Source organism: Mustela lutreola, chromosome 3, assembly GCF_030435805.1.
Source record: "Mustela lutreola isolate mMusLut2 chromosome 3, mMusLut2.pri, whole genome shotgun sequence".
Taxonomy (NCBI): Eukaryota; Metazoa; Chordata; class Mammalia; order Carnivora; family Mustelidae; genus Mustela; species Mustela lutreola.
Window position 1 is genome coordinate 204,769,694 of NC_081292.1, and position 144,179 is coordinate 204,913,872.

The following is a 144,179-nucleotide window of genomic DNA, read 5'->3' on the forward strand; positions in this document are numbered from 1 at the left end:
GGCTCCATCCTAGGACCCTGAGATCATGACCTAAGCCGAAGGCAGAGGCTTAACCCTCTGAGCCACCCAGATGCCCCCAATTTTTTTTTTAAGTTGCAAACTTAGTTGTAATTTCTGTCAGTTTTGACAAAGATATGATGTCGGAAAAAGAAAACACCAGGTCCACATGTTTTCCCTGGTGAAATCTACCAGATTGTATTGTTAAAGGAGGAACAATACAAATTTTGCACAGTCTTTTCCACAAAAGAGAAACACTTCCTAACTCATTTTATGACAGTACTACCCTAATACTAAAACCAGTGGCATCTGGGTGGCTTAGTCGGTTAGCACTGACTTGATTTCGGCTCAGGTTATGATCTCAGGGTTTTGAGATGAAGCTCTGCATAGGGCTCTGCCCTCAGCATGGAGTCTGCTTGGGAGTTTCTCCCCTTCGTTCTCTCTCGGCCTTTCTCTCTTTCTAATGCATAAATAAATCTTTAAAAGTTTAAAAAAATAATAAAACCAGATTAAGGTATTATAAGAAAACCAACAAAGTAATATTCTTTATGAACACAGATGGAAACCCTCAACACAATATTAGCAAATAGAGCACAAGCACATATAAACAGAATTATACATTAGACCAAGTAGGATTTATTTGAAACTCACATTAACATTAAGAAATGAATCACTGTAATCCAACATCTGAACCAGCCAAACTAATATGATCACATCACTTGATGCAGAAAAACAATTTGACCAAATCCAATGCTGATTCATGATTAAAAACTCTCAGAAAACTCCTCAAGTTGGTAAAGAACATCTATAAAATACTTACCACATATGTCATATGGTGAAAGACAGAATGCGTTTCTCCTAAGATTATGAGAAGGCAAGCATGTTTTCTTCCTCATGTCTCTTCATCATTGTCCTGGAAGTTTTAGCAAGAAAAGGAAATGTGGAACATCAGAGTGCTTATACTAGACACCAAAAGCACATCTATAACATTAAAATAAACTTAAAAAAGAGAAATTCAAGTTTACTAAATTAAAAATTAAAATCTCTGAAAAATAGACAATTATATGCAGAATATGTAAAGAGATCTTATATCTCAACATTAGGTTGGCAAAATAATTTAAAAGACAATTCACAAAAATGATGTATGAACTTATAACAATTCAATTAAGCTCGACATTATTAGTCATCAGTGATTGCAGGTTAAAGACACTGTAGGATATCACGACCCACTCACTCAAAAGGCGAAATTAAAAAGACTGCTGGTCACAAATATGGAGTGAGAGGCGAAACAACTGGGATTCTTACATATTTCTAGTCAGCAGGTTAAATGATAAAATCGCTTTGGAAAACAGTGTCAGCTTTTATAATGTTAAACATATCTCTGAGTGGTATTGATCTACCAGTTCCAGTCCTAGCTATTGACCCAAAACAAATGAAAAAAAAAAAATATATATATATATATCTACACTAAGACTTGGAAAGAGATCATAACCGCTTCACTCTAGTTGGCTATTTTGTCATTTAACAGATGAATGGATGAACACGTTAGAGTATATGCACACAACGGAGTACTTCTCCATGTTGAAAGGAAAGGATACCGATGCACGTATCTACATATATGGCTTTCGAAAACACTGAACAAAACACAAAGGTACCCAACAGTGCATATTATATGAGTCCATTTAAATGAAATTTTAAATAAGGAAACCAATATATAGTAACAAATGATTTCAGTGTTTTTCTGGTGTCAGAGGATTGGGAGTATATGCATACGTGACTTTTGGTGTGATAGAAATACATTAAATCTTATGTATGGTGATGGTCACACACTCATTTATATATATTTGTCAAAACGCATAGAACTCTACTCTTAAAATTGGTCTTCATATTCCATGAAAATTATGACTCAATAAAGGTAAGTTAAAAAAACAAAACAAAACTGTATTACATGGTTGTTCTAAAGAAAAGACTCACAACTGCTATGTTTTTGGTTTTGAAGGGGGAAAAGCACTTTATTGGTATTATAAAGTAAAAACCTAGTGGAAACAGAAAGAATAGAAGGGAAATCTGCACATAGCTGAGGGCAATGGTAAGCACTAAAAAGGAGAAAAAGACAGAGTTATGTCAAATCGGGCACTTTCAACATCAGCCTCATTAGCCGGGAAAGCCCCGTGGACAGAGCCAGGCTGGGGTCCTGACTGAGGGGCCTGGGCAGAGCACCCTCTCCTCTCCTCTGGTGAGACTTCCAGCTGACCATTTCCCATAAGGGCCATATATTTTTTTTAAGGTTTTATTTATTTATTTGACAGACACAGCTTAGAGAAGGAACACAAACAAGGGTTGGGGAGGGAGAAGCAGCTTCTTACAGAGCAGGAAGCCCAGTGCTGGGCTCCATCCCAGAACCCTGGGATCATGACCTGAGCTACAGGTAAACGCTAAACGGCTGAGCCACCTAGTCAACACCACCCCCCCCCCACGAAGGGCTATATTTATTGGGCAAATGATGGGGTCTGAAATTAAACATTGATTTGCCTGGATGTGAGCTGTGTTCCTATGTTACCTTGTCTTTACATCTTCAAGGAGCCTGGGATAGGTGTGCTCGTCTCCCCTCCCAGATTCCACCCTGGGGGGCCGGCTCAGCCTCGAACCAGAGGGGATGTGAGGCAAAATTTAGAGCTCTTAGCATAGAAGGGCAGTTCTGACCTGGAGGCCAGCCAATGTCGACTAAGCAGGCTCCTGAGGTCACTCATACGGCACAACATTCTTTAGGTCAGGGATGGTCAGTTACGTAGGACGAATCACTGAGACCTCCATCCTTATAGCACAATGGTTTAAGATACCACGGCTTTAAAAACAATGGAGTTAAAAAGGTAAAAGTTTAGCTCAATTCTGGACACTATCATCTATGAATTTCTGATAGATGTGTCCTGCAGAGAGTTAGGACTTCTGATCTCTACCACATAGGAAATGATTAGGGTATGAATATAGATTTGGTAGAGTTCAAAATGGTATGTTATTTGAGCCCAAGGGAAAATATAATACTGTTTATAGAGAATGATTTTAATGTGATGCCTGGCCCTCCTACGGTCCTCTGACAACAATGTGTTCACGATTGAGCAGCCTAATTCCCAGAGCTACCCCCTACTCAGCAGAGGCACCTGAGTGCCATAATTTCAAAATAGTCACAACATGTGCACAGCTGACCACCTCCAACCAGCACAGCGCCTATTTAACTGTCAAACTTGGATTTCACCAGCTAATAAACCACGTTCAGGGTAATTCCAGGTCTTTAGGTTTAAAGGGACTATCCCATTTTTTCTCCTTTGAAATTTATACCGGAGCCTCCTTGGACTTTTTTCACTCTGTATTGGAGCTCTAGCCTCTAGGAGTGTGTTTGTAGGTATATGTGTATATATGTATATGCATGTATTTAGACAATGAAACGAGGGTAGAACTCGAGCACATTTAAGGCGTAAAGCACAGAGTATAAAGGAACAAGGAAATCAGACATCTGGATAAGAAAATGAGAACCATGGCAAAAATCGTTTTCAGGGATGGAGTAGTTCCATATTAAATATGAAAATCCTGAAAATCTTTCAGTGTATTTGGTACTTAGATGCTAATTACTGAAGCTGTTTAATATTGAATTGGATTAAATAATGAGCATGAAGCCATGAAATAATGACAATTGGTGTCAGTAATTATTTGAGAATATTAGAAAACGTAGATAACTAGAAGAGCTTGAGAAAGAAAGATTGCTTGAAAACAAGTGAAGTACAGCCCGAGAAGGACTGTAAGGGCATGTGTCAGAAGCATGTCATGGTGACAATAGGAAGTGAAACCCCAGCACTAAGGGCTGAGCGACTCAGTGCTGGCTGGCTGTGTGACCAGCGTCTGACTATGATAGGTATCTCTGATATCCTTGAAAAATAGGAATTTCTCATAGGATCTTCAGTTTTCAGTTGGAAAATATTACTTTACATGAGGTATTTAATTAAAGGGAAGATACTAGTTTAACATCATTGATTCTAATCCCTACGTTGTTCTAAAAGTGAGTTTACTCATCTTTTTTTTTTAATAAATTCAAATTCAGTTAATTAACAGATAGTGAATTATTAGTTTCAGAGGTAAAGGTCAGTGATTCATTAGCTCATATAATGCCCAGTGCTAATGTGACATCATGTGCCCACCTTAATGTCCGTCCCTCAGTTACCCCATCCCCCTACCCTTCCAGCAACCCTCATTTTGTTTCCTATGCTTAAGAGCCTCTTATGGTTTGCCTCTTTCTCTGACTTCATATTGTTTTATTTTTTCCTCTCCTCTTTATTTCTGGTTTTTTCCTAAACGTGGACCAAAAAAAAAAAAAAAACGAGCAAGCAGGCAAAGAGATACACATGAACCTTACTTTTCTTCGGAGAGTAGTCCCATCTGATTTTATTGTTTTTCAGAAGGAAAATATTTTTTCTCTCTCAATCTTAGCTCTGCATTTTTAGAATTCATGTGTTTGTTTTTATTCAAAGTTTGCTATGAATGTCCTCCAAATATCTATAATGCCCAAGGCCTTCAAAAACAGTTTTGCTTCTGACCAAGTCTGAAGTTTTGCAAAATCTTAGCTCCAGAAATGAAACTTTAGAGAGCAATCAACAAATATAAAAAATAAATACAAATCATTTATATGGTGCAGAGTAAAATTTTTTTTTTTTTGGTATGTAAAGTGATTTTGTCCTAAAGTTAATGGCATAAACAAGAGGGGAATTATTCAGATAAATGTGTAAGAAAGCCCCCCTCTGACCAAAAATAATTCCAAGCAAGACCGGTCAGGTTCATCAAAGATGAGTTTCTTATAGGTTGCAATTCCTACCAGATAGAACCTGCACTTGGGGAAAATGATGAATGTTATTTTTCTTTTCTCTGCTGAGCTACAGGGAACTGCATGTTTGCTGTTGAACGGATGAGGAAGGATTTACGGTTGAACACTGTGACTGTCCTAAGATAAAGTGCTCTGTTAGATGACGTGTACACCATCTTGCCATTTTCCCTCTTAGTAAAGACAAGCCTGACAGTCCAGTCGGGACTTTCTGAGGTTTGGAGCACTGAAAAATGCCTCTTCACCTTGCCTTCCCTTGCAGAGGGCATAGACATTCAGGCAGCACGTTAACATGGGTCCAAATACAGCCTCAGGAGTGCCAACTTTCTATAGCAAAAACTGGGAGCTACTTTCTTAATATGCAATTGAGGTTTTTCAGAGAGTTAAAGTGTGTGGGCTTTTCATGTGCACATATATTAAAATTTAAATCAATGTGTGTTCAGAGAGATTCCTTAAATGATCTCTTTTAGTTATCATTTAGGATCAAAACAAGCATGCAATGAGCATTTATATCAGTCACCGTGCGAAGCATTTGACATACATTATCTCACCTAATGCAGCAACTATATAAGGAATTACTTCAGAATTACAGATGAAAACATGCCAAATTATGTAGTTTATCTGTTGGAATCATTATTTAGAATTGAGACCAAACATACTTCAAAACACCAAAGCAATACACATTTCAGGTGAGTGTAATCATGAGAAGTTTAAAAATCTTTAGTTTTGAATATCCTATTGAGTTCAGAAAGCAGATTTTAAAAATGGTCACTATAGGTTTTCAGTCTTTGGTTTGTTACTAGTAAGGTAATATAAAGCAATAGTGATCCAAAATAGTCCCTTGCTTAAAGTGAGTCATGTTTATGTCTAAAAACACCGGTCAAGAGTGAGTCAGTGTTTCCTCCCTTTCCTGCCCGTGATAATCTGAAAGAAAGCCATTTCTAAGGGTAGAAGGATAGACAGTCTAGACAGAAAAGCAGGGACCACAATTACATTCTTCTTATCCAATGATGTCGTGAGACCTCATTCAGCTTGCTTTCCTCTTGAAATGAGCTGTAGAGACGAAGTCCAATAAAAGCCCGAGCTTGAACCGAGAACTGCCACTCACATCACAACTCCAGCCAGCCACCAACCCCCTCCTGAGGATCTCCAGAATGTGAGTGCCTCTCTAAGACCAACATGGTCTTTGTTCCTAGAAGGATGTAGATAATTAGCGCCACTACCTCCTGTCACATCCCTACTAATAGCTTCCTGCTTTCAAGGCTGACTGGGTGGTTGTTTAATTTGTGTATTCTTGTTTGTTTTATTTTTGTTTGTTTTAACTAATTTGTATTTTCTGGGCTGCATGGCTGAAGGTACCCATGGTAGTTAGGGGAGAACATGCTGCTAACAATTGGGCACAACACTTCCCACAAGCTTACTGGGTCAGGCAGGAAAGGTGTGGGCCAGTGCCCTACCAGTAGAAACCAAGGTCAGAGTCTTGAAACCACTGTGGGGACTCTTGAGATCCTAGGCTTCACGTCAGTGCTTAAGACCGAGAACAGAGCAGGCTATGTCTCGGAGAAGAGGAGAAGACAGCCCTGGTTGCTTGGGGTCCCATGTGACTAGTCTCCAGATTTGGGATGTGTCATAGGTCAAAAACAATCTTTTTTTTTTTTTTTTAAAGATTTTATTCATTTATTTGACAGAGATCACAAGTAGGCAGAGAGGCAGGCAGAGAGAGAGGGGAGGAAGCAGGCTCCCTGTTGAGCAGAGAGCCCGATGCGGGGCTCCATCCCAGGACCCTGAGATCATGACCTGAGCCAAAGGCAGAGGCCTCAACCCACTGAGCCACCCAGGTGCCCCAGTCAAAAATAATCTTGATTGGCTCCTTATGTCAAACACTAAGCCTGCAAACACTTTTATTCTTCCAGTCGGTTTCAGACAACACAGAATGAAAGGAAGCACTTGCTAAATGCTGCTGGGTAACTGCAAATTGCTGAATGAATAAGTCAACCAGGGTATTTTTATCACGTCTCTTCTGATTCAATTTTTAAATTATTCAAATAACAGGAAGTATGTCGTACTCATGAACCAACTGAAAATATGCAATATTTTATAAATTCTGCTTTATAAGTTTCTCTTTTCATCTTACATTGCTATTTCTTGTCTTCCTAAATTATTGCATTATGTCTGATAAAGTTTCAGAAAGAGAAAGAAAATGTTTCTGTGTATGATTACGTTATATATAAAAATTTTATCTTCTAAAATGTCATCTACTTACTTGCTTTATTATATTAGTAACTGAAATATGCAACTTAAACCTCAAACTAGGGGAAAAAAGACTATTCTCAAGTTGAGTACTTTATCAAAAACTATATAAAGGACACACTCCCAAGAAATAGACCCAATACTAATAATTTTCAGATACACAGGTAATTTATACAGTGCTGAGGTCTGGGCAAAATTTGCTGAATAAGGGCCTTATCTCTGAATATACTGTCAGCCTGTGTGATATATGAGTTGTAATAGTAGCACATGATGGTTTCTTCATGGAAGACACATATTTGAAAGCTTTTGCCAAAAAGAGAAGTAATTTTGTTATGTAGGAAGTGCATAGCCCTGGTAGAAGTAACATGATTTTTAAGCCAGCCACATCGATACCTGAGAGCCATTAATAAATTGTCTCCGGCCTCATTTTTCTTCTCTATTTCAAGTTTACCTCTTGACCTTATAGTCCTTCTATTCCCTGATTACTGCAACATGTAGAATATCGTCAGCATGCTAACCTTATATAAGACTATATCTATTAGAATTCTAAATGCAGTTAGAATTCTCTTTCAGGGCCATGAATGTGTGCAAACCTTGTAAACTTCAAAGTCTGTATTGAATATTATGTTTCCCTACGGATATTTAAAACATGTTAATTCTAATGATGTGCTATGGGTAATTAGATAGGAAGAGAATAAATTGTGAAATAGTTTCCATGAGAAATGACTAAAGATTTGGGAGTTTTGAGTTTTATAAGAAAATACATACTTGTGAGAATTTTGCTTTTTGTATAAAGCAAATTTTGTATAAAATAAAATGTTTTTGTATAAAAACATTAAGTTAAAAAATGGAAAAATCAACATGTGAAATTCAGAAAATAAAATTTCTCTCACAGAAATAGAGTTAGATGCTTTCTGAAAGGGGCATTTAAAAATCAATGTTAGAATCAACCATTATTTCAGGGTATATTTTTGGATAAAACACAACTTTAAAATGGGATGGAGGTTGTTTCATAAATAACATTTTTGCAATCTTGCTCTCAAGAACTTCACATTCTTCTTCATTTGAAGGTAACTGTGCCTAAAACTAAGCATAAAATCCTTTCTAATTCCAATGATTACTTTTGTGCAATCATAGACAAAATAATATTTTCCCTATCCATGACTTTAGTCAGTATATTTTCACCATCTCAAAAGTAATTTTTAACTAATATTTAGATTTCTGGTTTAGAGCATATTTTTTCCTTTAAAAAATGTTTCTGTTTATGTGTTTCTGTTTTTAATATAAAAATTCCCCAGAAAGTTACATCAATTTCTTTGTCAATTAAACTGAAAAACTATAAAAATTATCAAACTGCTTCTTCACATAATCAGTCAACAAACAATATTACACCCACTTATTTTTTCATGACTTTATATACTTTGTTGTCAAATTGACTGACAGTAACAATAATAAAACAACAAAGCATAGATAAATAGGAGAGTAGAGAAATTGAAACAGGAAACCCGTATTTTCCTGGGGCTCTCACAGGCCGTTGACTAACAATAAGAATGATGAATATGATAACATGCATATCAATGAATTTTCAACAACACTTTACGTTTTGTTCACACTCATATTTATCCAGTTGATTAGGGCAATTTGCATAATTTAGAGGTAATTTCTTTCTGAAAGCCATGATAAAACGCTCTGATTGCACTATGTCGCACTCTTCACACGTGCAGATTTTTTCAAGGAATCCTAGAAATGAGCAGGAAAAAAAAAAGGTAAAAATATTTCTAGACCCCCAAAGCAGTTTTTTTCTTCAAAAATCCATATTTGTTGTTCACTTCCTTTAGTCTTTAAGACATAAAAGCCCATGTAACAAAGGTATGATTATGATTTTAATGATAAAGCGCCTGGATGGCTTAGCCTGTTAAGTCTCTAACTCTTGATTTCAGCTCAGGTCATGATTTCAGGGTCCTGAAATCAAGCCCTGTGTTGGCCTCAATGCTCAGTAGAGAGTCTGCTTGGGATTCTCTCTCTCCCTCTCCTTCTGCACCGCCCCCCCTGCAAAATTAAATGAATCTTTTAAAAAAAATTAACTTGCATATGTGTGTGTTCTAAAATTCATTGCTTATGCACCACACCCTGTGCTCCGTGCAATACGTGCCCTCCTTAATACCCACCACCAGGCTCACCCAACCCCCCCACACTCTTCCCCTCCAAAACCCACAATTTGTTTCTCAGAGGCCACAGTCTCTCATGGTTCATCTTCCCCTCTGATTTCCCCCAATTCACTTCTCCTCTCCATCTCCCCATGTCCTCCATGCTATTTGTTATGCTCCACAAGGAAGTGAAATCATATGATAATTTACTCTCTCTGCTTGACTTATTTCACTCAGCATAATGTCTTCCAGTCCCATCCATGTTGATACAAAAGTTGGGTATTCATCCTTTCTGATGGAGGCATAATACTCCATTGTATATATGGACTGTATCTTCCTCATCCATTTGTCCATTGAAGGGCACCTTGGTTCTTTCCACAGTTGGTGATCATGACCATTACTGCTATGAACATTGGGGTACAGGTGGCCCTTCTTTTCACTACGTGTGTATCTTTGGGGTAAATACCCAGTGCAATTGCAGGGTCATAGGGTATCTCCTTTTCTAATTTCTTAAGGAATCTCCACACTGTTTTCCAAAGTGGCTGTACTAACTTGCATTCCCACCGACAGTGTAAGAGGGTTCCCCTTTCTCCACATCCCCTCCAACACTTGTTGTTTCCTGTCTTATTGATTTTGGCCATTCTAACTGGTATAAGTTGGTATCTCAGCGTGGTTTTGATTTGAATTTCCCTGATGGCTAATGATGATGAACCTTTTTTCAAGTTTCTGTTAGCCAATTAAATGACCCTTTTAAAAAATAAAATAAATAATAGTCCAATAGTTCATTTTATGCTATTATGTGTGAATATGGCAAGGAGTATCTCCATTTCCTGATATTTATGCCCTTGTATTAGCCCTTTCTTTTGACCATGGGCTGCATGTGGTTTTATTAACTCATTTCTAAAGAACAGAATATTGTAGATGTTATGGAATGTTAATTCTCAGATTAGGTAATACAAAAGACTCTTGTTTCTGCCTTGAGAGACTCATTTCTCAATCTTTCCTGAATTCCAAATTCTTGGGGAAGTAAACTGCCAGGTTATATGCAACCCTACAGAGAGACCAGTATGACAAAGAATTGATGTCTACAGCCAGTAGCCAGAGAGGACCTAAGAACTACCAGTTGTCATGTGTGTGAGTTTATTGCTGGGTGGTAAGGAGACCTCAAACCCTGAGGCCTTCACCCAGCCCATGTAAAAGATGTTTCTTTTTATGAGAAATAATTCAAAGACAGATACAACACAGCAGATAGGCAGTATAAGCAAGAAAGTTTATTAAAGTGAAAGTACACTCTTGAGATGTGAGAGAGGGTCACTCAAGAGAGAGAGCTCCATGTTTGGGTCTGGGTTTTTATCTTTTATTGAGAGTTTTTAACTAAGAGGTAGTATAACTTGAGACCGGGATCTCTTGGAAGCAGTGTTTCATGCCTTTTCTTTCTTTTATTTCGTCAGGGGTTTCCTGACATCGTATTCACCATTTCAGGCTTGTCCGGTTTGATTTTGCTTCTTGCGGTTTTGAAAGTCAGGACAGGCCTCTGACTTTCCCAGGAGCTGGCTATGACTTCCCCTTTGCTGTCCTCCAGGCATTCTAACTAACTGCCTCTAACAAATTTAGAAGTGGACCCTCCCGGATTGAGCTTTCACATAAGACTGCAGCTTGTCTGTCAGTTTTATGGGTTCTTGAACTAGAAGTACTTGTTTAATTTGTGCCTTGTGAGAATTCTTGACTCCTAGAAATTGTGATATAATAAATGCTTATTGTTTTCAACTGTTAAGTTTGGGGGTGGTTTGTTGCTCAGCAATAGGTAGTTAGATTATGTGTTATCTATACAGATATAGATAAATGGATGATAGATACAGTGATTTTATTGTTTTTTTTTAAAATTCCTTTATTCTTTTATTTTTTGCCTTTTTTTTATTGCCATTTGCGAGGCTGTAAAGTGATAAGGCCAATAGATTACCTCAAAATCTTTTATGGCTAACTTTGGAGAAGGCACTTCAAATAGTTGTGCCTATAAGGTATACAGAATACCCTTGAACTTCCACTCTGGGCCTACATATATTCCTTACCTTAGAAATTACCAGAAATGATTATTCCAGACGTATTTTGTTAGGTAGAATATATGCAGAGGCCTGCCTTGCAGTGGTACTCCTCAAATCCTCCATTTTCACAATCTGTCAAATTACTTTTCTATGAATTTCCCTGAAATTTAGGTACTGAGCTGGAATTGGGGGATTTTTTTTTTTAATAGAATGCAGTCTACAAACACTTATGGATGGCAAATATTAATTTAAGTTAAAATTTTGAATTTATCTTCGTACTAATCTATTGGTTTTTAAACCCCTTTCTTGACTTTTGAAAATATGAACCTTTTCATTGATGCTGCAGGCTTGACGACTCCCTGGTCCCTTCAAGATTTTGGTGTTTCAGTTTCTTTAATCTACTTGCCTCCACCCAGACATTCGTGATCGTCTGATATACACTTTCTTCTCATAGGTACCTGATGAAAACTCTTGAATTGAGCTAATAATCGAGAGTATAGTAATGTTTTACCTCGTGTAATATTTGCTTAATTCATTCACCTAATACTTGATGACAAGCCACTAGACATCTGTGCTAGTTATGAATCTAAATAAATTCTTATGAATTTCAGGGATAGAAAAACCTTCAGGAGAAATCATTTGTGGGATATGGAAATATTCCTTAAATTACTCAAATTGTATGTCTTGGCCTCAGTAACTGTTGGGACTAAGGCAAGAACACCATCATGGGCATTGTAAAAAGCTTCAGTAGATAGACTCAACTGACATACTTTCACATATTGAAATTTTTCCTTAAATAGCCTGCCCTACGAAAAGTTACATTTCTGTAATTCTTGTTACTATAATAAATGAAACAGCATAGAGAAAGTTATCTAAATTGAGATAAAAGATCATGACATATTTTAGAGTACATTATTATTCTAAGTCAAAACTGTAGTTTCGTAGGTGAACTTCCTTAATCTGGTTTTTAGAGAGGTATTTGTTTATGCATTTTTTATTTAGCTGCTTTTATCCAAGAGAATCTTGTTTAGAGAAAAAATTGATAAATGCAGCCCATGAATCTGAATGAATGTTGTTCCAGAGTCTTTAATTTAATGGCCTAAAATCCTCACTTCTAGTTCATAGTGGATTAAGGAGAACTTGAGCTTCTTGGAGTTTAACTAGTACTCTCGATTGAGCCATTTGTATCTATAATCACTGTAGCTGCAAATACCAAACGGGCACAAGGAAATAACTTGCATGTCAAAGAAAATTAAAGAAAACAACCCAGTCTGATGGACTTCAATTTTGTCTGAGTTCTCTTGATATGGCTCCTTATTTTTTTTCAAAACCTCACATTTCCTTAAAAGATTCAGTGGTCTAATAACACACCCTTTTCTATCACACGTCTTCACCCTGTGCCTGGTCTTGAATAGCTCTGGTAGAAGTGAAACTGAATTTGAAATTCTTTTGTATGTCTTCTTTTTTATTCCTGGTATAAGTTTGGAGTTTAAACTTAACAAAGAAAAAACTTCAGCTGCATTATATAAGAAATTAAATTTCAGGAACATATTTTGATAAAAAGGACAAGTGTAATGTGAAAACTGATATTAATAAGAATAAAATAGCTGATAGTTTTTCTCATCTGAACTACACTTTGGATCATTTTAAAGAGTGATATAATAGTCAAACAGATATTACACTAGACACGCATAGACAATAGACCATAGAATATCTATAACTCCTGACCTAACTAGAGGCAGTGTGCACTGTTATCAAGAATTAAAACATACACCAAATTCATTGGCCCTTTGTAAGTAAAAGTTAAAAACCCTAAAGTCCTGTTATAGATTTATAGTCTGGTAGCAGTTAAACCATTAATTAAGAAGGTAATGTGTCACTGAAGGAGATACTTAAGTCACTATGGAAATACAAAATAATGACACCTAGTTAAATCTACTGTAAACTTTTTCAAGAACAGTAAAAATTTATTCTGGCCCTTGAATGTTAATTTTTTCCTCCTCATAATGTAGTTATACAATTCTTAAAGACAGTGTAGAATCTCATCTAATAATGTTATATATTAACTCTTTAGCATATATCATATATTAGTTCTCTAATGTTTCTATAGGCAGAAAAGGGAACTGCTTCATAATAAAAAGAATACTTCTTGCTAAATAAATCAAAATTGAATTTCTTTTAGATTCTGTTCTTTTAAAAAAGGAGTTCAGATTTTACCTTGTGTCTTAATAGTTTTTCATCACTGCAGCACTTCTTCAAATTATCAATGATATTGTCTTAATATTCAGAAAAAGTTTATTTTGAGTTTCATGTTTTTTGTAAAGGTTAATTGGAAATTGGAAATTGGAAATTGGAAATTGCTTTGACCCCTGCTCATTAAGAAATCTTTCCCATGAAGAAGAGTAGTGTGTGCATACAAATCAGTTTTTTGCATACAAATGGGTACTTGAGATTGTATTATTTCATTTATAGTGTCCATTTAATACAAACAGAGAACATTGACTGATCTCCTTTATTTCAAAAGACCTTTTATTATTTCCTTTTAAATTTTATATTTTAAGTACTAACAAGTAATTACTGTGTGTGACATTATATGTAATTTGAATTTGCTATTTAGAAGTAGAAATAACTTAAGTGTGCTCATAATTCAACTCTGTTACCAAGAAATAACAACCATATCTGAGACGTTTGACTGAGAAAGATTCAATAATATGTTTTACTCAGAATGGATAGATATAATTAGACTTTCTGCATATAGACATTAAAACAGAATTCACAAGGCATGTTTTCCTACTTCAAAATATTTCTAAGACTTATATGGAAAAATATCTTAGCTGGAAAAGAATCATTATAGAAATATGAAGGAAGGCTGCCTGGGTGGCTCAGTGGGTTAAGCCGCTGCATTCGGCTCAGGTCATGATCTCGGGATCCTGGGATCAAGTCCCGCGTCGGGCTCTCTGCTCAGCCGGGAGCCTGCTTCCCTTCCTCTCTCTCTCTGCCTGCCTCTCCGTCTACTTGTGATTTCTCTCTGTCAAATAAATAAATAAAATCTTTAAAAAAAAAATATGAAGGAAAAAAAAAGAACCAAATCAGGAAAGAAAAAATAATCAGGTACAGAAAAAAAAAATCATGAGTTCCAATATAAAGACATTTGCTTTCTAAAGCATGGTGGTGTTTAAATTTTTTAATATATTATTATATAGATATGCAAGTAAATATCTGAGTTACCTATACTTCAATATTTACTCCTAACTTCCATAAAATATAGCCTTTAAAAAAATGATCTACTTATTTATTTGAGAGAGAGAGAGTGCACATGCATGCAAGGTGGGGAGAAGGGGAGGGTGAGGAAGAGGGAGAGAATCTCAAGCAGACTTTCTGCTGAGCATGGGGGACCATGTGGGGCTCCATCCCATGACCAGATCATGACCTGAGTGGAAATCAAGAGTCGGCCATTTAACCAACTGAACCACCCAGACATCCCACATGCTTGTGTTTTGAGTGACTTTAACCTCATCTTTTCCCCTGGACTCCAAATACTGTATTATCTAACTGAAGTTTATGTTTCCCAAATTTAGAAACTTTATCAGAGGGGAACTAGGAAGAAAGGAGTGTGGGAAGACGTAAGTAATAGTTTTGTGGGAGGCATAGCTTTTGAAATTTAATTGCCAGGTATTGAAACAAAGATAAGAGGTAGAGATACCAGCAATTTCCTCTGTGATTTGGCCAAGTTGCTCTACAGGAAGGCATGGTAATAATAGAAATTAGGTTGGAAAATATAAATAACCTCTAATCATTCAGATATGGGAGATTTTACCAGCACAAATTAGACTTAATGTGGAGACAGGTTAAATGCAGAAATTAAGTCTTAACAATGATGAAAAATGACTATGTCTTAGTTTGAATTAACATTCAAAATGTTAATGTTAGGTGAACTAATTTTATTAGATCTAGATGAAAAAAAATAGGCAGCACAAAATAAACATGAATATGATTCTTAAAGATAAATAGCATTTCTAAAATACATATTTGCTACAGAACCTAAAGACATGGACAAAATTAAATTTTACATTGAGACTCTGAGAAAGAATTAAAAGGATAAAAGGGAGGAGGCACAGATGAGATAGAATAATGTGAAGAATATGCAAGGCAATAGCATGATGCAGAGAGAATAGGCTGAGAAAGGAAACAGTTAAGAAAGATGTTTAGGAATCGGGTGAGTCTGGTGGTGGGTACTATAGAGGGCACATATTACATGGAGGACTGAGTGTGGTGCATAAACAATGAATTCTGGAACACTGAAAAGAAATAAAATAAAATAAAATAAAATAAAGAAAAATGTTTATGAAAATTCAAATGGCAGCAGTATGTTGGTCAAGAAAAGCCAGATACAATACAGAACTAACTGCATGAATTGTTGTGTGAGGTTCCAGAGTAGGCAGAACTAATTCATAGTGACAGAAACACAGAAATGACCACTATGGCCTCGGTTAGCAGGCATCTAATGCAAATAAGTATGAGGGAACTTTTGGGTGGAAAAAAATATCCTGTGTTTTGACTGTGTAATGTTTACACAGGTATACCCATTTGGCATAACTCATTGAACTCTTTGAAGAAATATTTTAAATTGTATATAAATTATTTATTAGTAAATTTGTTGAAAAGTGACAAGATAAAACATATGTACAGATAAATCTAAAATGTGTAGGGAAATAAAACAGAAATAAAAACATGGTTAAAGTGGAGGGAAATATTTAGGTGCTAAAATAATGTGGATATATGTCAGTTAGATTTTACCACATTTTAAAATGAGATCAATCTTATGCAAAATTTCATCCTAGTTAAATGGTAAAAATAAAAACATAAAATATTAAAATTTAAGCATCAGGGAGAAGTGTTTAATATCTTATTACTTCAAAAGAAACCACTCTGACTTCCTGTAGTCAATGCATAATGACAATAGAATAATATTTTTGTTTTGAATAGAAGCAACTAAGGTCTCATCTGATTACCACAAAAACAGATTTTTTTTGTCTAATAAGGAATCAGAAAATAACGAGTTTTAATGTCTCCTGAAAACATTTTTTGAGTATATAAAAATGGATTGTAATTTATGAATCATGAAATTGCAGAAGAGAAAAAAAATCTGATGGTGAATATTAAAATCAGTTAAGTTTATATGTAATTACCAAAATCAATGCAAATATTGAAATTAATTCTTAAAATTAAAAGTTTGAAATACTATATAAATTACTATAATCTGGTTTAAATTCCAGATTGAAATAAACTATAATTTTTATCAGATGATCATATTCATGATTTAATACTTAAAACCACAGCTATAAGCCAAATATATGTTATTGTTAAGATACAACTAAGAAAAAGTTCTAATTACAAAAATGGCAGATATAGCTGAAAAATCAGGAAAGTTGGTAGGTGAAAGGAACCTGTTTATGACTGCTTTCTATCAACCATAAAAAGGAGCAATCAGAAGTAATCAGTAACTAGTTGTTAAACAATGGCAAAATCTCAGTCTGTTTTGATGCATGGCCAGAAGTAACAATAGAGTCAATAGCCAGGGGTGGGCAACTTTTCTTTGTGGAACAGTATGTGAGGAATGATCAAATTCATAGCTGCTTTGGGGGGGGTGATGGAATGAAATGGATTGAATCCCACAAAGCATGAGGAAGATTCTCCCATAACCTTGCAACACACTAATCCTAATGACATTGGAAAATAATTGTATTCCCCTTTGGGGAAGCTGACAGAGCATGGCCTTTCTCAATTATACATAGAGTCCATAGACAAGGAACTCATTATTCTGTAATTTCCAGCACATATACATGTTAAATTCTAGTCAGAGGGGAAAGAAAGATCGCCTTTCTCACTTCCTGCTGAACTACAACTACCTAGAAAAATCCAGTAGCTTGAATTGATCACCATTTTATGTGATGATAGTTTTCAGTATGATTGAATACATAGACATGTAGTCAAAGAAAGGTTATTTATTATTTAGAACAGGAGCTCTCTATTGAGCAATGGATGATCTGGTGGAATTAAAGAAATATCAGTGCCAGGACCCACACCCAGATATTCTAATTTAATTGCTCATAGCATAGCAAGTCTGTGAATTGTTAAAAACCCTTCGCTTGATTCCAATAAACAATTAATGCTGCAAACTGCACTGGTTTAAAGTGACAGAAAGATACTAAGCAAATTATGAAACTGTATCATATGAAGGTAAATTTCATGGAAAAATAAACAGCACCCATATATAATGATTTTCAATGCTTTTTGAGATGTTACTCATATGAAATGTATGGAATACAGGATCAAGTTCTTTGAAAAAAAAGATATTTTGAAATTAAAAATACAATTAAGAAAATAAGGAATAGAATGGACACTATTTAAAATGGGGATTGTGGTCTTGAAAAATCCCATAACGTCACAAAGCCAAAGTGGAAACTACGGAATACTAGACACTGATGTTAGATTAGCAGATCAAATTCTTAGATGGCACTGATCCCATTTGAGTAAAAAAAAGAAAAAAATATCAAAGAAATATTGACATACTAAATTCTAAATTTTCTGTTGATTTCAAGATAACTATAGCAGCAATAACCTTTTATACCTCCAGATTTATGTCATGTGATTAGAATATACATTTCCAAATAGCTTTTTTAAAAGTATAAAATTGGGATTACTTTGCTTTTCATGACTAATCAGATATTCTCTGACAAATCATTGTGTCTAGAAAAATAATACAAGCTGAGTATCTTCCACTGGATTATATGATCATGCGTTGTGCTGTTTTACCAAAGTAGATATAGTATCGGTATGAGAAATCGGTGGCGCCTAAAAGCAAAAGCATGGTACAATAAATTTTCATCGTTGAGAACCCAAAGTTGTTAATGGAGATGTTATGTAACAGACAGCATGGTATTAAAATATACAGAGAAAAAGAACATAAGCAATTTTTGTAGATATGGATAGAAACGGCCTATGGAAACCATATTTGTCTCCTGAAATTGTGGTGGGTTGTGGGAAAGAGTCATATTAGTCTGTGCCCCAAAGGAGGGTATTCAAATTAGTTAAGGGAAGGTTGAAAAGTGCAGAGGGAACTGGTTGCTAGGATGACTGTGAAGAGGACAAGAATGAACTGTGCATCCCTGTGAACATGAAAGATATTTAGAGAGACATACTGTCACCTTGTTGCTGGAAATAACTATCTTAGGATGGACATTGAAAGTTGGCTCATCTAACAAAACTGGATGGACCCGGTATCCAGGCTCATTTCATCTACCAAATTTCAGCTAATTACACCTGCAGAGAACCTATTTCCAAAGAAGAATCACATTTTCAGTTTCTGGGTGGATGTGGATTTTGAGAGGGTCGATATTTAACCCACAACAGTAATGGGTTGTTAAAAACTTTAAAACTGGTATCTTCTCTGACAACAACAAAAAAACATTTTTTTAAATTTTTAAAATTTTAATATTTTAAAGTTTTAATACTTACATTCAGAACATGTCATAAGTAAAAATCTTTTTATGTTTTGGGTATTTTAGTAAACATTTATTTAGGTGATATTGCAAAAATAAGTAGATATTGCAAAAATAAGTAGAAGAATCTAAATGTTTTGCAGAAATGAGTAGAAGAATCTAATTTTTTTTTTTTACTATAAAGACAGGAGTCCATGAATAGTTGAGTTATATTTTTGAAATATAACTTACCTCTAAAATCGAATGATTTTCTTTTTCTTGTCAATGCTTGTAAATTCTAAGTTTAGCAACACTTGAAATAAAAATGATATAAAAGGTTATTTTCATCTCAATATGTATCTCCTGAAGATTAAAATTACTGATTAAATCATATATATTTATAATAAATTAATCAAAGTCAATATAACCAGTTGAGTTCACATATTTTCAAAACACAGCATTACTAATTAGCAAATTAATGTGAAATGCATTGTCGCTTAAACTTTAAACTATCCCATTGCATTGATTCTCAAATTTAGATGCCTGTTTGTATAATTTACATTTTGTCCTTAAAATATAGGAGCACACTATATATGATTAGACTGAATGGACTGTAAATCTCCAAATGTATAAAGTTTTGGGGAGTGCCTGGGTGGCTCAGTTGATTAAGCATCTGCCTTTAGCTCAGGTCATGATCCCAGGTTCCTGGGACTGAGCCCCATGTCCGGCTCCCTAGTCAATGATGAGCTTGTTTTTCCCTCTCTTCCCCACTGGTGTGCTCTGTTACTATCCTTGTCTCTCTCTCAAATAAATAAATAAAGATTGTTAAAAAATAAAAGCAAAAATGAACTTTTGGGATGCCATCAATATAAAAAGCTTTTGTGCAGTGAAGGAAACAGTCAACAAAACTAAGGGGCAACACATGGAATGGGAGAAGATATTTGCAAATGACAAGCCTGGTATCCAAGATCTATAAAGAACTTCTCAAACTCAACACCAAAAACAAGTAATCCAGTCAATAAATGGGCAGAAGATATGAGCACACACTTCTCCAAAGAAGACATATAAGTGGCTAACAGACACATGAAAAATTGTTCAACATCACTAGCCATCAGGGAAATACAAATCAAAACTGTAATGAGGTGTCACCTTATACCAGTGAGAATGGCAAAAACTAACAAGACAAGAAACAACAATTGTTGGTGAGGATGTGGAGAAAGGGGAACCCTCTTATACTGTTGGTGGGAATGCAACTGGCTGTAGCCACTCTAGAAAACAGTATGGAGTTTCCTCAGGACATTAAAAATAGAACTACCGTACAACCCAGCAGTTGCACTACTAGGTATTTACCCCAAAGATATAGATGTAGTGAAAAGAAGGGGCACCTGCACCCCAGTGTTCACAGCAACAATGTCCACAATAGCCAAACTGTGGAAGAGTCGAGATGTCCTTCAACAGATGAATTGATACAAAAGATGTGGTTCACATATACAGTGTAATAAGTATTCTGTTGTTTTAGGATGGAGTGTTCTGTATAGATCCGTGAGGTCCATCTAGTTCAATGTGTCATTCAAAGCTCTTGTTTCTTTATGATTTTCTGCTTAGATGATCTATTACTGAGAGTGGCATGTTAGGATTCCCTACAATTAATGTATTCTTGTCAATATGACTCTTTATTTTGATTAACATTTGGCTTATGTGGTTGGGTGCTCTCATATTAGGGGCATAAATATTTATAATTCTTAGATCTTCTTGGTGGATAGACACTTTAAGAATGATGTAGCGTCCTTCTGTATCTCTGACTACAGTCTTTAGCTTAAAATCTAATTTGTCTGTTATGAGACTCGATACCCCAGCTTTCTTTTGAGGCCCGTTGGCATGAAAGATAATTCTCCATTCCTTCATTTTCAATCTGGATGAATCTTTAGGTTCCAAATGTTTCTCTTGAACACAGCATATGGATGGGTCCTGTCATTTTATCCAATCTGCAACCCCTTTGCCATTTTATGGGAGCATTTAGGCTGTTCATGTTGAGAGTGATTATTGAAAGATATATTTTTATTGACATCCTGTTGGTTGTGAAGTCATTATTTCTATAGATTGTCTCTGTAAATTTCTGTTCTGTGTCACTCTTGGGTTCTTTCTTCTTTTATAGAACCTGCCTTAATATTTTGTGTAGTATCGGCTTGGTGATAACATACTCTTTTAAACCTTGCTGGTCTTGGAAGCTCTTTATCTCTCCATCCATTTTGAATGTCAACCTTTCTGGATTAAGTATTCTTGGCTACATGTTCATCTCATTAATGCCTTGAATATGTCTTTCCAGCTCTTTCGGGCTTGCCAGGTTTCTGTGGACAGGTCTGATGTTATATTGATGGACCTTCCTCTGTACATAAGGAATCTCTTCCTCCTAACTGCCTCTAAGACCTGTCTGAAATTTGTGATTTTTCACAATTTCACAATCACTGATTTGTGATTTTCACAATTAAGTGTCTGGAATTCTTTCTAGACTTGTTGATCTTGGGGGTTATCCTTTCTGCCTCTAGGACAGGAACAGTTGTTCTATTCCCCAGATTAGGGGAATTTTCATCGAGTATTTGTTCAGCTATATCTTCTAGTCTTCTCACTTTCTCCACCCCCTCAGGGATCCCAATAATTCTGATGTTAGAACATTTCATGGTGTCATTTATTTTCCTAATTCTGTTTTCATGGCTTCTAAACTGTTTGTTCCAAGTGTCCTCCTAATCCTTCTTTTCTATCACTTTGTGTTCTAGATCACTAATCCAGTCTTGGTTATTCTAGCTGTTAGAGAATTTAGATTGGATTGGATCTCCTTAATAGCATTTTTTAGTACTGCCAGGTAAGCCCTCACTTCTGCCCTCAAAGATTCTATGTTGTCACAAATGGTCTTCTCCAACCTAGCCATTGCCTGGATAATTATTACCCTGGATTTCCTTTCTGACATACTGTTTATGTCCATATCCAATAATTCTGTGGCAAAGGGCACAGTCTCTGAATTATTCCTCTGTTGGGCATTCCTCCTCCTAGTCATTTTGATGAAAGGTGGTTGAGGGGATGTGTAGCTGAATATATCAACCACGATCCAGGCAAGGTGTGCCCGCAGTAGTGACTCTGGCAGAAACCACCGCTGAAGGGGAACTAGGGTAGGAAAATCTGAAGTGTCGTTGCTGAGTTCCTAGAGGCTCAGCCCAAACAACTCTGAGAGTTAAAAACTTTTGGGGAGGAACACCAGCTTGAGCATCCAGGCTGTCTCCCTGGCTGACAAGATGAACTGTGCCACGGAGGAGCGGGATAGTGCCAAATGCTGCGCTCGAACCCGGGGATGTCAAGAGCAATACCGGCAGTAATTTCCGTTTATTCTGTTATGTACACCCATGCACGGCCTCACCAATACTACCAAAGTTTGGTTTGCTTTTACTGACCAAACTAGTGACCTCCAAAAATTTTATTATTCATGTACAAGTAAAATAAAGTGTTAGCACACATTTGTAGTATAAATGCATTTATACATGAATTACATGTGATTATCTACTAAGATAAAGGCATTATAAGACATTCAAATACTTATTTAATACATTCAAAAGAGAACATGTAATGGGATACACACACAGAAACACACACACACACACAAACACAAGAAAAGTTTTATTATCCTATCCTGCCATTTAGAGCACGGCATTCAATATATGTACCTCATTGCTCACTGTTAGAGTGATGTTTATAATTACTGGTGAAGTTGCTTTTCTGCACTGCATATAGCTGTTAAGTTTCAAAAGTTATGAACAAATCATATAAAGATGTGAACAATCGGTTCCTGGAAAACGTAGGCCAAGAAAGAAAGTGAAGTAAAGACCTCTCATGTGTCAATCATATAATTGTGGGCTCACATCATTTAATCCTTACAAATTTCTATCAAGATACTGTATTTATTCATATTTTACAGATAAAAAAAGAAACTTAGAAATTTTCCCAAAGAAATAGAAGAGTTATAAAGCTAGGTTCTTGATGATAAAGCCTACTACCTTAACCTTCACTGTTTGAAACGTCAGGTAAATGAAGCCTTCATCCCATATGGAAAAAATGTTCATACATGGACTGCTGAGGATATTTTCCAAATGGCCATCTACATATGTGCCTCTTCCTGATGTTCCTCCACAGCTCTGCTGTTGGATACTTTGTACTTTGAATAAGAGAAGGGGATACATGATTAACCCAGGTTAAACTCTTAAGACAACGCTATGTTCATTTATGTGTACTTGGATGACTTTAACTGTCATCTCTTTCTGGGTGATGAAATGCTGGTCCCTTCATAGTGTTTTCCAATCTCCCTTAGGCAAGAGAGAGCTGTCTCAGAAAGAGGTGAATTAAAATTGATAGTTCGATGTTGGCATTCGTCAGCCTTCCCTTTCAGGGGCACAAATTGACTGATTTACTAGGATCAGATCACAGCTGTTTAATTGAAGTAATAATCACTTGTTGGGAATTAAAAAATGTTCAAATTGTACGAACACTTAAATGACTGCTATTCCTCATTTTTCTCCAAAATAATTTTCCAGGAAAAAAATACCCCCAAAACTCAATTGTTAATTTTCTTTAAATAAAAATGGATTATGTATAGGGGCACCTGGGTGGCTCAGTGGGTTAAAGCCTCTGCCTTTGTCTTGGGTCATTGTCCTGGGGTCCTGGGATCGAGCCCTGTGTTGGACGTTTTGCTCAGTGGGGAGCCTGCTTCCTCCTCTCTCTCTCTCTCTGCCTGCCTCTCTGCCTACTTGTGATCTCTGTCAAATAGATTTAAAAAAAAAAATCTTTAAAAAAATGGATTATGTATATTTTTAGAAAGTTTTAAATTAATGAAAGATAAAGATTAATCTAGGATATCAGTCTTTAACAACTTCCAATCATCAATTTGGGTATTTTTCTTCCTACTTGAAAATTTTTTTTCTTAAAAACAATATTAAGTCCTTTATAAAGGAAATATATTCAGTTTATCATATGACTTCCTCAAAGCCATGTTCCAAATTGGACAGCAGAGGAAAAACATTTTTAGGAAGCCTAAAAGTGTAAGCCAAATATTTATTTTCAGCCAATCTGACTTTCAAGGATCAGGCTTTTAGAAAAACTGTTTTAAACATGCAAGATCTACAGAAATAATTTCCTTATCAATCTTTTCTTAGAACATATTAGGGAACAAACTTTATCAAATAAAGATTGCCTAGTAAAAATATGGCAAATGCTGATGATTATTAGATAATGATTGATTATTAGCCTATAAGAGTAAAAAATGTAGATTCTATATGCACTGGTAAAGTGTAATAACCTAATATTAAAAAAGTGAAGAGAAATTACTTTTTAATATTAATAGATGGAGGTCAAAGTAAAGCAAAAAGTAGTACAAATATATTAAAAAAGACAAAGGAAAGAAAACAAGGCAACCAAACTACGTACCCTAAATTCAAATTAAAAAAGAGCAAGTGAACAAAACTATAATAACCAGTTATCCTGCTAATGGCATACATTTGTAATAATGTAACCATATTGAATATCTATTCACCGTCTAATCCCAAAGAGCCTTTGTAAATTATAAACTACATGATATGGAAGATAAACAAAAAACGAATTAATATTAATAGATTTTGGATTTCATTCGCATTCTAAAGCGGATCAGTGAATAGCCATCAAAGAGACAGATAGAAAGTTTACAGAACATGAAAATTATGGTAACTCTTTAGAAAGATAGGCTTGGATGTCAGTAATCCACTCGTGAAAATTTTAATGCTAACTGAAATCCTAATTCCCACTATTCTTGATATAAATGAATAATTTATTAATTTATCCTCAAAATTATCTTTTGATTCTTTTTCTAAAATTTTTTATTGCATATTTCATTAACTGACCTATTTATACTAAGATTGTACATTTTCATTATAGTAGTTTTAAGAAATGCCATAATGGGGGTTCCTGGATGACTCAGTCAGTTAAGCCTCTGACTTTTGGTTTCTGCTCAGGTCCTGATCCCAGGGTAATCAAATGCAGCCCCTTGTCTGGTCTGTGCTCAGCAGGGAGTCTGCTTGAGATTCTCTTCTCCCTTTCCCTCTGTTCCTCCCCTGGCTTCCATATATGTGCATACTGTCTCTCTCTCAAATAAGTAAATATTCATTAAAAAAAAAAAAAAAGAAAAAAGAAAGAAAGAAAGAAAGGCCATAATTGTATTTCAATTCTCCCTTTGAAACAAAGTTTGCTTAATAGAATTGATTGTTTTTAAGTCCCCATTAGAAGGGTTTACTCTATTCCTGTTATTTTTAAGGTGGGATGAACAATATTAACAAACTTTTTGTGATTTTTTTCCCTCCTATGTCAGGGAAGCCAGCAGTGCTGACCTCAATCAGATCTTTTGAACAATTTTATGGGATTTACTAGCCAGGACTTAATGGAGAGACTATTTAGTTAGAAGAGTTTTAGTAGTTTATGCCTAATCTTCAAAGGGCTTTTTGTAAATAAACTTACACTGTATGGATTTGTAGATTTGGCTGGCTGGAAAATGAAGATTAGTCATGTAGCTCTTTACCTACATGAATAACAAAGTATAAACTCTAAGAAAGCTTACATGTTTTACAAGTTTGTGTTCCCCCCAAAATTTCTATGTTGAACTACTAATCCCAGTGTGATGGTTTTTGGAGGTGAGGCATTTGGAAAATAAAAGTCATGAGGATGGCAACCTCATGAGTCAAACAAATGATTATCCCTATGAAAAGAGGTTAAGGTAGCTAGCTCTCTTTCCACAATATGAGGATAGAATGAGAAGGCTTCCCTCTGGAACCGGAAAGAGAGCTCCCGTGGAACCCAGCCATGATCTTGGATTTTTGGCATCCTGAGCTATAAGAAATAAATCTCTTTTGTTTAAAAGCTACCTAGTCTATTGCTTTGTAGCATACTAGACTGACAATGATAAGGACCAAATTTAATCTTTTTCTCTGAGTTAACATATTTATTATACAATATAGAGGTTTTTAATATTTGAACTTCATAGAGTATTTACTGTATCTATTTTCAATACTTATAAGTGAAAATTGTTAAGCTTTTTAATTAAAATTGTTGGAAAAAATAGAATAGTATGTTGATGTTTTAAAACTTGCAAATATTGTGGGACACCTGGGTGCCTCAGTGGGTTAAGCCTCTGCCTTTGGGTCCGGTCGTGATCTCAGGGTCTTGGGATCGAGTCCCACATCAGGCTCTCTGCTCAGCAGGGAGCCTGCTCCCCCCATCCTGCCTCCCTCTCTGCCCACTTGTGCTCTCTCTCTGTGAAGTGAATAAATAAAAAATTCTTTAAAAATTTTCAAATATTGATCACCAAGGGAATGCATATTTTGGATGTTGTTAAAGGAGACATCAGAGCATTATAGCATACCACTGTGTTCTAACAAACATGAGAGTTTGGTGAAAGAGAGCTATATTGTGTTATACTTCCTAAAATGAACATTTGTGAAACACACATTTATTTAAATATCTATGTTTATCTATCTATCATCTATCATCTATCTATCTATCATCTGTCTGTGTGTGTTTGTGTGACTACTTCATTTTGTTTATATTTTAGGTAAATAACTGGAAGATTTATATTGATGTAAAATAAATTTTAATTTTATTAAATTAATAATTTAATTATTCTTAAAACTACTATAATGAAAATGTACAATCTTAGTATAAATAGGTCAATTAAATCCAAAATCTAAGGGAACACGTAGTTTTAAATAACTAGAAAAATGAAAATGAAAGTGCAAAATAAGTACATACATGAAATATGCAATAAAAAAAAGTTTAGAAAAAGAACCAAAAGATAATTTTGAGGTACATATAAGACAGGAAATGATAACCTTAAAATATAACTTAGTAATTTAAAAAACAAAACAGATGTAGATGTAATGAATATGCAACATAGACAAACCATTAGTTCTCCTAAGGGGGTGGGAAGGAGGAATTTACAAAACAAACAATGAAAGGGGGGAAAGCTATGAAAATAGAAGGTATTTTGAATAAAATAAAAGAGATTCTTCATACAAGTCTAGAAACAAAACAAAACAGAATATAGGTTAAGTGGGGACATCTGAGTAGCTCAGGTGGCTAAGCATTAGACTCGATTTAGGCTCACTTCATGATTTCAGGGTCCTAAGATCAAGCCCCACATCGGGCTCTGTGCTCACCTGGGAGTCTGCCTGAGATTCTCGCTCTCTCCTGCTTTCCTCCCCTTGGATCTCTCTCTCTCTCTCTCTTTCTCCCTCTCTAAAATGAATAAATCTTTAACAAAAAGGAATATAGATTAAATGGATATTTTCTAGCAAAATGCAATTTATCAAACCAGACCCCAGTAGAAATAGAAAGTTTAAACCTACCAATTGTGTAGAAGACATAGAAAAAGTTTTAAGAAACTGGGCTTTGAAAATTTTGTAGGAATCATCTATCAAACCTTCAAATACCATGTAATTCTATTGCCACTTAGCCTATACCAATGTATAAAAAAAAAAAAAGAAAACTAACCACTTTTTATGTAGAGTACACCATTAATACTAAGATTTAAGAAAGAATATTTAGGGTGTCTGGGTGGCTCAGTGGGTTAAGCCGCTGCCTTCAGCTCAGGTCATGATCCCAGTGTCCTTGGATCGAGTCCCACATGGGGCTCCTTGCTCAGTAGGGAGCCTGCTTCTCTCTCTGCCTCTCCCTGCCACGTTGCCTGCTTATGCACTCTCTCTCTCTCTCTCTCTCTGACAAATAATTAAATAAAATCTTAAAAAAAAAGAAATAAAAAAAAGAAAGACTATTTGAATGAAAAATTTAAAAAAAGAAAGAATAAGAAATAAAAGTACAGTTAAATCTAACTTATAAATAATAATTCATAACTTAAAGTAAAAAAAAAATCACAATTATCTTTGTAGATGATAAAAAGACTGTTAACTAAATTTAAAACACATTTTTGATAAAATTATGTAATGACTTTTATAACATGATAAACCACCTAAACTCCAAATCAATACCCAGAACTATAAAACAAAACAAAACATTAAAGAATCCCTGTTAATGTCAAGAATAAGGTGAGAATGTCCATTCTCACCCCAAAGACCAGGATTGAGAAAAAAAAAAAAAAAAAAACTTATATCTTCTCTATCACTCAACATGGGCTTATTTCTAGGTTTTCTTTTTCTTTTCTTTTTTTGTTTCTTTTCTCTTTCTTTTTTCTTCTTTTTGCTTTTCTTCTCCTTTTTTTTTCCCCTAGCACATTCTTATATTTACCTTTTGTTTATCAATCATACTATTACAGTAGTACAAAACATAGTTAATATATGATGATTCAGCATATTAATGTTAAGTTTAAAACATAGTTAATATATGATAATTCAGCATATTTATGTTAAATTTATCAGCTCAGTTAACAAAACGGATCTTGCAGAGAGCAGAACATCTCATGTGCTGACCCCAATAATGATGACAGTATGAACAGCTCACATGATTATGGACATTTCCTTACCAGATGCCAAGTGCTTTATATATTGCAATTATTCCTCCCAACATTCCTGTTAATATTATGTGGCTTTTATCACAATATTACATTATTATCATATTGTTATAGAAGAGTACATTGAAGCTTTGAGAAGTAATTTGCCAAAAGTCACACAGCATCTTAATATTGGCTAATAATTTTTGAATATTTACTGTTGACCTAACACCATTCTAAGCACTAAGTGTATTTTTTAATTGTTATGAAAAAATTTATTTAAATTCAGTTAATTAACATATAATGTATTATTAGTTACAGAGGTAGAGGCCAGTGATTCATCAGTGGTTATGTAATACCCAGTGCTCATTATATCGCATCCTCTCCTTAGTGTCTCGTACCCAGGTACCGCATCCCCCTCCCCTCCTCCCCTCCAGCAACCCTCAGTTTGTTTCCAATGATTAAGTCTCTTATGGTTTTTATCCATCTCTGATTTCATCTTGTTTTATTTTTTCTCTCTTCCCCTATGGTTCTCTGTATTGTTTCTTAAATTCCACATATGAGTGAGATCATAAAATTATCTTTCTCTGATTGACTTATTTCACTTAGCATAATACCTTCTACTTCCATCCACATTGTTAAATAGCAAGATTCCTTTTCTTTCTTTCTTTCTTTCTTTCTTTCTTTCTTTCTTCTTTCTTTCTTTCTTTCTTTCTTTCTTTCTTTCTTTCTTTCTTTCTTTCTTCTTTTCATCACTGAGCCATATCTATCTATCATCTCTCTCTATATATACAGATATATATATATATATATACAGATAGATATCGATATTTATATTTATATTTATATCGATATCTATCTATCTTTCTCTCTATATATGTATCACATCTTTTTTATCCATTCATCTATAAATGGACATCTGGCCTTTTTCCATAGTTTGGCTTCTGTGGACATTGTTGTTATAAACATTGGGGTGCAGGTGCCCCTTTGAATCACTACATTTGTATCTTTGGGGTAAATATCTAGTAGGGCAATTGCTGGGACATAGAGTAACTCTATTTTCAAGTTTTTGAGCAACCTCCATGCTGTTTGCCAGATTGGCTACACCAGTTTGCATTCCCACCTATAGTGTAAGAGTGTTCCCCTTTGAATCCTTGCCAGCATCTGTCATTTCCTGACTTGTTAATTTTAACTATTCTGACTGGTATGAGATGGTATGTCTTTGTTGTTTTAATTTGTTTTTCCCTGATGCCAAGTGATGTTGAGCATTTTTCTTGTGTCTGTTAGCCATCCGTATGTCTTTGGAAAAGTATCTATTCATGTCTTCTGCCCATTACTTAACTGGTTTGTTTGATTTTTTTAACTGATGATTGGATTTGGTTTGCTAATTTGTTGACAAAATTTTTGCACTCATGTTCTATAGAGATATTGGCCTGTAGTTCTCCTTTTTAAGATTGTCTTTATCTGGTTTTGGCATCAGGTTAATGCTAGACTCATAATATGAATGTGGGAGATTGCCTTCCTCTCTTATTTTCTTAAATAGTTTGAGATAGGTATTTACTCTTGTTTAAATTTTTGGTAAATTCACTATGAAACCAGCTGCCCCTGGACTTTAGTTTGTTAGTTTTTTTTATTGCTGATTTAATTTCACTGCTAGTGACTGGTCTGTTCAAATTTCTTTTCTTCCTGATTCAGTTTTGGAAGCTTCTATGTTTCTAAGAATTTATTGACTTGTTCTAGATTGTAGAATTTCTTGGTACATAATTTTTCATAATATTCATTTGTAATCTTTTGTATTTCTGTGATGTCAGTTATTTCTCTCCTTTCATTTATTTTTTTAAAGATTTTATTTTTTAAGTAATCTATACACTGAACATAAGCTTGAACTTACAACCACAAGACCAAGAGTCACATGCTTTACTACCAAGATACCCCCAGTTTTATCCATCTTCTCTATTGTGTTTTGTTTGTTTAGTTTCTATTTTGTTTATTTTTGCTCTAATCTTTATTGTTTTTTTTCCCCCTTCTATTTGTTTTCAGTTTTGTTTTTTCTTCCTTTTCTAGTGCTTGTATTTGTAAGGTTCTAGAGATATATCAACTTAAATTGTCAAAAAAAGTGTATAGTATTTGTTAAAGTAAAAATTATTCCTCTGTATAATATAGTTGTTTCTGGACTTCAACATCATAATGTGTATAAAATTTCTTGCTGTATTTTAAGATAAATATTTAATAAAACCTTAAATGCTAGAAATATTTAAACAGGAAGTTAAACTACTCCTTCCGGCAGATATGGTATATTGGTCAGCTTGAGCTGTTATAGCAAAACACCACAGACTGGGTTGCTGAAACAACACATATTTTTCTCAGAGTACTGGAAACTGACAAGTTTAAGATCAATGTACCAGCAAAGTACATTTCTTAGGCATTTTTTGTGGCTGGCAGGTGGCTGCAAGCTTGCTATATTTTCCCATGACCTCTATGTGCACATTGGAGAAAGAGCTTTCTGATGTATCTTCTTTTTTTTTTTTTAATTTTTTATTTTTTATAAACATATATTTTTATCCCCAGGGGTACAGGTCTGATGTATCTTCTTATAAGGACACTAATCCTATGGGATTGGGGACCCACCCATACAAACTCAGTTAAACTTAATTATTTCTTTTTTTTTTTTTCCTTTAAAGATTTAATTAATTTATTTGAGGAAGAGAGAGAGAATGAGCAGTTGTAGGGGCAGAGAGAGAGAGAGAGAGAGGCAGACTTCCCATGGAGCTGGAAGCCTGATCCTAGGACCCTAAGATTATGACCTGGGCTGGAGTCCAAGGTGGATGCTCAATCAGCCAAGCCACCTATATACCCCTAACCTTAATTACTTCTTTAGTTTAAATGCAACCACTCTGGGATTAGGAGTTCCATATATGAATCGGGGAAACATGACATACAGCAGTACTTTATACTGTCCTTCCACAAGAAAATATGTTTATCTTATTATGACATTTGATTCTGATAAAAAATTTTAGTCTGGTAAGAGATAGAATTTTATAATGAATGTCAACAGTAAGATTATAATATGTTCTTGGGAATCTGAATTGTAGCCAAATATAATTGGTTCATGAAACTAGTAGCTTATTTTTATCCCAGTATTTTAACATTATATTAGCATTATTATTATACATTATTAACATTATTATTCTCAATATATTAACATTATTATTTTTCCAAATACTAAATCTTGCCACAGTGCAGTTTTAAGAACTTTATTCTACTTTTTAAAAATTTTTCTGAAATTTTACTTTTCTTCATTGACCCTGTAACTATCAACACTCATCTGAGTATACAACAGCAGAAATAGCCAAAGCCAAACACTTAAATATTAACAAATGAAATTGTAACAAATGAAATTGTAACTGCATTAGTATAGTGCAGACTGAAACTCCATAGAATTCAAATAATATCCCAGGATTAGCTTTGAGATGCTGAATAAAAGATAAATGTGTCCTTATATTTTTTACTAAGTTATTGTACATTTGTTTCATCTGCTGAGAAGCTGAATTTTATGCAGGTTTGTTGAATAAACCCTGAAGTCTTTTAGGTAAGAGCTTTAAGGATTGATATATTTCTATTCCTTACTTGTATCAAAAGTACAATAAAGACACATCGCCATAGTATCGCAGACACACACTGGACAGATAATGGCTACTGAGAATCTGTTTATTTTTACATTGAGTACATAAAAGATTTGTATTCAAGCTGTGGATCATTCATAGTGTATTTTAAAATATATATATAAAATGGCTAGATGTGTCATACTTGATATTGAAAATATATACTTGCCAGCCAGTTATTTATTGGGTATGTTTAGATATTTCTTCCCATAAGATAAAAGAGAATGGTAGTTAAATCATTACTAGTGAAATTTAACAATCTTGGGTATGATTATTTTAGAACTTAGCTAATCTCTCAAAATTATACCAGTATACTATAGTTATAAACATATGGAAGTAGATATAGATTGAACTTAAGATATAAATTTAGGCATAGATACATCTTATATAGACATAGTATTTTATGATTATGTATTCTATTAGTGCATTCTGATTATATTTCTAAATACATACATTATAATAGTGTAACATGTACACATATGAGAGAGGAGAGTTTGCACAGGTTTTATGAGCATTATAGGAATATTAAAAGAGATAATGCTTGTAGAGTTCTTATCCCTGAACTTATAGGTATTAATGATCAACATAGGACAAGTACTCTCAGAAATTTTTTTCAAATGCCTCATTTTATATAAAAATATATGTATTAACAAATTTTAATCTAAACAATGGTGATTGCTTACTTTCTTGGAGATGTAGAAAAAAGGAGTAAATGAATATTACAAAATAACTGGGCATGTCTGCACTGAGGATCAGCATGCAGCACTAGGAGCTCTGCTGTGCCCTTAAGGGCCATCCTGCTTCTGCAGTTACAAATGTTCCTCTGTAGAGATTGTGATAGCCAGAATTGCTATTTGGACAATCTTTATTTTGACCTTCCCATCACCATATTCAAAATGGAGAGTGAATTTAGGCATAACTTCATTTGTAAGCAGTCTACACCTGGTCTTATTTTCTTTAAGCAGCAGTGTCACTTTGTATCTACGTCCTACCTGGAGATGTATACCCATACCTCTTACTGCCATCCTCTCTTCTTTCCAATAGGAAAAAGAAAAAAATAAAAGCATTTTGAAGCATTATACTATGTATATTCTCAAGCCTAAGAATCACTGCTCAGTCTTTCTGAAATGTACAGGGGTTAACTTGTGAGATTATGGACAGCCACACAAAATCTTGGGTCTGTGTCACAGCTAAGTAAATATGCCAATAGTTTAGTATTAAAATCCTAATCTCTCCAATTCCAGTATACAGCCTCAAAGAAATTGTTCTACATTTCTGCAGAAAATTTTGATTGATATTAATATATATTTAATAAAGCTATAAAATTATTTTTCATATGCCTTATTTTAAATACAGCATTAATCCACAATTTTTTATACAAAATTTGGGCCATGGGATTTTAATGAAACGTTGGTGTAATTCATGCACTTTAGGGTAAATTTCTCAAATAATTTTTGGTTTAGGAATTTTTTTGTGTGTATTTCTAATGTACTGTGATCTGATATTTTTGTAAAACAATAAAATTATTAGGCAAAGTGAAGTGAAAAATACAATTCGATTTTAATTATTAGACAACAGATATATGAGTATATACATATAGACATGTACATATAATTTCACATTATAGAAATATCATTAGAGAAACATAATATAGGTAAATAAAAAACCTAAACCTTGTTCATAATGTGCACATAAGCACTTAGTAAAAAGTATTGTCATCACACTCATAAATGTCATTTTGCAATTAGAACTAAACAAAATATTATGAGAGAAGTAGAAATTCCCCACGTAAGTACCTACATGTAAACGTTATACAAATATTGAGGATATCTGAATATAAAGTATTGATTGTGACAAATGTGCTTATTGCTTTCTTGTTAACTATCCAATTTACCTTGGATTGGTAACATTAATTATAAGAAATAATATGTGTCTATATTCTTTGTAAGTATTGTTCTAATAATATTCATGTAAGATATTTAAAGAATTTCAGCAATCACTGGTTTCTTATCCTTTTTCCAAATTAAAAAAAGTACTAATTTTTGTAATGCATCTTTAATCATTTACTGGTAATATATTCCAAAAAATCATTCTGTGAAATTATAGTTAGACAACTTTAAGGGAGAGAAATAAATAAATATTGGAACCATTACAGTTCTGTATGTTGATCTTCCCTTGAAGAAAATTAAAATTCATTGTGTTTAAGGAGTTCAGTAATAATTATTTTATAAGTGTGGAAGATCAAGAATATTCATGGGGGCACTGTGGTGGCTCAGTATGGAATCAAGTCCCGAGTTGAGCTCTGCATTCAACGTGGCATCTGCTCGTCCTTCTACTACATCTTCTCCCCCTACTTGGGCTCACTCTTTCTCTCTCTCTCTCTATATATATATTTATCTCTAAAATAAATAAAGAAAATCTTAAAAAAAAGAATATACACTACTTCACTGATAAACTTTGTTTAATTATGGAACATGACAATATTCTGCAGAAACTCTGTTCTTTACATAGAAGTTTCCCAACAAAATCATCAATGATCAAACAGGATACTCCCATTCAAAGGAGGGTCTGTGATTTTTCAATGGTAGATAAAAAGAAAAGTTAGAATATTAGAAGAACAGAGTTTCTATAGATGAAAATAATGAATCAGTTGTGTTTCAAGACTTAAGGTGCATCTGTAGATTCAATAAACTGCAAGCAAACACACTTTGTTAGCTATATTTCTTCCATGGATTGAACTCTCATATTGTTAGTTCTTGTATATTTTGGGCATCGGTGTCCTTGGAAAAACAGTTGAGTTTCATATTTTGTCACAGTATTACCAAACATTTCAAGTAAACATTTGGGTACAGCCTTCCACTAATATTTTCACAAGCCAGTAGAGTACTTTGGATGTATGCTACTGTAGCATTTAAAAATTTTATGTATTTATTTGGGAGAAAAAGAGAGAGCATGAGGAGGGGGAGAGGCAGAAGGAGTAGAAGACTCCCCACAGAGCAGGGAGCCTATTGGGATCATGACCTGAGCCAAAGACAGATGTTTAACTGACTGTGCCACCTGGGCACCTCTTACTATAGCATTTAATTCAAAAAGGATTTCAAAGTTTTTTTTTTTTTTTAATTGTTTTGAGCTTAATTCTTTATGATTTGTCTCAAAATGCTGCTAAAGTTTGATGTTTTTGCTACTTCATTGGCTAGTCTGTAAGAAGACATATGGTATTGATTTTAGTACTTCATTTATGGTTACAAACCCAAACAATATATAGGGGAATCACATTCTGGATAAGAACAGTGCATTTTGATCTTTAAATTTTCAAAATTACTCCCATCATCATCCTCTGGTTTACTACAATATCACACTCAGAAATGCATGTCTTTCTTTTTTCTTTTGACAATACCAGTGGATTGCAGTTTGCTTTATTAAAGCCAGAATTTAAATTAAATTGTAATTATTTTGCTTACCAGGTTATCTCTAAAAATCTTTGAAAAATTTTAAAATTTTAACTAAATTTACTTTATTTTTTTTCTTTTTTCTTTTTTCTCCCAACTCCAGTGTAGTCAACATCTAGTGCTCTCGAGTGTTGTATTAGTTTCCAGCGCACAATTTAGTGCTTCAGCCGGGCCAGATATTACTCTGTGCGCATTAAGATAAATACACTCACTCCTCTTCCCCTTTCACCAGTCCCACCCCCAGTCTCTTCTTTGGTAACCATCTGCTTGTTCTTTACACTTAAAAGTCTGCTTTTTGGGGTGCCTGGGTGGCTCAGTGGGTTAAGCCGTTGCCTTCGGCTCAGGTCATGATCTCAGGGTCCTGGGATCGAGTCCCACATCGGGCTCTCTGCTCAGCGGGGAGCCTGCTTCCTCCTCTCTCTCTCTCTGCCTGCTTGTGATCTCTGTCTGTCAAATAAATAAATAAATAAATAAATATTTAAAAAAAAAAAGTCTGCTTTTTGGTTTATCTTTCTTTCTTTTTTTCCCCCTTTGTTCATTTGTTTTTTTTTTTTCTTAAATTTCACATATGAATGAAATCATATGGTATTTTACTTTTTCCGGCTTATTTTGCTTACCCTTGTACTTTCCAGCTCCACCGTGTCATTGCAAATGGCCAGATTTCGTTCTGAATAACATTCCGTTATGGATATACACACCACTTCTACTTGATCCATTCTGTTGATGGGCGCTTGGACTGTTCCCATAACTCAGCTATCGTAAGTAATGCTGCAATAAACATAAAGGTGCATGTAAATCTTTTCAAATTAATGTTTTCATATTCTCTGGGTAAATATCCAATAGTGTGATTACTGAATCATAGGGTAGTTCTATTTTTAATTTTTGAGGAACCTCTGTACTGTTTTCCACAGTGGCTGCACCAGTTTGCATTCTCATCAGCAGAGCACAAGGATTCCTTTTTCTCTACATCCTCATCAACTCTTGTTGTTTCTTGTGTGGTGTTTTTTTTTTTTTTTTTTTTTTTTTTTTTTGCTGATCTGACAGGTATGAGGGGATATCTCATTATGGTTTTGATTTGCATTTTCCCCAAGGATCAGTGATGTTGAGCATCTTTTCATATGTCTGTTGGCTGTCTGAATATTTTCATTGGAGAAATGTATTTTAATATCTTCTGCCCATTTTTAACAAAATTATTTTTCTTTTTTTGGTGTTGAGTTTTTTAAGTTCTTTATGTCTTTTAGATTCTAGCCCCGTATTGGATATATCATTTGCAAATATCTTCTCTTATTCAGTTGTCTGTTCTTTGATTTTGTTGATTGTTTCCTTTGCTGCACAGAAGATTTTTATTTTGATGTCCCAATAGATTATTTTTGGTTTTGTTTCCCTTGCCTCAAGAGACATATCTAGGAAGATGTTGTTAAAGCCAATGTCAGAGAAACTGCTGCCTGTGCTCTACTCTAGGATTTATATGGTTTCAAGTCTCAGATTTAGATATTTAATCCATTTTGAATTGGCTTTTGTGTATGGTGTGAGAACGTGGTCTAGTTTCCTTTTGTGTATTACTGTCCTGTTTTTCAGCACCATTATTGAAGAAACTTTTTCCCATTACATATTCTTGCCTCCTTCATCAAAGATTAATTGTCCACATAATTATGGGCTTATTTCTGGGCTTTCTGTTCTGTTCTGTTAATCAGTATGTCTGTTTTTTGTTAGCATCAGGGTTTTTTGTGGTTCCATACAAATTTTAGAGTGTTCTAGTTCTGTGAAAATTCTGTTGATATTTTGATAGGGATTGCATTAGAGCTGTGGATTGTTTTGGGTTGTATGGACTTTTTCACAATATTTATCTTTTTTATATATGAAGAATCCATATCTAACATCATACTCAATGGTGAAAAGCAGTTTTCCCCTAAGATCAGGAATAAGACAAGGGTGTCTTAATCATTTTAAATCAACATAGTACTAGAAATCCTAGCCATAACAATTAGACTAGAAAAAGAAGGAATAGAAGGCATCCAAATTGTTAAGAAAGAAATAAAGTTTCACTATTTGCAGATGACATTATACTATATAGAGACTCCTAAAGATTACATCAAAAAACTTCTAGAACTGATAAGTGAATTCAGGAAGGTCACAGGATACAAAATCAATGTACAGAAATATGTTACATTTCTATGCACTATTAATGAAGTGGCAGAAAAAGAAATTAAGAAAACAATTGTATTTACAATCAAGCTGAAAAAAATACCAAAGAGCTGAAATACTTGTACCCTGAACTATAAAACATTGATAAAATAAATTAAAGACAACAAAATGGAAAGATATTCCACATCGTGGATTCTAAACAAATATTATACCTTAATTTTCATCGATAAATAAAGTTTCTGAAGTTAGAATGATTATAAAATGACCATTTTATCACTTTTCAGATACTTTTGGGATACAAGTAATGGACTATCCTCAAAGTAACCAATGTTGTAATGTAAAATTAAATTACTGCTTTGAATTAGTATGCTGGTTGTCCCCCATTTTACTCCCCATCCATATTCAAAACCTGACCTTGTCTGTGCATCAGTCAATGTCCTGGCAATGCCAAATTGCTGTCAATTTATAACATTTACTTTCAATGTCTAGGGTTATATTGTCATGAAGAAGTTAAAAAAAAGTTAATTAATCAGCACCAATCCCCAGGTTGATTGATTGATTGATTTGTTATTTATTTAATTTATTTATTTTAGTACTGTTTTAGAAGATTCTGGGATAATTTCCTGGCAACACCCAGGAAAGTCTTCAAGGAGAATCTTGGATGATATCCTGACAATGTCATATTGCTATAGAAATTTCAGTACACTTATTCTTACTTTTTGTACTTATTTTGTCATAGGTATTAAAGCAGTTTATAAAAGAGTGCCAGTACACAGTTATATTTTAGTAGTTCTAGAAAATCTTTGATTAATTTTAACTTTTAAGCCTTAATTCCTTAATACTATATGCTCCATGAAATATTGTGTACCCTTTATCTTTCTTTTTTTTCCCTTTTCTTTATATTCTGTATGAATGTATCTTGCAAGTTTAGATCTATGATCCACTTTAAATTAATTTTTTGAATATGGTATGAGATAAAATCAAGGTTATTTTTTTCCTATGGTTATCTAGTTATTCCAGAAAACCTTTGGAAAAAGTTTCCTTCCTCTATTAGATACTTTTGACATCATTATCCAAATATCAAGGGCCTTATAAATGTGGGTTTATTTCTAGTCCTTCTTTATACTTGTATAAAGTATATAAAGTATACTTTATACTCTGACATGACTATGTCAGAGTCATGCTATCTTGATTATTATAGTTTTATTATAGTCCTTAAAATAAGACAATATAAGCAGCACAGTATTCTTCTTCATTTTTGAGATTGTTCTAGATATTAAAATATTTTCATTTTCATATAATCATTTAAGGAATACATTGAGCTCTAGTCATTTGGTGAAGAATTAACATTTTAACAATATTGAATATTTCAGAACACAAACATGAGGTATCTCTCTGGTAATACAGGTATTTTCACATTTTCATAGTAATACACCTCAGGTAAATGTTTAGTGTTGAGCTCTTGTCAGAATTTTTCTACTTATTTGTAAGCATAGCTTTATGGATGCTTTAAAATGTAAATCAAAAGTCAGGCACCCCTTTTTGGACACTTAACCAACTGAGTCACCTCTTTTGGGTGCCTGGGTGGCTCAGTAGGTTAAGTATCCGACTTTTGGTTTTGGCTCAGGCATGAACTCGGTATGTTGAGACGGAGTCCACCTCTGGCTCCACACACAGCACAGAGTTTGCTTCAGATTCTCTCCCTCTGCCCCTCCCCCACTGCGACCCCACTCGTGCTCTCTTTCTCTCTCGCTTTCTCTAAAATAAATAAATAAATCTTAAAAACCTGTTTTGTTTATTCATTAAAGCATATGTGTCATCTTGAGACTCATTGTCTCTTTGAGAATTGAAACATGTAAAGAAATTTTTGTGGGACTACTTCTGGATTTTATCAGGGATATCTGAAGAGTTTTATTGGGGAGACTATGGATTTGTTATGCACTATTTTTTGGAGTGTTGATTATTTATTTTTAAATAGACAATTAATTTGACTCAAACTGCAAATTCTGTGCCTTAGTGGGTAGCTAAAATCTCAGTTAACTTTTTGCATCTTTAGCTGGATTCTGTCCCACACACGCATGGGTTGATGATGATCAAAGTTTTGGGCAGAATTTAAATACAAAATATAAGCCTCCTTTTCTTAGTATCACCTCTCTGTCCATCAGGTATGATGCCCAACTCTGTGCACTACTTCTTCAGAGCAGGGAGAATTCAGATTTTCTATTGAAATTTTAATTTCCTTATGTATTACTAACTTGGCCTTCCTTCAAGAAGTGTTTTTTTCTGTTCTAATTAATAATTCTCAAAAAAATTTATGCTCCTCCATATCTTTTTAAATTTTTTTTTATTTTATTTTTTAAAGATTTTATTTATTTATTTGACAGAGAGAGATCACAAGCAGGCAGAGAGACAGGTAGAGAGAGAGGAGGAAGCAGGCTCCCTGCTGAGCAGAGAGCCCAATGTGGGGCTGGATCCCAGGACCCTGGGATCATGACCTGAGCCGAAGGCAGAGGCTTTAACCCACTGAGCCACCCAGGCGCCCCAATGCTCCTCCATATCTTTCTCCTATTTTTGTTCATTCTCCAATGACTTCAAGTGTTTTATTGTTGTTGTTTGTTTTTCTTTAAAAATAATACTGTGCAGAATTTGGAGTTGTTAGCTAAGTAAAGGTAATATCAATAAAAAACGTACTTAGACATGCTGAAAATTAACAGTTAGATTAAAATCAACCTAAAAGTTAATGTGACAGAAACAATTAGTCATATACTTAATTTTGTGGTAATATATAGGAAGGTCTTGAAGATTTTTTGAATACTTTTAATATTTTCCCCTCTATTAAATTAGTAGAACAGATATTGAGAAAACAAAAATTAGTTGTAGAAAGAACAAATACAATTTTATATAAAATAAAATTTAATTTTTCAGGTTTTATCTTGTGAGATACTTGCATATAAAATCTACACCTATCCTCAGTTTATAATCTTTTGGAGAATACAAATTAATTTTTCCCCTCATCTATGGTGCTTTTAGTTGCCACAGAATTTAATGTTAATGACAATTTGTTTTCAAAGTATGTGTATCCCAGTTTTTAGTTCAGTTTTTGTTTTTTCTGTAAATTCTGCAAAAACAGTTAGGAAATTCAGTCAATTATTTTTATTGGAAATAATGTGACTCAGAGCTCCACTGACAGATAAGAAAAATGGGGAATGCAAATGATGATGAACATCTTTAATTTTTTTTTCAAAATATCTCCTATTAGGATAGAATTTATTAGACATTTGGAAGTAATTAAATGGGTTACAAAGATTTTAATATCCAATGTATAAATATATACAAGGTATAAGCAAAAGTATGTGTTTGTCTCCCATAAAAGCAAAGTAAACTATTCCTCTCTCTTTTCCTAAAACCAAAAATATTGAAGGTTCTAGAAGGAAAACTTATTAAATTAAAGTTTAAGAAATGCTTAAAGTATCTTTTTATAAAACAGTATTTTGGGGTTTATGGGTGTTGGTATTAGGGAGAATGGGCTCAGCAATTATAAATATGCAAGAAACTATCTATATACAGAGATAAAAATTTATGTTCAGAGTTTATCTAAAATGAAGCATTTATCCCTCTTGGACTTATATTTTAGTTGTCTTGAAATAACAGTTTATTGTGGATAGCATATCAGATTTTTAACTATAATACAGCATGTTAACAAGTATTGTGGGTAATGAAAACCAAATTAGTGTAAGTAGTTTTATTAAATTGTCATGTGTTTGTTTTCCTTAAATATTTAGACTTCAGAGAAACTAGTCTATTTAGTTGCTTGAGGTAATAATGCCAAATATAATTAAAACTACTCTCTAATAAGTGTACTGATGCCTACTGTTTTGAGTTTAATTTCACCAATTATGCCTTTGGTTAGCAGCCTCCTACTCATTTAGCTAAAAAACACATTATGCTGTAATACTTGTAATGTGGATCAAGTGCTACAATGAATGGCTGTTTTTGTTGGGTTAGCAGAATCGAAAGCTTTTGCCTTCTAAACAATTAAGAAAATATAAAAAGTGACTAATGAAAATTTATCCAGAGGTCTGCAACAAAATGGCAACGAATTTTTACACAATTTTTATTTTTCTTTCAGACAATACAATATTATTATTTCTGTGTAAAATTATCTTCACAGAACATTAAATAATTAAATGTAAGGAAAACACTAAGAAACAGGGAGTGAAGACTTGGTGCTATGATTAGCATTCATAAATACCAACAAAAGTCCAGCAACCACATGCCAGTATGTTAGAATATTACATACTGTGTTCATTAACACATAGGTTTGTCTAATATTTTTGGCCACTGAATAAAGGTAGATACTTTTTAAGTAAATGTAAAAATTATTATAAATGAGTTCTGAAAAATTCATTACACATTTTCACAATAAGTCAATAATAAAGGATATAGCATACTAATTTATATTTATGAAAAACAGCTCAAACATCAGCCAGATGGTTCTGTGAGTTACTGTGTTTCCAGATCACTATCCAGTATTTTTTCCTTCCATATTGCTTTGCAAAATAAAAAGTATACTTCCCATTAGTTATATTATGCATCTATGTAGAAGCTACATTAAAGATCAAGCCATACAATTTAGAATATTGAGAATTAATTAGATTTGAATTTTTAATAGTGTTGTATTTGAAGAGAAGAAATTTGATGTTTTTTCTAATTCTCCCATAAATACCATGACCAAGTCATGAAAAATTACATAAAATAAGGCATTGTTCCACAAGAATATAATTTTTTACATTTATTTTTCTAACTGATAATTATTATATATTAGGTGCCACATCCTGGGCTAAACATTTGAGATAAAAATCTGAATAAATAATTGTTCCTATCTAAATATTTCAATAGTCAAAAAACAGAGACAAACCTGTAATCAAACCATATAATTAAGTATGGACTATAAGAGCGGTTTCAGAAAGGAATCATGAATACCTCTTAAAGAATCAGGTCCTTGATCAAGACCCAGTAATTACATTATTAATTTTATAAAAAATTGTCAGAGTGTTTTCAACCAACAATGTATAAGTGATCTCATTGTCTACATCATTTTTTATTACTATTTCTTGGTTTTTTGTTTTGTTTTGTTTTCTTAAGTTTTAATTTATTATTCAACTGAGAAAGACAGAGAGAGGGAACACAAACAGCAGGATGGGAAAGGGAGAAGCAGGCTTCCCGCTAAGCAGGGAGACCAGTGTGATGTGGGGTTCCATTCCAGGCCCTGGGGTCACGACCTGAGCTGAAGGCAGACGCTTCATGACTGAGCCACCCAGGCGCCCTGGTTTCTTGTTTTAAATTTTAGACATACTGATAGGTTTGTAGTGTTATCTTACGGTGGTTTTAATTTGTATTTCCCTAATGGCTAGTGATCTTGAACAACTTTTCATGTGCTTATCTCCCTATATACATCCTTTTAGGTAAAATTTTTATTCATAACTTTTGCCTTTTTTTAATTAGATTTTTTTGTTGTTGTTGGTTTGATGGTTATATTCTGGGACTTCTTTATATATTCTAGATACTAATCCTTTGTCATATGTGTGGTTTATAAACAATTTGTTCCCAATCTGCATCTTGTGTTCATTCTCTTCACATGGCTCTTTACAGAGCAAATGTTTTTAATTTTCATGAGGTCCAACTTATCAATGTTTTCTTTTATTGATCATGATTTTGGAGTTAAATCTAATAGCTATCTGTCTTAAAATTTCTTTTTCTAAAGTTTGTGTTTTTCTTTAGGGTAAATACCCAGTAGTGCAATTGCTGGGTCATAGGGCAGTTCTATTTTCAACATTTTGAGGAACCTCCATGCTGTTTTCCAGAGTGGTTGCACCAGCTTGCATTCCCACCAACAGTGTAGGAGGGTTCCCCTTTCTCCGCATCCTCGCCAGCATCTGTCATTTCCTGACTTGTTGATTTTAGCCATTCTGACTGGTGTGAGGTGGTATCTCATTGTGGTTTTGATTTGTATTTCCCTGATGCCGAGTGATATGGAGCACTTTTTCATGTGTCTGTTGGCCATCAGGATGTCTTCTTTGCAGAAATGTCTGTTCATGTCCTCTGCCCATTTCTTGATTGGATTATTTGTTCTTTGGGTGTTGAGTTTGCTAAGTTCTTTATAGATTGTGGACACTAGTCCTTTATCTGATATGTCGTTTGCAAATATCTTCTCCCATTCTGTCAGTTGTCTTTTGATTTTGTTAACGGTTTCCTTTGCTTTGCAAAAGCTGGCGATTCACAGACCTGTACCCCTGGGGATAAAAATATATGTTTATAAAAAATAAAAAATTAAAGTTTTGTGTTTTTTTTTGCCTAAGGTTTATATTTCTACATTTCCCATTTATTTAATTCCATAACTAATAATTGAGTCAATTTTGTATAAGAGGTGAGGTTTATGTGTCTCTGCTTTTGTTTGCTATTGTTATTTACCTATGAATGCCCATCTGTTCGAGTGCCATTTATTGAAAACAAAAAGCAAAAAATACCCCATTCTATCTCCATTGAATTATTTATATAACTTTGTTAAAAATCAGTTGAGCATATTTATAAGGTTCTGTTTTTATGTCCTCCCTGTGGTTATATTTTTCTATGTTTCTATCACACTGTCAATACCACACTGTTACATGACTATAGCTATATAGGAAGCCCTAATATTCAATACAGTGATATTTTTCACATTTGTTGTTACTAAGACTGTTTTAGATATTATAGGGCCCATTTTCCCCCATATAAGTTTTAGACTAAACTTGACTATGTTGACAGAAACATAAAATTTTCAGGGATTTTGATAGCAGGTGCTTTAAACTTATAGATCATTTTATGATAATTAATATCTTTCTTATATGGAGACTTCCAGGACATAAATAAAACACATTTTTAAAAATTACTTAGATATTCTTTGTTATCTTTCATCAGCATTTTATAGTTTCCAATACACAAAACCTGTACATGTTTTGTTAAATTTATAAATAAGTATTTTGTGATCATAAGAGTCCCTATAAGAGGGAGCAACATATTTCCTTCTCTTCTATCTTCTGGAATAGACTATATAAAATTCATGTTAGTTGTTCTTTAAACATTTTGTAGAATTGCTAGAAAACTATCTGGAACTGGAGATTTCTTTTTTGAGAGCTTTCGTTTTTGAGAGCTTTTGAATTTTTAAAATAAATTATTTTAGTAATTGTAGATGTATCCATTGGTCCCTTTAGAATTGTTTGAGTTATACTTGTTTGTGGTTTTTTCAGGAATTTGTCCATCTTATGTGTTGTTTAACTTATAAGATTGCTTATATATTCCTTTGTCTTCTTTTTTTACTGTTGTCATTTTTGCTAGAGACTCAATGTTATTGGTTTTTCAAATAATCATTTTTTATTTCATTGATTTCCTCTATTTTTTAACCCTAGTTTCAATCAAAGTGGTTTTTGCTAGTGTCTTTATTATTTTCCTACTTCCAATTGCTTTGACTATATTTTAGTCTTTGGTTTCTAATTTCTTGAGGTAGGATACTGCAGTATTTTGAAAGAAACTTCATTTTGAGAGTTTACTTAGATTGTGTTATTCATGGAGTTCAATTAAGAAATAACAACTTATAACATACGAGTAAAATGGCCAATGGAATGAAAAGATGTACACCTAATTTTTAAACACTAATGCTAGATTAATAATTGTCTAGGGGATACGTGGGTGCCTCAGTCAGTTAAACATCTGCCTTTCGTTCAGGTCATGATCTGGGCTTCTGGGATCCAGCCCCATGTCTGGCTCCCTGGTCAGCAGGGGGTCTGCTCTCCCCTTCCCTCTGCCTGCCCCCTCTGCACTCCCTCTCCCCCCGCCCCTGCACTACTTACTCTAGCTTGTTTGCTCTCTCAAATAAATAAATAAAATCTTTAAAAAATTGTTGTCTAGAATTGTGAATTTAGAAATTAGTATGTGTAAGTATTTACATGGATTTAATTATGCAAGTATCAGAACACTTTGAGTTTATAAAATATTTCATTTATTTTACATTAAGTTTTTAAACCTGTGACAAATTCAAAGTGAAGTATTAATCTGTAAACTATCTGTATAAAATAAAATGTGCTGAAAATGATTTTCATATAAACATAGGTAAGTATGATCACCCTAAAGTCAGTGAGAAAATGGTATAGAGTGGAAATAAGTCTAGGTAGTCTAAAATGGAATCAAATATAAATGATACCATCATTTGTCAGGTAGATGGTAAAATTTGAAGAATGGGGGATTAGATGGATAACATCAAGAAATATGTCAGAATCAAATTATTTACCAAAACACAGTAGTGTGTTTAAACACCATGAACCTGATGGTAACATTTAAATGTATATATTCAGGATAGACATAGAACATAAAATCCAGATTTATTTAACTATTTTTAAAAAATATTTTACTAATTTATTTGACAGACAGAGATCACAAGCAGGCAGAGAGAGAGAGAGAGAGAGAGAGGAGGAGCAGGCCCCCTGCTGAGCAGAGAGCCCGATGCAGAGCTTGATCCTAGGACCCCAGGATCGTGACCTGAGCCGAAAGCCTAGGCTTTAACCCACTGAGCCACCCAGGTGCCCCTTATTTAACTATTTTATCTGTACTTTTAAAAAACTTCCTTTCTCTCTGTACAGAGGGTTGAAGACAGACAATAAATAGTCCTTATTTTTATTTTATTGTTTTTTAAAGAATTTTGCCCCATACCAGTATTAATGATTTAGACCTACAGAAACAAGACTAACTCTGCAAAGCAAGGAAGACAATCAAGATGAATATTTTTCCTGTTGTCAGTTATACAAATCCAAGGAAACATTAATTTCTAAACTTGAACCTTCTCATTCTCTGGTGACATATGAACAGATTATCAATTCAATCAATATGACAGCTGCCTTCTTAATTGGAGGATGTGCTATGGAAGTGTCAGGCAGAATTTGCTGCCTTAGCAATAACACACAAATTTTTCTTCTGTTGTGTACATCCTTAACCATTAATTACCCCAAAATAAGATTCTAACAAGCATACTTGTTGCGTTTCATAAACCAATATGTACCTTTTTATGTGAAGACCAAAAAAAGCTTTTTAATTCCTTATTAAAAGAAAAAATGTAGTAAATTAAACATAAATTACTATTGCTTGTATTTACAATTTTTCTCAAATCCCAGTGGCGTCATTATGTATTTGCTGTTGGAAATATTATCTAAATCTTATATAAACATACAAGGCAGGTTCCTTCACTCCCTCATTTTTTCTTTATTGGGTAACATGCCAGCTCATGGAGTAATGACTTAAAATGTGTTTGGTTTTTTTTTGTACAAAGCAGAATTTTGCAATTTTTCAAAAATGCTAATCATGATTTAAGCAAATAATTTTCTGTAAAATGATTCATTTTTATCATAGGAAGTAGACATCTTGGGTGAGAATGAAAATGTTAACTTTTGTTATTATTATTGTGGACATAAGATCAATTTGTTAATCTAAGAAATTATGTATGGAATATTAGGAAGGAACAAACTAAAGTAGAAATAATTCTCATCATGACACCCCCAAAATGTTGGGCTCCAATACTCTTTTAAATAGTAGAAAGTAAAATAATAGAAAATAAAACATAATTGGTTTCATTATATTTATGAATGTGACATAAGTAAAAACAATTGACAGTAAGAAGAGACAGCAAGGTCTTACTTTTTCCATTAAAGGATGGTTTCAATATTTATAAGATTATTTCACTTTTTACAATTTATAAGATTATTTCATGGCTTTAGGCATGTTTGTATATTTGTAAAATAGTTTCCTTTATCATCTCTATATGCAAAGGCTGAGAATAATCCCCATAGAGTAAACTTTTTGGCTTACTTTAACATCTTTGCAGCCTCTACACTTCTCCGGTATGCTGAATTAGCACCGTACATTGTGTCATTTTAGGCAGCCTGGCTGTTTATTCCAGTGGCGGTCAAATCTGCAAAGATGGCTGGAATTTGAGGATCTTTTTAATGATGAATTAAATACATATTTCTCAAGATTCTACAAGCTTTACCCTTTGTTCAACCGATCAGCAAAAGTCTGAGACAAAGCTAACAATTCTAACCCCTAAATCCTATTTTTAAAAGTATATTTTAAGAAAATTACATGATCAGATTTCATTAAGGTTGAAATACGATGCAGCCCTAAGGCGGGGTTTTGTCTCCTGCTGAGAATGTTATCCATCGTGGTTTTTACTGTATCTCCTAGAATTTTCAAGGAAATTAAGTCAGGAAATTTTATGTGTGTGTGGGTTTTTTTTTTTTTTTTAATTTATTTGTCAGGGAAAGAAAGAGAGTGCACAGCAGGGGGAATGACAAGTCGAGCAGGCAGAGGGAGAAGCAGGCTCCCCACGGATCAAGGAGCCTGATGCAAGATTTGATCCCAGGACTCTGAGATCATGACCCAGTCCAAAGGCAGGTGCTTAATGGACGGAGCCACCCAGGCATCCCAAATCAGGGGAATGTTGCTTTCCTATTTAATCTATATCCATAAGGCCATGAGAGTCATGTTGTTGTTTCTGTTCTTTCTTTTCCCATAATTTAAATCTCAAATATAGGGGCACCTGGGTGGCTCCGTTGGTTAAGCATCTGCTTTAGGCCTAGGATCCAACTCCTTGCTCAACTGGAAGCCAGCTTCTCCCTCTCCTTCTGCCTGACACTGCCTACCTGGGCTCTCTTTTTCTCTTTTCTGTCAAATAAATAAATAAAATCTTAAAAAAAATAAATCTCATATACATAGTTTGTTCTCATTCGCTGCTATATTGTTAAATGTTGTGTCATTATATTACTCAATGTGTCGTCTGTGGTCCTTGAAGAAATAAAGAAATTTAAATCCAGAAAACAACAAAACAAAACACAATTTCCTATTGATTTTGAAAGATCACTAGAATAGATAAATGTTGTTATACATTTGTCAAACCTATAGAATATACAGTACCGATGAGTAACTCTAATGTAAACTAGGGACTTTGGGTGCTGGTGATATGTAGTTGTAACGAAGGTTTACTCTGGTGGGGGTGTTGATAATGAAGGCGATCGTGTATGTGGGGGTAGGGAGTATAGGGACTGTCTTTATATCTTCCCCTCAATTTGCTGCTAAAACTACTCTAAAAAAAGTTAACAGTAAAGGCCACCGAGTTATTTGGTCCTGTTTCCAATTTTAAATTTCAGATAAAAATTTTGTCCTCCTTTGATATAGTTTTGCTCAACCGGTATTTTAAAATATTTTATTGTGAAATATTTCAAATATATAGAAAACTTTAGAAGCATATTGTAAGTATCCACATACCAAAGACCAAGTATTTTAAAATTAATATTTCACTTTTAAGTTCAAGTCTTACTCATTTTAGAAAAAAAATTTCACATTTAGTTCATCCCCTATATTATGCCTCTGTAGAGACATCTTTGTCACACAGGAGTGACTATTTGTCTGAAATGATACTGTATATTAACATATCTGATAGAACTGTAGAATTTTTTGCATTTCTAGATTAATTTCTAGGTAAATTTATTTATAGACATAGATTGGAAAAATTCTCATAATTTAAAGTTTGAATATTAGTATTCATGCATATCCATTCATGTATGTCTCATTTTTATTCCTCAAAATAGTTTATGATTTTCTCCAGGGAGATTTTGTGTATCTTTTTTATGGATTCATTCCTAGATAATTTACACATTACACTAGGAATGGTATGTATGTTTTTTCCCTATTGTGTTTTCTAAATGTGTAATTCTGTGTCGTACATAGGATCACTGACACATAACTAACTCCACAGAGTTTAAATGTAAAATAATCTTTATTACATAAATTTCCAGGCAGAGGGGGTGCCTGGGTGGCTCAGTGGGTTAAAGCCTCTGCCTTCGGCTCAGGTCATGATCCTGGCGTCCTGGAATTAAGCCCCGCATCAGGCTCTCTGCTTGGCAGGGAGCCTGCTTCCCAACCCCTCTCTCTGCCTGCTTCTTTGCCTTTTGTGATCTCTGTCTGTAAAATAAATAAATAAAATCTTAAAAAACAAAAAAATATCCAGGCAGAGAACTAGCAAAGCACTCACCATTTCACAAGTTCTCATTTCCGCAAAAGAATTGTGCTTAGGCCATCATATCAGGATGTCCCATAAAGAAAAACTCCAGGAAAGGACTCACCTGAACAGTTCTACCAAGAGGAGCAGGTAGAAACTTCTCACACAGAATACAAAACTCTTAGGAAGAAAGACCTACAAAGCTAGGTACTGACATGGCCTCTGGGTGACAGACAACTGGAAACTAACGAGGTAGTTTAAAAGGGAGAGGAAAGAAGCCTTCTTTTCCATCTGGAGTTATCTTCCCTTATTAGGAATAAAACTGGCATCACTTATTGTTATTATGTTCACATTGCATCCAGGAACCTTACTACACGCTTAGTAAATCATTTTGTCTCTATATTTTTGGTGTTGTACTTCAACAGTCATATCATCTGCAGATATGGATGGTTTCCCTTTCACTCTTAGCTGTCTCGCTTGTCGTGTCCTTGCCTCTGTAAGCATGTGTCTGGACTTAATGTTTAAGTGTGCTGCTTGTTGTAGCTTTGTGCTGAAGATCATTATCACTTTTTTTTTTTTTTTTTTTTAAGAAAGAGACCACATGTCCAGGGAGGAGTTGAGAGGGGGGTAGGGAGAGGTGAGAGAGAACCTCAGGCCGGCTCCACGCCAAGCAGGGATCCTGACACAGAGCTCAGTCTCACAACCCTGAGATCATGCCTGAGCCCAAATCAGAGCTGGTTGCTTAACCAACTGAGCTACCCAGGTACCCTGATATTTTTCACTGTAATGAAGTTTCTTTTCATGTCTAGATTGCTAAAGGTTACTTTATTTTAAATACATTGATTAAGGTATACTTTTATCAAATACTTTTCTATGTGTACCAGTGTTATCTTTACCATCATAGATACTAAGCTGATTCCTCATTCTGACATAAACCATCTTATTCATTATTATTTTTTTACAGTGTTCTATTTGATTGGCTAATGCGTTTTGTAAAATGTTTACACCTATGTTTATTTGTGAGATGAGCCTGAAATTTAAATCTCTGGTACTTCCATTCTACATTGTGTTTTCATATCAAAATGTACTCATCCTCAAATGAGTTTTTATTGGTATGAGATTTTACTTCACATTTCATGCTCATTGATAGACTCAGATTTTGTCTTTATCTTTCAGTCTGTCTTTTTAAGTTATATTTTTAAAGGCATACCTGGGTGGCTCAGTCAGTGAAGCATCTGCCTACGGCTCACGTCATGATCCCAGGGTCCTGGGATTGGGTTCTGCATTGGGCCCCTTGCTCAGCGGGGAGCCTGCTTCTCCCTCTGCCAGCTGCTCTCCCTGCTTCGGCTCTCTCTCCTCTCTCTCTCTCCCTGACAAATTAAATTTAAAAAAAATTTAATTTATATTTTCCAAAATATGTTTTATCTTAGAAAATAAGTGGCATGAAGTTTTTCAGTGTATTATTTAATGATCACCCTTGCCTATCTTAGGATTTTCTAAACATTTTTAAATAAGATCAGTTAAGAGCTTGAAAGGATACACGAGAATGATGGTGAGGAGTGAAAGAAAGACTGTAAGTGACCCTTTTGTAGATCGAGTATGCAATCACTTGACCGTTTGAAGGACAGTCAGAGGACGTCACAACAATTTCTGCTTCAGAGAAACAAACTCATCTTGACAAAATCCCCAGGAATACTGCCAGTAGCTTCATCATGATGTGGATCTAATGCGCCTTGTATCCTCTTCTTGAGGCTTCTCTTATCCTTGAGATCCATCCAATCACTTCCGAAGTTTTTGGCTATGTCTGTATTGCCAAGTGCAGACAAGAAACCCAACACATTCCTGAGTGCCTAGGTAGAGATGTTGGGAGCAGAGGGTGGGTAGGGGGAGACAGTCAGTTTTCCATGATCACACCCTTACATCAGTCTCAAGTTCACACCTGCCTACGATGTATTTCAGAGTTTGTCACTCTTAATGATCTTGAAAATAACTTATCTGGGGGCGCCTGGGTGCCTCAGTGAGTTAAAGCCTCTGCCTTCGGCTCAGGTCATGATCCCAGGGTCCTGGGATCAAGCCCCGCATTGGGCTCTCTGCTCAGCGGGAAGCCTGCTTCCTTTCCTCTCTCTCTGCCTGTGTCTCTGCCTACTTTGTGATCTTTCTCTCTCTGTGTCAAATAAATGAATAAATAATCTTAAAAAAAAAAAAGAAGAAAGAAAATAGCTTATCTGTTACTAATCTCTTCTGTTGTTTTCCTATTTATTAATTTCTTTTTAATTTCAGTATTTCTTTTCCTCTTTTATCACTTTATGTCTAACTTCTTAAATTTAACTATAAACAAACACAATTATGTTTAGTATTTTGTTTTCAAAATATATAACCTGCAGAGATTATATAAATTTTCCTTTTTAGTTTTTATGCCCATAATTGCTTTATCTGATTAATTGAATTGGTTAACATTACCCATAGAGTGTTAAGTAGTCATGGAGCTAGTAGCATTCGTACCCTTTTTCTAAGCTTTCTGAATATGTCAAAGGGAAACAGAGTCTGACCTGAAGGTGATCCACTGGCCAAATCTGTCATAGTTTGAGCATCAACATTATGCTGATGATAATGAATTATATTGTATAGTAAAAAATACTTTGGGGATATATAATGAATTGAAAAAAGAGAAAGTGGGGAAAACTCTTCTTTACAGAAGAAGGTCAAACATAATAAATATAGAAATAATGAAAAAAATTAGAAAGAACTCATTTTTCAACTCTTAAGAGAATCATTGATTCAAACTTGTCATCAGTGGGTACCAAAACAATTGGATGAAGGCTATTAGTGTACAGGGTATCATATTCTCAAATTATAGTCTTCAGTGTGGCCTGCTTGGTGGATATTTAAAAAAAACATTCCTCAAGCAATTCTAATGTCTTTCAGGTTGAGAAACACAGATGAGGCTTTTGGGAAAGTTAATGTGCACATTGTTAAAACAAGAGTAGAATGCAAGAGAAAGGGATCTTAGGTAGACATCTCAGTTCTATTGCTGTTGCTTAAAGAAGAAATTTTCCTTCTGAATCTTTCCTTCAGTGCACTTTTCTTTGAGTTCATTTTTTGTTTGTTTGTTTGTTTTTTGGCTCTTTTTATGAGGAAAGTGGTGATATTTAGAGAGTTAACAGAAGGTCTTAGGAGAGGAGAGAGAGGGAGGAGAGGTTCATTTGCTTGCAGTTGAAGTGTAGTTAGCCTTATACATGCTTTAGTGAAGGTAGAAGGAATTGTCAAATCCAGCCTAGGTCACCAGCAGCCAAAAATGAGGACACAAGCAACACCAAAGCAGTACTTTTATTGGCCTTGTCCTCTAATGTTTTCTCTAGAACTTGTAGACATATGCTGTCAGTGAGTGATTAGATGTGTGTATCAATCTAATGTTGAACATAGATATCCACATCGTATTTGCTGTTACTGTTGTTACCGTCTTGTGATGCCCTTCCATTCAAATTGCAGCCGACGTATTCTGTAGTCAGTCTCCATGTTGCCTTCTTTAAAAGTACAGAAACAAAGAGGATCCTGACCTCTTTGTAGAGTCAATAAAGGAAATCTATATAAAGCTTTTTACATTGTTTTGTAAAAAGCAATTATGCTTTTAAATTTCACCTATTTTGTAGTTGATAAATTATATATTAGGAGTGTTAAGATTACTAATATATGTAATGATTTGTAGTAGAAAAAGCATTTTCATAGGAATTGACAAAGAATCTTATTTTCAGATGGTATCATGAGTTAACCAATGGAAAATACAATACTCCTTCTACTAACTTTTTGTTCTGAAAAATGTATATATATATATCTTGTCCTCATTGAATGGCACCAAAGTTTTTCATTATCTGCTCTAAGATGTTTTAACTACACAATGTTCTTATATCTGCTTTGATATATGAAGAAATCATGAAAAGAATCTAAACAAATACTATAAAATCACAAGTTGTAAAAAATAAAGTCAATATGTAGTTCAGATTAATTATATAGTAAATCTCAAAAGCAGCAGAAAAGAGTTGCACCATTTAGATTTCTTTCAAGAGAAACTACTGCAGGGGAATTAGATTAGACATCAGACAGCCTTCAACTGCTACTCCTAGGCATACTGAAGCCATGCTTTCCCTGGGTGATTAACTCGTAGCCAGTGACTGGGCAAGATGAGGGTGCCCTTGCGGGATTATTTCTTCAGTAGGAAAGTTTTGCTTGAGATATGTCCCTTGGCCTAGCCAAGTCTTTATAACTGAACAGTGATCTGAGGCTCTTCCTACTCAAACTTCCTTTCCTTGTTCCTTTCACAGGTGTCAGAACAGCATTTCAGCTGGAGGCTCTCTCTCTGCCTAGTATTGCTCCCTCCCTTTTTATCCTTTATCACTAATAACTTCCTGTACATCTATACTTGTCCAGGTGTGCAATTCCTGGAGGATTCTTACTGAACTATAATACTGGTAGTTATTAAAGAAAACAGGTGGTATTATGAGACTTGGAGACTGGCTTATTTATTGCTTAGCTGGAAAGGAAGATCCCATTCTGGAAAAATATGCATCAGGGATAGTCCCTGGAAAAAATGGTAATGGAACTTTTACAACTGGTTACCCCAGTAAATGTCTTCGTGGGAGGGAATACCCTTGTCAGCATAATAATATGGAAGTGGACAAAAAAGTGAAGATTTTTGTATCATATATTAATACGCATCAGAAAATATGCACAATGAAGGAAGCATTGAAAAACCAAGTTGGCAAACTGACTCAGCCATTGACATGAACCAGTCTTCATCACTGGCTATCAGGAGCTATCATGTTAGGCACAGGAACAGAGTGGTCCTGTGACAGAGACTGTGAAAACACACAGGCCGAATCATGGACTCTTATGAAAACCAATCTAGCTATCGTTGTCTCTGAATGTCTATCCTACTTTACACAAAGATCCCAAGATGATAGTAGTCCTTGTGAGGAGCATTGTCCCCTTGGTTACAAATAGATTGTGTTGAACCTCTTATGTCCTGTAATATCGAGCTGTTGATGATTTTGTTTTCCATGTTACTAAGTCTTCAGCCATTACCATTAGTCTGGGGGTTGCAGAATCTGATCTTCAGGTATGGCAACTCACGTATTATTCCTCATGGGGCCCACCATAGATTGAAGGTAAGGTGGGAGTTCGCCTATAATCTGGACACGTGCTCTATCCGGAGATAGGCGGCCTCATAAAGTGTTAGAATGAACTGCTGAAGAAATAGCAGAAGCCTTGGATCAGAGGTGATACTCTACAAGGATGGCATATCAATCTTCAGACACAATACAGGCACTGAATAATATACATCTTTATGTGCTTTGTCCCTCATAGGGAGAATGCATGAGGTGGGAATCAACGAGGAAAGTAGGAATGAACCCACTTACTTTATTTTACTTCTGATGACCCAGTAGAGACCTTGCCCTCTATCTCTGCAATTATAGACTCTGCATGATTGGAGGTCATAATCCACAAAGGTGGTACCCTCTTGCCAAGAAATACAGTGACTGTCTTATGGAACTAGAAGTTATATCTGCCAGCAGGGCATGCTGGGCATCTTGTGTCCAGAGACCGCCATGCCCTGAATATTATTACTAAGGTCTCTGAGCCTTCAGGAATATCATTTTGGTTTATGCCATTAGGACCTGCCAGGTTGAGAGCTAAGGATGAGGGGAGTTTCAAATGGATTATGCAGGAGGGGGAAAATATGTAGTATCGGTTGAAACCCTGAGGCTGATTTCAGCCATGGGAGTTGTGGTTTGTCCTACCAAAATATCCTGAATTTGGGTCTGTTTTTCTACTAATTGTCCTTTATTGTTTTCTACGTTCATTCTAATATTGATTTAGTAATGTAATTATTGCATTAATCTAGAGTTTCAGTTATTACAGGGTATTGTCTCAGCCCCATTTTCTGATACACAGGGTCACTTGATTTTGAGGTTTATTTTACATTCTAACCAGCCTAACATTTAACATCATTCTGAACTCTCTGTCTTTTCCAAATGCACTAGGGACTCTTATGCTTTCACGACTTTGTTCATTTTGTTTTCTCTACCTGCAGTTCAACAAAAATGGCGGGCAATATTCTCTCTGTCAGAGTTTTGGCAAATGCTGCCCCGCTTTTATTTTATTTTATCTTTTTTTAATTTTTATAGATTTTATGTATGTATGTATGTATGTATGTGTTTGAGAGAGAGAGAGAGAGAGCAGTGGGAGGAGAAGAGGAAGGGACTCTCAAGCAGACTCCATGCTAGGCCTGGAGCCAGAGCAGGGCTCCATCTCATGACCTTAATAAGATCATGACCTGAGCTGAAATTAAGAGTTGGATGCTTAACCAACTGAGCCACTGAGGTGCCCCAAATGCTACCCCCTTTAATGGCCACTGCCATGGATTATGGAGGACTTCCCTGGTGATGGATTGTGAGATAATAGGGGAAATAAGAGGAGAAATTGAAGAGAAGAGTAGATTTCCACACTTTTTTTTTTTTTAAGATTTTATTTATTTGTCAGAGAGAGAGAGAGAGAGAGAGCGTGAGCACAGGCAGACAGAGTGGCAGGCAGAGGCAGAGGGAGAAGCAGGCTCCCTGCCGAGCAAGGAGCTCGATGTGGGACTTGATCCCAGGACGCTGGGATCATGACCTGAACCAAAGGCAGCTGCTTAACCAACTGAGCCTTCCAGGCATCCCAGATTTCCACACTTTTGTCTGAACTTTAGGAGTTCCCTTTTCTACTCCTCAATACAGAACGAAAAGCCCTGTCGTTGAGCTCTTCCTGTCAGATGCACAGTGCATACTTCAGAGTTTCCCCCAATAAGCTCTGCTTTTATGGTTTTTTGTATGTGTGTGTCCATTCTTTCCTTTCTTTTTACTTTTTCCAATGGGGAAAACAGGTCAAATATGCTTGTTGTTACTTAGAGGAATTGGAATGCTATCCTCTACATTGTGAATAGTTGTTTTGAGACTCAGTCCTGTTAAAGTCCTCTGGGAAATGTTCCTTGTTTTATTTTAGCAGGCAGTCAGCCTGGTTAGGTTGTGGATGCAAGTTTCATCATTCTGTTGCGGTGACTGATTCAATGAGGATTTCTTTCTTAAAAAGTTGAACACACTGGGGCACCTGAGTGGCTCAGTTGTTAAGCATCTCGCTTTGGGTCAGGTCATGATCCCAGGGTCCTCGGATTGAGCCCAGCATTGGGCTCCCTGCTCAGCAGGAAGCCTGCTTATTCCTCTACCACTCCCCCTGCTTGTGTTCCCTCTCTGGCTGTCTTTCTCTCTTTCAAATAAATAAACAAAATCTTAAAAAAAAAAAAAAAAAGATGAACACAGCTGATTTAAAAAAGGGTTGGAGAGAAGAAACAAATCGCAACATGAGGAATAAAAAACAGCATACTACTACACTTGCAGACATTAAACAGGTATTAGTATATATGAACAACATTATGCCAAAACATTTTTAAAAATTACATAATATTGAAAAATTCCTTAAAAACACCTAACATAATAGGGACAAAAGAAAAAGAGGAACAGCTGTTTATCTATTGAAGAAATAAAATAAGCAATTTAAAAGTCTTGCAACAAAGATACATACCTGCGATAACTTTGTTGATGACATCATTAGATAGTTAGGAGGAAATAATAGGAAACTTACAAAAACATTGGCAGAAAGTAGGAAAAGATGGAAGATGAGGCAGTTTGCATCATGGAACCAAAGCAACCTCGGAACCAACCAGGACATTCTAACAAAATAAAACTTTAAGGCAATTACTCTCAAAAGTAGAAATGAATATCTGAAATAAAATACTAACCAGTCAAATCCACTGGTATGTGAAATAGATTATATCTCGTGATCCAGTTGCCACTATCACAGAAATACAGTGTTGTTTAATTGTACATGTATCCTGAATATTTATTTTAAATTTCAGTGTAACACTAATTTTTAAAGTATATATTTAATAAAATGATGAATATTAATAAACTACATTTATTTGATAGAGAAGCTTACTATTTTCTAGACAATTCACCTAGAGGATTTATTTTTCCTCATAAATACAAAATATTGAGTCTGAGCCTCAATATTCTCTTATTTCATAGGCTTACAAAGGGACAGCATCCAATAGCTTGTTATAATTATATATATAGTTGATAGGAGTGTACATGGTATTATTTATAACTTAATATTAATTTTTAGTTTTTAATCAATTTTAATTTTCTATAAATAACACATGCATTTATATTCATTGTGGAAAGGAATACAGAAATATATATTATATAATGTGAAATTCCTCTGGAACTCTTTTTATTCCAAATACATACAATTATATGTGTTTAATTATCAGAATGAGGGAGATTTTTATCCTGTATTTGTTTCTAAATGAAGTTCTGCATTTTTAAAAACTCAAATGAACCTCTAAACTTAATTTAAATTGCTTTTAGCACATCATCATTTTTCTTGAAAATTTTCCATGTCAATTCATGTAGTTCTGTCTTCCCATGGTGAATCGCTGTATGCTTAGTTTTCCAAAGTATACTTATAATTATTCACCTACTAATGGCTATATAGAATTTATCAATTTATTTTATCAACATTATATGATGATTCAATGACCATATATATGTATGCATATATATATATATATATACACAAAAAAACCATATACATACATATACATGCCTATTTTAGGTTATAGTCTTGCATTTGTCTATTTAAATTGGATGTGTGCTGCCAAACTCTTCAAAAAATATTTTAATACTTCGTATCCTCACAAATTAGTATACCCATTTCACCATATGCTTCTTGATATGATCGTTAGCAAACTTTTGGGCAAAAACCATAATATTTTTGCATTTGTACATCTCTTATTACTTTTGTGATTGACTGTATTTCCATGAATGCACTAGTTTTTTGTAATTGTTTTGGGATTTTTTCATGCCATATTTTCTAAACTTCAAAGAAGAATCATGTTTGGACCCTCCACCTCCTTCATCCTTTGCAAGGAAGAAGAAAGGTTACTTTCTTACTTAGTTGTAAATAGTTTTGAATCTGTTTTAATGTGGTATCAATATCTAATATTACAGTCAGAGTATAATCTGTTATTTATGTGGACAGATAAGGAAGGAAAGTTACAGATAAGGAAGTTACTATTTCCTAGGTAATTTGTCCTAGAGGATTTATGTCCCCTCATAAATGCAAACCACTGAGTATTAGCAATTGTTTACCTCAGTATTCTCTTATTTTCATAGACTCACAAAGTGACATGGCATCTCATACCTTGCTATAATTCTATATAGTTATGTGTGTATGTAGCATTAATTTTAATATTTTTGCTTTTTAATTAGTTTTAACAGTCTATAAATAACACGTGCATTTGTATATGGGATGTAGTCAGGATTTAGATGCATGATTGAAAAGTGGATTCCTAAAAGATGGATTAATATAACATTGAAGGATGATTCTGTTAGAAGTGTGCCACCAGCATTAGGTGTGGGGACATCTTTCACTTGGTTCTGGGGCCTCTTGGCTCTACACGGCACTCAAGATAAAAACTGTTGACTGTTTCCTAGGAGGCCTGTAGAGAAATAGGTGGCATTCCTTTTCCCACCCCGGTATTCCTGGAGGGCTGTCTCCTAGTACATGGTAATCAGTCATCACCACCACAGACGCACACATGCCACTTGCTTTGTGGCTTTGGGGTGTTTTTCTCACTGCAGTGGAGCCATTGATTAACTTCCCTGGCTGCTACCCAGAGACTCAACACGATGCAATCTAAAAGTTTGGGGAATGAATGTCCATAGGGCAGATTTGAACCCACAAGAGGCAAGGAAAGGTAGGACACTGGTGGATTTTCTCCCTTTTTACCTCCAAATGGACTTCACAGCAGTTCCTAGAATATCTTTATCCAGTCCCCCAAGACTGAACGATCATCTGTACGTACAGCAGGAACAGTCATGTACTCTCCATCATATCTGCTCTCCTGCTTTCCGTGCCTCAGTGCCTACTTCTTTTACTTCTGCTTCCTTGAGACTGGACTACAACAGATGTGGTGGAGGCAGGACTACAACAGATGCGGTGGAGGCGTCCTGTAATTTACCTGTGCTCTGAACCCAAGCTGAAGCAGTGCTTGAATATGGTCTCCATCATATCTATCTTTAGTCTGTGTATGTTAATATCCATTTCACTATTTCTTTTTAATTTAGATTTAAAATTGACTACTTCCATTAATCTTAGTAATAAGACACATCCCAGGAGATAAGGAGACTATTTTCATTTGAGAAAAAGTGCAATTTCCTTGTACTATATATTATATGCTGTCTTCAGAATTCTAACAGATTAAAAGCCTGCCCCTCCCACAGATATGTTGAAAATCTAAAGGACGTAGTCACTGAAGAGGTTAGATCAAGCAAGTACCAGATAACAGGAGAGGGGAACAATCAGAAATTCAGTAGGCATGGGAGATCACTCCTGCACCACATTTTGTACTGCTAAATTCAGTCATAGATCCTTGAATCTAAACGTTCTCCTCCCCAGTTCTGAGCCTGTGACTCATGCATACTAAAGTCAGTGTGTCAAACACACTTGGGCATTTCATTTGGAACATATAAACCACCTTTTAACTTTTCACATGCCTCATGGAAATCGATTTATTTTACAAAAGCCACAGTTTTTATGATTGTTAAGGCTACAATGAAAGTTATAGTCTCCATCGAGAAGCTGGAAGGTTGAAAATGAAAGAGAGGAGGGGGGGATTACTCTTTCTACCAGATCTTACACTGGATTTTAACGCGAGGAGGAGGGGATTACTCTTTCTACCAGGTCTTACACTGGATTTTAATGCAATTTCTAAATGTCCAGTGTTTCTAATATTTAAACATTGAGGAGAGATTATTCTGCACTGGGACTTTGTAATCAGAATCTCACTTAGACTGAGTAAATGTGTGTCATAGGGTTATGACTAATTTCTGCGTACCTCAGTTTCCTCATTTGTAAGATGAACACAATAGTTGTGAGGTGGCAATGAAGATGAGATAATAGGGAAATGTTACAACTCTGCCTGGTGAAAACTAAGGAATATTTAATATTAATATTTAATACTGATACTATTATCAGTATTTGTTATAATTAATATTATAAGGTTCTATGACAGTAGGACTAATCACAGACATCCAAAGAGTTGTTTAAGTCTAAATAAAACTATTTATTACATCATAACTTAAAACTACAGCAAAAAGATATTCAGTTTTCTCAAATCCTGGCACTAATTTTAATACAAAATTAAATGAAAACACAGACCAAGAACACTACTGCTCTCATTATCATACCCTTACTCTTGAAAAATTAGTTCTATGATGGCTATTAAATATAATTATTAGAACAGCTGTAGAGAATTGAAATGGTCTAAAAATAAATTATAATGATTATTATTTTTTTTAAAGATTTTTTCTTTATTTATCTGATAGAGATCACAAGTAGGCAGAGAGGCAGGCAGAGAGAGAGGAGGAAGCAGGCTCCCTGCAGAGCAGAGAACCCGATGTGGGGCTCGATCCCAGGACCCTGGGATCATGACCTGAGCCGAAGGCAGAGGCTTAACCCACTGAGACACCCAGGTGCCCCTATAATGTATTAAGATAAATACATAATACAGATAATTATAGCATATCCAATATATACCATATGTGGGTAAATATAATTATTTTGGGTTGAGGTTTCATTGATGTATCTTTAAAACCAGATAGAAGTAAACACTTACTAAAAAAAAAAATCTCAATCAGTTGCATGTTGGTAACTTCATTTAAAATCATGTCAAGGCTCTGAAAAAAATGCCAAGTTATTTATCATTTTCCATTTTTAAAATGGTGAAGTGACTTTAAATCCTATAAAAATATAAAAAGTATAACAGAGAATATGATATTAAGTAATTTCAACAATCCTTCAAGTTATTTTCAAATGGATTACATATGAAGTTAAATTCTGTTAATGAAAGGAATTAGATATGCTAAAATAAAAAGAATGAAATGCAAGTAGGATTTTGTAAATTCAAAACCAAAGTAGCTAATATGCATGAATGAAAATTAATATAATAAGGGAAATTAATCATTTTGCAATTTTTGAAGCATAAAATACATAGGAAAATTGTATAATTTGAGAATAAACTGCAGATTATTTCAAGATGGAGTAATCCATTTTACTCCTACAGCTGACCCAATCACTGTCCTCCACTTCACCACTAAGGTAACAACCAACCTGTGGATTATTTATATGAATGGAATCACACATATGTATTATTTTGTAGTTTATTTTTATTACTTATTATCATTAACTGTGGCTTATGTATATTTTTGAATGATACTATTATATGAATATAGTAAAATATGTATATTCCTTCTACTGTTGATAAATATCTGAATTGCTTTCAGTTGACTGCAAATAATGGTACTTTGAACATTATAAAATATGACTATATCAAAATTTGACATATCAAAAGAAAAACATGACATATCAAATACTGTACAGGTTAAGCTGTTCTTAGTACAGTGTATGATTATCTCTCTTTTTATTATCATAATGATTTTTGATGGCCAATGCATAGGTCCATTATTCTATTAGGGATCAAAAAAGTTGATTTTCTCATTCTCCCATGACTTCATTTATTAGCTGAAATTATTTTATAAAGAGATACTTACTATCATTTACTTTTTCATTACACAGTACTATTTTTCATATAAAAAATCCAAAAATATTTAACTCATTTTCTTGTTTTCAAAATATTGATCTAGTTCAATAATTCAGTAATATTCTCCAATGTCTAATTAGTATGTTTAATGTCAGAGATTTTTAAAATACATTTGAAGTATTTTAATCCATTACAGCTATGATTCTAATGATCATTATTTCTTATTGGTTTGTTTTTAAGAAGATAATTTCTTAGATGCTCTTTAATTAAATCATTTTTCCGTTTGTTCAGTATTTTTTGTTTCCTGTGTAAGTAATCTTTGTCTATACAAAATTCTTGAAGTTATTGTCTTTTTTTGTCTTCTAGAAGCACCAAGGATTATTGTTTCTACATATTCAGGGGGTTTTAGTTATCTTCTACGCTATGAATGTTAATTACGTGGTGAGAAAAATAATACTTTTATAATCACCTGAAGTTGGTGAAACATGCTCTGTGGCCCAGCATATAGTCATTTTGTATGTTTTATATGAATAAAAAATATAGGTTCTTTAAATTTTGAATGCATCATTTTATGTATGTATACACACACACACATATATCTTGTTATATAAATCTTGCCTTATGATTGTCTCTTTAACTTTTGCTTCATGTGAATTAGACTATTATATGTACAATATTTAGAATTATTATATATTTCTGGTGGGCTGATTCCTTTACAGTTTTGAAATACTCCTTTTTTGGACCAAAATTTATCTTAAATCTTCCTATACATATGAACATTTCTCAGTATATTACATTTAGCCTTTGTTTATATATAACCTTATTTTTAAGTCAGTCTGAAAGTCTTCATTTTCCATTTGGAGCATCTAATCTTGTTATATAACATATATTTGAACTTCAGTCTTTCATATTAGTATTTGCTTTTCGTAAATCCCCACAACTTTTTCCTTAGCTCTATTTTCCCCTTCATTTGATTTATTTGTTCTTTTCTATTTAAATCTTCCTTCTTAATGTGTGTGTGTGTTCACTTCTTGTATTTATACCTACTCTTGCTATTTTTAGATACAGAGTAATTTATATACTGTATTCTAACTAATGTAAATAACTCTTTCACAAATTCCCATAGGGTGAAATACCTTAGAACACATAATTCTATTTATACTACTCTGGTTTATGTACAAATCACACATTATTTCAACTCTCCATCGAAAGGTATGATTATGCTATATATAATTAATATACGTTTAAATTTCTCACACATTTTGCCTTTCCATTCCGATTATTTTCTTAATTATCTTGCTTTCTTCTGGTATCTTTTCCTCTATCCAAGATGACTTTTTAGTATTTTACTTAATTTGGTTCTAATGGGGATAAATTAATTTAGTTTTGTTTGCCAGAAAAAGTCCTTTTTTCCTACGCTGGCAATTACATTTGTTGTTGGATAAAACATGCTATTTTTTCCCCTAGACTTGATTGTTTCTATTGACAAGTCATCTGTCATGATTATATATATATATATATATTCTCCTCTAGGAGCTCCTTATAAACTTTAGAGTTCCAAGTATTTTTAAATTTGTAGTTTAATGACTTATTTACTTTGTAAAACCTGTAGCCATTATCTCCTTATATTCTCTGTCCATTCCCTCCATTATTTTTTCTTGTACTCCTGGAAATCTACATAAATGTATATTGTGATGTTTAACCATATTGCAAAGGATTTTTTTTTTTAAGATTTTATTTATTTATTTGAGAGAGAGACAGTGAGAGAGAGCATGAGCGAGGAGAAGGTCAGAGGGAGAAGCAGACTCCCCATGGAGCTGGGAGCCCGATGCGGGACTCGATCCTGGGACTCCAGGATAATGACCTGAGCCGAAGGCAGTCGTCCAACCAACTGAGCCACCCAGGCGTCCCCTGTAAAGGATTTTTTATGATCTTTTCTATACCATTTTTTTCTCTGCCCATTTTCTTTTACTATCATCCAGATCACTAATTTTCTCATAAGCTGTAACTAAAATACTGTTAAAGTCATCCACTGAGTTTAACACATGACTTCTACAATTTAATTATTTTTCTTATTTTATGGTGTACCACTTTCATGCTAAGAGTGTTTATTTTGTCTAAGAGGGTTTATTTTGTCTTTTAGTTAAGTGAATATGTGGAGGATAATTATTTCAAAGTCCCTGTTTAATAACTACAATGTCTGGATGTCTTTCAACTGTTTGTCCTGTGTGTGCCTTTTTTTTTTTTTTTTTAAATCAGTTCACTCTATATAACAAATCACATCCAATTTAATGTTCTGAATGGTGAAATCTCACTCCAAAGAAGATTTAAATTTGCTCTGCATGACAAACTGGCTAAGATCATAGGACTCCAAAATCTTTTTAATCTTACCAAGGATTAACATGATTTGAACAAGAATTTCAGTCCTGTGCGACAGTGCAGCTTTACAACTATGGTATAGCCATATGATCTCAAACCAAACTGAGGAATGTTTACTTTTCTCCGTTAGCTTTGCAGGCCATGGCATGCATTTTCTTTTCATAATCATAAGGTAATTAAAAGCTTAGCTTCTTAGTCTCAAGTAATGGACTCAGCTCTCTAGGTTTTTTTTGTGTTTCTTTTTTTCTTTTTTTTTTTTTTTCCCCCTCTTACACCAATAATTTTTCACTGATTCGGAGAAAATAAAGTTATGGCAATATCTGAAACATGAGTGGAAGGTTATTGCCTTTTTAAACTTTTGAACCAAACTTTAACAAATATTCTTGTACTTTTAACTACTTTATTGAGATAGACTTCTGGTAACATACAAGTTTCCCTTTTAAAGTATCCTATTCAATGTTGTGTGTGTACGTGTGTGTGCTAATTCACAGAATTTTACAAAAATCACCATTTAATTTTAGAATATACTCATCACATTCCCCTCAAAAAAAAATCCGGTCTATTCACATTCATTTTTCATTCTCAGCCACCATTTATTTTATCTCTACTCAATTGGTAATTGTCACTATAGATTACCCTATTCTAGAAATTATATAAAAATGTATACTACATGTGCTATTTTATCAGTGGCTTCTTCCATTTATTATAATGTTTTTCAAGATTCATCCATGTCATTGAATGTGTCAGTACTTCATTTATTTTATTCTAAATAATTTTCCATAATATAAATGTACCATATTTTGTTTTCTCACTCATCAATCGATGAATACTTTGGTCATTTCTACTTTCGACTATTATGAACAAAATTATTAGGATCATCAGTATACATGTTTGTATGTGGACATATGTTTTCACTTCTTTGGGGCATATATCTAGCAGTGGAATTGGGATCAGATGATAATACATACTTAATGATTTGAAGAATTCTAGGATGCTTTTCAAACTAACTTTTCCATAACTACATTCACTCCAGCAGTAGAAGAGAGTTCTCTATGCCCTTGCTAATTATAATACTTTGTCAAGGTTCACATTAACAAAATGTGCCATAGACTGGATGGGTTAAGCAGCCAAAGTTAAGTTTCTCACCGTCTTGAAGCTGTCCAGACCGTGGTGTCCTGCACAGTTGGTTTCTTCTGAGGCCCGTCTTCTTCACCTGCTCATGGCCACCTTCTTGGCTCCTCATCACGTGGCTGTCCCTTTCTACACACATGCTTCTGTGATTTCACTCTGTGCTCTCTATAACCTAACTTATTTATAAGAAAAGCAGTCATTTTGGATTAGGGGCCACCCTAACAGCCACATTTTAATTTAAACTTTTAAAGGCCCTATCGCCAAATAATTCACAGTTTGAGACACTCCCAGTTAGGGCTCCAATATGTGAATTTGGTCATTTGGTAGGGAAATATTCATCTATAACACCAATGTTTGTTACCATCTATCTCATCAGAAAATCTTAGTGAGTGTGACTTGTTATTTCATTGTGGTTTTGATATGAATTTCTTAATAACTAGTGACATGCAACTTTTCATGTGGTTATTGGACATTTGTATAGTTTCTCTGAGAAATGTTTATTTGCATCCTTTGCATATTTATTAATTGACTTATATGTCCTTTTATTTTGGAATTATAGGAGGTTTTTTTTTCTATATCCTCTATACAATTCAGTACATACTGAATTATAAATTTGTAAATATAAAAATGTCCAATAAACACATGAAAAGTTGTACATCATTAGTTATTACATACTGAATTGTATAAAATATATAGAAACTATGTATATATTTATAGATATATATGAAATTTGGTAATGTTTTCTTATATTCTGTGTTTTGCAATTTTACTTTCTTGATTATATTATTTCCAGCACATTTTAGAAATGTTGGGGAAGTCTAATTTAACTATGTCTTTTTTTGTTTTGTTTTTTAATCCTTTGTGCTTTTGGTATTGTATCTCAGAAACCATTGCCTAACCTCGAGTTACAAAGACTTATTTCCATCTCTTCTCCTAAGGGTTTTATAGTTTTAGCTTTTGATCTAGGATCCATTAGGAGCTGATTATTGTGTGTGGTATGAAAGAGGGACCCAGTCTTTTGCTTGTTGGTTGTTTGTATGCTTGTTTGCGTGTGGATATTCCTGGATCCCTGAGTCATTTGTTGAAGATGATATTCCTTCCCCTGTAACTGTGGAAGACAGAATATGCCCCTGTTCAATGACTGATGAGTCCATCAGAATGTCTCTTCCACTTCAGGGAGCTGGGGAGGAAGGAGTCATCACTTACCTGAGGCCTCTGGAACAGTGTTACAAGGCTGAGGCAGAGGGATTGTGTGCAACCTCTAGTGTGAATGCTATAGTTTTCCTCTGTTTTTATCAAGTTTCAGGAGTTTTGCTAAATAAATATTTCTGAATTTGATGTAAGAATTTTTATTGATCTCCAGAGACTTTTAATGATTATCTCTGTTGATTCTGACCTGCATAGAATTTTTACACAGTTCTGTTTTTATATGTTAATTATTTGCATCTATCAACAAATATCTGAACATCCAAACATTAAATCTATTGAAATCCAAAAGCAACCCTAATTATTCATAATAACCCGGCAACTCACATAACTCACTAACCTGACTAATTTAAAATGTTCCCTTTGGCAATGTATGTTATTCCTCAGGCTACCATAAAAATAATAAGTTGATTAGCCAGTAGCAATGCCATGATTATAAATCAGTTATATGGTAATTTAAGTAAGTAAAAAATGCATGTAGAAAAGTATACCTAATTTAAATTCTGAGGATTTGCTCTGACAGAGGCAGCTCTCATTAGAAATGGCAAAGTCAGTTGGTAGACAGTGCCAAAATGACACAGACCGTGCATTCAAATACAGACAGTATGCTTGTATTTAATAAGCACAGCAGGTGAACAATTGGATTTGAAAGGGAAATTAAATGGGCTGACCCCAGTGCTAAGACATTTATTGTGTAGCTCTGTACTTTCTATTCTATGATTACTGCAAAGCTCTTTTGTAAACCAATATGAAGGAACACCATTAGAGCAATTGGGCATCAATTAAGTATTGTAACCACAGGAGAAAACACAAATACATTTTTAAAGGAAGTCAAATTCAATCTGCTTTTATGTTCAGGCTATTGTCCTCTCTAATTTTTTATTCTTTATGCTGTGAATATCTATGGTGAACTGAGTATTTTCTTGCACTCTGGCCACTTCTTGATGGTTGATAATACTATGGAGTGAAAAATTGCCTGGACTCGATATAATACTTTTCAACAGAACACACTTTCCCAAAGAAACATCTTGACCCTTTTGGTGTCATTTTCATTATTAAGTATTCATTTGTTTTATTCTTTCATATATAGCTTAACATAGTTAAAACTTCCAAAAAAAAAATCTTTTTGTCACTCTTGAATAAAACATTATTTTTTTTTGAATGGTTCTCTTTTCAAATATGAAAGCCATTATCTTAGGATAAACATGATGAAAAGATCAAATGCAGAATCAAAGGAAAGACTGTTATTTGGTGGAGAAGGAAGAACAAAATTTTGTAAAAAGATGGTAGGTTCCTCTGTGGCATTTTATTATTGGGTGTCTGACCCTTATATCTAGATATACTGTGAATGCTAATGAAATGGTCAGGGAGTTACCCTAAAAGCATTCTGTCCCTAACCCCACATTTTAAATGGAATGGAAAGCAGAGTAATTCATGTTTGAAGCAGGATAAGCTAGTTGATCTAAGAGCACAGTGGAAAGTATGAAAGCAGGATACAGGATGCTTCAGGTAATTATAAAGATGCATTTAGTCTCTAGTTACTTTGGACAAAGCTGTTTTTGTGATTTATGGCAGGTGCTTGTTTATAAACCCATTTCTGCACAGACACAGTGAAAAGCATTTATCATTCTGCTTGGCCTTCCTTATTAGATAAATGTCACATAAACATAACCTAAATCTGGAATCTTGCTAGTCCAGCACATACGCTGGTGGCATGTCTTTGACTACCTTCATTTTTCTGTTGACCTCCAGCAGCCAGGGAGCATTTGACAGTGAGTATCCGTGGTCCCTGTGCTTTCTTTACCAAACAGGGGAAAAAAAATCATTCATAACACCTTAGGTCAGCAAAGAATTATTTATCAACAACAGGCAACTCAATATTGATTTTGGTTTAAACATTTTATCCTGTAGCTGTTTTTGGTTAGTAATTCAGAATAACCAATATGAAAACTTTGATAGCTTCAGGACCTATGTATTTTGACAAGATGAAATTAATCAATAAAGGTATCAGCAACTTGAATCCAGTTATCAAACAAACTGTCCACTCAAGAGATTAGAACATTAATTAATGTAATTTGTAAAGTCTTGAGAAATTTTATTTCATATTTTTTCATATTTTCTATGGATTTCGCAACTCCCCCAAGATTATCTTACTTTTAAAAATTGACATTGTCTTCTTTGAAATATTATATTTATAATTCTTAATTGATATATGGAAATTTAGGAGTTTCAATGTGGACTTTACTTAATGATTTATAATTTAATGTTAAATATGAAAAAGTATGAAATATTTTCATATTTGTGGCTAAGGATATAATGCAAAATTAGTAATGAAAAGACAACTAGTAAATCTATATAATGCATGACAAATAATGAAGATGAGTAATATATTAGAAACTTGAGATTGCATTAATTGTACAAATGACACTGATGTATTAGTATGTCGATTATCCTGTCTGCAAAAGGAAACCATTTAAAACAGGTTGAGGTAGTTGTTAAATGAGAAATTCTCATGTTCACTTAAGTTTTAGGGCTACCCATATGATTTAATACATTAAACATTATGCATAAATATTTTCTTATACAATTTTTAAATCTAAAATAGGATATAAACTATGGTTTTCCTTTTCTTAAACTGTTTAAAAAGTGAAGAATCTCCAACTTACAAGCCCCATCATAACTCCCTAAAATTATTTTAGGCTTATAGTCAGGAGATATATTCAGCCATCTAATGGCAGAAACTGCTAGTGAAAGCTGGACAAAGACACTAAAGAAAATAAGTCTGAGAAGAAATACAAAAGCTTTGAAATGGAAGGACATTTGAATTTTACATTTGAATCACTACATAAAATTATTTATTGAAAGAGTGATATAGATTATATATATGATATATACTATTTGTGCAATAGATAATATATATTATTGAAGACAAAAACGCAATAAAACTTTTATATATAATTCTTTGTTTTTGTAAAGATTTTATTTATTTGACAGAGAGAGCCAGAGAGCACAGGCAGAGGGAGAAGAAGAAGCAGGCTCCATGCTGACTAGGGAGTGGGAAGTGGGGCGTAATCCCAGGACCCTGGGATCAGGACCTGAGCTGAAGGCCAACACTTAACCAAAGGAGCCACCTGGGTGCCCCTTCTATATACATTCTTAATGCATTTATTATACAATAACTACTCATTTCAAAATCTATTACCTTTTGTCATTATTGCCATAGGAAATATATTACTTTTGTTTATTTTTCTATTTCCTTTTAGGATTTATGCTACTAAAAAATCATTTTGAGGGACGCCTGGGTGGCTCAGGTTAAGTGGCTGCCATTGGCTCCGGTCATGATCTCCTGGAATTGAGCCCTGCATGGGGCTCTCTGCTTAGCAGGGAGCTAAGCCTCTCTGCTTAGCCTTCTCCCTCTCCCTCTGCCTGTTGCTTCCTCTTCTTTTGCTTGTGCACTTGCTCGCTCTCTCTCTCTCTCTGTCAAATAAATAAATAAATAAAATCTTAAAGAAATCATTTTGAGACCCCAAAAACCCATACAAAGGGCACTAAACAAAGAAACAATTAAACAGGATTACAATCATCAGCATCTATAAATTTAGTTACTCTTCACTCTTTTTACTTTTATTTCTGTATTTTTATTTAGGAAATTATATTAACGAGCCCCAAAAGAACACTGAGATCATGCCCGGTCAAGTACTTAGAAGTAAGATCCTCCTCACACCAGTAGTAAATTACAAATTTGCTCGTCATGCACGAGAGCTCAGCTATGCAAAAATCATTTTCATTTGTGTAATATCTACTAGTCCATCAAGATTTGACTATAATCAGATGTAAGTTCTTAACATTCCAAAGATCATTCAGTTCAGAGAGGGGTTGCTAAATCAGAGACCTACGGAAAGACTCACTGAGACAAATACCTTCAGACACTGACTAGTTTGAGAAGAAAATGACCTGTGTCAAGGATTCTAATTCTTGGTCATTTCCCTATCAAATGGTCCACTATAATAATGAATGTTAGATTAACTTGATTTCATTAGTAACTTGATTAACATCTTCTCACAGGCAAGAGGAGTTTTTTCACACAGTTTTATGTCCACATTATCTAACATAAAACTTGGCATATTACAGATATTTAATAAAATTTTGGAGTTCTTAGGTCAGGAAGGGATTGGTAGATTATCATCACCGCTTACACACAGACTTGCAATTCATTGCTTTACAACAGCAAACATTTATTTTTTGCTCACCTATCTTTAAATTAGATTGGAGTCACTTAATCTAATTGGGCATAGTGGGACTTGGCTCTACACTGCAGAGAAATTTGGATTTTCTCCCCACGTCTCTTATTTTCCTTGGAACAAAAGCTCCCAAGTTGCCTTCTTGCGACAAAACCCAGGAGTGTGAGAGTGCATCGCCGGGGTGAGTTCCATGTCCCAGAGCCACACGCACACACATATGTATATATTTAAGAGACGGTTCTTTATCTCTAGACTTAATTACAGGTGATAGTGTACATTCAACTTCTGTGACATAATGCCAGTGAACTTTCGAGTAGCTTTTTTCTAGAGGCTAGGAAGATTCATAAGACACCTTCAGGGTCTTAGAAAAGAGTTAGAGCCACAATCTTGATTTTATCTTCCTAGAAAGTTCTTCCTTAATGGCCCTGATTTGATTATTTGCCACTTCTGAAATTTTTAGGCTATTCATCCTTCCTCTAAATTGTGTTTGCAAGCTGGACATTCCATTTGGTGCCTTTTATTTCCTATTTTCCTGTATATAAACAAGTTGCTTTTCTAATATTTGGCCACAAAACTTATTCAATGCTACAGGCTTGTTAAATACATGTTCCCTATTTAAAACAAAACAAAACAAAACAAAACAAAACAAAAACCCCTATATTTAGTTCTAGAATCACAGCCAAAACTGAGGGAAGAAACAGGGATTTTCTATTACCTCTTGCTCCACAAAAGTGGCCTCTCCCATTATCAAATCCCTCACTGGAATAGGACATTTGTTAAAATTCATGAACCTACACTGATGCTGATGTATATTCTATGGGTTTGCACAAATGTATAATAACGGGTATCCATCATTATGGTATTATATAGAGTATCTTCACGGCCCTAAGAATCCTCTGTGATCTGCTTATTTATCCTTCCCCACCTCCAAACTCTGGTAACCACAGATCTTTTTATTGTCCCTATAGTTTTGACTTATCCACAATGTCATATGATTGTAAATGTATACTATATCGCCTTTTCAAATTGACTTCTTTCACTTAGTATTATGCATTTAAGTTTTCTCCCTGTCTTTTCATAACTTTATAGTTCATTTCTTCTGCTGCTGAATAACATTCCATTGTTTTGATGTACTAGTTTATTTATCCACTCACCTGATGAAGAACATCCTTGCTTCCAAGTTTTAGCAGTTATGAATAAAACAGTTCTAAACATTCATGGACCAGTTTTTGTGTGGACACACATTTATAATTCCTTGGGGTAAATACCAAAGGCAGGCATTGCTGGGTCATATAGTAAGAGTATGTTTAGTTTTGTAAGAAAATGCCAAACTGTATATCCAAAGTAGCTGTATCATTTTACATGGTCTGCAGTGAATGAGAGCTTTTGGTGTTCCACATTCTTGTCAGCATTTGATGTGGTCAGTATTCCTGATTTTGGTCATTCTGGTAGTTATATAGGAGTATATCATAGCTGTTTTAATTTGCATTTCCCCGATGGTTGTAATGTGATCATCTTTCATATGCTTATTTACCATCTGTATAACTTCTCTGATGAAATGTCTGTTAAAATATTTGGCTCATTTTTAAATTGGTTTGTTTGTTTTGTGTGTGTGAATTTTAAGAGTTTTATATATATATTTTAGATAACAGTACTTTATCATAATTTGCAAATATTTTCGCCCCCTCTGTGGCTTTTTTCCTTATTCTCTTGAGATTGTCTTTAGCAGAGGAGAAGTTTTTAATTTGAATGAACTCTAGCCTATCAGTTATTTCTTTCATGCATTTGTGCTTTGGGCATGATATGTAAATAGTCATTAGCACACAAGGTCACCTGTGTCCTCAATATTATCTTCTAGGAATTTTATAGTTCATGTTTTTACATTCATGCCTGTGATTCATTTTGGGAAGGTCTGTGTCTAAATTCTTGTTCTCTCATTTTTAAAAAATGTTTTTCTTTATTACTATTTTTCTAATGTGGATATTTAGCTGTTTCAGCAACGTTTGTAAAACTCTCTTTGTCCCACTGCATTTCAAAAATCAGTTGCCTGTATTTATGTGGATATATTTTTGGAGTCTTTATTTAGTTCTATTGATCTGTTTATTTATTTTGTCACTAATACATGTGGTCTCTCTACATTTATAGTTAGTCTTTTGAAATCAAATAGCATCAGTCCTCCAACTTTGTTGTTCTCCTTCTATAGTATTGGCTATTCTGGGTATTTGGCCTCTGTATATAAACTTTAAGATCAGTTTATTGACACCTACAAAATAACTTTCTGGGATTTTGATTGGGATTGATTGAATAGATCAAGTTGGGGAGAATAGATATCTTGTCACTATGGAGTCTTCTTTTCCATGAACATTGAATATCTCTCCATTTGTTTAGCTGGTTTTTTTTTTTTCCCTTTCAGCAGTTTTGTACATTTCCTCATGTAAATCTTACACAAAGTTTGTTAAAATTTTCCCTAAGGGTTTCATTTTGGGTGTTTCATATATGAATGGTATTAATGCTTTTAATTTCAAATTCCAGTGTGTTCATTGCTATTTTATAGGAAAATGAATTATATACTGTTTCATATTGTTTTAACTTTTTCCAAATATTTAACAATTTCTCCTGAGATTTCTTCTTGACCCATATATTCTTAGAAGTACGTTGTTTAATATCACATATTTTTGGATTTTCCAGTTATCTTTTTGATTTTGATTTTTAGTTTATTTTTTTATGATCTGAGAATAGACATTGTATAATTTCTATTATTCTAAATTTCATAAGGTGTGTTTTATAGGCCAAAATGTAGTTCGTCTTAGTGAATATTCCATTTGAATTTGAGAGACATGTGTTGTTGAATGAAGAATTCTGTACATTTCCAGTATATCCAGTTGAATGATGGTGTTATCTTTATGCCTAGTGGTGATAAGGCAAGGGAACACACTCTTCTTATGGGACTGAGGGACTAGTGGTAGTGAATATTTTGTAACTTACATTGCATCTATAGACATGGAATCAATTATTCACTTCCTGGTAGCCAGCTATGAAAATGAATTATGTAAATTTATTTACCTTCCCTTACCACCCCCCACAGTGAAACAATGTGGAAATCTGAGGTTATTTATATTGTTTTCCATTAGCAATTATATTCCTCACTATAAATGTGAGAGACCTAAAGTTGGAAATAACTGAGATTGCTTTTTAAGTGTACTTAGGTACTAAATTTTCTCTGATAGTCCCAGCAGGTTAGACAACGATATATTTGATATATAGTCCATGTTTTCTGAACAAAAGATGGATACAATGTTGCTTGCAGAAAGTAAGATCAAAAGGATTGCTGAGTGTTTTATCGAATTTGAAAAATGCTCAATCATTATTTCCCCAAATATTTTAAGTCCTTTTCTCTCTTTCTTCTCCTTGAAGGTAACAATTACACATATATTAGTCCTGTTGAAGTTGTTCCATATCTCAATTGATTTATAAATATTCCAATCTACATTAGCCAGTGAAATGTATAAATTTGCTATATCCCACTAAATATGATAATTTCCATAATTAGAGATAATGAATACTAAGAGAAAACAAACACATATGCAGGCAGAATTTGAAAATATTAACAATGCCTAGACAACATCACATTTATTTTCACACCATACTATTTGTTTTGATGCATTTGGCATGTAGATTACATTATTTTGATGTTCTTCTTTAATAAAAAGAAAGAAAAAATAGCCATTTTAATTAAATGTTTTTGATTTGAAGTAATTTAAACTATGGATCCAAAAAAGCAACTCCAAGTTATGTTAATCCCTGAAAACTGAGAACTTGCATTTAAAAGTTTTCCAGAGGGGCGCCTGGGTGGCTCAGTGGGTTAAGCCGCTGCCTTCAGCTCAGGTCATGATCTCAGGGTCCTGGGATCGAGTCCTGAATCTGGCTCTGTGCTCAGCAAGGAGCCTGCTTCCTCCTCTCTCTCTCTCTGCCTGCCTCTCTGCCTACTTGTGATCTCTCTCTGTCGAATAAATAAATAAAATCTTTAAAAAATAAATAAATAAATAAATAAAAGTTTTCCAGAGAAAATAAAATGTAACCTATCAGATTTTTGGCCTTAGATACAAATACAAAAATCTCAAAGAAAGTAATCAGATAGCTAGCCTTGTCTCACAATGGCATTACATAAACAAAAGTAATTGAGAACACAATGGTAACTGTTTTAACTTTTTAAAGAATCTGTGAGTAATTTCAAGATAATTACCACAAAATGTTATTTAATTTTTAAATTAAAAAAATTAGAAGTTCTTTTAGTTCAGACGTCTGAAGTCTAAGGTTTAAGGCTGTTAAGACTTCTCATTTTAATTGCCCCTCACTATGTTTCTTTCTTTTTTTTTTTTTTTTTAGATTTTATTTATTTGTTTAATAGAGAGAGATCACAAGTAGTCAGCGAGGCAGACAGAGAGAGATGGGGAAGCAGGCTCCCTGCTGAGCAGAGAGCCAGATGCCGGGCTTGATCCCAGGACCCTGAGATCATGACCTGAGCCAAAGGCAGAGGCTTTAAGCCATGAGCCACCAAGAAGCCCCACCCCGCACTATGTTTCTACATCAAAAAAATGCTACTTTATCTCAACTATGGTTTGAAATAACAGAAATTCAACCTCTGTAACTGGTATGAATAATACTTATTCCTTTATCATACAGAAAAATTCATAATCTATATCTGCCTATCTTTTAGAAGCAATATGAATTGAAAGTGTGAACTCATCACCTATTGTTTCTAAATTATCTGGAATGAAAATCCAGTTCCTTAAAAGAACTTTCATATGTTTTTTTAAAAATGCTCATTATGATGGCTGCATAGTATTCCATTGTGTCTTAATCTCACAAAACAAACTGAGGGTTGCTGGGGGGAGGGGGTTTGGGAGAAGGGGGTGGGATTATGGACATTGGGGAGGGTATGTGCTTTGGTGAGTGCTGTGAAGTGTGTAAACCTGGTGATTCACAGACCTGTACCCCTGGGGATAAAAATATATGTTTATAAAAAATAAAAAATTAACAATTAAAAAAAATGCTCATTATGTAGTATAAAAAGCAGCATCCTCAGGTAACCATTATAACATTAAGGAATGCAGAGCTTGTAATACAGTGTGAAATCTAGCTTGTCCCACCACTGTTCCAACTGTCATTAAACCCACATTTGCCAAGTGGTCCTTGAATCTGTATCAGAACATACCCAGTTAGGGGTAACGACCCATCATTGTCCAAGGCAGGCAATTCAATCATTAGACAACTCAGTATAATTCAAGAAACTTTATGAAAACATTAAATGTGACATAATTTTTATCAGTAAATCTGTTATTCTTCCATTATTGAGATAATAATTACATTTGGATATTCAACACTCTGTCCTCGTTTTTATCACTGGTCCACAGAGATTTAAAAATTTACAAATGAGACTCTTTGAGGATAGCTCTTTCACTTTCCTCAAAACACCTCTTGCCCAAACCAAAACCAAAACCCAAACAAACAAAGAACAGAACAGAAAGGAAGAAAAAGAGGAAAGAAAGAAAAAAAAATAAAGGAAAGGAATTCTTCCTCACATTTTTAAGCAACACTGATTCCATTAGCTGTTCTTTATTGTGGTTTAATATTTAGTTTAGTAACTGTCTTGAGCTTGAGTACATAAATTGCATACTAGACTCTCAACATATTTCTCAAAGCCCAGGGGCTGGTAAAACTATTCAGTTAGTGATTTGTATTATATGTCTTAGCCATCTTCTACACTGAACATTGTTCTATCTAGAAAGTGTGTGATTATCTGACATTTGAACATACACTTAAATGTGACCCACTAGATACATTAGCCTGAATTCTATGAGATGATAAGTAAGGAAAAGTATTTGATTCAGAAGTACGAATGACAGTTTTTTTTCACAAGAATGTTTGTATTTGCTGAATGAGCAAAATCAGGGTTGTTTGTTTCACTGTTGGGTGGAGAGCCTGAGTTGCTTTTGGCCTATTACATACTGATGGTTCTCAAATAATTTATTTTTTAAAGGTTTTATTTCTTTCACAGAGAGAGAGAGAGAGAGAGAGCAAGCGTGAGAGAGAGCACAAGCAAGGGGAGCAGCAGGCAGAGGGAGAGGGAGAAGCAGGGAGCCAAGCAAGGAGCCTGACACGGGGCTCCGTCCCAGTTCCCCAGTATCAGGACCTACACCTAAGGCAGCTGCCAGAGGCAACAGCTTAAATGACTGAGCCACCCAGGTGACCCATTCCCAAATAATTTAGAAAATATTAAAATTATAATTGTGTTATCAATTTCTATTTTTTATCCTAAGAATTGCAGTTACTATGCAGTTAGTTTGGACAGTTTAAAATTACAAAGTAAAAAATGTGATATAGATGATATATATATAAAAATTTCACCAGAACAAAAAGTAATACAACATCACTTCATTTTTACCCCTCCTTGATATGTATTTGAAATAATACATAAATGAAAAGGGAGGAGTTTGGGGAAAAATGGTTGATTAATTCTAACTGCCATACGTGCATATTACTTTTCTGTGTCTTAGACAAAACTTACAATTATACAGAGCTCTCTGGTGTCCTCATGGGCATTTTGAACGCTATCTATGTAGATTCTGGCATTAGATTTCATAAACTTGGATAAACATAGCAGGATGAAAGTTGCTTGTAAAACACAATAGATAAACATAAAATCTTTTAGCTTGCTCTCTCCTACATTTGGATAGATAGTTGTTAGAACAAGCGCCAGTTCCCTTGAAGCATGTTACAACTCAATCATTCTTCGCAGTTTCACTCCAGGAATTAATGACTCCACAGTTATATCCTTTCCAAGTGACCTAAAATTGACAAGTAAAGTCACAATCATTTCTGGCATTTGAAACAAAGTTAAAAAAAAAAAAAAAGATTGATTCAAGTTTTCATGGCTCTTTCCCTTTAAATTCCTTTTCAGAAACCTCTAGATAGCTTTATTCGCCTTTTACTGTATTTTGTAGTTGATAAATTTAGAAGTTCAATATTTTTATGTATTTCAAGATAGTACACTCACCATTCTTTCCCCTAAAATGTATTCTAACTAATAGGGATTTTTTTCAAAATATTTCTCTCTATAAAACTATTTGACACACGAAAAAATGTTCATCATCACTAGCCCTCAGGGAGATTCAAATTAAAACCACACTGAGATATCACCTTACACCAGTTTTGTCCAAAATTAACAAAACAGGAAACAACATGTGTTGGAGAGGATGTGGAGAAAGGGGAATCCTCTTACATTGTTGATGGGAATGCAAGTTGGTGAAGCCTCTTTGGAGAACAGTGTGGAGATTCCTCAAGAAATTAAAAATAGAACTTCCCTATGATCCTGTAATTGCACTCCTGGGTATTTACCCCAAAGATACAGATGTAGTGATAAGAAGGGTACCCCAATGTTTATAGCAGCAATGGCCACGATTGCCAAACTATGGAAAGAACCAAGATGCCCTTCAACGGACGAATGGATAAGGAAGATGTGGTCCATATACACTATGGAGTATTATGCCTCCATCGGAAAGGATGAATACCCAACTTCTGTAGCAACATGGACAGGACAGGAGGAGATTATCCTGAGTGAAATAAGTCAAGCAGAGAGAATCAATTATCATATGGTTTCACTTATTTGTGGAGCATAACAAATATCATGGAGGACAAGGGGTGTTAGAGAGGAGAAGGGAGTTGGGGTAAATTGGAAGGGGAGGTGAACCATGAGAGACTATGGACTCTGAAAAACAATCTGAGGGGTTTGAAGTGGCGGGGGGGTGGGAGGTTGGGGTATCGGGTGGTGGGTATTTTTTTTTTTTTAAAGATTTTATTTATTTATTTGACAGAGAGAAATCACAAGTAGGCAGAGCGGCTGGCAGAGAGAGAGAGAGAGAGGGAAGCAGGCTCCCTGCCGAGCAGAGAGCCCGATGCGGGACTCGATCCCAGGACCCTGAGATCATGACCTGAGCCGAAGGCAGCGGCTTAACCCACTGAGCCACCCAGGTGCCCCTCGGGTGGTGGGTATTATAGAGGGCATGGATTGCATGGAGCACTGGGTGTGGTGAAAAAAAAAAGATAAAAAAAAAACTATTTGGATAACATATTTGTGGTAACATTATAGAAATTTATTTTAGTTTTGAATATAGCTATTATAACAAAGATTTATAATATTTACCTTAGATGTGATTTTAAAAACCTTTAAGAATATATTTTTACTTTACCTATGGGAAAATTGATTATACTAATATATATATTGTATAATTCTCTAAATATTATTAAAATGTAGTAATTATTAAATATATGCTATTATTAAAATCAATCATTGATTCAGTTATTGAATTTATGTAATATAATAGTTCTAAGAATAATAAAGATTATTTATTTTAGGGACGCCTGGGTGGCTCAGTTGATTAAGTGGCTGCCTTAGGCTCGGGTCATGATCCAAGGGTCCTAGGCTCCATGCTCAGCGGGGAACCTGCTTCTTCCTCTGCCTGCCTCTCCTCCTGTTTGTGTTCTCTCTATCTCTCTCTCTAACAAATAATAAAGAGAATCTTCAAAAATATATTTATTTTAATAGTTTTCCAAAAAAAGATATCCAAGAGAAAATATCTGATATGAAACTAGTGATTTTGATGATGAACAATGGCAAAGTAGAGAAGTTGATTTTCAAATTTGTATTTTTGAAAGCCAAGATGATGATTCTTACCAGTGTTATTGATTGGAATAATAACCAAAGAGATAGAGAATGTTAATTAAATACCTACTATGTATCAGGAGTTCTTCTAGGTGGTGGGTATGAATATGTTTGAGAGCAAAGTAAATAAGGCCTCAGCACTCATGAATTTCACCCTCTAATTGAAAAGATGCACACACACACACACAAAGTTAATAAATTCACAAGCAAATTGTTTCTTAAATTCCATGTATCAATGAAATCATATGGTATTTGTCTTTCTCTGACTTCTTTCACTCAGCATAACACACTCTAGCTCCATCCACGTCATTGCAAATGGCAAGATACTCTTTTTGATGGCTGAGTAGTATTCTATTACACACACTACATCTTTTTTATCCATTTATCAGCCGATGGACATTTGGGCTTTAACATAATTGGGTTATTGTTGCTAATGCTGCTATAAACACTGGATACATGTATTTCTTACAAGAATTAGTATTTAATCCATATTTTTGTATCTTTTGGGTAAATACCTAGACATGCAATTGCTGGATTAGGGTAGTTTTTACTTTTAACTTTTTGAGGAATCTCCATAATGCTTTCCAGAGTGGCTGCACCAATTTGCATTCTTATCAATAGGAATGGGAGAAGATATTTGCAAATGACATATCTGATGAAAGGTTAGTATCCAAAATACATAAGAACTTATTAAACTCAAGACCCCAAAACCAAATAATCCAGTAAACAAATGGGCAAAAGACATGAATAGACCTTTTTGTAAAGAAGACATATAGATGGTCGGGGTGCCTCGGTGGAACAGAGGGTTAAAGCCTCTGCCTTCGGCTCAGATCATAATCTCAGGGTCCTGGGATCGAGCCCCACTTCGGACTCTACTCTGAAGGGAGTCTGCCTCCTCCCTCTCTCTCTCTGCCTGCCTTTCTGCCTATTTGAGAAGACATATAGATGGCTAACAGACACATGAAAAGATGCTCAACATCACTCAGCATCAGGGAAATACAAATCAAAACTACAATGATATATCACCTTACACTGGTATGCTATTTTTAATTTTGGGAAATTCACCTTGATTTTTTATCCATAATATATTTTTTTATTTTTTAAAGATTTTTATTAATTTATTTGACAGAGAGAGATCACAGGAGACAGAGAGGCAGGCAGAAAGAGAGAGGGAGGGAAGCAGGTTCCCTGCTGAGCAGAGAGCCCAATGTGGGACTCGATCCCAGGACCCTGAGATCATGACCTGAGCTGAAGGCAGTGGCCCCACCCACTGAGCCACCCAGGTGCCCCATAATATATTTTAAAAATTATTTACTTTTTAAAATTTCTCTCACACCCTTAGACTCCTTTAAAGTAGGTAATAGCACTTCTAATTCTATTTCCCAAATAATTTAACTTTTATTTTTATACTTTCTATTTACTTCTCTTTTCATTCATTCTCTACTACATATTTATATATGTATACATATATATGAAATAAACCTTACAATATAAAAAAAATTGCTCAGAGTATGAAGAAGTGCAATTGTGAGAAAGTATGGGTGATAGTGGTGAGGTAGCTTTTGATAGTGTCAGTATATATATCACTAATGAATATGAGGCATAAACTGAGAAATTAATGACAAACTATGGACAGCCAGGAGCAGATCTTAAATTTAAAAATTTAGAATGATTTAGAATGAGAAGACTGATGTTAGAAATTGTAGAAGAACAGGAAGGGGGACATATAGGTGTGAAAAATATTGCTCAGGTTTTCAAGGAATGAAAAACCTTTTTTTTCCAAATTAGAATAAATTACAATAAACCCTAAAGAAGAGCCTGTTGTATTTTTAAGGGTTTGAATTAAGAATAATTCAAAAGAGAGAAAAGAGACAGTGGTCATGAAGTTGGAGGATAGATCCATTCATGGCAGTTCATGTTGCATGATCTCTTTAGTTGTTTGATAAGGTCATTAGACTGTTTTAATAGATTGTGTATGCACTGGATGATCTTTGTTGTACCCTATGATAATGAAAAATTATTCAAAGTTAGCGGATGAAGGCAAGGAAACTTATGTGGATTATTTATAATACCAGATCAAAAGTGAATAATGGATTATTGTCATTTAGAGTGTGATTTACAGTAGAATGCCTAAGAGATATGTGCAGATTATTGCTAATACAGCTTAATATAGCTTAAGATACAAGTTTGATTCCCCAAATCAGAGTAGACTATTATGTAAAATGAACTTAAGATGTATAAATATAAAGTGCTATACATATTTGTCCTCTTCAAAGCAACTATTAAAATACAAAAAGTTAAGATTTCAAACACAAATTTAAAAAAAAATCTACTTTTAATTAACTACATATGTTATAAATATACCAATTTATAGAAATTTGAATTGTAATTTTAAATAAGCATATCAATATTTTGCATGTTTCTATACAACTTCTCAGGACTCTCTCTAAGGCAATACTTAATGAGTATACTCCCCAATACTAAATTGTCTAAGATATTAAAATAAATTGACCTTAACATATATTGTAATTCAGGCATTTTAGTCAGTCTAAATATGCATAATTACTAAAATACTGTACATGAATTTGGACAGAATTTAAAAGAACTTTATCTTAAAAAATAAAGTGCTTATTTCAGCTATATCCTTAAATAATTGCCACAGTAATATTCTGAGTAAATATAATCTGTTTCTACAGAATTAAATGCCTGGATAAAGTATAGATTTTTAAAGGATATAAGTATCTGGTTCTCAAACAATATTGGTGTCCTCTGAGTATGAGACTTAAGAGATTGATTGAAGGAAACCTATCTTTTAAAAAGTTTAAAAGTTAAAGGAAAGGCAGCAAGCATAATCAGTGAGAGAAGGACCTCAGGATACTAATTAATATTACAAAAACTTATGAATGTGTAAACTCACTGTTAATTGTAAATGCATCAAGGTCAGCTTCTCCAGCATTTTTTCTTTAAGGTATAAATTTTCTGTATGCTATTGAAGTACAGTTTTTTGCTTAAAGTAGTATGTTACAAGTGTAAGACATTTTATATAAGCCTCATATGATAATCACAAAAGAAAAACCTGTAGTAGATATGCAAAAGATTATGATAATGGAGTCAGAGCATTTTGCTGTAAAAACCCTTCAAATCATAATGGGAGAAAGCAAGAGAGGAAAGAAGGAACAAAGTATCTACAAAATGTCAGAAAATAACAGAATGGCAATAGTGTTATCTCTCAATAATTATTTTAAATGTAAATGGATTAAATTCTCCAATCAAAAGATAAAATAGATGAATGAATTTTTTAAAAAAGATCCAATGATATGCTGCTTACAAGAAATTCTCTTCACTTTTAAGGACATACACAAACTGAGTGTGAAGGGATAGAAAAAAGGTATTTGAAACAAATGATCATAAAAAGAAAGAAGGGGTTTCTATACCTATATGAGACAAAAGGATTTTAAGCAATATATAGTAACAAAAAAGAAAGAAGATCATTATCTAATAATAGAGAGAGAGAATCAATAAGGAAAGAGCAGATTTGAACCGTACAGATCAAATGTTTCAAACATATAAAGAACATTCCATCCAACGGTATCAGAAATTCCATTCTACTCAAGTGCACACAAAATATTTTCTAGTATAGATCATATGTTAAGCCATAAGTTAAGTCTCAATAAATTCAAGAAGATAAATATTGTATTAAGTATCTTTTCTGACCACAATGGAATAAAACTAGAAATCCATAACAGATAACTAGAAAATTAACAAAACATGAAAATTAAACACATATTAACAATCCAGTGGATCAAAGAAACCTAAAGGAAAATAGAAACTACCTTGAGACAAACAAAAGTGAAAATGCAGCTTTCCAAAACTTATGGGATATAGCAAAAACAGTTCTATAAAAAAAATGTATAGCAGTAAAAAGAGAGATCTCAATCAAGAAAAAAAAAAGAACCAAATTAAACTATAAACCAAAGAGAAGATCTTACAACTGATAATACAGAAATATGAAGTCTCATAAGACTGCAAGACTGCATAAGACTACACTAACAAATTGGATAACCTAGAAGAAATAGACATATTTGTGGAAAGATATAACCTATCAAGATTTAATCACGAAGAAACAGAAAATTTGAGCAGGCCAATAATGTTAATGAGACTGAATCAATCACTAATCAAAAACATCCAAACAAAGAAATGCCAGGGACCAAATTGTTTCATTGTGAAAGCTGCCAGACATTCAGAAGAATTATCACCAGTCCTTTTCGAACTCTTCTAAAAAATAAAAGAGGAAGGAACATTCCCAAAATTATTTTATCAGGACAGCAAAACCCTGATGCCAAAACTAGATAAGGACACAGGAAAAGAAACTACAGGCCAGTATCCCTATTGCCTATAGATACGAAAATTATCAACAAAAAACGGACCAACTAAATTCAACAGAGCATTCAGAAGAGCAAGTGAATAGTTAACAATAGTGTATCATATAATCAAAAGTTGTTAAGAGAGTAGATTATAAAATTTTTCACCACATACAAAAAGTTGCAACTATGGGAGGCGAAGGATGTGTTTACTAAGCTTACTGTGGTAATCGTTTTGTAATATATACATACATATATAAAATCATACATTGTATACCTTAAACTTATAGATTGTAACATTTCAAATATATTTCAATAAAGCTATAAAAATAATATACTGTATTTCCTTACATATTTTATTGTAAAGGCTTAATATAAAATGTACTTATAAGTAATAGGATAGGAAGAACCAAAATAACAAAAAATACTGGTAGAGGAAATGCTTAAGCAAGTCAGAAGTATGATTGTCTGTACACGTATAGTAATGCAAAGTTTTGCTAGAAATCAACAAAATTCATAATAAAGCAGGTGGATATTTTTTACTTATTCAATCCACAAATATTCAACCGTGCCAATATTGGAAGTTGGCAGTGCATTGGGAAACAGCCACTTTGGGGTACTGCTCCTAGAAGTGTGCATCTGTTCAAACTTTCTGGAGGACAATTTGGCAACACTCAAAGCTCTCTTGTCTGACATGATCTGGATCAGTAATCAGTAGGTTAATTTGACATCCCTACCTTTAACAAATAATATAATTATTCACTAACTCCTAGGTGTAGGACCAAGGCCTTTTCTTTGCATACAAATTCTTTGTGCATGAAACTCTAAAGTCTACCCCTGTTGTCTTTTCTCTTAGAAAAATGATGCTTATATATACTACAAAATCTCATGCCAAACATTTGAAAGTGTCCTAACGCTACTTTCACTGAAAACTTGGGACACTTCAAATTCTTATCAATCTTCTACAGATTCTTATCTACCAGTAGTTACATAGAAGTTTTCTATTGATTTAATTTACTTAATTTCCACATATTCAACAACATTATCATAGATACATCTTTCAAACTTATTTATCATTTTTGTTAATTTTAATTATAATCTGAAATTATATAGGTATAAAAATATATATAACTGGAATAATGAATGAGATGTAAATGTAATTAACTCAGTTCCTTTAAATAAAAATAAATAAAAATACACCTGCATACTAGAGAGAGGGTGGCCAGTTCACCACAAACATTCAGTTTATGTGTACTTACTTCCAGGTAATTGAAAGAATTAAGCTGTCCAGATAAGTAAAAGTTAATTAGAAGACTTTCTACTGTATGTATCACAATCCTTAAAATGTTTTTTTTTTTAAAGATTTTATTTATTTATTTGACACAGAGATAGATCACAAGTAGGCAGAGAGGCAGGCAGAGGGAGAAGGGGAAGCAGGTTCCCTGCTGAGCAGAGAGCCCAATGCAGGGCTCGATCCCAGGACCCTGAGACCATGACCTGAGCCAAAGGCAGAGGCTTAACCCACTGAGCCACCCAGGTGCCCCAAAATGTTTTTTTTTTTTTAATTTTTAAGTTAGAATTATAAAATGGAAGTAAATTTATAAGGTTACATAGAAGGATAATAAATATAATAAATAAGATTATGTAATTAGTTTTATTTTCCTTCTCAAATATAATGCCATCATGTTAACATTACACATATTATAAGAAATAGTTATATATCACAGTCCTTATCTATAAAAATAGAATTATTAGTGTTGGAGGCTACAGCATGGTTGGAGTCGAGGACCAAACCAGGCCCTGACTTGTGTCTCCTTCAAAGTCCAGACACCTTGACAAGGTTAAGAACAGGAAAGTTGAGTAACAATGAGAAAAGGGTTTGTGCTATGTGTCGCGCGCTGGCCCACGTGACTTCCCACGCGCTGTCCCTACAGAAGGGAACAATGTGGTCAGGGTCATGAATTCTTAGTTGGTCCTTGTTGTTCCTGTACCTCCCATAATCCACTCCCTGGTTGATTGTCTTGGCTTTAGCCTAGACTACCTGGCATCACGAGGTTTGCTTGTAGCTAATGTAAACTTGTTATAGGAACTTGCGGTCATCTGACTAGGTACTGCTGTAATGCTCCTCCTATTCTGGTCTGCCTTATAAATGCTTGTAAGATGTGGAATAAAATCAGCCCTGTTGGACATCCTCCTCAGTGTCCCTCCTGCCCCATCTCTTTGTCTCTTAATTTCTTTTCACTATCCTCTTACCGTCACGTTTCCTGGCCCATTTGTCGCGTTGGCCATGACATATTAGTGATTGCTTCTTCATGGTTTCCTTATTTGTACCTGCTCTAAAAGATATAAACATAAACATGTATTACTATGACTCTCTGATAATAAAAAATGAACCAACTTGTGGTTTCTATAAAATGATAAGTAAAAGAAAATTAAATTAGAAGACTAGATTATGTTGCCTTTCCTCTTTTGTATAACTCTTTTTGTCTTTTTTTTCTTTCTATGGAATCAACATAAATTTGAAACTCCAAAAATTTGTCTTTTTTCCCTTATATGAGGAAAATTAATGAGAAAATAATGATCATTTATTATTATTATTATTATTATTTTAAATGCAAGAGCTACTCAGAGAATTGTCAAGGATATGTTTGGCTTCTGTGAAAATGTCAGGGAATTTAAAGAGTGGTGTTGCTGACATATATTCACCAAAGGGGCTTTAAAACTAGCTAGTTTTAATTTGCAACAATGTGGATGGAACTTGAGGGTATTATGCTGAGTGAAATAAGCCAATCAGAGAAAGACAATTAATCACATGATCTCTGTGATACGAGGAAGTTGAGAGACAGTGTGGGGGATTGTAGGGGTAGGGAAGGAAAAAATGAAACAAGATGGGTTTGGGAGGGAGACAAACCATAGGAGACTCTTAATCTCAGGAAACACATGGAGGGTTGCTGGGGGGTGGGAAGTTAGGGGTAGGGTGGCTGGGTTATGGACATTGGGGTGGGTATGTGCAATGGTGAATATGTGAAATGTGTAAGCCTGATGATTCACAGACCTGTACTCCTGGGGCAAATAATACATTATATGTTAATAATAATAATAATAATAATAAAAGCTCTGCTAATTAAAATAAAAATGAGACCATTATTCCATTGAAGAATTACTTTAAACGAACTCACAGAGTTTGGGATATACACCAAAATGCCAACTTCTTATTTTTCAGTAAGAAATACTGCCACCAATTACTGGAATAATGAGATTAGTTTGACTTATTTTTTCTCTGAGTGGACATTCCTGGGAGGTCAGGTTAAACCAGAAGGTTGATTGTTAGTTTAAAAATCAAACAAATAAAAAAACTATAGAATGCAGTACTTGTCTTTTTCTGGGACAATAAATGCAATTATACTGAAATGTACTGATGTATCAATGTTCACAAGAATATGTCTTGCAAATGAGACTGCAGTTCTTGAATATGGTTGTACTGTATTATATTCTTCCTGAAGAATTGTTTGGTTCTACCAATACTGGTTTCGAAAATTTTACTATTCTATGGCTCCATAGTTAATCAAACACAATTCTAAATACTATGTTACTTCTATTAGTTTATTATCACCTTTACTGAAATTTTATCTGAACTTAAAAAATATTCAATGCAAGTTTGCATACCTTGTTTTTTGTTTGTTCAATTGATGTACTGTCTTGTACTGGAAAAAATTAAATTAAAAAATATTGGCATAGGTTTTTGCATATTTATATTGTGGTTTAACATTCAGAGTTACTTTTTTTTTTCCATTATTGCCAAGCTCCTGGAGAGGGTATGCTTACCAAATAATTTTTTACCACCAAAAATGAAGTACCAACAAAAAAGTAAGGATTTTTTAAAAATGTTATAACCTTAGAACATTGTACAAAATAGTTATTTTTAGTGAACGTCATGGTTCAAAATCTCCTGGAAAGTTACTGCTTTTTAGTTTAATTGTTTTATTTAGTAGAATAAAAACTATAGAGCTTCCATCATTTGCATGTGGATCTGGGAATTTGTATTCTTCAAGCTTCTTTCATATGCAGCCAATTATATGTTTGTTTGGTTTTTTAACACCACCTCACAGCATGATGTCCCAGTGCTCTGTATGTGGTCCCCCAGAATCAGAATTATCCTTCTTATTTACCAAATCAAAATTCCTACTGAAGTTGAAGGATATAGTACCTACTCACATGCTATAACTAAAGATCTTTAGCATGTGAGAGCCACGACCCTATTATACAATTATCATAGGAACAGTGTATATAGGACTTCCAAAAATTAGGATCACTATAAAATCATTTACTTATTTATTTACTTTAAAGATTTTATTTATTTATAAATTAATATTTATATAAATATTTATCTCTAACAGACAGAGATCCCAAGTAGGCAGAGAGGCAGGCAGAGAGAGAGGAGGAAGCAGGCTCCCTGCTGAGCAGAGAGCCCGATGCGGGGCTCGATCCCAGGACCCCAGCACCATGACCTGAGCTGAAGGCAGAGGCTTTAACTCACTGAACCACACCGGAACCCCAGTACAAAATAATTTAAAAGCAAGTCACATACATGACAGGAAAGTGAGGAATATTCTCTGTCATACCAGGTCTTTTCAATCGAATATCACTTTATTTCCCTGCCTAATATGAGCTAACTGGTATACGCTATCTTATCTTGTTTTCTAGCTGCTTTGGAAGCACTTAGCTATCTGCAGTAACACACATGAGCTTCTATTTCCTTTACATAGTTCCTATAACAATAGGACATGAACATTGTGAATGATGCCATTAAGTATACTAATCAAAGCAGATAGTAACTAGAAGCAGTTAGATGTTTGAAGTATATTAGGCAATATCTTTCCAATGACCCTAAAAGGTCATGTTGTATAGTTCTTTATATAGACACTTTATAAAATTGTATAAAAATACCTTTGAATTGTCAATAATTCTTCCATATGTGTATTGTTTCTAAAACATGTGTTTCATCTTAGTAGAACCTTCATGCTCTATTTCTTCTTTCATTTTAATAGAGTCTTTGATGATCTTCAAAACCAATGTGTGCTTATTTGCCAGACATGGCCAGCAATTCCTGTACCGACCTATGAAAGATGACCGTACCGAACTTTGCTGTGAAAGAGGAGAAGGCAGGGAGGTCAGGCTCAGAGCTGAAGACCCTTTGTCCTTTGCTCCCACTTTTATAGGTCCTTCAGGATGATCACAAATCTTTATCAGTATTTCTCCAGCACATGATGTGACAAGGGGTGTTACTGGAACTAGAAGATCTATTTACAGGAAAGATACAATATGCTAACCTGCGCGTCCTATGAGATCAGCTAAGCATAGCCTAAGGGACAGTGCATACATCTCTTGGATCACAGGGCTGCTTTTTGGCTAAGAAAGCTTCCGGGAAGGCGACGCCATGTGGCATTCTGCATTCCTACCCAGAGTGGTCACACAGGCCTCGGTGTTCCAAAGGCCTACGCCCTTCTCCCAAACCTTTCCTGCCCTCAGCTGCCTCTGTGTTACATTTTAGCAAGCCAGGTACTAGGGATGATTTCACGGTCTACATTAACCCAGCACTTATTTTCCTGTTCCAGCTTATAATTTCATAGTTCAATTGTAGGCAAAGATTTTCACCCTAACATAAGACAAAGAATATAAGAACATTGTTTCTGTAAATACCATTATTTAAATGAGCAATGAGAAGCATAACAAAGACTTTGTTATGCTTAAGTCATACTTCCCCAAACTTAAATTATACTTAAGCCATATTATCTTCCATTTCCCCCAAATCTTCCTATATACTCCTTCCTACATGGATTAAAGAATTTACTTTGATATTTTGAGGCACTTGTAAGTCATACAAATAACTTGCTATTACAGTATTCCTTAGAATATACACAACACAACTTAATTTGTAAATACCCGTACAATAAACAGGTATTGTTTATTGTTTCTAAACAATAAAGATGGTGCCTTAGTCAGTTTGACTTGTATAACAAAATGCCATGGGACTGGATGGCTTAAACAAAACCATTTATTTCTCATAGTTATTGAGGTTGGAAGTCTGACCTTAGGATGTCAGCCTTCTCAGTATGTGCTCACATGGCCTTTGCTTGGTGCATGCAGTGGAGGGCAGGCAGGAGAGAGAGAGAGAGAGAACGAGAGAGAGCGCGTGCTCAAGTGTCTGTTCTTATAAGGACACTAATGCTACTATAAGGATCTACTTTCATAATCTTATCTAATCCTAATCCTATAAGGATCTACTTTCATTATTTTATCTTATCCCTGTCATCTTCCAAAGGCCCTGTATCCAAATACCATTTCACTGAGGTCAGGACTTTAACACATGAATTTTTGAGGGATACAAACTTCTCTATAATAGCACCCCTCAAATATATCTAAATAAATTTTATGTTTAGACATTAGATAGTACTATTGGGCCCTAATCATTTTATAATGAATATGGTAGAGACAGGAAGAAAACTAATGAAATGTGTTGTATATATTATGCAGAATGAACAAATAGTGTCAGCATCTTATTCATCATTCTATGGGTTAGGGAAAAAAAAAAAAAGGAAAAAATATTTTAAAGAAGAAAATACCAAAGATCAGAAGTTAGTTTTGTTTATAATACCTGGTCTAATACACATTCTTATCTTTTACACATTGTTATGTGCTGCTATTGCAATGATACCCCTAGACTAACTCATCTGACTTTATTCTGTAGAGAATTCTAGCCATTCTAGACAATCTGAAAACTGCATCTGTCAGAGAATCCATAAATCAATTCTTGGGAATATGTCTAAGACATATTAGTTGAGTCAGTGATCATGTGGTGTGGTTTGGGAATCAGGTTATCGGTGATTTATTACTAGAAATATGAAGTAACAAAAACCTAAGGCAATATGGCACTGACTTTGGGGTAAGATGGTAAGGAGAAACTGGATGACCTTTAGGAAACTTTAAAAAGGCAAGGAGGACCATGAGGAGACAAAGCAACACATTGTTCATGGAAAATATAGGAGACATTTGATGTGTATTGACAGACAGTTTGTAACCACTGACTTTTTCAGCAACATAAGGAATAGGAAGAGCAGGTAAAGAGTTCATGGATTGTTTGGGGAAATTCCCACACAGAATGTACAAAGTGCCAACGGTCTTCTTCTAACTTCCTGTGATAAAATAGGAGAAACAAGACAAGCACTAAGGAAGAAATACTCAGTTTTTTAGAAGAAACCAGAGGAAATAAAAAGGAGGCAAGATTTGCTAGATTTTTTAAAATTAAAGTTTTTAAGTCCTAATCCTTCTAGATATCAAGTTACTTGCAAAGTAAGAAATAAACCCAAGATAATGATAAAATTCAAGACACTTACCATATAATAGAGCATCAGGTTGAGTACCTCAAGGGCATGTACCCAAGGCACTTTGTTGACAGTTTGGAAAAAATTAAGGAAATACCCATTAAGATTATGAAAGTTCTTATGGTCATTGTCCCACAGTGTCTGACACATATTAAAGGAGAGATGGGCCTGTACTGAAGATTTTTGTGCATCTAGCTTTTGTCTAATGTAGTAACCCTCAATACCACAGGGAATCCATAGGTTCTGAAGAGAATTTTCCTTGCAGAAACATTATTTTGGCTTGAAAGACCGATTGCTCAAGACAACCCTACAGGGCTCAAGCTGTCCACAGGCAGGAAATAGGCTGAGAAAGAATTCAAACCATATCAACACACAGACCATCTTTAGGAGAAAGAAAAGGTGATTCTGAGATTGGAGCCAAGATCCCAGAAGTTGGAGCTGAAAGCAATAAAGAGCCACTCCCAAAATAAAATGGGGCCCGAATCAAGAAACTAGCATCATGTGTTCTGCTGAATTTCAGAATTGATATAGACCAATGAATGCAATGTTTCTCCTGTATTCCTCCTTTTTAAACAGTAAAGCCTGTATCTGTCCATTGTGTGTTGGGTGTGATGGGGAAAAATATTCTGTCTCTTCAGATCACAAGTTTTCTGAAAGAGGGAAAATGTACTTGAGAAACCCCCTGAAGGAGATTCATCTGCACCTGGCCCTGATTTAGAAGATGAGACCTTGAGATTTCTATCAACCCCCCAATGAGATGCATCTTTGGGAATCTTTGGAGAGGGTGAGCATATTTTGCATGTGGAAGAATGTGAATATTTTGTGCCTGGATGGCAGACTGTAGGATATTTAAAAAGTCCCCAAATTCTCTTATATCCTTTCCATTAAAAATTAAGGATCTAATTTCCCTCCCTGTGCACCTAAGCTTGTTCAGAGACTATTTTGAATAAATCTGTTCCAGATCTAGCCCTTTAGAGGATTAGAAACCTTTCGTCTTTCACTCTGGAATCCATGTAAGAAGTCAGAGGATCCTGCTGGATAGAGCATTTGGAGAGGCAATGATACGACAAGGAGATGGAAAGGGGCGGGGCCGAGCCTTCCAGACTTCCCATGATGGCGTCAGGGATGTGAATGATGTTACCTTAGACCTTTTACACTAACCCACTGTTAGTTTACATCTACTGAGTGATCCCTGTACATACTCCCTTGCAGGAGAATAGACCTGGCGAGATCTGCCCAAATCAGTCACCTACAGAAATATAGCTATGACAAAATTTATTTTCAACTACATTCGGGGTATTTTGTTATAAAATGAAAGATAGCCAAAACAAACATCAGCTACTACATTTCTTATATTACCCTTGTCTACAGCAAGCGTATTTTCCTTAAAGATTGGGGTAGGATGGACCCCCCCCTCAAAAGTATGTATTGACTTAATTATCAAGATTAGTAAATACATAGGAAAGGAGTTACATTTTTTCCCCACAGTTGAGCCAGATTTTAATAAAGAGCCTAAAGAACCACCCCGTCTTTTATTGTATTTTATTTTACTGTTTTCCTTTATCTGGTCTGTGTTGCATTAACTACATTTCTAAATTCACACATATAGTTCTCTCTAGGAATCTATCTGTTCCTCTCATCTGGTTGTTTAGTGTTGATTTTCATTTCTTCTGAAACTGAGAGTGTGGCTGATTTAACAACCTGCTCATATAAAAGAAACCATTATTCAATATGATGGGACCTGCTGGGAACAATTTCTTAGATCACATCACAAATGTTATCAATGGTAAAATGTGGAGACTGTGACAGATGGAACACACAATTCACCGAAAGACATTCTTGCTATTTAAAATTGCTTGTGCGCATCCCAATCTTCCTGTTACATGAGAAAGTGAAGATTTTTGCCTCTGGATCTTAAGAAAAACATATCACGTAACTCCATGCTATTGATGATTCTTTTTAAAAATCTATGTTCACACTAGACAATTGTATTCAAAATATTGAAAAAAAATTGGTAGTATTGCTTATCTTATTACTCCATCTGGTTTAATTTGAACTATAATGGCAATACCTGTAGAGAACATTCTAGGAAGTAAAAATATCAGCCTGCCTTCCAGCATTTCCCAGGGATATGTCATGTAAAGCAGATGGCCTGAAATCACTTGATATTATTTATTATCCTTATTAAAACTTGTATCAAATTTCACTAGGAATTGAATCTACTGTGCTAAAAATAATTTCTATGAAAAAATTTGTTTGATTATTAGTGAAACAAATTATTCATTGCAGTATTTTCTAACTTCTTCCATGCAGTACTTATCGATGTCAAACGGGCCATTGAATTTAAGAAATCCTGATGGAAAAAAAAAAAAAAAAAACTTAACTGAAAATTTAATCTTAGATTGTATCATAGCTTTTGTTATGCTAATAGCTATGGTGCATTTTCAAAAAGAGCTATAATCATGCAAGACATTTGCAACTAGAAACTTAGTTGATACACTCATTTATAGCTTTCTGGAATTATTTGAAGTAACTTACGATAATCAGACCATAAAAAGACAGGATAAATCAGAGTTAAGAGAGTAGTAAGTTCTAGACCAAATTACAACTTACAGTGACTGAGAAACATTTGGCAGTTCTCCCTACCTCATGCCATTTGAAGCGAAATGCTCTTTAGGACAAATGTTCCTCTCGAGCAAGGGAAAAACGAAGTCAGGACGGCTGCTTTGGGGAGCTCCCTCACCTTGCCGTCAGTTTGTGCTTGGTTTTTCTTTTCTACCTCAGAACAATTTATACTATGGACGCAGCAAGTTGCTGCACAGGGAGAATGTTACACTAACCTAAAAATGAGCAAAGAATTGCCCTCAAGTGGAGAGTCCCAGCAGCGTAACTGCCAGATGTCAGGCTCACTGCAGTTAAACTGTGGGAACTACTATATTTCCACAGTCGTAATTTGTGGTTCCAATACATGAGGAGTTCTTTTTCTACATTCTAAACAAGAAATCATTGGCAGGAAGCATAAAATCATGAGTGCAGATGATTTTCCTACTCTATTAGTACTCTGTTAGGATTACTTTGATAATGACTTGATAATGGAATTTTCAATATGAAAAGGAAGTTTAAAAAAATTTATCATGGAACTTTGTATTATATCTGAGTCCTTGACTTCACAGTTGGATGCTGTTTAATGTTGTTAGAAATAGCTTTTTAGCCTTTCCTGTTTAGTGTTATTTAAAATATACCTTACTTAAAGAACAATTGATTTGTAATAAAAAAAAAGATATATTTTTGAGAGATATTTTTAAATAGTATTTGCAGAATCTCTTTTACTAGAAGGAGGGTAAGTGGACAATCATCATTAATATAATTTCTGAAAATATCACAGGGATATTTGAGGGTAGTAAAATTTGATGGGATTGAGTCTGTTTATTCGATAAATAAATTCTAAAACATAAGGAAAACATTTTGTTCTCAGAGGCTTTGCATTCATTAGTTAAAAAGACAATGAATGATAACTAAATTCAAAAATTAATATTTACTTGGAATATGCATCATCAATAATGCAATGAAAATAGTTTTAGACTCTAGAAATATAATAAAAATAGTGTATTCTGAAAGTTAGCTAAGATTTTTATCACATATTTTTCAAAAAGCTTATGGTTTTCATAATTAAATAGAATAGCTTAAATATGAAAAATGAGAGATGTGTATCTCTGGTTATTTTGATTTTACTTTTTATAGTATTTGCTTCCATGGCAGTGATAAAGGGTTGGAAAGTAATCTAACTTTGGAGGGGGTCTATAAGTAGCACACAGTATCTCCTTTCATTAAAATAAGTTGAATTTCTGTCTAAAGTTGGAAGTTTACCACAATCTAATTTATCTGTTTGCGCTATGAGACCACCTGTTTTACAATGAAAAGCTCTCAATCCACAGACTAAGCCATCCTGGATGTAATTATAGGAGAATAGATCATTCATTTATTTTGGAAAATAACATACAATGCCTCTAACTATTCTGGATAATCAAGAATGATTTTCTTCTCAAGTCTCAACAACAAAAAGTAAGGCATGATTAAGCCAGGAAGCGTTAGAAGAATTATATGTAAGTAGTTTACCTACATTTTGGGGTTATTATTAAGACCACGTTGTGTCTTTTATTCCAGGAAATGAGAAAGACAGTTCACATGTGAGGCTCTGCTAAGCTGAAGACTGGTGAGAGTGTGTTGCTCTCTGCCTTCGAGATTGCCCACGAGATTGCCCAGCCAGTCTCAGCAGCAACCCAACCGCACAAGGGACCTTGCATCGCCAACTGCCACCACCGCCTCCTTCTAGGTTTTAAACTGGGATAAAGCGAGTAAAGCAGATTTTCCGTTTTATTTCACATTCCACTTTGCGCACCATTGAATAATGATTTCATGATAATTAAATATTCTACCCTAAAACATAGACTTTAATCGTTAATTTTACTAAAAAATGATGTTAACCTACAAAATAATATTTAAAATTACCTTGTTTCACTGTAAATATATGACACAAATCATTTCAGCCTTTTTAAAAAAAGGAAGCAATTAGTCACCATAAGTAATCTAATAAAAACGCTGCATAGATATTGAGAAGAAAGGAAAATATCTTTAGAATTGGTCACGCACTTACAAGACATGAAAAACAAAAGTGAGGACCAAAGGTGCAGTGGTTCTGTAAACCAGGAATGCCAGTGCCCACAGTCCAAACACTTGGACAAACACACTAATTATAGCACTGGCGAGACTGGATTCAAAGAAGACCAGACTCCTCTCTTGTCCACAAAATAGTAGGCTTCTTGGGAGTCAGCAAAATCTTACATTTTCCTTAAAAAGAAAATGAGCTGAATGGGTGGGGGTATTGATATAGATATTAGGGAAAATATATTCTTGTTACCCATCTATGAGCAAGCTTCCCTGCTTTCTGAAGTGACCAAGGAATTGGGGTTCTTAATCAAAATTCATAGAGGTATTAAGGAATAAATACTGAGCAACTCTCCTCTATCCGAGCATATAGCAATGATCAGCAATGATCTCTGCTTTCATGAAGGATACTGGCGGGGATAACTGATAGCTAATGCAATAATCAATAACAGACATAAATGAAAACTGCAGTGTCAAGTCCATGTTGCACCTGATAATGGGATGAGAGAGGCGAGGATAAAGCAGAGCATTAAATCGGGCGGCATCCTGCACACGCCTGTATTCCCCATGCATTGCACTATGAGGCTCAAAACGTGTTCCCACTGACATCTTTGCTAAATGAGAAGGACACACTTTTGTAACGCATTTGGAAGGCAGACGGGAAGGAGAAGCCATCTTCTTGCTGTGGCAGGGACACTTTCTGGCAGATTTTACGTATGTAGTGGCTGGACCGCCCACTCCGACGTCTTACCGCGGTCTTCGCCTGGGATGTCACCGCGGTGTGTGTGACATCAGGAGTGGCGGCAACAGCTTCCCCCACCGGAGTGCAACAATGAATCACCGTTGGTTAAAATGGATGTTCTAATTTTTTCCCTCAATTTTTGCTTCTGTTACCCTCCCTAAGTGTTTTCATTACCTATTTTGGTATGAGGCACTTTCTTCTGGAAATACATAGAGAAACCTTATTCACTAAGCTTTGAATGCTGTAATTGTTCAAGAAATACATGTCTATTCGCCCCACGCCCTAGCTTCCAGCAACCACTGCTTTATTCTGTTGAATCTGACTTTTTTTTTTTTTTTGAATCTGACTTTTTTTTTTTAAAGATTTCAAATATAAATGATACCCTTCAGTATTTATATTTCTCTGTCTGGCTTATTTCACTTAATCTCTAACTATATCTATTGTCTATCTATATGTAAAACATCTTTATTTATCCATTCATTCCCTTCTGGATACTTAGATTATTTCCATAACTTGGCTATGAATAAATTCTGCAGTGAACATGTGAGTGCAGATACCTCTTCAATATCCTGTTTTCATGTCCTTTGGATCCATACCCGGAAGTGGGATTGCTGGATCCTATGGTAGTTCTACTTTTAAGTTTTTAAGAAACCTCCATGATGTTTTCCATAGTGGATGCAACAACTTGCATTCCCTCTAACAGGACCTAATGGTTCCCTTTTTTCCACATTCTCAGCAACACTTGTTCTCCCTTGTCCTTTGATGAAAACCATTCTAACAGGAATGAAGTAGTATCTCATTGCACTTTTGATTTGCACTCATTTCTTTGATAGTAGGTGATGTTAAGCATCTTTTTATGTACCTCAAGACCATTTAGATGGCTTCATTGGAAAAAATGTCTGTTCAGTTCCTCTACCCATTTTTAAAAAATCAGATTGTTTTGTTTGTTTATATATATATTTTTACTATTGTGTGATTTCTTTGTATATTTTAGATATAAATGCATTATTAGATATATAATTTGCAAATATGTTCTCACTCAGTAGGTTGTATCATTATTTTGTTGATGGTTTCCATTAATGTGCAGAAGCTTTTTAGAGTGATGATGTCCCACTCGATTTGTTTTTGCTTTTGTTGTCTGTACTTTGAGTATCATATTCATAAATCATTGCCAACATCAATACCAAGGATCTTTCTCCTGTTTTCTTTTAAAACTTTTGTGGTTCAGGTGTTAAATTTAATTGTTTAATGCTTTTCTTTTTTTCTTAGTTGATGTGTGTATGGTGTAAAATTTGTTCTTTTGAATGTGGCTGTCTAGTCTTTTAAACACAGTTTAGTGAAGATCTTTCTTCCCTCCATTGTATATTCTTAGTCCCTTTATTGTAAATTAATTGACCATATGTGTGTGATGGTTTATTTCTGGGCTCTCTATTCTGTTCTATTGACATATGTGTTTGTTTTTATGCCAGTAGTATTCTGTTTGATTACTGTAGCTTTTTCATATATTTTGAAATCAGAAAGCATGATGCCTCCAGCTTTGTTCTTTCTTGAGTTTATTTTGTCTATTTGGGCTCTTTTGTGATTCTAAACAAATTTTAAGGACTGCTTTTTCTATTTCCTTTTTTTTTTTTTTAAGATTTTATTTATTTATTTGACAGAGAGAGATCACAAGTAGGCAGAGAGACAGGCAGAGAGAAAGGAGGAAGCAGGCTCCCTTCGGAGCAGAGAGCCCAATGCGGGGCTTGATCCCAGGACCCTGAGATCATGACCTGAGCTGAAGGCAAAGGCTTTAACTCACTGAGCCACCCAGACGCCCTAGGACTGCTTTTCCTATTTCTGATAAAAATGCCTTTTGAGCTTTGACAGGGATTACATTAAATCGTTACAATGCTTTGGGTAGTATGGACATTTTCTTTTTTAAAAGACTTTATTTATTTATTTGAAAGAGAGAGATAACAAGAGAGAACATTAAGGAAGAGGGAGGGAGAAGCAGGCTCCCCACTGAGCAGGGAATTTGACATGGGGCGTGGTCCCAGGACCCCGGGGATCTTGATCTGAAAGGAAGGAAGACACTCAACCAACTGGTCCACCTGGGTGCCTTGGGTACTATGGACATTTTAGCAATATTAATTCTTCCAGTCGATGAGTAAAGTTACTGTATTCCAGTATTTCTTTCAATTTACTTGTGTCTTCTATTATTTCATCCGTGTCTTGTAGTTTTTGGTGTACACATCTTTCACTCCTTGATTAAATTTATTTTTAGGTATTTTGTTCTTTTTGATGCAATTATAAATTAGATAGTCTTCTTGATTTCTCTTTCTGAGAGTTCACTCTTAGTTTATACACAGTGAAACACAACTTTCAGTTTTTGTCTGTCTGGAACTCTTCTCCTTTAATATCTGGAAAATACTTTTGCAGTGTATTGACTTACAGATTGTCAAATTTATATTTTAGTGCTTTACAAATTGCTCAAATTTTTTTCTTACTTGCATTGTTTCTTGCAGGAAATCTGTCTTTATCTTTTTCTTTGTTTCTTTTTATATAACATTCCTTTGAAAATATAACTAGTATTGAAAATTTTCTGTCTTGAGATAACTATATATCCAACTCTATCTTCAGTTGTAAGGTATGGTACAGAACAAGAGACTTTGTCCTCCTGGACCAGTTTCCCCTGATGATAACATCTTGCAAAACTGTTGTGAAATACTGCAAACAGAATACTGACATTGACAGAGTCAAGCAAAGGAATGATGGCCACATCATCCCTCAGGATATTCTTTATAATCATATCCATCTTCTGCCACCAAACAATTCCTAAACTCTGACAGCCACCACTTTGTTCGCCATTTCAAAATTTTGTCATTTCAAAATTGACATGTAAATAGAATTACACAGTGTGTGGCCTTTTGGACTGTATTTTATGCTCACCATAAATTTTCTGGAGATTCATATATATTATGTATATCATTAAATCTTCTGTTTAATAGTTGTGTGGTATTTCATGGTATATATATAACTTGTTCAAAAATTCAATGTTTAAACAATGAAAGGCATAGACTGTTTTCAGTTGTTAGCTATTATAAAATAAGCTGCAAAGAATATTTGTATGCTATTATAAATTAAGTTGCTAAAATATTTTTATGTGAACATTAGTGTTCATTTCTCAGATAAATACTCAAAATTGTGTTTTATGGCTTATAAGCTAGTCAACATACTTCATTTATAAGGAACTGTGTAATCTTTTCCAGAATGCTTGTCCCACTTAAATTCACACTAACAATGGACAATTGGTCTAATTGCTTTTCATTCTAGACAGCATATAGTATTGCACAATTTTTTTTTTAGTCATTCTGTTTGTTATGTCATAATATCACATGCTGTTTTCAATTTGCATTTACCTAATAGGAAATGTACTTAGTTACCATCTGTATGCATTCTTTTTCATTATTATTAACTTATTTTAAATTCCAGTATAATCAACATACAGTGTTCTATTAATTTTATGTGTAAAATATAGTACTTCAATAATTCTATGTATTAGTATATATCACAATAAGTTTACTCCTAATCTCTTCACCTATTTCACCCATCCCTCCACATACTTTCCCTCTAGTAACCACCAGTTCTTTATATTTGAATATATAAATATAGCTATACAGAGATATATTTATATCTATACATAGATATATCTATACATAGATATATCTATACATAGATATATCTATACATAGATAAATATATCTATACATAGATATATTTATATCTATGGTCTAATTGCTATCTATAGATAGCAATTAGATAGATATTTATGTATCCAATGCTGGAAACAGTATGGAGGTTCCCCAAAATATTGAAAAAAGTACAATTACCTAATGATCCAGTATTCCACTACTGGATATTTATACAAATAATATGAAAACGTTAATCTGAAAAGATATATGCATCCCTATGTTTATTTATTATATGCTATCTATCTATACATAGATATATTTATATCTTAATATATATATCTGTTTCTTTTAATTTTTAATTTGTTTTGTTTCTTAAATTCCACATATGAGACAAATCACATGTTTGTCTTTCTCTGACTGACTTACTTCACTGAGCATTATATACTCTAGATCGACTCATGTTGCATATGGCAAGATTTCATTCTTATTAATGGCTGTGTTTTATACATATATATATATCACATTCCAATATATATTTATCCTACATCTTTTGTATTCATCTATCACTGGACACAGATTGCTTATATATTTTGGCTCTTATAAATAATGCTACAATAAACATAGGGATGCATATATCTTTTCAGATTAACGTTTTCATATTATTTGTATAAATATCCAGTAGTGGAATACTGGATCATTAGGTAATTGTACTTTTTTCAATATTTTGGGGAACCTCCACACTGTTTCCAGCAGTGGATACAGAAGTTTGCATTCCCACCAACAGTGTACAAGGGTTCCTCTTAACATCTTAACCAATATTTGTTGTTTTTTATATTTTAGATTTTAGCCATTCTGACAGATTTTAGTTGATATCTCATTGTGGTTTTGATTTGCATTTACCTGATGATGAATCTGCTGAGCACCTTTTTATGTGTCTATCGGCCATCTGTATGTTTTCTTTGGAGAAATATCTGATCATGGCTTCTGCCCATTTTTAAATGCATTTGGGGGGGGTTGGTATTGAGTCTTATAAGTTCTTTATATATTTTATATATCAATCCTTTATCTGATAAGTCATGTGTAAATATAATATCCAATTCAGTAGGTTATCTTTTCATTTTGTTGCTTTTTTCCTTCGCTATACAAAAGATTTTTATTTTAACATAGTTCCAATAGTTTATTTTTCATTATGTTCTCCCTGCCTCAGGAGACAGGGCTAGAAAAATGTTGCTATGATTGATATCTAGGGGTCTCTTCTAGTACTTTTGTGGTTTCAGGTCTCTCATTTAGGTCCACAATCCATTTTGAGTTTATTTTTGTGCATGGTGTAAGAAAGCATGTAGCTGCTCAGTTTTCCCAACTCTGCTTCTTGAAGCTACTTATTCCAATTGCATATTCTTACCTCGTTTGTAGAATATTAATTGACCATATAATTGTGGGTTTGTTTCTCAGTTTTCTGTTCTGTTCTATTGATCCTGTGTCTATTTTTGTGCCAGTATCATACTGTTATGATTACTACAGCTTTCTAATATAATTTGAATTCTGGAATGTGATACCTCCATTTTGCTCTTCTTTTTCAAGTTTGCTTTGGCTATTTGGGATTTTTTTTGGTCTCCATACAAATTTTACGATTATTTGTTCTAGTTCTATAGAAAAGCTATTAGTGTATTGAAAGGAATTGCATTAGATCTGCGGATTTCTTTGGATAGTATGGACATTTTAACAATATTTTTCTTCTAATCCATGAACATGGAACATCTTTCCATTTGTGCCATCTTCAATTTCCTTGATCAGTGTTTTATAGTTTTTAGAGTATAAGTCTTTCACCTTGTTGGATAAGTTTATTCCTAGGTATTTTATAATTTTTGGAGCAATTTTAAGTGGATTTTTTTCTTAATTTCTCTTTCTGCTACCTAATTGTTAGTATATAGAAATGCAACAGATTTCTCTATATTGATTTTATATACTGTGAACTTCCTTAATTCATTTATCAATTCTAGTAGTTATTTGCTTGACTCCTTAGGGTTTTCTATATATAATATCACGTTATATGCATGTTATCCTTCTTACCCAATTGGATGTTTTTTATTTCTTTTTCATGTCTGATACCTTAGGCTAGGACTTCTGGAGCTATGTTGAATATAAGTGATGAATAACCTTGTCTTATCCCTGAACTTATGGGAACAGCTTCAGTTTTTCTCCATTGAATATGATGTTCACTATGAGTTTTTCTTTTGCTTTCTTTTTTAAGATTATATATTTGAAAGAGAGAGAAAACAGAAGGATAGGCAGTGGGAGAGGGATATAGTCTCAGGTAGACTCCCCAATGAGTGTGGAGCCTAATGTGGGGCTCGGTTTCACAACTCCAAGATCATGACATGAGCTGAAATTAAGAGTTGAATAATTAACCTACAGAGCCATCCAAACATCCCCACTATGGGATTTTCATCTAAGGCCTTTATTATGTTGAGGTTTGTTCCCTCTGAACTTACTTTATTGGGGATTTTTATCATGAGTGGATGTTGTACTTTGTGAAATTCATATTCTGTATCTAGTGAGATAATCATATGGTTTTTATCCTTCCTCTCATTGACGAGATGTATAACTTATTAATTTGTGAATTATGAACACTTGCTTACACTGTGGAAATAAATTCCACTTGATCGTGGTGAATGGTTTTTTCTTTTTTTTAAATGGATTGCTGAACTTGATTTGCTGGCATTTTGTTGAGGATTTCAGACATATTGACCTATAGTTCTCTCTCTCTCTTTCCTGCTTTTTTGTTTGTTTGTTTTGTTTGTTTCTTTGTTTGTAATGTCTTCATCTGACTTTGGTATCAGAGTATTGCTAACCTCATTGAATGAATTTGAAAGCTTCTCTTTCTTTTCTATTTTTGGACTAGTTTGAGAAGAATATGTATTAACTCTTCTTTAAATGTTTGATAGAGGGACACCTGGGTGGCTTAGTCAGTTGAGCATTCGTCTTCGGCTCAGGTCATGATCCCAATCCCAGCGTGGTAGGATCGAGTCCCACATAGGGCTCCTTGCTCAGCGGGGAGCCTCCTTCTCTCCCTGCCTACCTCTCCCCTTGCTTGTCCTCACACTCGCTTGCTCTTGCTCTCTCTCTCTCATTAATAAATAAATAATTAAAAAAAAATAAATGTTTGATAGAATTCACATGTGAAGATGTCTGGTCCTGGACTTTTGGTTGTTGGGAATTTTTTTTATTACTGATGCAATTTCATTGCTGATAACTCATCTATTTAAATTTCCTATTTTTTACATATCTACTACTGGTTTTTGATTTATGGTTACCATTAGGTTTATATGCAATATCTTGTGCATATACCAGTCTGTACTAAGTTGATAGTTGCTTAAGTTTGAACCCATTCTCAAAGCAAATTTTTACTCCCACCCCACATTTTAGGTATATAGGCTCATTCTTTATATTCTTATATTTTGATAATCCCTTGACTGATTTTTATAGATAAAGGTGATTTTTACTGCTGTTGAGCTTCCTAATTTTCCTTACTCCTTCTTATGGTCTTTCCTTTCTACTAATAGGATCCTCTTTATTATTTCTTTGTAAGGCTGATTTAGTGGTGATGAATTCATTTAATTTTTGTTTGTCTGAGAAACTTTTTATTTTTCCATCTATTTTGAATGATAGTCTTGCTGGATAGAGTATCCTTGGTTGCAGGGTTTTTTGTTTGTTTGTTTGTGTTTGTTTGTTTTTCTTTCTTTCAGCACTTTGAATATATCATGCCACTTTCTTCTGATCTGCAAGTTTCTCCTGAAAAATCAGCTGATAGCTTTGTAGGGTTTCCTTTATAAGTTAATGATTTCTTCTCTCTTGCTCTTTTATTTTTTATTTTATTTTTATTTTTTAAAGATTTTATTTATTTATTTGACAGAGAGATCACAAGTAGGCAGAGAGGTATGCAGAAACAGAGAGTGGGGAAACAGGCTCCCCGCTGAGCAGAGAGCCTGATGCGGGGCTTGATCCCAGGACCCTGAAATCATGACCTGAGCTGAAGGCAGAGGCTTTAACCCACTGAGCCACCCAGGCACCCCTGTCTTCTTGTCTTTCTTTTCTTCTTTTGGGATCCATTTAAGGCAACTATTGTTACATTTTTGTGGTGGTGTTGAGTTCTCTTAGTCTGTTTTCACTTTTTATTATTATTTTTTTTCTCTCTCCCATTCAGTTTGATTGCTATTACTCTGTCCTCCAGTTTGCTAATCTGTTCTGCTTCCCCTAGATTACTATTTATTCCTTATAGTATATGGGATTTTTTAAATAATTTTTATTGTGAGGAGGGGAAGACAGGAAGGGGGAGAGAGAATCTGGATGTAGAGCCTGATTTGGTGTTTGATCTCATGACCCTGAGATTATGACCTGAGCAGAAATCAAGAGTCAGACACTTAACAACTTGAGCCACCCAGGCACACCCCTTTAGTATATTTTTCATTTCAGTTGAGTTCTTCATCTCTGATTGGTTCTTTTTTGTTTTCTCTCTGAAGGGTATCATGGAGACCCTTCATTTTTTTCTCAAGTCCAGTGACTATCTTTTTGGCAATTACTGTAAATTTTCCATGAGGCTTATTATCTCCATTTTATTTTGTTCTCTTGCTGTAATTTTGTCCTGTTCTTTATTTTGGGACATAATCCTCTGTCTTCTCATTTTGTCTAACTCTCTGGGTCTCTTCCTATGTGGAAGAAAATTATTTATATCTCAAGGTCTTGGAAGTGGTGGCCTTATGAAGAAGCCCTATGTTGCCCTTTAGTGTCATGTTCCTTGTTCACCAGAACCTGGTGCTTCATGGGTATCTCCTATGTATGTTATAAGCATCATACTATTGTGACTGAGCCACCTTCTCCTTTAGTCCAGTCATCTGCAATGACTCTTTTTTGCCTATTTTGGGCAGGACTAAGTCCCTGTGTTGTTAGTGGGCCAGTCCGGGACTGCTTTGTTCTTGAGTTGGGTCAGAACAGGTTTTTGCCAGAGCTACAGTTGCAGGGAACTACAGTTGCAAGTTCCTGTGTTGTACCTTCACAGGCTTTCATTCTTGAGCAGGGCCTTCAGTCAGACCATTTGTGTGTGCCTGTTGTGGGGTGTGCTCATCTCCCTTTTCTGTGCCTGTTGTCCTTCCTTCCCTGGGAATGACTCACAAGTCTGACCATGCCTTTGCTCTTTCAAATCCTTTTTTTTTTTTTTTTTTTTATGGCCTCTTCTCTGTGATCAGCCATGGAGAGTCTGTTCTGCCAGGCTTTGGGTCATTTTCTGGGTTACTAACAGTGATGTGGGTGTTATCTAAGTATATCTCTGGAAGGAGGTGAGCTTAGGATCCTCCTACTCTGTCATCTTCCCCAGAAATGCATCTCTATATCTTCTCAAGTGACAGGTCTATTGTCTTTTGTTCATTTTACAATTTGATTATTTGCATTATTTTTTACATTTAATTTGAGCTATTTCTATATTTTAAATGCTACTTTAATCCTTTTTGAATTATATGGTTTGCATATTTTTTATCCCAACCTATTGCATGCTATTTCAACTTCTTCACATGCTCTTTTTGCAGAGTAAAAGCTTTTATTTTAATGAGATCCAATTTATCAATTTTGTCTTTATAAATTATGCTTTTGCTGTCAAATAAGAGTTATTTGCTTATCCCAGGATCCCAAATATATTCTCCAATTATTTTCAAAAAACAATTATAGTTTAACATTTTACATTTAAGTCTAAATCTAAAAAATATACATTTTTGTATGAGGTTTGAGATTTAGGTTGAGATACATATTTCTGCCTACAGGTTCTGGTACTATATGTCAAAATGTCTTTACTTCCTCCACTGAATTATTTTAATATCTGAGTGTCAAAATTATTTGCACATATTTGTCTGGGTCTATTTTAGAGTTCTTCCTCCTGCTCCGTTGATCTATGAGTTTATCCTCTCATTAGTACCATACTGTCTTGAGTAGTGTAGCTACAGATTATACATGCACATAGACAGATTCTCCTAGTGTTGTCAGAAAGAGTCCTGGTTCAATCAGGGGAGGAATAATCTTTTGTTGCCTTTTGTTGCTAGGTTGTGGGGAAAGGAGATGCTAAATCAGGGTTTCTTTCTTGTGTTGAGCAGGGGAATGTGAGGACATTCTGACACTATTGTTCTTTCAGTCCTGGGGTTCCTTGCCTTACCACCTTTCAGAATTCTCTTTGATTGTCTTTTGTATTATTTCCTTGGTTTATAGTTGTACTTCATACTATACATCATTTTGTCCATGCCAGAAATAAACATACTTTTTGTTAGCTCAGTTGGCATTTTAAAATCTGTCCATCAATTGTTTAGCTTTAGTCAACCTTCTTTCTCAGAAAGAACAATGATTGGAGCAAAAAGAAAATGTAGGACTTGTCATTAATAGTCTTTACTTTTGAATATTTGCTGAATAGACTGTTTTCCTCAGAAGAACCAAATTATTTACATTTGACTATTATTGCATGAGCTTACATCATTTCTTTTTTTTTCCTGTATTTTTAAATTTAGGGATTCATACTTAATTTTAAATGCAAATTGTCCTTGGTTTTGGTCTACAAACAAAATTAATTTCTTATTTCCTCTATCCAAACTGAGTATATTAATAACATTAAAATAGTTGTACTTTCTGAAGCAAAGTCTAAATTTCAAAGACTAGAATTATTTACTAATTATTTAATAGTGGAGTAAAACATATAACTTGAATGAGCAAAGAAATTTTTTTTCTGCCCTGTAATGATAGTATTATGAACCTGCTGCTTTTAGATGAAGCAATAAAAGTATTTCATAACCTGACTTAGACCAAATGAAAGAGGGTTGTAAAGTGAATTTCATTAAAAGCATTTATTACTTCAAGTCCATAACTGGAGAAATGACGAAGTTCTATTTAAGTTGGAGACATTGCAGGTATGGAAATAACACTCTTTATTTCAGTAAATTATTACCATAACTATGGCTATTTAGTATATAAGGTCTCTTATTTTATAACACTTGTGTCCTGCCTCTCTCTGCCTGAATGCAAATAGCTATGGTTAGAGAGTTAGTCAAAATTTCATCAAGAATAGGAGACAGGGGTGTCTGGGTGTCTCAGTCATTAAACATCTGCCTTCAGTTCAGGTCATGATCCCAGAGTCCTGGGATCAAGCGCCGCCCTCCCCCCCCAATCAGGCTCCTTGCTCCTTGGGAAGCCTGCTTTTCCTTCTCCCACTCCCCCTGTTTTTGTTCCCTCTCTAGCTGTGTCTCTCTCTGTCAAATGAACCAACCAATTAATAATTAATAATTGTAAACTAACAGCATTTATTATTTTCTTACAAATGGTTTATATACATCAGTTAACACATAGATTAGTACAAATAATCACAAGTGATTTCAGCTTGACTACAATATTTTTGTGATTCAATATGATTTGATAATATTGTCAGTTAACAGTAACAGTTAACTGTTACATTTTCTTTTATTACAGTACAAGTAGAGAAGCTAGTTTCATGATAAAAAGATGATGTGAAGTAAGAGAAAGTGAACTGATGAAGATAAACCAACTTCAAACATAACCGTACTCGGGTTAGTAATTTAAAACTTTGATCTAAAATGATGTGAATAATGGGGCACATGGGTGGCTCAGTTGGTTAAAGCATCCAATTCTTGGTTTCTGCTCAGGTCACGATCCCAGGGTCATGAGATCGAGCCCTGTGTTGTGCTCCATGATCAGCATGAAGTCTGCCTGTCCCTCTCCCTCTGCTCCTCCCCTGCTCTCCCTCTCTCTTTTTCTCTCATTCTCTCTCTCTAGCTCTCTCTCAAATAAAGTCTTTAAAAATTTAAAATAAGTAAAATTAGGTAAATGATGTTATATTTAGATTTTTTTTAAATTAATGTTATATCCTTTCTCAGTAGACAGTTCAAGTCATCCTGTAAACTTGCAATTAAAATTATCTTTGAATGATTGAATTGCTTTTCTATGTAAGAAACATATTCTAGTCCCATGCATAGAACCTCTTTTGATGGTAAATAAAATTAAAAAATCATCAAAATTTTAAGTTGCTTGGTAATCATTTTACACAGATATCAGTATCAACCTCATTAAGTTGTTAAACTATGGAATGTGTCATTATAAATTGTAGAAACTTTCTTTTTTTCAAGGATCTTTTAGACCTTTGAAAATATCTTCTGTATCATCCTTTCAAAGAAGTATTACAGTCATTAAAATCAATATCAGAAAAATTCAATAGGTCTTTCTGACCAATTTACATTACTAAATATTTACACTAAATTGTTTTCTTGTCCTGCATATTTAGTAAGAATTCATAGTACCAATAAGTAAACTATTCTTTTTTTTTTAAGATTTTATTTATTGATTTTAAATAGAGAGAAAAGGTACAGAGGGAGAGGGACAAGGAGACTTGGCACAGAGCATGAGCCAGAGGGAGAGCTCAGTCTCATGACCTGAGACCATGACATGAGCTGAAATCAAGACTCCACTGTTCGACCCACTGAACGACCCAGCCGCCCCATCATTTACATCGTTATAGATAAAAGTTTAAAATTACTAACCCAAGTATGGCTATGTTATGCTTAAAAATGTAGTATTAAAATAAGTAAACTATTCTTAACAAAACTTTTCTCAACAGAACTTAATAATAGTTTCTATATAAATATGTCATGAATAGAATAATCAGAAAATACATTAGATTTTTATAATGAACCACTTTTACTATATCACTCAATACATTACAGAGGTCAACTGATACTTTATTTTTCTTAATGTGACATTCTCAGTGACAAAAGTGATTCATTGATTTATATCTTGGTACAATCATCTCAATTTGGATAACGGCTTAGATGGTTTTTCTGTCATTGAACTGCACTGTTACAATATACTCATACACAAAACTTAAACTCTGTATTACATTTGTTGACAGTATAGTCATTCAAATTTGTAATTATTTTAAAATAGGTTTAAGAGGTGATATCTTTTCTCTCATACTTTGCTGCAAATTCAACTTTTTAAAGCAAATATGCTGCTGTATTGATTCTTTGGGTTTGAAATTATTGGTTTTACATGTCAATATTCCTCACATTTGATGGTTAAATTGCTTTCAGTATGACTCTGAGAATAACAGACTGATTTTAGCACTACACACTGATGGCTACAAAACTGAACGTAGAGCTAACACTCTTTTATGATTTTTTGGAAAGTCATTTAGAGAGTATATCCTAAGGGTTTTCATCAAAAGATTTTTTCCCCCTTTTTTTTCTCTTTTCTTTTCCTTTTATTGTCTCTGTATGAGAAGATGGATGCTAGTTGAGCCTATTGTGGCAATCTTATCACAATATATGTAGATCACACTATAATGATGAGGGCCTTTGACTTACACAGTGGTGTATGCCAATTATTTTTTAATAATTAAAAATAACCAAATCGTTCTTAGAATTGATACCAAAAGCAAGATCTATAAAAGAAGGAGCACTTGGGGGCACCTGGGTGGCCTAGTGGGTTAAGCCTCTGCCTTCGGCTCAGGTCATGATCCCAGGGTCCTGGGATCGAGTCCCGCATTGGGATCTCTGCTCAGTGGGGAGCCTGCTTCCTCCTCTCTCTCTGCCTGCCTCTCTGCCTACTTGTGATCTCTCTCTGTCAAATAAAAAAAAAAAAAAAAAAAGAAAGAAAAAAGGAGCACCCGGGTAGCTCAATCAGTTGAGCATCTGCCTTTGGCTCAGTTCCTGATCCTGGGGTCCTAGGATTTAACCCCATGTCCAGCTGTCTGCTCAATGGGGACCCTGCTTCTCCCTCTCCCCTTGTCTCATGCACTCTCTCTCTATCTCTCTCTCTCATAAATAAATAAAAATCTAAAAAAAGAAAAAAAGATCTACAAAAGAAAATTCATGGCATGCCTGGGTGGCTTTGTTAGTTAAGTATCTATCTTCCGCTCAAGTCATGATCCTGGGGTCCTGGGATTGAGCCCTACATCGGGCTCCCTGCTCAGTGGGGAGCCTGCTTCTCCCTCCCTCTGCTGCTCCCCTTGCTTGTGCACTCTCACTCTCTCTGTCAAATAAATAAATAAAATCTTTAAAAAAATTATATATTGGATCCAAAATAAACAACTTTTTCTCTGGAATAAGAACAAGTAAAGGTGGTAACAAGATAAGCGACAGACTGGGATAAAATGTAGGCAAATCACATATCCAACAAAAACAAGTATCTAGAATCAATTATAAAATTCTCGAAAATCAACTGAAAAGACAAGCAGTCCAATTACAAAATAGGCAAAAGACATGAACAGATATTTCATCAATGAAGTTTTACAGATATCATATAAGTAGATAAAAAAATAGTCAACATCAATAGCCATCAAATAAGACTATTTAATTATTTTAGCAAAAATAAAACAAAATAAAATAGGCACAGGTGCAGGCAAGAATATGGAGAAACTGAATTACTCATTCATTATTGGTGGAGATGTGAAATGGCACAGATACTCTGGAAAACAGTTTGGAATTTTCTTATAAGAGTAAAAAAAAAGTTCTGTATGGTCCAGCATGCATTCATGGACATTTATCCTTGGGAAATGAAAATTTATGTTAAGCCAGATATCTACACAAATGTTCACAGAAGCTTTATTCATAGTAGCCAAAAACTAGGGGAAACCTACAGATGTCATTCAATGAGTGAATGGATAAACAAACTATTGTACAGTCATGCTGTGAATATACTGCTCAACAACAAAAAGGAACAAACTATTGATACACAATTACTTGTATAAATTCCCAGGGAATTATGCTGTATAGAAAAAAAGCTAATTATAAGGTTGCATGCTGTAATCACTTTCTAAATGACAAAATTATAGAACTAGTGAGCAAAATAGTGATTGTCAGAGGTATAGGGACCAGGTTTAGGAGGGAGATTGGTGTGATTATAACCAAGCAGTAAGTTTTCTGTGGCCTGCTGTATTCTGAGTTTGGATACAATGTAGAGTAAGGCAAGAACAATAACAATTTTTGCTGAACTATCTCACTTCCTTTACCTATTAAGTATTTCAGAGAATTTATTATTACCCAAGAAGAGCTCCAGAGGAGAGGAGTCAATAGAATGTCATTAATCCTGAAAGGGAAGGAACTTTATTTCATCCAGGTGTCAAACTCAGGGCAAGTCTACATGTCTCCTCTATCTAAATTTGCATCTAGTTCTATTTCTGCTTCTGGGTGTGTCTCCTACAGCTGTTATAAAGTACCCAAAACTGGGTGGTTTAAAATAACAGAAATGTATTTTCTCACAGTTCTAGAGTCTAGAAATCCAAAATCAAGGTGGAAGCACGGCCATGCTTACTCTGAAGGCACTAGGGAAAATTCCTTAATTCCTCTTCTTCGTTTCTGGCGGTTGTGGGCAATCGGTGTTCCTTGCGTATAGCTGTGTCCCTTCCATCAGTTCCCATCTTCATGGGTCTGCTCCCTGTATTCATGTCCGTCTTCACATGTCATTCTCTTCTTTGTACGTCTGTGTCTAAATTTCCCTCTTTTTATAATGGTACCAGTCATAGGGTTAGAGTCCCCTCCAATCCAGTATGACCTCATCTTAACTTGATTAAATCTACAAAATCCTTATTTCAAAGAAGGTGACATGTACAATGACTAAGGATTAGGACTTGAATGCACCCTTTGCGAAATACCATTCAAGTGACAACTCTATCATCTAACTGTCATCTCTCTGTATCTTTTGTTCATCCATCCACCTGTCTCACTACCTATCTTTATCTAATCTACCTGGGATAAGAGTTAGATTAAAAAAAAAAAAAAAGATGTGTGTCTCAGGGATACATATTAGCATGTTTATTGAAATTGAAAAATGAAGTCAGTTATTTTCTTACCATAAATCTGATATGAATGATTAGTTTGACAATGAAAATTGGCTTTTCAATTAAGACGAATGTGGTCATGTACTATAAGATTCGATTAGTTTAAATATCTTGATAAAATATCTTTAAAGCATGTGAGAAGATGAGAGTGTCTTGCTGTGCCCTCTGTTACTGTTAATCCTTCATTTGTCCTGAGTGACCTCTACCACCTGGATTCTTTGTCTCTATATTTTAAATCTGCACAGTTTGAGCCCCATAGTTCTCATTTTACTTTATGTTCACCCATTTATCTTGATCCTTGGCATCTTTAAAGACAGCATTACTCACATAACATTATGAGGTTGGCCACAGAAAATGTCTTTCTTTAATTGTGCTTTTCCATTGGGGCTAACATCCTTTTTCTAACCACTGCAAAATTATTTATGGGATCCATGCTTATCTTTTTATATTTGTGTTCCTTTGACTAAGGATAATCCACTCCCTTTATTTATTGTTTTATCCAGTGTTGGAGGGTGCCTCGATCTCTTCTCTGGCCTCCCATTCTTTTCTGTCTAGTTACGTCTGAAATCATGTTCTTTATATTCATATCCTAAAGTGTTAAAAATGTTAGAGACCTCCATCACCTAAATCTTTGTGTCTGAAAGTCGTTCAGTTAGGGTGGGACAAGCAAGAGCAGACTCTTCTCCTGTTGTGGTTGTTCTAGAATCAAGTGCTGTGGACATGTTTTTGTTCACATCATTAACATATAACACATTAACACGTTAACATATAACATTCCAAATACGCAAAAGTCTTTGTTCCTCCAAATTTCAAATTATAAAATTCCTTTCATGATACAAACTAAATTTTTTTTTATTAAATACACTGAGACCTATTGTCTTCTAGGTACAAACATATTTTCATCTCAATAGATGTAGACAGCTATAAAAAAGAGACCTCTTGGTAGGTTCTATTCATGCTCGCTTTTGTGTTACACACTTGACATCTGATTTTTTGATCAGTGCTTTGCCAGCCTTCCCCACTTAGGGGAGCTAGTGGCAAGAATTGAAGCATTGTGAATAAGGCTGAACTTCCTTGGTTTAGTGGACAGAGTGCACATAAATTAGCTATATTGAAACACTGATGATGTCATCAGTGGGCATTATTTTGGATACTTCCCTGAAAAGAAATTTAAAAGAACAATAATGTTATCAACAATTGTCTGCGGAATGATAATAGTGAAAGGTGTGTTGAGATCCTACTACAACTTAGAGGTACCTATCATATTTATGCTGATTTCATGAAGACATAAAGCTATGTGCAATAAATAAATAAAAGTGAATAAAATTAAAAATAAAAAGTACTTATAATATTTTGAAACTATTCACATTGAAATAGAAGATCTGGACACAAAGAAAATCCAGACAAGAAGCAATGTAAATCTTCACACGAGAAAGTGAAGACCATGTACATGAGAATAAAAGTATGCAGGTTAGAACAGCCAGTATATTTCACAGGCCAAATTAAATCAACTAACTAAATAATAATCATAATCATAAAAAAGTAAACCTGTCTAGTTTTAAGGAAAAAATGTTTTCTAATATTGATTTCTAAATAAAATATTTCATATGTGACATTTTTAGGAAGGGTGCTGGGTGAAACAACTTCTGCTTGCTACAAAACCATCTTTAAACAGCTCCACTATGAGAACTAACGTGGTTATTTCCTCTATCTTGAAATAGAAATCAGAGAAAGCAGCATTAACATGAAACTCTGTAAAGGATATTCTGGAAAGTATATAACAATATTGCCCAAAAACCTATGACAGATGTGGAGGTAACTCATCTATGGCTTCAAATGTTTACATAAAAATAGGTAGAAAACCATCGTTTCCTGGCTCACTCCTACTTGCTAGGTCCATGTGGCGATCTTCCGCACTGACCTCGTTTTCAGCACCGAGAGACGGAGGAAGACGTTTTTACATTCATGCATTCAGGGATCCTCTGTCCAGAGTGCCTGGGATGGTCCTAAATGAAGCCTGCAGTTTCGGGATAATTATGAATAGCCGCTTTTTTATCCTCAAAAGTGCCCCAGTTTAGATGATAAATTGTATTTTCATCCTCTTTACTCATAGCTTTGCGTTGCAGCCCTCGGTATCTTAAGCCTGGTCGGTACCATCTCAAGTATTTTTTCAGTCTGATCACTGCTGCACCACATGCAGGTGTCTCCTTCTGACTGAAAAGCAGAGGCAAATTGAGGGCACAGCACAAGCTAACACCCTGCAAAGACCCTCCCAACCCATCCCCAACCCTGTGGGATGTATGGGACATTCCTCAGGCACTCTGGCTGCCCTCGAACAAAGGAAAGGGAAAAATGAGTGCTTAACTGACAGAGATCAGTCATGCAGGCCTGAGTCTCCATCAGTTTGCAGCTATGTTAATGATTTTAAAAAGAAAAGAAAAAAAAAAAACAGTCTTGGGGCACCTGGGTGGCTCAGTAAGTTAAGCGTCTGCCTTCTGCTCAGGTCATCCTCTCAGGGTTCTGGGATTGAGCCCCACATCGGCTTTCTGCTCAGCGGAGAGCCTGCTTCTCCCCTGCCTGCTGTCCACCCTGGTTGCACTTGCTCTCTGTCTCACTTGCTCTCTCTGTGTCAAATAAATAAATAAAAATCTTGAAAGAAAGAAAGAAAGAAAGAAAGAAAGAGAAAGAAAGGAAGAAAGAAAGAAAGAAAGAAAGAAAGAAAGAAAGAAAGCAATCTTATGGATCCCAAACTTCCAGAAAACTATAGATTCAATTTTCTATCCCCCTAACATCACCGTCCCCTCCACAGGATAGAAAAATCTATAATTCGTCACTCCTCACAACCCTAGTGCAGCTCTTCCTGTCCGCGGGTGCTGTTCCCGTGCTTTAATTAAGCCACCTTTTCGCACCAAAGACGTCTCAAGAATTCTTTCTTGGCCTTCGGCTCTGAACCCTGCCACTTCAAACCACGTCACTTCCTATTCATTTATCACTTGGGAGCACAAAAAGGCACATTGTACTTTGATCACCTATTAGCTGTGTGAACTTAAACCAGTCACCCATCCTCTCTGTGACTTGGTTTGCTTCCCTATAAAATGAGGAGAGCAACAGCACCCACCACAGCTATGAGGAGCGGGAGGGGTGCGGGGGAAGGTCCCACCCGGACAAGGCCTGGAAGCTGAGCTCCAGCAGCCACCGGCCACAGCGAGCCCTCCTGGTTACTGTTTTCGTTTCTCTCTCGGCATCATCAACCGCCTGAATCCGTTTCCAGGTTTTGGTTTTCTTGAAATGTTTCTGAACTGATAGCCCCTATTTCCAGTGTCCTCTGGCGTCACATCCTGAGCCTGCAGCTCTAACGTGGTCATCTCACGACTTAGGGGGAGGTTCTCTCGGGGAAATTAGAGGGACTCAAGACTCAAGAAAGTCCTCAAGTGCACCGTGCCACCAAACAAGAGAGCTTGCACTTTTCTTCCCTCGAGTACTGAAGTTTATGGGAAAGTTATGGTTTTAGAGAGGAATTATCTTGATAAGGAACAGAAAAATGAAGCAGAAATATAAGGTGACACCCCGAGTCAGTATAACAAAAAGGGTAAACAGGGAGAGGTATCAGAGGCCAAGAATCTGCAAGATGGTTTAGACTTGACCCACAATACAAGGACTCCACAGCCCGCAAAGTGTATCCAGATCTTCATAAACAGGTGACACTAAAGCTGTCAGGAAACTTGGTGCCTACTGGTACTTGAGTTATACGTCAGATGGGGGGTCTGCCTGTGTCAAAATAGGAGACAGTGCTGGCTGAAGTCATACTTCTTGGATTTCTAGCAAATTTACTTACTGATTATTTCTTTTTAATGATAATGTCATTATTTGTTAAGACATATTCAAAAATAAAATGAAAATCACACATGGGAATTATTTATAACAAAAAATAGACAAGGGGGTAAGAATTCGATCAGCTTTACATGGATTTTGCAGATTGATTACGTTTGTATTGGGCTGGACGAAAACTGTATACCGATAGTTAAAAGTTAAACGAACAAAAGATGACACGTATGGATGAGTAAAAATAAAATCTTGGGAGGTATAAAGAGGATGAGTGTTATGTAAATTTTGTACCAGGACATCTCTGAAATCACACTCTGGATATGTCCTGCAGTGACTGGCTGAAACCCAGACAAGGGTCTTTTGTGTCAATCAGCCAAGGGACAAATATTAGCAGAGGCAGACGTAACAAGATGAGTTAAGATGAAGACGTAATTCAGCTGTATAAAAACAGAACAGAACTTCTGTGTGTGAGCATCAAGATACTTTGTCCCTCTTGACCAGCTGTGAGAATTCTAAGCACTTTGCTGCCATGAAATTAACACATCCAAGAGGGCAGGTGACGTTGGGGTGACATTGCTATTGGGCAGAGGTGACTAGCTGATAGCAGCTGCAGGATCTGGGCACTGATACTGAAAACCTTTCATTGCAAGTCTCTAAGTACTTAGCCCAATAAACTGTTACATTTGTCAATTAGACAGAAATAGCTCATTCCATCTGGCATTGTATGAAGAATTAAAGAAAAAGAAAAGAATACGCATATCATATAATGATTCTCATACTTGTCACTGCTTAGTGATGGTGGCTCAAGCCGGTATGTAAAACACAAGTTAGGATGTTAAGCTGCCTGATGTTCTCAGATGCAGATTATTTGAGAGTAATTTCAGCAATAATTTTAGATCTAAGAAATAAGTGATAGCCTTTATTTTAAGTTAGTAAAATTGACTGATCAGCCCTGTATAACTGTCATGTTTTAATTTTTCTCTAAGGTACGATATTAAAGTGATCCTAAAACTTGTCTACTATTAACAATGAATACCGTTTTAGTGCTGTCCATAAATGGGTCATGTGCTGAGTGTTTTATGACTTGGCAAGCAGTATACTAAGCACATTCAAGCAGGAGACTAAATACAGCACGTGGCACGTCTAATTACGTACTAGCAAAACCCAGTGATATAGGTAATACTATCCCTCTTTTTATAGAGTAGAAACCAAGCTTAAAGAGTTATCAAGACTATTTAAAGGTCCAGAGATTGTTAATAACTGGAAGAGACTCTATTTAAACCTAACTACAAGGTGAAAAATAAAATAAAATCTGTCATACCAACCTCACAGACACGGAAAGTAAGCCAACCAGCCGGCCTTAAGCCTTTCCTCACACAGTTGGGAATATTCCATATGAGAAAACAAATACGTTAAAGAAGTATGTTTACTCCCTCTTCGCTAACTTAGTGGTAAGAGAAGTGAATCAGTCCCGATATTTTGAAGACTAAATTGTGAAAAAATAATGCATGTCCACAGTAGGGTCATACATCAGTTCACGTTTTACCTTATGTCCGTTTACTGGCAGGATCACTGCTGAAATATGGCGGGAAGGAGAGAGCGATTTGTGTGAGGATCTACACAGAAAGGAAGGGCATGAGAAACTAAGTGAGTCCACCGTCTCTCATGGCTCATCACCCCCTCCTATTTCTCCCCCTCCGATTTCTCCCCCTCCGATTTCTCCCCCTTCATTTTCCCCCTGGTGATGGGTATTAAAGAGGGCATCTACTGCATGGAGCACGTAAACAGTGAATCATGGAGCACTACATCAAAAACTAATAACATACTGTATGGTGACTAACGCAACATAATTTAATGAACAAGAAATATAGGTGAGGTCATGTAAAAATTTTCTAGCATTCTTATGTTCTTATTTTTAATCGTTGCAATAGATATCTGTTCAAAATAATAATAGCAGTGATGTATTGGGTGTTTATGACTATCGCCTACGGATAAGAGAAATGAATGACAGCAACGTTGCATGGAATGAGCGGGAGGAATGGGGACAATCTGCCATTATGTGGTACTTGCACTAGCTGTGAAGTGGCTTAGTATTCCTTGAAAGCTGACCTGAATTAGTTGTAAATGTAGATCGCAAACTCTAGGGCATCCACCAAATAAAGTAGGAAAGTAAGGATAGTTCTTATGCTAAGAAAAGAGAGAAAATGGAATCGTACACAATGCTCAGTGGGAAAGATTGCAAATTAAATGGAAAATGGAAAAAGAAATGTGAAAATGCTAGAAATAAAAAGTATCTGTACTGAATTTAAGTATTGCATTTAAACAGTACATAACAGGAGAAAAAAAAGATGTTTGAGTCTGAAAACAAGTCAATAGGAAATATTTCTTTTAAACCACAGTGGAAAAACGATAGTATGTAGAAAATACTGAGATATATGGGAACCAGGAAAAGACCAAACAGATGCATTACTGGAGGACCAGAAGCTGAGGAGATGGTATATGTGGCAGCAGAACACTTGAGGTTATACTGTCCAAGATTTTCTAAAGATGAAAAAGGATATAAAGCCAGAGATACAAGTTCTGTGAACCCAAGAAAGATAAATACAGAAAGAAAGAAACCATCCCTCTCCATGTGCATTGCAACATTTTCAAGAGCCAAAGAAAAAAAGTTATATTTAAAAAACTCAATTTCTTTTTTTTTTTAAGATTTTATTTATTTGACAGACAGATCACAAGAAGGCAGAGAAGCAGGCAGAGAGAGAGGGGAGGAAGCAGGCTCCCTGCTGAGCAGAGAGCCCGATGTGGGGCTCGATCCCAGAACCCTGGGATCATGACCTGAGCCAAAAGCAGAGGCTTTAATCCACTGGGCCACCCAGGTGCCCCCAAAACTCGATTTCTTAATCTGCCCCCTCCTCTCATGCTCAGGTATTACAGAAATAACATTGAACATACAAATCAATTTGGAAGTAGATAATGACTTAACAGTGTGGGCTCTCCTGGCCCAGCAATAGAGTAGACATTACTATGTACGTAGCTTCCTTTATTTTCCATGCAAAGCTCTTTAGACTGAATACAGTACAATATATACAATATGATACAGAGAAAAGACCTCCTTTGCCTATTAGAACACAGATACTTTGAACATAAAAGGATGAGAAAAGCTATACAATACAACCATGAATCTAAGAAAATCTGGTGTATAGATCCTAGCCTAATTAGACTTTCAGTTATATAGTCCAGGTAGATATGAGGGAATATATTCTGAAACTAAAAAAGGATAAATGAGGCAGGAATATATTTTAATTCTCAGTGCATATGCAACTAGTGATAAAATTTTAAAGTACAAATGCAGAGAACATGGCATTAGTGAAAATGCAGAGTAGACAGTTTCAGGGACCTGCTCCTCCATAGAATCATCTAAATCTTGAGCAAAATCTGTCAGAATCAATTTTGTAATAACTCAAGAAAATAGGCAAATGTTGATAGCAATCCCGCAACTGCTGAACCAAGAAAAAACACAACTTAGAAATAGTAGGCTTGCTCCTAATCCCATTAATGTTGGAATAAGTGACTTTTTTTTACCCCCAAGGTTGCAGTATCCTTAACATCAAGGTAACCAGCACTAGACTCAGTCCCACAGAGAGAGCAATCTCCAATTTCTGAGCCTTCATTGTGTTCCTGAGAGCCTGACTGGCTCAGCACAAGGTGGACAGGGAGGGAGGGCTCCAACGCTGGCCTAATTGAGTACTTTAGAAGTGAACCTCTTCATAGAAATAAGCCTATTAAGGGAAGGAGATATTCGTGTGTTGGATGTCTCTGTGGACATTTCAGAGAAATCTAGCTGGGTAGATTTCCCACTGAGTATCCAACTTCACAAGGAAAATGAATTCAAGTTTTATTCCTTTTATGTCAATAGAACAAATTGATAAAAAAAAGGTGAAAAATGAATATATTTCAGTTACAAGACAAATTATTTCATGCTAGTCTTTTTCAAAGTTGGTTTTAATAGGAACAATTAATATGAACTACAGTGGAGAGAAAATTTCTGTTAGAGAAACTCGAGTTTTATTAAAATGATATTCAATCCCACCTTCCTATATTTGAAAAGGTGTGCTAGTACAAGTCTAATACTATTTTGCCCTTATTAGAAAGCCAGGCTAAATTGTTTCTAAGACATTCTACTGATTTATGTTTCGGATTCCCTTTGTTAGAAAAAAAGAACAAACTCAATAAGGTATACCATGTTTCATTAGAAAACACTTGCTTAAGCCTTCTAACTATAGCAGAATGAATAAGGCTCATCACTGGAAACTCTGACAGCCCCCTGTGAAAAAATACAAAGGTCTGGAAATTAATATTTACTTTGGATCCAAGAAAACCATGTCGAATAACATTATTTCAGCAAGATTATCTCCATTTGACAATATCAAATGTCAAAGGAAAAAGAAAGTGTACTTTCAATATTTTCTGAAGGAAAAAAAAAATACCTCATTGAAAGAAGAAAAGAGATAGGCATACATTGTTATCGCTTCCGCGCATTTCTTTCCCTCAAATAATGTCATGTTACTGTTTACACTTAAACTGGAAGGCCCATCCCTTCTGCCCAACTTTAAAACTTAGCCTCCTATATATTTCATGCAGACAATAAGGCTGATTTCATTCAGCTCCCATAGACCATATGCAACCATCCAGGAGTCATCAAGAATTCCACAGTTCAGGGATGCCCGGGTGGCTCAGTTGGTTAAGCAGCTGCCTTCGGCTCAGGTCATGATCCCAGCGTCCTGGGATCGAGTCCCACATCGGGCTCCTTGCTCAGCAGGGAGCCTGCTTCTCCCTCAGCCTCTGCCTGCCATTCTGTCTGCCTGTGCTCGCTCTCTCTCCCTCTCTCTCTCTGATAAATAAATAAAATCTTAAAAAGAAAAAAAAAAGAATTCCACAGTTCACAATCATTTTTCGTAAATTTATACAGAAAAAAAATCTGAAAAAAATACCTCCTGTAGTGCTTCGTTATAAATCTAATCTAACAATTAACATAAATATGTCTAAATAAAACTTCCCTTTATTATAAATGTCCACCAAAACCTATCTTTACAGGTTAGAAAAGTTAAAACATTCACACAGAAACTTATAAATGGCAATTGAAGTTTGGGATTTTTTAAATAAATACAACTCATGTATTTCATCACATTAGTAATATTTCCCAAGCCAAAGAAAGCAACCCTAAATCAGTCATCACCACTATTAACACTGGGTCAACACCAGCATAAAATTGAACCATTGTTTAAATATGTGATTGCTTGTTGTTCTATTTGAATGTTGGCTTTTCAATTAAATTTAAAGAATAGCCTTAGTGACTTGACCAAATTCAATTCATGTGATGTGAATTAACACCCTATTAGCAGTATTTGAAATAGAAAGCCACAAAAATTAAACTGAATATTATTGAAATATGTCCCACTTCCATGGCTATAAAAGATGTTGATGGGATTTTGAACAATTGTAACCATCTCAACATGCATAAATAGTATGTTTTTCAACAACTGACATATTTTTAAATGGTTCAAAAGGCCGGTATGCAGTACGACAAAATACACTTCTAGGTTTGTTAACATTTGAACCAATTACTCCCATTTTTAGTCCATTAGCTTTTGAGTCCAAGCCCAAGGCCTCTAGGTGATGACGGCCATTAATCTAACAGGGTGACAGAAATCCTTCCGAAGCCCTCGCACCGCCTCCCACACCTCTCCCTGGCTTTCCCCAAAGGGAGTATCCTTTCCATGAAAGCTAAGTGGTTCCTAACTTCCTGACTGTGGCTGTACTTCCCTAAATGACTGAAATGATAATCAAAGTGATGTGAAGGAAGTAAGATATCACAGTAGCCTTCTAGTTATCTCATGTGTGATATCTAGTTTCTACCACTTATCTATTCAAAATGCAATAAACAAATCAATCCGCACTAACACACATGCCTTTGTCTAGCTCTGTTCTCTGTCATCAGCCTTCACGGAATGGACTCCACCGACCCAAAGAAATCGAGCGCAGGGAGGTTTTGCTCTTTATGGTATTCCATAAGACAATCAGGGATCTTCACTGAATTTATCTCTTGATAGCTTTAGTTTCGTCTATTAATTATTTTTAATAATCATTTTTCTTATAATGCTGACCATATAAAGCCTTTAAATGCTATTGTTACACGAAGTCAATGGAGTAAATGGTTTCATTACTTACTATCTGCTAATTACTGTGCTTGTCACTGGAGATGCAGAGATAAACGTAACTGATACACGAGGAACTTTGTGCTGAAGGCTTGGCATCACCTGGGTTCCACGGAAAGCTATTCCACAGTCTAGGTAATGCTTTGTTATGTGCTCACTAAATCCACTTTTCTTCAGAGCAGTCTATCAGCTGACAACTAAAAATTTGTCAATATGATGTTACTTATTAGTAGCAATTAGATTATTAAGAGTAATGATAATTACTATCAGTTTTGATCCATACATTTCATTAGCACAAGCCCTCACTCTTGTTCTCCACTTTTCTCAGAAGTACATGAAATAAACAATACTTGAAAATACAGATTAACTATTCATTGAATTAATTAATTAATATAGATACATGTAGAGTCTCTAAGAATACATATGAGGGCACAAATGTCTGATCAAATCTATCTCTAGTTAGTAGGTGACATAAGTGTTATAATCAGCAAAGATGCTATAAAAGTTCAATGTGGATCTATTTCATTATACTTATTATTATTATATAAGTATGAAAAGTAAAAATAAAATGGAGTTAGCAATGGACTTTGAAATTCAATATACAGCATTAAAACCATTAAAAACTATTTTCAAACCCATTTTTTTCAGTAAGGATTTTATTCCACTTTTTTCAGATCAGATAAAGGAATATCATTTTCCTTATTTTATTTGTAACTGGTTATTCCACTTAAGGTAAATATGCGATGAAATATATCATATGAATTTATTTTCCTGATAACTGAAATCACCTCATTAAAACAAACATTAAAATTAACTAAAAATATTTATAAATATATATTAATGCTAAATAATTCAATTCAATATTTTTAATAAATGTTTTGGGTAGGTATTGTGAATAATTATTGTTATATCATGAACGCTAACAGAGCTTTTTGTCTTCCAACTTACATGTTTTTTTACAAAGATTTTATTTACTTATTTGACAGAGCCAGAGAGATCACAAGTAGGCAGAGAGGCAGGCAGAGAGAGGTGGGGAAGCAGGCTCCCCGCTGAGCAGAGAGCCCAATGCAGGGCTCGATCCCAGGACCCTGAGATCATGACCCGAGCCAAAGGCAAAGGCTTAACCCACTGAGCCACCCAGGCGCCCCAAACTTTTATGGTTTTAATTGCTCATGCTTTCCAAATAACATTTTCAAGATAGATATTTTAAGTAATTTAAAGATAGAAAAAATAAAGATAGGTAGAGATAAGCATTTTTAGGTGTATTTTTAGTTATAAATATGGGATTAAACAAGAGATTGTAATATATATTATATATTATTATATATACAATATATTTTTTGGTCTAGTATTATTTGTTTTATCATCTGCATGTGACTTTTTTGACACATTATTTTTAAAAGCAATTATGCTATAATTGATACATATATAAAATTGAGACATTAAACTGGGAACAAGTGTGAGATATGTCTGATCATAATATATGAAATAAAAGACTTCTCAAGATCAATAAATAATAGACACCAAAATTAAAATATGGGCAAAGTAGATGCACAAGCAATTCACAAATAAAATAACTAATAAAGTAAAGGAATAAAAATTATTGATTTTAATATTAGGAAAGCAAGAAATATATTTTTTCTCCATACTGGCAAAGATATAAGTTAAGTATATTATTTAGTGTTGTTTATGGTATATTCTTGTACATAAGTATGTTAATACACTTTATATTAAAAATAAAAAAAACATAGATTATTCAGTTTTACTATTCTATTCATTATGTAATCAACATGTACAGTCAATATATAATGTACTTATCCCTGAGCAATTTATAAGGATGAATTAACAAAAAACATCAATTTATTAGTAATATGGAATGTTTTAGAGCCACATTGGATGAAATAGTGTTATTAATTATATAAAGTTTTTAAGAGCCATGTAATATTAAATAAATATTAAAAATCATAACATTGGATGATATTAAATGGACATATGCCAACACAAATACTGTTATCTAGGAGTTTATACAGGGATGTGCAGATGTTTTAATTAGAAAGTTCCTATATAGGCTTATAAAAGTTATTCAATTGGTAACTCCAGCTGAGGTTATCACAGCTGGTTGAATTGCGAATCAGTTATAGTTTTCTTATAGTTTCTTTCTGCTTTCTAAATATTTTATAATAAGCAGATATCACTTTCATAATAAGAAAAATATGGTATTTTAAAATAAAGGATGTGGGGCCTGGGAAGCAGATCTCTAGCTTCATTTTATTAATATATCATCCTGGGTTTATGTATAACTTAGGTATTTGATATCTCACAGAGTTAAGTGATATGGAACAAATTTATTAAGTTTTAATGGGGGGAAATGCCTGGGGGAGGTAAAGTACCACAAGGGGAGTAAATGCCGTCTACTTTCTAGTTGGTCTACATCCTGAGCTATCATCCTATCAGAGCCTGATATTGCTTTTGAATGGATATTTCCAAGTTGAACTCAAAATTAGCAGGGATTTAATTTTGGAAAAACACCCCATGTAATTTCCTTAGTTGGAATGGAATTAAGGTCTTCAAAGACTTATTTTTGGACGCCTATTTTAAACAATTATTACAAATTTACCTAAACTTATTCTGAATTTTCCGATGTGTAAAATATTCTAAATTTTTTTAAGCAAATCTCCGAAAAAGTTTCCAAACACAAGAAATAAGTTCACTGTTAACTTTACAATACTAGAAATAAATAGTCTTATATTTTTAGAAGGCATAGAAAAGAACACATTTAAATGAGCTTGGGAATTAGCCTGCCTTTCACCTCGAGATTAAATCAGATCTTTTCCTGTGACAAGTGGAGTTGATGAGAAGATCACAGTCAACAATGTACTAAGGCAGGCAATATTTTAAGAGAAAAATGGAAGAAAATTCCAGGAGTTGACATTTAGATTAGTCCAGGAGTAACAGGGAACTATTTTACAAAGTTTGAAATTATATTCAGTATAATGTTTTTCTATACTTTTTTCAGAGAATCAATATCATTTATTTTCTCTAAGAGAAGATTGCTTCCAATTGGTCTGCTTTGTTTGTGAGGAAAATTTTCAGGTATGGTACAGGAGTTCAATAAATAATGACAAATAATGACTGCCTCTGACCTCTTCCCCAGACAAGCTCTGTGCACCCCTCCTCCAGTATACTCGCAGACATTACACACCTGTTCATACACAAATTTGTTTCATATTTTTTCAGTTTTGAGCAATATTGTCTTTCATGTGCAGGTTTGCACATATTTTCATTCTACTTATTATTATAATAATCAGTAATTTACTTCACATTTTGCTTCTTTATTTTTTAATAACTTTCCACTAGTGAAAGTTATATGTGGGCGTGGACCTTGTTTGTTTTACTGAACTGGTAAAAACTCATTAAAGACGTCACAGCTGTGGCCTTATGGTGTATGTATTATTTGATGTAACAAAGTAAACATTGTTCAGGTTAAAACGTATTTAAAATACAACAAGATTTTTATAAATATTGCATGAAAGCTTAACTTCCAAAATTTAAAAAGAACAAAAATGTCTTACTGTCCTGAATATATTCAAAGTAAAATATCATGTCGTGGCAGAATCAGGATAATAGTAAAATAAAACCATAAGCATGTGTCCCACCAAACCTGTCAGTTGTTTGCAGAGAACCAAAGAAGGATACGACACACGGACACCTGATGGGCCCCGTCAGTTAAGCGTCTAACTCTTGGTTTCACCTCAGGTCAGGATCTCAGGTTGCGCCATTGAGCCTGAGTAGGCTCTGTGCTCAGGCAGGAGTCTCCTAGAGCCCCCCTCCGCCATCCTTCCCCGCTGCTCCTTCCCCTGCTCTTGCTTTCTCTCTTTCTTAAGTAAATAAATAAATAGATGAAATCCAAAAGAACAATGCACATTTTTTTGCCCTCTGCTTTTTTTGTTTTGTTTTTGTTTTTTTTGCAATAGTATATATTATAAGTGCTGTTAATGTCACGATGGCCTTTTCTAACTTGCCTTTAATGGCCAGTAAGAAGGGAACTTGAAATGAAAAACTGAGATATGAAAAAAATCTTAAAAAGACAAAATGGACCCATCTGTCAGCCTGCTAGGAAATCACCAACCAGCAGTTCGAGCTGACCGATTCACTCTTCAGAGGCACAGTCCTCCTTGAGACTGGCTACCAGTCGTGACAATAAAACTGTATATGCTGATGACATGGCCGGCGATAGCAGGGCTGCAGTGAAGTGTGGGAGTCAGGAGCGTTAGCCTGTAATTGTCCCCCAGGACTGAGATGGGGGGAGGAGAAGACAGAAGAGATGAGGCAATACTTTGAGCAGATTAAAGCAAAGGCACATTTCAAAAATTTCCATCTAGCAAAGTCTAAACTATTAATTGAAATGTTCTATTTTATTTATAAGAAGTATCTTCAAAAATAATGTCAAGGAATATTAAAATGGGAAGGATAATGCAATGGGATATATCTCTTTCTACCTCTCCCCTTGTATGTATATATATAATTTTTTTATATATATTTCGGTTACTTCCTATAGTTACCAAGACCAAGTATAGTTATATATATATATATATATATATATATATATATATATATATATGACTACAAATAATATATATCTAAAATATGTGTGACTGCAAATAATATGTATATGTATATACTTATATTTCATATTCTGGGCATACATTATAATTTGAATTATGGGACCTGTGATCTGTTGAGCTGGCTTCTTTTTTTAAACAATGTTTTCAAGGTTCATCCATATTGTAGCCATTATCAGTCTAAATTACCTTTAATAGCAGAATAATATGCCATTGTATGGCTATAACCCATTTTTTTTTCCATTCATCAGTTGATGGGCATTAGTGTTGCTACTACTTTTTGTCTGTTATGAATAATGCCGTTATGAATGTTCATGCACGAGTTTTTGTGTGGATATATATTTTCATTTCTCTTGGATAAATACACAAGGAGTCAAATTGTTCTGTCATTTTGTAACTATATTTAACTTTTTGAGGAACTGGCAAAATATTTTCCGAAGCACCTCTATCATTTTACGTTCCCAAGTAAATGTAGTAGGATTCCAATCCTCTCACTTCTTATTGTCTGTCTTTTCAAAGATAACCATCTTAATAGGTATGAAGTGATATCACATTGTCATTTGATGTATAGCTTCAAAATGGCTACAAAGGTTGAATATCCTTCCATGTGCTTGCTTCCCTTGTGTATTTTCTTTGGAAAATATGCATTCTAATCCTCTGATCATTCTTAAGTATTTGTTTTTATTACTAATGAGTTGCAAGAGTGCTTTACCTATTCATGATATAAATCTTTTATCATGTATGTAATTTACAAATATTTTCTCCAATTATGTGAGTTATCATTTCAGTTTCTTGATATTTATCCTTTGAAGCACAATAATTTTTAATTTTGATGCAATATAATTTAGCATTATTTTTCTTTTATTGATGGGGGTTTGGTTTCAGGTCTAAGAAAATATTACCTGACCCAAGGTTATGAGATTTATTCCAAGGTTTTCTTTTGATTTAAGTTTGTGTTAAGTTTTTTAAAGATTTCTTAAAATGTATTTATTTGTCAGGGAGAGAGAGAGGGAGAAAGAGAAGGTGCTTAAACAGGGGGAATGGCAGGCAGAGGGAGCAGCAGAGGCTTCCACTGAGCAAGGAGACTGATTGATGCTTAACTGACTGAGCCACCCAGGCAACCCTTGAGTTAATTTTTTATGAGTGATATTAAAAAATGGACCCAATAGCATTATTTTGCACGTGGATATCCACTCATCCAGGTACCATTTATTGATAAGATTATTCTCTATCTCCTGAACTGTCTCAGCATCCTTGCTGAGTATCAAATGACAATAAGTGTAAGATTAGAATAGAATGGAAGAAATCAATGCAATTATCTGCAAAGGGTTTTGAAACATTCATTTTCTGGCCTTTGGCATACAGAATATCAGTATCCTTAAAAATTAGTGAAACGCAGGGATGCCTGGGTGGCTCAGTTGGTTAAGCAGCTGCCTTCGGCTCAGGTCATGATCCCAGCGTCCTGGGATCGAGTCCCACATCAGGCTCCTTGCTCGGCGGGGAGCCTGCTTCTCCCTCTGCCTCTGCCTACCATTCTGCCTGCCTGTGCTCGCTCTCTTCCCCCCTCTCTCTCTGATAAATAAATAAAATCTTTAAAAAAAAAAATTAGTGAAACGCAGTAAAGTATATTCCAACCAAGATAGGAAGTTGAAGATTTGGTATTTATGTATTTTAGGATCTTTTAATCAAGTCAAGCCAGAGCTTAAACAACCTATTGGCATACAATACTTTAACCTTTCTGAAAAGCACTGAAAACACTAATTTATTGCTCATCTCTAGTCAAAAATGTATTTCTTGGAATTCCCAGACTGGATATTCATATCCCTAGAGAAAAGAACACTACATCAAAAACTAATGATGTACTGTATGGTGACTAAATTAACATAATTTAAAAACAATAATAAAAATATATACCTCAAAAGTTTTTTCTCTGACAAAATTTGTCATACTGGGGAGCATTGCAAATATTAGCTTATCAATTAAAAGTTTAGTAAAGTAATGTGATACAATGCTATAACTTATATTCCTATCTCTGTCTTCCTTTTAAGATATTTAATAGTTTTAATAGGATTAGTAGTACAGGCCTTGTTAGCAGGGGCAAAGTCAAATTTGTTAGGCAAAATGATTGTCATTCACGATGGCCACGGAGTAGAAAATTATTCTTATACTTAATTTTCATGGGAGGCAAAGTAACACAAAAAAAGGTATAGTTCTCCTAAAGATCTAGTTTTCCTATTGCTGAGTTGCTGTTGTCATTTCAGAGTTAATGGTGACCTGCCTGGAATAGAAGATAGCACCAAAAGCTAAAATATAGGAAGTGAGCATCTTTGAATAGATGAACAGTTACTTCCAACTTTTAGGTAGGTGAAATTTATGATATTTCATCCTGCTTTTCTCTCTTTCACATACATTTTATCTTAATTTCTTTTCATTTACATTAGCTTATTTTCATTTACGTGACTCAGATATCTGTAAGCAAGTTTCCCTTACAATGTAGAAATGAAGCAACATCATATGATTCATGACTGAATAAACGCAACTAACCCACTTAGGGATGATTAAAGCAAGCGAGCAGCAGTGTTCTGCATCGGAACACTTGTATAACCAATTTCATCTGGGCAGGACTATCCAATTACTTTCAAATATATATTAGTGAAGCATTATAAACATTACAGTGTGCTGGTTGAAACAGAACAATAAAATGTGTGCCCATTTATGTAAATCACCAAGCAGTTTTTTCTCATTGTTTTCTAGGTGGCATTTTTAGTAGCAAAGTCAGCTAAAGGTCAAATTAAAAACCCTATAATTTATAGAACAGAGAAAAGGAAAAACGGGATCTAATTATCCTAGATCAACCCTGAAGATAAAATTTTACTTTGGAGAAGTTTATTTCGTTCCTGAAAGCTGGAGATTTGCAAATTAAGACAGAATCTATTTTCTAAAGGCTGTTTTCTTAATTATAATTTAGTATAAATAATTATACTTGATTTTCCTTTTTGAGCCAATGCATCGCTTTGCCCACCGTTTCGCAGCCCACCTTTGCAGGCGCTGCCTGAGGACTGCCCACGCGCGTCGCCCGCAGGCCACGGTCCTGCGCCCCGTCGGATCCGGGCCCGGCTGCCCCTTCCCTGCGCGGCCGTGCGGAGCGGGCGGCGTCGGTTGTCCCGGGGGGAACACGTGCAGAGCAGGTGGGTGAAGGCGTGTCTAGGAGGAGCCTTCGCAGAGTCCCTCCGCGATCCCCCGGGAAACGCTGCGGCTTCCCCGAAGGCGGCGACTCCCCCCAGAGCTCTTGTCCATCCCGGTCCCGCCCTGGACGCCGCTTCTTCCTTCCTCCGTGGCTTCCTGCGTTTCCCTCCGTCCGTCCCGCGCGGCTCTTCCTCCTCCTTCCTCCTCTCCTCCGCCGCAGCGACGCGACCCGACGGCGCCCGGGAGGATGCGTCCGAGCGCTGCGCCCACGGGGTCTGCAGGGTCCGCGGGGTCCGCCGGGTCCGCGGGGTCCACCGGGTCCACCGGGTCCGCGGGGTCCACCGGGTCCACCGGGTCCGCGGGGTCCGCGGGGTCCGCGGGGTCCACCGGGTCCGCGGGGTCCACCGGGTCCACGGGGTCCGCCGGGTCCACCGGGTCCGCGGGGTCCGCCGGGTCCGCGGGGTCCGCCGGGTCCGCCGGGTCCACGGGGTCCACCGGGTCCGCGGGGTCCACCGGGTCCACCGGGTCCGCGGGGTCCACCGGGTCCGCGAGGTCCACGGGGTCCACCGGGTCCACGGGGTCCACCGGGTCCGCGGGGTCCACCGGGTCCGCGGGGTCCACCGGGTCTGCGGGGTCCGCCGGGTCCGCGGGGTCCGCGGGATCCGCGAGGTCCACCGGGTCCACCGGGTCCGCGGGGTCCACGGGGTCCGCGGGGTCCACGGGGTCCACCGGGTCCACCGGGTCCACGGGGTCCACCGGGTCCACCCGGTCCACCGGGTCCGCGAGGTCCACCGGGTCCACCGGGTCCGCGGGGTCCGTCGCGCCAGGATGGAGCTGTCACCACCCCCGGACGGGGCGGGTAAGTGTTTCTTATCAGCGCCACCCCCTGTACGATCCCAAATTGAACAAATGGAAGCTTTGAAAACCCCTCAGGAACAAGAGGACTTTCTTCCCGGGATGTTTTGCGGTATCAGTTGTCCACGAAGTAGGAGGAGGTAGAGGGAGCAGGAGCAGGAGCAGGAGCGGGAGACCGCGACGGCCTGCGGCGGGGCTGGGCCCGTCGGCCGCGGTGGCCTGTGCCGGTGGCCGGGCCGTGTTCCTCGTGTGCAAACAAAGAAGTGTTGGTCACAAGAAATGATTTTATTTGTCCACTCAATAAGGGGATCCTCGCCCCTGGTTGTTATTTAGGTTTCAGATAATCATGTTTTTCTCATGCTAAATGGACTCGGTTAGTTTTATTGGTGCCAAGAGCTTAAGTCAAGTCGACTGCTGTTTGGAATTATTCACAAAAAATAGGAATTGATGCTTAACATCACACAGCGCTAAGAACTTTTGAAGATCAAGAAATCTCTCTCTTTTTTTTTTTTTTTTTTAGATTTTATTTATTTATTTGACACAGAGAGAGAGACAGTGAGAGAGGGAACACAAGCAGGGGGAGAGCGGGAGAGGGAAGCCGACTCCCCGCTGAACAGGGAGCCCTTACATGGGGCTCCGTCCGGGGACCCAGGGGTCATGAGCTCAGCGGAAGGCAGACTCAACAACTGAGTCACCCCCGCATCCCAGGAAATCTTAATGAGGCAGCGGTGTAGCACCCTTGATGAAAGATTCCTCTAGTCTTTTCTAATAAGATTCCTCCAATTGTCAAAAGATAGATGTTGTTGGATATATTTTTCTTTCCTGTCGTTTTATTTTTGTTTAAAGGACCAAGAAAAGTAGATTATATCTCAGAGATGATTAAAATGTTACTAGAAGAGAATGTCAATTATTTCCTCACTGATCCCCAAAACAAATAAGCAAAAAAGCTTATCACATCAATTAATATTTCTTAAATGAAAGGAATGAGTAAGAAAACCACTAAACAACTTCTCAAATATATTAATCTCTTTTAATATTCTGAAAACAATATGGACGTTGCCTTTACTTCCTACCTGGCAACTCTAAGGACCTTAACTGATATATATAATATAATATTTTAATATGTATTGAAATAATACATATTGTTATTGAAATAATAAAAATGTATTTTAGAAGGACGAATACAATTTTAAATTAGTTATTGGAAGATTTTAGAAAATAAATCAAAAATTAAATAACCAATATTGCTACATTTTTAAATAGCCTGTATATAAGCATGACTCATGTTTTCAAAACATAAAATAAATTACACACTTTAGAGAAAGGACAATTGAAGCACAACTTATTTTTGTTAATTGGAAATATGTTCATATTCTATTTTTTATTGGACCTGATCACATTTACTTTTAAACCATTTAAATTTGGTAAGTGCTTCACTTCTACAGTGTATATGGTTATTACGCATGATACATTATGGGATGGGTTATTGAGTGGAAGGTTTCAAGCAAAATTTTATTACCATATGAAAAAAATGGCACAATATGAAAAGTGCAACCTGTATAGATTATTAAAAAATTCGAAGTATAAACTGCCTGTAGTTTGTGGTTTAACGTTTTCCTTACCACATCACTTCTACCTTTAATAGTATGGAAATGTCTGCTAAGATGAAAATATGATTTTTTTTAAGATCTTATTTATCTATTTGAGAGAGAGAGAGAGGGAGAGAGAGAAAGCAAGTGAGCAGGAATGGGGGAAGGGGCAGAGGGAGAAGCAGGTTCTCTGCTGAGCAGGGAGCCTGATGTGGGGGGCTCTACCCGAGCACCCTGAGATCATGACTTGAACTGAAATCAGACCCTTAACCGACTGAGCCAACCAGGCACCCCTGAAAATATGATTATGTTTTATTTCTCCATTGTCCAGCAGACTAGCCAAGAGCCACAGGTCGTCACTGAGCCCTTGGAATATGACTTGTGTACTTGAAGCACTCAATTTTTAATTTGATTTACTTTTAATCAGTTTCACTGTAATAGTCACGTGTGGCTAGCATATCTTACTAAACGCGTAGGTCTAGAATGTCAAGTAGCAGGTAGCTTGGAAGAATAAAAAATGCGAGAAAGCGCTTTCTGTGCATTAGAGCCGGCCCAGTGTGTTAATGGGAGCTTCTTCCGAGACCTCACTGGATACTTCCCTTTGCTTTCCCAGCCAGCAAAAAAGTCAACCTTGAAAATGCACACATTTGAGTGCCTTGAAGATTGCGAGGTATACTCCGCCATCTTGACATTTGAGACAACATGGATGGAACTAGAGCGTATCATGCTTAGCGAAATAAGCCAAGCAGAGAAAGACAACTATCATATGATCTCCCTGATATGAGGAAGTGGTGATGCAACATGGGGGCTTAAGTGGGTAGGAGAAGAATCAATGAAAGAAGATGGGATTGGGAGGGAGACAAACCATAAGTGACTCTTAATCTCACAAAACAAACTGAGGGTTGCTGGGGGTGGGGGGTTCTAGAGAAGGGGGGTGGGGTTATGGACATTGGGGAGGGTATGTGCTTTGGTGAGTGCTGTGAAGTGTGTAAACCTGGTGATTCACAGACCTGTACCCCTGGGGATAAAAATATATGTTTATAAAAAATAAAAAATTAAAAAAAAAAAGATTGCGAGGTATTTCTCTGCATGATAAGCAAGTGCCACATTCTTATCATGATTGTGAAAATAATAGAACTTATTTTAAAAATAAAATCTCAAATCAGTGTCTCAAAACAAGTAAAGATAGTCTGGAAAATAAATGGAAATACAGATAGTCTACTGACCCCAATGTCCTTAAAGACTTCACTGTTTAGTACAGAGGCAGTCATCACAAATGAAAATCAAAGGCACAAAAAATATGATTACAGGACTGTGGAGACACTGTATTACACAGGTAGGAAATTATAAATATATGTTATTTATTTAAAAATACAAAATGGTTAAATGTAAAAATGCTTACATGTAAATGAGGTAGTTTTTTTAAATAAAAGTTTATTTATATATATTTACCTCCTTTAGATGCTGGCTAAGTGTTCCATTATAACATTCCATTTATTTAATTTATACATTGATCTTTTCGAAAACTATTTGGAGTTGGCCTGCTGCTTGCCGGTGCCGGTGCTAGACGACTTTCATTACTACAATGTATCTCAGGGTCTATGGAGAGTCTAACAAGTACATGAATATTATAATTAAGGAATTCACTACGTCCATAAGAATATGCAAAGGTTATTCTGAGAAAACAAAAGAAGGGAATCTGGCAGTCACAGACTGAAGTGTAAAGAAAAAAAAAAAGAGTTTTACCAATAGGTGGCCACTTGAGGACAGAAACTATTTTTATTCATTGCCACATCCCTCGTGCTATGCAATTATTCCTATGAAACTCTATTATTACTGTCTTATAATATACTCACTTTTGTGGGGACACTTGAAAGAATGGCAAAAATTATCCAAGTGAAATAAAAGTTGGAAGAAACACATCAGGCAGAGGGAAAGACTGTGCAAAGCACAGACACATGGATTTCCATGAATTTGGATATAACAGAGAATTTGGTTTAAGCCTGGACAAAAGGGAAGGCGAGGGAAGGAGATGAGTTGGGGAGACGAGGTTGGAATCCTGAGGGGCTTCTGTAAAGAGTCTGGATTTTATTATGAATGCTGTCTGTAACTACTGAAGGACTTGAAATTGCTGACTAATTTTCTTAAGACTCAGATTTATTTCCCTGCGGCCTTGAGTACATAATGATTTGCACGGCTGCTGTAATGATATTCGGGGGCACTGTATAAATTCAAGTTCACAGATGTCAATGAGTAATATTCCTATTAATGATGACACTATCAGAAGCATGTGTATCTGATTTACAGCGACATTCAAAAGACTTATTGTTGGATAATGAAACGTTATTTAATGTGGAATAGAAGTGGAGAGAAAAGTTAATATAAGTCAGCGCAGGATTTAGAGATCAAAGAGGAAGCGTATTGAGGTCTCTTCACACTAACTAGCGTACAACTCTTTGATATTAGGATTGAAAGACTTTGTAATATATGAAAAGGAGGTTGCTTTTTCTTCTAAAAAGCATATATTGTACTATACAATAAGAAAATCCTGATTTCTCAAGAAAAAACAACAAAGAAAATCCTGATTTTATAAGAGTAGTTCATTACATGCAAGAGGGTATCATTCCCACAATATCATACTGATTAAGATACACAAATGTATAATGATCCCTTAATATATTAATTAATTAATTATGATATAATTAATTATAAATATAATTAATTTATCTTTATCCCTTCATTATGTATTAAGGGATACACATATATATGTATGCACAGATAGATAAAGACCAAAGGAGATTGAAGAGAGACAAAAACAGGTATTCCGTTGGAGAACTGGTTTCAGGGCAAACCACCCTGAAATCTGGAGACAAGCTCATTCAGAGAGAGTGCACTGAGATCTGCTGACAGGAGGGAGACCCTGCCAGAGCCATAAGCTGGTAGGAACATGTAAATGGTCACTGAAACAATTGCCAGTGTTGAGTTTCTTCTAGCATGAGAGGGAATCACTTCTGGAGGGCCACAATCCGAAAACAACACAGTATGCTGTACTTTTCCCTGCCGGGGGGGAAAAAAAAAGTATACTGATGTATTTCAGTACAGTAATGTCATAAGAAACTTCTTTGTCATGTCAGTCCAAGAAATTTTCTAGATGTGATATAATGTTCCCTTACAGATGAGTAAACGGAGACCACCGGATAGCTACGGTTTTCTCTCATTCCCCTCTAAGGCACTAGAATAAGGCTGGCTTTGGAATCTGTAAGGAATAGATAGCAGACTATTAACTAGATAAAAATTGTTTTATGCATGAATGACAGTTTAAGCCACTTAGAAGTAGAAATGTTTCGTATACTGGAGCATGCCTGATAATTGCCCAACATTTGTGCAATACTCCATGCTTTGGGCCAATGAGTCTCCTTCCCAAAACATTCAAAATCAAAGGGGAAAAAAAAGACATTAAAGTACATTATTTTTATTGCTCTTTTTTTTAAAGATTTTATTTATTTATTTGACAGACAGAGATCACAAGTAGGCAGAGAGGCAGACAGAGAGAGAGAGGGAAGCAGACCCCCCACTGAGCAGAGAGCCCGATGTGGGGACTCGATCCCAGGACCCCGAGACCATGACCCGAGCTGAAGGCAGTGGCCCAAGCCACTGAGCCACCCCGGCGCCCCTATTTTTACTGCTCTTGAGCCTATTATATTGCCCCATAAATAACAATAGGTACATAACAAGGACCACCCTTTTTTCTAAGTTTTGTGATGAACAAAGAGATTGTCAACTACAAATGTTCTAAAAATAATCAATATAAGCTAACTAAGTTTAAGTTGATGAGTTTATTCAAACACTTTTTAAATATTTATTTTTTTATGTAATCTCTAACTCCCCAATGTGGCGCTCAAACTCACAACCCCAATATCAAGAGTCCTATGGTCTTTTGACCAAGATAGCTCATTACCCATATTCAAACATGTTTTAATGAAATATATTAATAACTACTTAATATTGAAATTCAATATAATTAAATATCAGACTCATAAAAGAAGACATAAAATAGCATTATATAGTTCCGAGGCAACATATAGCACTGATGGCATTTTGACTCCAATGCCTGTGGAGACCACAGCAATCTTTATTGTTCCAAAGACATGTACACAATCACATACAACCTTGGAAATTTCATGGTCTCTGTTATGCTGCACTTAACTTTTTTTACTTATATATGAATAATAAACAAGAAAAATTGGTTACTATAATAATAAACTAGCAAAATATTAATTACTGTTTATGATTTCGAGTTTAATGCTTTTGTGCTTGTAAGTGTGACGAATCACACTTATACATTACAAAGTTCAGTAATGTTCCAGGGCTTCCAAATCATGGCTTTCAAAAGCAGAATCATATAATTTATTTTTATAAAAAATACAATTCACAACACCTGTAAATGATAATGAAGTAATTAAGGTCTCTGTCAACCCAATTTTGAGACTGAAATTGAAATTGAAATACATGTACCTTGTAGGGAAAACAAGGGTTTTTTTTTTTTTAAACAAGAATTTTTGTTGGCATTTTAATCATTATTTTTCTAATTTCAACATGTTAGCCTATGTACAAATGGATCAATACTGTCCTCAATGCATTCACACTTTTGTGAACAGCCCATGGGATCATCAGCTTCATCATGGAAGAACAATTTGGTCACTGTAACGGTGGGCGTGTAGCAAACATTATTCCCTCCCATCGCAATGGCAAGTAAGTCTGTTTCCTCACTGGAACATGTTATGCTTTATTGATTTGATATAAAATTATCACCACTATTAAGACTTGTCAGACTTGCCTTCAATATCAATGCTGTTTGATAATGTTTCATTGCCTCAAGATATTACCCTGGTGAAAATTTTAAAGATACAAAAATGTATTTTCATTTGTTTTTCAGGAATTAAAAATATACATAAAATAATTGTCTTTAGGTTGAAGTTTATATCTGTACTTTTATTTAGTAATTTAATCTGTAGTTCAATGTACTTTAAAAATGTTCACTTTATTAAAATACATATCTTGTGCCTCACCAATACCGTAAAACCTAGGATCTTGTATCATAGAATTTTGAAATCCATATTTACATTTCTGACCCAATTTATTGCCTGCTGATATGTATTTATTATAGAATATTTTTAAAGCAACTTTGTAGTATATGCCTTATTTCTTTTATTAAAATATTACTGAGAAATATTTTTCAAGATACTATTAAGATATAACATGTAGGGCATCTGGGTGGCTCAGTGGGTTAAGCCCCTGCCTTTGGCTAAGGTCAAGGTCCTCAGATCCAGTCCTGCATCTGGCTCTCTGCTTGGCAGGGACCCTGCCTCCATCTCTTTCTCTGTCTGCCTCTCTGCCTACTTGTGATTTCTGCAAATAAATAAGTAAAATCTTAAAAAAAAAAAAAAAAAGACATAACATGTAATTGTTTACCTTATAATTGTTTAAGTGAGATTTTAAGCATTGTGGAAATATTAACCAGCTTGTATGTTACTTAAAGAACCATAAACCAATGACTGTTATATATGCTAAAATATTTTTCAAGGAAAACCTCATAAAATTCGCCAACAGTTTTAACAGGCATTGGGATGGGGTGAAGAAGCTTCCACAGGGAGATAAATTCAGCATAATTTTGGTCCTTCTCAACTGTACTCTGTCATCAAATACATTAATATTTGGGCATTTATTTTTAGAAAAAATATATAAAAGTTAAGGGTTTAATGCATTCTCCTCATTTCAGAAAAGAAAATCAGTCAAAATACTTCCATTTTTTCTTCCCTCATAAAGATGATTTTATTTTTTATTTATTTATTTATTTTTAAAGATTTTATTTATTTATTTGACAGACAGAGATCACAAGTAGGCAGAGAGGCAGGCAGAGAGAGAGGAAGGGAAGCAGGCCCCTGCTGAGCAGAGAGCCCGACGCGGGACTCGATCCCAGGATCCTGAGATCATGACCTGATCTGAAGGCAGTGGCTTAACCCACTGAGCCACCCAGGCGCCCCATAAAGATGATTTTAGAATGGAAACTGGGTACCCACATAAATACACACATACACTCACACACACACACGGATTTTTTTTTTTTACATTCATCCAAGTTGCCTCTTATCTACTAGCTACATTCTATCAATATTTTCCCATGAAGTTTGAATAAAGGTGAAGAAGTCCATCTGGGAAGTAGAAATTTAGAAGGGAACCATTGACAACCTTAACCTATCATATTTGTTTTGGGGTTTGGAAAGTTGAAAATACCTCAGTTTGCCTAAGAAATTGATAACAACTGTTCATACTTTCAATTTATCATGAAGAGTCAGTGATTTTGATTTATTTATAATATCATAAAACTATAATATTATTTTTACTTAAAAAAATGAAGAAATTTCTTTTTGAAAAGCTTTTTGTTTTTTACCATCTCAAGGGCAGTCAAAATAGATATTTTAGGGAAAAATGCCTAACTTTATAAATGAAAAAGATCATAATCCATGGCATTGAGATTGTAATAGTCAGATTCCATTTGTGCAGTGTGATTAGGTTCTCAGAAATAAAGAAAATACTGAAGCACCTGGGTGGCTCAGTGGGTTAAGTCTCTGCCTTCTGCTCAGACCATGATCCCAGGGTCCTGGGATTGAGCCCTGAATCGGGCTCCCTGCTCAGTGGGGAGTCTGCTTCTCTCTCTCCCTCTGCTACCCCTCCTGCTTGTTCTCTCTCTGACAAATATATATATATATATATATATATATATATATATATATATATATATTTTTTTTTAATAAAAAGAATTAAAGCAAGTAGAGTCATCAGTTCCTATCATCAAGGCAACTTCAATGGGTTTGGATGAATGATGCTGATGTTATCGGTTTGTCACTTCCCTTAGCAATGACAATGAAAAGTGTCCACCATAATTTATTCTAAGTCTTTCTATTGTCACCTCCTCAAATTTCGGCACTGTTAAACACTCTAAAATAGTGCTCCCTACACTCTTTCCCTCTTCTTTATTTTTCTTCCAAGTGTCTTTACTTCTCTCTGACAAGAGCTATTGTCCACGAGGGCAAGGACTTGTGTCTGTTTCACTCAATATTGTATTCCCACTACAAAGAACAGTGCATGCTCTGAGTAAGCATGTGAGAACTTAAAATGTATTTGTAGGGAATAAATGAAGAGTAATAAATCCATAAAATTGATTTGGTAAACAGAAACATAGAGATATATATTCAATAATATCTACTATCTTCTTCATTTTTGTAGAAACTGGTGAGATTTGTAACTTAAAAAAATTACTAACATAAAAAGATAGTTTTTGTTATTTGAAGATCCTAAACAAAATATAAACTGAAAACATTATATTCTGTGTTCTTTTTGGATTCAGTGTTACTCTGTCTGAAATTATAACCAAGTCCTTTTTATATTTTCAAGTTATTACTTGTGTCCGGGAATATAATTTCTAAGTCTTCAATATCTATTATCAGTAGTTCACACAATATATAAATGATGTGTTTTCTTTAAACCTAATTATGGATGATTAATAATGTAATTTCCAATTTATAAAATGAAAAGTAAAATCAGCTTAAATTTCAACTATCCTCTCAAAGGAGGCAAACAGGTAAGATCCAACGTCCTAAAAGCATAATGTACTAAAATCTAAAACCTTGTTTTGGCTTGCTATGCTATATTTTTAGGCTCATGTGTCATTCAGTTTCCCGGTATATACGTTTTTTCTGGTTGTATCATAGGGACTTCAGAATCAATATCAACATTATAAAATCAGTCAGTCCAGATATTTAATCTCATCTGTTTGAAAACAGTACCTTCTTTCCTTTCTTTTGGGGAATATCAGAGTCCATCGAAAAGGGAAAAAAATACAAGTTGGAGTGAAGTAGCTGAACAAATGATTTTTTTTTTCTTTTGGTTATTTTATTCATTATTTTATTAAAACAGCACATCTAAAGATTGTGAATCGGATCATAGTCAATACATCAGGATAATTTCTTATGCGATGTCTTAAGGAATGCCTACCTTTAATATTTCTAATTACATTACATTCGGCTACAAGAGCCTACATGTTAGAACCTGAAACAATAGAGTTGCTAATATCTTCTAAGTATTACCGTATTAGCTAGACCTGCCTTTTTATGTTTACCTTTCTCCTTCCTTTCTTCTTCTTCTTTTTCTTTCCTCTTTTTCTTGGAGAAGAATTTGGGAAGTAGTAAATCTGGGAAAAGAAACATTGTACACCCTTAGGGCAAAGGCACACACAAGTATGCAGCTACTCTAATTTGGGGCTTTTGCACTGGCCATCACTTCGTACCCTTTACCAGCCTATGTTCGTTCACTTGAAGCTGTGCTGACAGAGGATTTAATGTGGGAGTAGGTGAGGAGCCAAACTGTTTCTGAATATCCACTAAATTCTCGACTCTAGTTTCCTTGAATAGAAATAGAAATAATTTTCTCCAATGTAATTATGACACAATTACCTTGAAGCGCCGATCTCATCTTCAGCTCAGATCTGAAAAGGGATTGAATGCACCTTAATTTTTTTATTGCATCTTGTTTAATTTGTATGTTATTTAAATCAATGAATCAAACATAAGGTTATGGAGAATGTAAGAGATGTTTAAGGTGTAAGTATAAAACTGGTATAAAATGGGTAATAATATCTGTGTATAACTGGTCTACACCATATGGGTTCCCATACCTCAGGGACAGTAGCTGTTCAAGTACCACGTTAAAGAATGGGCATCCAAATGTAAACTCACTTGTAACACTGAGATCTTACCTCTATGTCCTGAGAAACTATTACTACTCAAATCATAAAAGCAGGTTTGTAGGAGACCAGTGAGTATCTACGAATAATCCCGTTACTCCTCACCCATTTGATGCAGATGAACTCTTTTCAACGTAATTCATTCATTTCAAGAGTCATTTACCCTTTTCAATCCTCTGTTTTTTTCATAATTTTATTTGTTTCCTTATGTTAAGAAAGGAAAACACATCAACATAAGTCAGTCACAGTTCTTCCATAGAGCAGACACAAATATAGAAATTTATAATTAGTAGCTAAATAAAGCTTTACTTTAATCATATACTTACCAACCCTCTTCACTAAATATAATGGTAACTTTTAAAAATAATAATAATATCCCCCAAATATCAATATAATTTGTATTATTATAATATACAATATATGTAATTTTGCATAATCTCCATGTATAATTCCAAATGTAATTTTTAAATTTACATTTGTATCATTTCTGTGAGCTGTCAGAGTGGTCCTCAGCCCCAAAATGGTGTTGGTCGGAGAGTTAAATCCCTTATTCAAGCTTCTATCTCTGCTAATTCTTGAGCGATAGTCAATACCTGTTCTAATTCCTTGTCCACTATTTTTCCCTGTTCAAAAATACTGTAACTACAATGATGAAGAAATATTTATAGGTTATAATGTCTACATTTTCATGGTTCAATAATCACTGTTAAAGAATCCCTGAATACAAAATTACAACCTCCGTTAATGGTTCTGACAGAACTCTTGGTTATAGAGTCAGTACACTTCCTCTGAATAAACTTCATTATACATAGGATGTAATTTTGTTGGGGGGGGGAATGACTGTAAGTGCCCTTGCTCTGGTCCTCACTTCCAGCCAAGTTTTTCTATAACAAATTTAACGAAAGCCAATGAAATCTCCAAATATTCAAAGTTTATATAGCCATTAATTTTAAATTTCAATAGTATACACAGGGCTGTGACTTTTTAGGTCATCCTTTTTGTTTATTTAATCAATGCCATTTTAGAAATATGAAAATTGAGATCTTAATTTTCCCTCAAACTACTGCACACAAAAATGAAACTTCTTTGTGAACAACTTTTCACCAATATTAACTTTACTCTCATCCCCACCCCTAGGAATGAAGTTGTCTTTTGAGAAATGACCTCCTAAATGCTTGGAGTCTACTACACAATCAATATACCTCAAATAAAGAAAAATTATCTTGTTGACAGATGGCAAAGATTTATCCTACAATTGCAAATAGAACTCCAATTTACCTCAGTTTCATCATTTGTAAAATAAGCAGATTGGATATTTAGTGTTCAAGCTTCAATTCTACCAGTCTGTCAAATTTATGGTGGCTCTTTATAAGAATTAACGGGTGTTTTCTCATGACAGGTGGCATAGCCCTTGCTGAAAATAGTTTGTCATTCTGGAAAATTTTCAGAAACCACCCAGCCTATTTTTAAAAGAAGTCATTTAATAGAGGAAATTGGCTACACAGTTGATAAGAGAGCCAAGCAAGGTCTTTGTGATCAGCAGCGATAAGATCTCTACCACCCCTCGGACAGGCAGAGCAACCCAGGACCTGAGCATCTGTGATGAGTGGGAACCAGGCCAGGTCCGCTCTGATGAGCTCGAGGTTGACGTGAGTGAAAGAGTGGAGCCACGGAGGCAAAGCGACCGCCAGAGTTCATTTCAGAAGTGAGCAAGCTTCTGTGAAGAATGACTTTTTTTTTCTGAATCTTACTGTGACCATCAAATACCTCAGATTTCATAAGCATCCAATATATGTGCATTAAATAGACTTTTGTTAAATGTTTGAGGTCCATTTTCTCCCTTGCTTGATATGAAGAAGAGGTACAATATTTGTATGAAACACATAGAAAATTCAGGTATAAATAATGTCTTACAAATTGAGTCAAATATGACACTGAAAGTATACAATTTCAAGGATATGTTTGTCTTCATTTCTCAATTGACAAAGAATGCTAAAATTTCAGTGTAAAGTTTTCTGCTTCAAACTCTCTGTCAAGTCTTTAGTAGTCTGTTAACAAGCAGCCATATTAATTCTGGATAATTCTACACATAGGTAATTGCAAATATTTAATGTATTTACATTTGTCAAGTGGCAACTATATAAGTCTAAGTAACCATTTTCTCATAAATATTTTGTATACTTCCTGAGTTTTCCAAAACATACAGTGTGACCATATCCTAAATCTAAGTGTACTTTAAAAATACATAAGAGAAGCAATTATCTTTTTCCTAAATCTCATTGACAACCATTCCACAATTGATTTTATAGCTTAAAATTGATTACAGAAACACTACTTGTAGACTCTGTAAGTACCGTCTGTGGAGTTCAGAGAGTTCCCACACAAACTCCCTTT

At 34.9% G+C, this 144,179-nt stretch overlaps 1 protein-coding gene and 2 long non-coding RNA genes across 4 annotated transcripts; 2 read left to right on the plus strand and 1 right to left on the minus strand.

Moving 5' to 3' along the window:
• Positions 1-5,811: 5,811 nt before the first annotated feature.
• Positions 5,812-96,083, plus strand: LOC131827641 (uncharacterized). Of its 2 annotated transcripts, XR_009352096.1 has the most exons (4): positions 5,812-6,020; positions 36,033-36,158; positions 92,376-92,521; positions 95,902-96,083. It is a non-coding gene; the product is annotated as an uncharacterized LOC131827641 (long non-coding RNA). The 2 variants fall into 2 exon arrangements; XR_009352097.1 differs by lacking the exon at positions 92,376-92,521.
• On the minus strand, positions 77,602-94,647 carry LOC131827642 (uncharacterized). The gene is made up of 4 exons (XR_009352098.1): positions 94,578-94,647; positions 88,022-88,059; positions 86,609-86,691; positions 77,602-78,120 (listed from the first exon to the last, which is right to left on the minus strand). It is a non-coding gene; the product is annotated as an uncharacterized LOC131827642 (long non-coding RNA).
• Positions 96,084-118,082: 21,999 nt separating the features above from the next.
• LOC131827981 (uncharacterized) lies at positions 118,083-131,676 on the plus strand. Its single transcript, XM_059168897.1, has 4 exons — positions 118,083-118,162; positions 129,614-129,712; positions 130,354-131,397; positions 131,513-131,676. The coding sequence occupies exons 2-4, from the start codon at positions 129,688-129,690 to the stop codon at positions 131,674-131,676; spliced, it is 1,233 nt and encodes a 410-aa protein (XP_059024880.1). The 5' UTR covers positions 118,083-118,162; positions 129,614-129,687.
• The last annotated feature ends 12,503 nt before the right edge of the window (positions 131,677-144,179 follow it).

Bases quoted from the DNA above. Each gene is read 5' to 3' on its own strand.
- LOC131827981 (XM_059168897.1), top strand. From the start codon at position 129,688: ATGAACAGTTACTTCCAACTTTTAG. The intron at 129,713-130,353 runs GTAGGTGAAATT...TTCCTTTTTGAG, and splicing joins CAGTTACTTCCAACTTTTAG to CCAATGCATCGCTTTGCCCA. The intron at 131,398-131,512 runs GTAAGTGTTTCT...TTGCGGTATCAG, and splicing joins ACCACCCCCGGACGGGGCGG to TTGTCCACGAAGTAGGAGGA.